The sequence below is a fragment of the Puma concolor genome, chromosome C1 (assembly GCF_028749965.1).
Source record: "Puma concolor isolate L17-30 chromosome C1, mPumCon1.1.hap2, whole genome shotgun sequence".
NCBI lineage: Eukaryota > Metazoa > Chordata > Mammalia > Carnivora > Felidae > Puma > Puma concolor.
The window spans coordinates 137105277-137249455 of NC_141674.1; the positions used below are offsets into that span (position 1 = coordinate 137105277).

General features: G+C 37.3%; 1 long non-coding RNA gene across 1 annotated transcript; it reads right to left on the reverse strand.

Moving 5' to 3' along the window:
• Positions 1–27430: 27430 nt before the first annotated feature.
• LOC147578458 (uncharacterized) lies at positions 27431–118370 on the reverse strand. Its single transcript, XR_015254283.1, has 3 exons — positions 118252–118370; positions 110464–110556; positions 27431–28672 (listed from the first exon to the last, which is right to left on the reverse strand). It is a non-coding gene; the product is annotated as an uncharacterized LOC147578458 (long non-coding RNA).
• Between the last annotated feature and the right edge of the window lie 25809 nt (positions 118371–144179).

Below are 144179 nucleotides of genomic sequence, written 5' to 3' on the forward strand. Positions count from 1 at the left end.
CAGGTATGTGGATTTTGAGGAAGTTGGTTAACCTCTCAGCCTCAATTTCACATCTCAAAAATAGAGTACTGATATCATCTGCTTCCAAGGATTGTTTTGAGAATGAAAATGTGAAGTTTTCAGAATTGTGCTTAACACATACAAAACCCCAAAATTTGTGAGCTGTTATAATTCTTGTTATTCAAGGCTTTACACAGAAATAAAATGTGTAGGAAAATTCTTAAGAGAGAATGTCTAAGCCACTGTCTGTAGCAATGCAAAACTCCTTGAGGTGATCCTAGATTGTTACCTTCTGCTTTTTAGGGTGACAAATGTAGGTTTCAGCTAGGAGATATTCACCTTGGGAGATAGACTGTGCTGGAAAGTTGGGCACCATGCAAATGTCAATTACGAGTTTAAATGGCAAATTTCACTCAGAGCATGAGTTTAAGGTACTTCTTTGTGCTTGTCTGAGGTGTCCAAAAGGGTAGATATTGTGGAGGGAAATTGAAAGATGGAGAAGTTGACAAAGATATCTTAGTTTTCTTCAGGTCCAGACTCCTTTGAGGCACCTGCTATGTGCCCGTGGGCTGATTATGACCAGTGAGAAGTTTCCTATGGACTAACAAATGGTTCGCAAGCCTATCAAAGTGTCTTTAGTGTGTAATTATAGTCCGCATTTAGGAAAGCTCAATGGCTGTCAGAGGTATGGTCAGTGCTTCGAAGGCATATCATCAGTGGTCAGTTGAAGCAGATGAGTATTATCGATCATTTGACTGTAAGCATCTGTACTAAATTGTCAGCATTTTAACTGTTAGTACTTTAGTACTGACTGACATTGTCAGTGCCTTCAGAGTAGAAACTATATCGGTTTAACTTAGAAATGCAGAAAGAGTCTAAGCTTGTTTTAACTGGGGAGGCAGCCTTTGTAATGGTCAAGTGCCAGGTGCTGACTCCTAGTTCACAATTTAGTAGCTGTGTGTCCTTGGGCAAATTACTTAACCATTTCATGCCATCGTTTCTTTATAAAGTGGGGATACTAGAAGTATCTACTCCTTGAGACCTTATGAGGATGAACCAAATTAATATTTTTAGAATGCTTAGAACAGAACCCAGCACACTGCAAGTGCCATGCAAGTATTAGTTACATAAATATTTTTTCTTAATATTTGGAGATGAGGAAATTGAGCCTAGACAAGGTAAGTAACTTAGTTGTCCTTCATATCCAGGTCATAATAGGACGAGATTTAGAACATGTACTACAGGAAAAAGATAATTATCCCAATACTGCTAAAAGTATGTGGATATAATAAAAATGAAGCTTGAGGTGAGAAATTAATGATTATATAAAAGTGTTTAAGATCATTGGGAAGTGCTGTTGTATGTTGGTTTATATTAACATATGAAAAGGTAAGATAAAGAAAATTTAGAGCTGCACGAAGTTATGGTTGTTTAAAATGGTTCAAATTAGGGATACCCTGGTGGCTCCGTCCGTTAAGCGTCCGACTTTGGCTCAGGTCATGATCGTGGTCCATGGGTTCTAGCCCTGCGTCGGGCTCTGTGCTGACAGCTGGAGCCTGGAGTCTGCTTCACATTCTGTGTCTCCCTCTGCCCCTTCCCCACTTGTTAGCTGTCTCTATCTCAAAAATAAAGAAGCATTAAATATTTTAAAAATAATAATAAAAATAAAATGGTTCAAATTAAAGTGGATCCTCAATATTCACAAACATGGTACTGTTGTTGCAATTCAGAAGCAAATGTCACTACAACCTTCATAGTTTTAAGTTTGGGAAAGCTTAAGGGATGTCAACACAATTGAAAACTTCAGAGAAGTGTTCTAAAGTTGAATGATAGCAACACGTTTCTCCAGGAGTGGGTGAGGAACTTTTGCAAAGATAAATAAAATGCCTCATCCTGAATTGATAGGGGTCAGTTGAGGAATGAGGATGTAAATATTTAAGTCAGCCCAAGGATAGAACAGGCAGGGCTAGTTCAAGAAAGGGCTGGAATAGTTGTCTGGAGCAAATCCACACACGGGATGAGGAGTCTACAAATGCAAAGGAAAGAGTGAGTGTCCTGTAGCTGTCATATACAGCGAGGGTGAAAAAGAAGCACATTTGCTTAAGATTAATTAAGTAAATGTGAAATTCGTAAAGTTTGTGAAATTGCCATCGAGTCTGTTTATGAGACCTGCTCATCAGGCAGGGGTTCATTCTACTCCCCCTGCCAGTCTGGCTAACTGCTTCCTTCTGATTCTCGAGTCATCTATACCTCCCCAGTTGATGGCTTTCCTTGAAATCCATCCCAGACATAGTCCCTTCAGTTTGCTTATACGTTGTAGATTATGTCTGTATCTACATCTGGAAAAGTAAACTTTGCTGTATAGTAGGCATGAATGCCAGGTCACAAACTGAGGTGTCTAAGGAATCTAATTTTTCTATAACTGAATTTATTTTCTCTTTTGAGCTTCCTTTCACTTTGTATTGCAAGTTAAATTCCTATTGAATATAGTTTCCCATCCCTAAACTCTGTTCTTGAGAAAGGAATACCTGGTGTTGAGACAACATGGTAAGAGATGGGTGGGGCAAGAGGAATCTGGTCCAGGTTGTCCTCATCTGATCACAGTGACCTCTTTGTAATGTGACCTCTGCTTCTCAGCAAATGCATGTTGTTCTTTTCTCCTTATTGCGAACCCTAGGCCTCTCCAGTCCAGCTCTCTCACAAGAGATATCGTGCTCTTCTCTGGCTCACAGATTACCTTTATCTGCTTCTGCTATGGAATTTCTGGAAATACGCTGCTGCCAAGGTCTTTCTATCTACATGTTCCATGAAGCCGTTTCTATGCTACTGCCCATTTACGAGGCTGGGTAGTGGGGAACACTGGATCTTGCTGGATCGCTGGACTTTCTTTAGATTCTAGGGCACATTCACCTTTCTCTGACATCCCAACCTTAGGCAAGGGCTGTATTATCCTTACCTTCCTCTTTGCCCTTCCTCAACCTGTAGAATTTTCTTTGTATTATCCGAGGAGACCTACTCTTACTTATTAGGAATCAGTCCAAGTCTTGTCAAAATTTTATTGCACAATACGTTAGTGTTCACGAACACAATAATCTTATATTCATTGGCATTCCAAAGCCGTTTTCAAACTGATGATATTTTCTGTTCTGATTTATCAACCGTCTGTTGGCACAACTGATGCCCCATAGCCTAGCAGACAAGGGAGAAGTCACTGATTATAGGAGATAAAAAGGAAAGCACACCCATTAATATTAAAAGCTTATGCAGCTATTTGTGAATCAGCAAATCATAACATTTCTAGATCTGGCTATAATTGACTTCCTGATAATTTCTCCTATATACTTCCCAAACTTTCTAGAGCCCTCAACACGAATCCTATATCACGCCTTTGCACCTTTGCTCAAGTGACTCCCCTTATCCCAAACATCTTCTTTTCCCTCTTTGCCTGGGCAATTCCACACTCAACAGTAAAGCTTAATGGAAAAGAGTGTGGTCTGGGTTCAGACCTCAGAGATTTAGCTTTACCACTTACTCCATGTGACGTGATACACAAATTACTTAACCTCTCCTCACCCCATTTTCTTCAGCTGCAAAAATGGGTATAATAAGAGTGCCTTTCTCAAGGGTTTGTTATGGGGATTAAATTATATAATATATATATATAATATATTGTATAAATATATAGATTATATATAATAAATATATAAAAATTACTTAAAATGGTCTATTTACCTAAAATAGTAGTCACTCAATAAACATTGGCTATTTTTACTCACCTTTCAAGACTTACTCATGCTCACCCTCATACTACACCCATTCATCTGTCCTGGCAGTCATTAAGGCTGGAGGCCATACTGTATCTCCTGAAGATGGAGAAAAAAGGGCCGGGGTATTGACTGGAAAAGGCTTAGGGTGCACTTTCTCAGAAAGCAGACTTTTACATTTCATAGAGTAACCTCTTGCTCCTATATGTGCTGCAGTATCTTATGTTAAATGAGTCTGTATCCTTCTCCAACCACACATAATATTATAAATCCCACTTCTGCTGCTACATTAGCACACCAGGAGTGGCGGGGGAGTGAATGTGGAAGGAAGAAAGAGATTTGTACCAAAATACTACTAAAACTAGTACCGCTATCCGTATTTTTTTCAAAGGAAAATAATGGTTAATCGAGACAAAATGACATAGTCAAGTTCATAGGCCACATGATAAGTAGTTAAATCATGACTCTGTTCAGCTCTTAAGACTTCTATCATCTTGGTGTTTAAATGTAATCCCACTTCTCATGGGAGTGTGCCTTCTCTGAAGAATAAAAGTGGTATCTAGGCATAGAAGACAAAGAATATTTTAGTTCTAGAAAACTGGACCCTGGCTTCTCTCACTGCGCTGCAGGACCTGCCTGGCTTGTTTGGGTTGTAATCCCAGTTTCTTAAAGCCTTACTATTAAACTTATTGACTTGAGTTTTGTCCCAAGGTCTCAAATTTCTTTCCTCGGATACAGTTTTTATCTTAAGGCAAATCCTTCATTTTCTTTGCAGAAAATTCCAGGGCCTGGATATCATCTAGTCTTTGGGTAACATCTTCCAGATTTGTTTTAAGCTGATTACATGTTGCTGAACAATCAGATTTTCTGCCCTAAGCAGCACAAAACCAAGTGATGACAGCGCTGGCTCCTGGCCACCAGCAATGTGATGATGCAGCATGGGTCTTTGATAGTCTTGATTTGATCTTGGGTGTTCTCAAATGGCTACATATCCCTAAAGAGCGGGAAAGGGAGACTCCCTCACGTCCCGACACGTGGTGTGAAAGCTCATCTGTTATGGCTGTTTGTGTCATCCCTGTTCCCCCTCTTCTACACTCGACCTACCTTGTCACATTCCCTTTGCACAAGCCTACGTTTTTATATACTTAAATTTCTAATTGAGGCCCGTTAAGTGTTTTAACAAAACTACTTTACGAAATGGAGTGCCAGTGGAAATGTAGGCAGAACTTGGCATATGTATTTGGGAAATATGAAACCTCGAATGTGAAAAATCTGGAGATAGGTTTTATTTTTCTGGTCTAAGTGTTCCATTCAAGTTTCCCTCTTTCGTTTTGTCGGTCTGTCATTTCCTGAGCTGCAGTTCCTGATGCCGTATGCCAACGCGTGATGGTGATTGCTGAAATTTGACGTTTTCCAATCTACCACAGTAGGGGCTACCTGTAGAGGCAGAAATGCATACCTAGAACAGGCAGCTTTATTCAGCTTCTTAGTACCTGCATGCAGAATTCTGGGAAGTCCTCTTGGCTTCCGCCGTACAGAATGGAGCACTACAAAAGAGAATGCAGGGAATGAGAAAATGACAGTCAAGCAAAAGGTTCACTGAGCTTTAGTAAATTCTTGCCAGGAGTGGTGTTCTGGGGTAGAACATGCAAAGGACACCACATAGAAAAGTGTCAGAACTTCAGTTTGAAGAAAGCCAGCATAATGAAAGCTAACTGGAAATACTGAACATGACATACGAAGTATCAACATAGTTCTGGAGGAAACTATTTCTGGAAAGGATTAGGAAGTAAGGTGGCTTGAAATGATGAGAGGATGCTTACGAAATCTGGAACCTAAACTGGGATGTGAAGAGAGAGCAGGAACAAGATATATTAGAAGCAGAGAAAAGGGCATTTCAGGTGAAAGAGAGACCAGAGCAAGATTTCAGAATAGAAAAAAATTGAAGGATGAGCATGGGAAAATTGAAGGGATTAAGTTTGGCTAAAGGGCTCTCACAGGTGACGGTGCCTGCCACCCTGTACGATCCAAGAAACATCTCTGAAATCCATGGGCAAGGGTTAAAAAGATGGGTTGATGTAGCATTATGATACATGGCTATTTTCTCTGTACTTTTTCTAATTGGTTAAAGGTGATTGTTAATGTGATTGAAGCTAAACATGGAATCTTAGTTTAGGCTTTCTAAATACGTCTAAACCTTAATCTGCCTCAGCCATGTACAGAAAAGGTGGTATAATCACAAAGGGAACAAGGTAAGATCATGAGAGTGGGTGAGATTAGAGTCATCTGCTTTCACTGGAAAAGAACCAAGGTATGTAAGAAACATCCAGAACACCTGTCTATAAATGGGCTCTGTAAAGCCAGCACTCTGGAAATGACATTCTTTTCCAGTTTTGCTAATGAGTTTGGCTGTAAAAGTAAGAGGGAATACCCTGCCTTAGACTGGCTTGTTTGACCCTCTTCCACTGGGTTCTAAACTCCCCAAGGTAGGAACTAGCCTCAGTGTTGCAACCCTAGCACCTAGCAGAATCCTTACCACATATCAGTGCTCGCTAGATATCTGTTGCTTGAATTGATTTATCAAAATATGTCATGTGGTTCTTTCATCCAGAACAAGTCAAAGTTCTTTAATTGCATCAAGTCAATAAAATGATGAACTGAGACAAACTAAGTGCACACAATGGACATGGCTGGATTCCCCTTGTGTGTATTAAACTGTAAACAACTACAACCGAGTAACTTACAATAGTGTCACCAATGTCTGTCTCTTCAGGTATGGATGAGAGAACAGTATCTAGGTTGGACTTATCTGCATTTCTCTACTTGATATGTTTTGTGAATTTGCTGGTGCTATGTTTGGTTCAAAAAGGGGTCATTTCCCAGTGTTTGCAGATTTTACAGATTTTTGTAATTGTTCAAAGTTTATTTTTAGAACCATCTTGAAATTCCAAGGCATTTTGTCCTCTCCAATGCCCTGCAACGTGATTTTTATTAATCCTTTATTGTCCTGGAAATGACCAATTTGTTTCTGTATAACAACAGCCTTCACCTGGAATTGGTGTAATTACCAAAGCATCCCTAGTAGTTTGGATTTTGCAGCAGTACCAGGAAGGTTATGTTATATCTTGATCATTTTCATGACAAAACAATTTCTTGATTGGAGTATAAAGATGATATTTATCCTACTTTAACAGTCGTCTAAATGTGATGCAAAGAAGTATTTAGAAAAATAAGAGCAAAACAATGAAGAAAACCTGCAAAATATTTCTATACGTATAGTCTTTATTATTTGTTGAAAAGATATATTTTATTATAAATACTTAAGAAATAAAGCAAGCATAAAAAAATCATATCCCAAAATCAAAGTTTTATATATGTATATACATGTGTATATATATATATATGTATATATATATATGCATGTATATATATATATATATATATATATATGTGTGTGTAGTCACATGCATATAAAACAAACTATCAAATATAATTTCACTTTAAGATAAGAATTAAAAAGAAAACCCTGAAAATAATGTTGAAGAAATTGCTGAAGTCCAGATGCATTTTACATTTTATTTCTATTGGAGTATAATTAATATGCAATGTTCTATTCGTTTCAGGTATGTACCACAGTGATTTGGTGATTCTATGCATTATTCAATGATTACCATAAATGAAGTCACCATCTGCTACCATACAACACTATTACAATATATTTTTTTTAATTTTTTCCTTTAATCTTTATTTTTGAGACAGAGACAGAGACAGAGTGAGAGTGGGGAAGGGGACAAAGAGAGAGGGAGACACAGAATCTGAAGCAGGCTCCAGGCTCTGAGCTGTCAGCACAGAGCCTGATGCAGGGCTCAATCTCACGAACCGTGAGATCATGACCTGAGCCAAAGTCAGATGTTTAACCGACTGAGCCACTCAGGTACCCCTCCAATATTATTGACTATATTACCTGTGCTGTACTTTTCATGTCCATAACTTATTTATTTTATAAATGGAAGTTTCTAATCCCCATCACCTATTTCACCCATTGCCCAACCACCACCTCTCTGGCAACCACCAGTTTGTTCACAGTATTTAAGTGTCTGTTTTTTTGCTTTTTAGATTCCATATATAAGTGAAATCGTATGGTGTATCTCTTTCTCTGACTAACTTTACTTAGAATAATATCCTTTGGGTCCATCTATGTTGTCAGAAATGCCAAGATTTTGTTCCTTTTTCTGGTTGAATAATATTCCTTTGTGTACACACACACACACACACACACACACACACACACACACACAAACACACACACTACATTTTCTTTGTCCATTTATCTATCCATGAACAACGGGTTGCTTCCATATTTTGGCTATTGTAAATAATGCTGTCATAAACATAAAACATGTATCTTTTTTATTTAGTGTTTTAGTTTTCTTTGGGTAAATATCCTACAGTGGAATTACTGGATCATATGGTATTTCTATTTTTTTTTTTTGAGGAACCTCCATACTGTGTCCACAGTGGTTGTACTAATTTACATTCCTATCAATAGTGCATGAAGATTCCATTTTCTCCCACATTTATTATTTCTTGTTTTTTTGTTTTGTTTCGTTTTGTTTTTGATACTAGCCATTCTGACTGGTGTGAGATGATATCTCATTATGGTTTTGATTTGAATTTTCCTGACGATTAATGATACTGAGCATCTTTTCATGTATTTATTAGCCATCTATGTGTCTTCTTTGGGACTATTCAAATCCTCTGATAATTTTTTAATTAGATTATTTGTGGTTTTTTTTTTTTTTTTTTTGGTGTTGAGTTGTATGTTTCTTTGTATATTTTAAATTTTAATTCCTCATCAAATGTATCATTTGCAAATATCTTGTCCATTTCATTAGGTGCCCTTTTCATTTTGTTGATGGTTTCCTTTCCTGTGCAAAAGTTTTTAGTATGGTCTCACTAGTTTATTTTGCTTTTTTTCCCCCTTGCCTGAGAAGACCTATCCATAAATATGCTGCTATGCCAATGTCAAAGAGAATACTGCCAATGTTTTCTTCCAGTTTTCTATTTTCAGGTTTTACATTTAGGTTCTTCATTCACTTTGAGTTTATTTTTATGTATGGGATAAGGAAGTGGTTCAGTTTCAGTCTTTTGCATGTAGCTGTCCAGTGATCCAGCACCATTTACTACTGAACAGAGTGTCTTTTATCCCTTGTAGATTCTTGCCTCCTTTGTTGTAGATTAATTGGCCATATAGGTGCAAGTTTATTTCTGGGCTTTCTATCCTATTCCATTGATCTATAGGTCTATTTTTGTGCCAGGACCACACTGTTTTGATTATTATAGCTTTGTAGTACATCTTAAAATCTGGGATTGTTATACCTCCAGCCTTCTTCTTGCTCATGATTGCTTTGGCTGTTCCAGATCTTTTGTGGTTTTATACAAATTTTAGGATAATTTGTTCCAGTTCTGTGAAAAGTGTTATTGACATTTGGAATTGGATTGAATCTGTACATTGCTTTGGATAGTATGGACATTTTAACAATATTAATTTTCATACCATGACCATGGTATATCTTTTCATTTATTATAAATTGTCTTCAGTTTCTTTCATTATTGTTGTGTCGTTTCAGAATACAAGTCTTTCACCTTTTCAGTTAAGTTTATTCTTACATTCTTTTTGGTGCAATTATAAATGGGATGGTTTTCTTAATCTCTCTGCTACTTCATTATTAGTGTATAGAAATGCAACTGATTTCTACATATTAATTTTATATCCTACAGCTTTACTGAATTTATTCTAATATTTTATCTCATTTAATCTAATATATCTTATTTGAATCATTTTTTTGGTTAAACCTTTAGGATACTGTGTATACTATCATGTCATCTGCAAATTGTGACAGTTTTACATTTTCTTTACCAAATTTCCTTTCTTTCTTTTACTTGTCTGATTGCTGCATTTAGAACTTCTAGTACTATGTTGATAATAATGGCAAGAGTGGACATCCTTACCTTGTTCCTGATCTCAGAGGAAAATCTTTTAGCTTTTCATCATTGAATATGTTGTTAGCTCTGGTTTTTTGTTTTTTGGTTTTTTTTTTTTATATATGATCTTTATTATGTTAGGGCATGTTCCTTCTAAACACTTTCTAGTTTTATCATAAAAATGTACTTTATCAAAAGCTTTTTCTTGCATCTATAGAAATGATTATATGACTTTTATAATTTCTTTTATTGTTAATATGATGTTTCCTCTTAACAGATTTGCATTCCTGAAATCAATCCCATTTGGTGAAAGGGTGAATGATTGTTTTATAGCGTGGACATTGTGGTGGATTAATTTTTAATTGTCTTTGAATTTATGTTGCTAATATATTCTTAAGTGTTTTTGCATCTATGTTCATAAGAGATATTGGTTTGTACTTTTCTTTCTTTTTTTTCTTTTTCTTTTCTTTTTCTTTGTAGTGTCTTTCTCTGCTCTAGATATCAGAGCAATGCTGGTCTCATACACAGAATTTGGAAGTTTTTCTTGTTCTATTTTTTTTAGAATAGTTTGAGAAGAACAGGTATTAATTTTTTTAAATGTTTGATAGAATTCAGCTGTCAAGCCATCTGGATCTGGGCTTTTGTTTGTTGGGAAATATTCGATTACTGATTCAATTTCATTACTAATAATTAGTCTGTTCAAATTTTCTATTTCTTCCTGATTGAGTTTTGAGAGGTTGTATGTTTCTAGGAATTTATCCATTTCTTCTAGGTTGTCCCATTTGTTGGCATATAATTTTTCATGATATTCTTTTATAATTCTTTATAAGTCTGTGATGCCAGTTGTTATTTCTCTTCCTGCATTTTTAACTTGAGTTCTTTTTTTCTTGACAAGTTTGGCTAAAGGGTTATCAATTTTGTTTATATCAAAGAAACAGCTCTTGCTTTTTTTCTCTTTTGTCCCCATTTCATTTATTTCTGCTCTGATCTTTATTATTTTCTTGTTTCTACTAGTTTTGATCTTTGTTCTTTTCCTAGCTTCCTTGAGTATAAGCTTAGGTTGTTCATTTGAGATTTTTCTTTTTTCTTGAGGTAGACCTGTATCACTATAAACTTCCCTCTTAGAACTACCTTTACTGCATCACAACGTTTTGAGACTGTTGTTTTCATTTTCATCTGTCTCCATGTATTTTTTAACATTTTTTTTTTGCTTGGCACATTCATTATTCAGTAGCAAGTTGTTTAGCCTCCGTGTGTTTGTATTCTTTCCAGATATTTTCTAGTAATTTCCAGTTTCATATACTATGTAGTCAGAAAAGATACTTGATATGATTTGAATTTTCTTAAATTTGTTGAGACTTGTTTTTTGTTTGCTTGTTTTGTTTTGTTTTCCCCTAACATGTGATCTCTCCTGGAGAGTGTTTCATATGCAGTTGAAAAGAATGTGTATTTTACTCTTTTGGACAGAATGTTCTCTGTGTATCTGTTAGGTTCATCTAATCTAATGTGTCATTTGAAACCACTGTTTCCTTGTGATATTCTGTCTGGATGACCTATCCATTGATGTAAGTGGGGTGTTAAAGTCCCCTACTATCACTATCTTGCTGTCAATTTCCCCTTTTATGTCTATTAATAAATTGCTTTATATATTTAAATGTTCTAATGTTAGGAACATAGACATTTACAGTTGTTATATCCTCTTGTTGGATTGATATCATTATCATTATGTAGTGCCCTTTGTCTCTTGCTACAATCTTTACTTTAAATTCTGTTTTATCTGACATAAGTATTGTTACCCTGCATTTTTTTCTGCATTTTGTTTGTCTTTCACTTTTAGTCTATGTCCTTAGATCTATAGTGAGTCTCTTGTTATCCATTGGATCATCCTATGTATTTTGATGGGAGCATTTAGTTTACATTTAAAGTATTTGTTGGTTGACATGTACTTATTGCCATTTTGTTAATTATTTTCTAATTGTGTTTGTAGTTCTTTCCTGTTCCTTACTTCTCTTGCTCTCCTCCCTTGTGGTTTGATGGCTTTTTTTAGTGTTGTGCTTGGATTCCTTTATTTTTTGATTTGCAATTACACTAAGTTCATATATAACATTTTATGTATATAGCAGTATACATGAAGTTAATGGTTATTCATGTTTAAATACATTCCAGAAGCACTAAATTTTTACTCCTACTCTACCTTTTATGTACATTATGTCTTATATTACACCCTTTTATTTTCTGTATCCCTTGACTAATATTTGTAGGTATCATTGTTTTTTGTTTGTTTGTTACTTTTGTGTTTAAACCTCCACACTGGTTTTGTAAGTGACTATTCTACCTTTACTATATGTTAGCTTTTACTGTAATTGTTTTATTTTATAATTTTCTTCTAGTTATGTCCTTTTCTTTTAACTTAAGGATTCTCATTAACATTTCTTGTAAGACTGGTTCAGTGGTAATGAACCAGTGGTGATGATTACTTTAACATTTGTTTGTCCAGGGAATTCTTTATCTTTCCTTCAGATCTGAATGATAATCTTGTTGGATATTCTTTGCTGTAGGTTAATTCCTTGTAGAACTTTGAATATACCATAACACTCCCTCCTGGCCTGCAATGTTTTTGCTGAAAATCAATTGAAAGCCTTATGAAGTTTCCCTTATTGTAAATGTTGTCTTTTCTCTTGCTGCTTTAAAAATTCCATTTATCATTACTTTTTGTCCTTTTACTTATTGTGTCTAGGTGTGGACTTCTTTGGGTTCATCTTGTTGGGGCTTCTCTGTGCCTCCTGGATCTGGATTTTTGTTTCCTTCCCCAAATTAGGGAAATTTCCGTTATTTCTTCAAGTAAAATTTCTGCCCCCTTCTGTTTCTTCTCCTTCTAGGAGCCCTATAGTGCAAACGTTTTTAAACTTGATGATGTCATTGATTTCCCTTAAACTATTCTCATTTTTTTTTTAATTTTAACTTTTTTTTTCCAGCTTGGTTGCTTTACATCACCCTGTCTTCCAGATTGCTTATCTGTTCTGCATCCTCTAATTTGCTGATTCCTTTGAGTGCATTTTTTATTTCAGTTATTGAATTCTTCATCTCTGATTGGTTGATTTGTTCTTTTTTATATTTTCTATCTCTGTTGAAATTCTCACTGAGAGCATCCACTCTTCTCAAGTCCAGTGGGTATACATATGACCATTACTTTGAATTCTTTATTATGCATATTGCTTATCTCCGTTTCACTTACCTTCTTTACTGTAATTTTGTTCTATTCTTTCATTTGGGACATATTCCTCTTTCTCCTCATTTTGTCTAACTCTCTGTATTTGTTTCTATGTATTAGGTAGGTCAGCTATATCCCCTTGTCTTGAAAGTAGTGGCCTTGGGTAGAAGTTCTGTAATGCTCTGTAGCTCAGTCCCCCTGGTCTCTAAACTTAGGTGCTATAGTGGTGTCCCTTGTGTGGACAATGTGTGCCCTACTATTGTGGCTAAACCATGATTACCTTCAGCTCAGCTGGGTATGATGACCCATTTTGTCTGTGTGGGTGCACTTGGCAAGGTTTTGTCCCTGTACCATTGAGGGGCCTGTCTGGAAGCTCCTTGGTTGGAAGGAACAGCAATCTGACTAGGTATCTGCAGTTAGCCTTCTTGCCACAACTGCAGGTACACCAAAGGGCAGGGCTTATTCCTTGCACAGACAGCTGGATGTAATGCTGGAATTGTAGGCATGCTGGTGTGTGGGGATATTTGCCTTCCTTCCCTGGGCAAGTCACTTTGGTGTGGCACAGTTCACTGCCAAGGCTGCCTGCAGGGTGTGGGAGAGCAGGAGTAGCTCTGGAGGAATGCCTACCAACATGAATAGGTTAGATGGGGCTGGTTCACGGGGGGATGCCAATGTATGGCACAGCACAGCATGGCATGTGATGCTAGCAAAGTAGAGAAGGTTAGAACTGCCTCAAGCAAGAGTCTGGCTATCTAGGCTGGGGTATGGAAAGAGAAATGACACCTGGCAGCACTTCTGCTCCTGAAGAAATCTCTTGAAGATCTCTGTCCCTCCAACACACATTCTAAGATTAGTCAATAAATTTCCTTCACTTGTATCATGGGTGCTTTTCAAATTGCTGCTTTTGTTCTGTGTCTAAGGCCAAGTTATTTATTATGCTGACCCTTTAAAGGCAGAGGCTCAGTTTTCTATTGCCTAAAGGCAGAGGCTCAGTTTCTATTACCTTTTGGTTCTCTCTGGGCATTAAAGTTACTGAATTTTAAAGTTCCTTAAGTTAAGACTTAATGGTTTTCAAAGCCAGATGGGGACTTGTCTTCCCAGTGTGAGATCCCAGTGCCAGAGGTGACTGGTGTGAGATATGGTCCTCTCTACTTCTCCATGCTTGTGATGTCCATCTCGTTTGGAGGTTGCCTTGTGGGTTCACAACCATGTCTCACCCTTCCAACTATTTTTGATGTGTCCTCCTCTCTATGATTAACTGGGGGAGGTCTGCTCTTCAGGTCATTTTTAGAGTTAATTTTACAGATGTAGATGTTATCTTAGTGTATCTCTGGCACGAGATGGGCTCTGGATCCACCTACTCTGCCATCTTCCCTGGACCACCTCTGAATGAATTTTAAATCACTCATAGACATACACATTACTAAAAGTATCTCTCTTAAGGAAGATTATGACAGATATTGAGAAGCTAAGGCCAATATTTTTTGTTATGCTATACAAAGAAACATGAAAATGTTCTTTTTCTACCTATCTACTTTGGCTCTTAATGATTTTTTAAATTATAAGTAATCATGTGATGTTAAAATTTATAACGTTATTACATTTCATAATAAAATTCTCAGTTATTTCAAATTAGGTTTACATTTAAATTTATGGAGATGCTTATTCCTGGTTCTTTTATCACAGTTTATTTCTGAGTTAGTTATTTGGAACTAACTCTTGGTTGGCTTGAAACAAAAAAGTTCATTGGTGCTTAATTATCTTAGCATTTTCATGTTTGAAAATGTTTTTTCTCTTCCTGTTATATTTAAATAGTATCAGATCTGCATTTAATATTTTCAGAACTTTTACACATTGTTCCACTGTCTTCTGTATTGAATTAGTGAGAAGATAAACTCTATGAGGGAAGGTAGTTTTGTCTGTTTTGTTTTCTTGTGTTCTGAACAAAGTCTTATTCAGAGAGTGCTTCATAAGCATTTGTGGAATGAACAAATGAATACTGGTTGATACTAGCCTGAATTTTATTACTGTTCAGGTGCCTAAAAAGTTCTTTAATAAATCTTAAATTTCAATAGCTTAACCAGAATATATTCTAGCATTGATTTTCCTTGTACCCTTATTACTGCAACACAAATGGGCCTTTCTTATGTTTCAAGAAAATATTCCTTTATGCTATTGTTAAAAATATAAAGTTAGGGGCAACTTGATGCCTCAGTTAGTTAAGCGTCCGACTTCGACTCAGGTCATGATCTCATGGTTCGTGGGTTCAAGCCCCACACTGGGCTCTGTGCTGACAGTTCAGAGCCTGGATCCTGCTTCGAATTCCGTGTCTTCCTCTCTCTCTGCCCCTCCCCTAGTTGCGCTCTGTCTCTCTCCACTCCCCTCTCTCAAAAATAAATAAACATAAAAAAATTTAAAAAATAAAGTTAGACAAATTCCTTTCTGAAAAATGGGATGGTGTATTTAAATTAGTTCATACAAATAAAATATTACATGGTTATAGTTATTTGATCTTATACATCCTTACAATATAATTCTATCACAGATTTCATATTTTTACTATGTGAATGCTATTTAAAAACGATCCACATAAGAAACTATACTTAAGTTTCTTGTATGAACAACTTGTGGTTTTTCCCTGGAGTTAATAGTTATCTTATTGTTTGCTTAGTTTCTCTTGTATTAATTATTAATTTTTTCCAAAATCTTACCTAGTAGAAACATCATTTCAATATGTCCAAACACATCAATTGTCTTTCTTTGCTTTTTTTAAAAAAAAAAATTAATGTTTATTTATTTTGAGAGAGAGAGAGACACAGCATGAACAGGGGAGGGGCAGAGAGAGAGGGAGACAGAATCTGAGGCAGGATCCAGGCTCTGAGCTGTCAGGACAGAGCCTGACGCAGGGCTCAAACCCACAAACCATGAGATCATGACCTGAGCCAAGGTCAATGCTTAACCAATGTAGCCACCCACATGACGCTCAACTGTCTTCCAATTGTATAATCTTTGGGACATCCCTCCCTGAGCCCACTAATCTGGACTAGATGTTTATTCTTCATGCTTGCTACACAGCTATTACCCCAGGTCCCCCTCACCATCTGCCTGAATATTCAATTTGCTTTCTTACATTATATTCCTGTGTCCTTCTTAGATTACCCTCTTGTTTGCCCATCTTTCAGTAATTTCCCTAGAAGGATGTACTCAAATGGCCTTGTCCACTTTATGTTTGCTTTGTTTGCTAGTTGTCCTTAGTGTTTATGCCTGTAAGTTGCTCAACTGTAGTTGCCTTCAGTTATATTTAATCTATATACAGGATAATCTAGCAATACCCAGCATATGCATTTAACTTGCTTCAGTTTATCTTTTTATTGAATCGATAAAACCAGACATAAATTTGTGTATATGACTAAACATCGTTAACTAGAAGCTTCTGTTAACTCATTGAGCACTTCTATATGTTCCCATCTCTAATTTGGTAACACTAAGTATTTTTATATTGTCTGTATGTTCGTGACTTTGTTAATATTGTTATTTCTTCAGTATCTTTATCTCTTCTCTACAATCACAAAGATTTTATGAAGCCTCCCTTGCTGTTAGGAATATGGGTCATGTACACATTGTTTTATTTTTTTTACATTTATTTGTAGTGATGTTCTCTTAGCTACACAAATTTTCAATTAATTCTTTAAGTCCCTCATCTCTGAATAGCTCCAGTTTAAATTCCTCTGCAGTGTGAACCACTCATAGGAAACATGATTTTGAACTTTGTTATTTTGACCTTTGTGTTATATTTTCTTCTAGACTGAGATCTTCATGTGTTTTTTTGTATGTTATATTCATTTATTTTTTTACTTTAAAGTATTTTTACATCTTGTCTTTGTCTTTCTTTTTATTCTCCTTGCTTTGGCTTAACAGAGAATCTTTATTTCAAGCTTTTGTTTTGTTCCAATATGGGTAAGTTCTCCTGTGCCCTTTTGGCATCTTATTTAAGGATAGGTTGTTTTCACCTCAGAACTACAATGTGCTTTTTCTATAGTTGTAATAGATGAAGTATGGGGCTGAAGGGGAGAAAGCAGAGCTCAGCTGGGCTATGTATGTGTTGCTGGAGGTTGTAGATTCTGCTCTTTTCTGAGATTTTGACACAGCAGTAGTTGGGAACATAGGAGGAATGATCCAGAACTTTGAACGAGTCAAACACTCTCTCCTCTTTTCCCCTGTCATCCCTCTATCTTTTCCTGATTAAACTTAAAACATTTGCTTCTATCCCAGAGCCACCACTTATTGATTTTTTCTGTTCCTTTGCTACTTGAAGTATTTATGGGCCAGCTGAATAAGCATCACATGGAAGCTTGTTAGAAATGCAGAATCTCAGGCCTCACCCCAGATTTCCTGAACCAGAATCTGCATCAAATAGGGAATATATTAGGATGCCTATGGCACCAATGTTCACAGCTGGGGGAGAGGAGGTCACGTAGCATCTGGAGTTTCTTATGTGCCCTCCCAATTTTTCTACTTCTAAAGATGTTATTTATTTTCTCCTTATATTCAATTATAATAAATTCCATTTTACTACCTGAGACATTTAGCTCCATTTGATTTTTTTATTTGAGAGAGAGAAATAGTGTGCACAAGTGTACAAGAGAGAATCTTAAGCAGGCTTCATGCCAAGTGCAGAGCCCAATGTGGAGCTCAATTTTCATGAAACATGAGATAATTACCTGAGCCAAAATCAAGAATTAGATGTTTAAATGACTAAGCCACCAGGCACCCCTGATTTTTTTAAGTGTCTTTATTTTATTTTGAGAGAAACAGCACCAGCAGGGGAGGGGCAGACAGAGGGGGAGAAAGAGAGAATCCTAAGCACGTGCCATACTATCAGCACAGAGCTCAACATGAGGCCGAACTGAACTTTGAGATGGTGACCTGAGCTGAGATCAAAAGTCCAATGTTTAACCACTTAACTGACTGAGCCACCTAGGCACTCTTCCCTGATTTTATTTTTAAAGATCTATTTTTAAGTAATCTCTACACCCAACATGGGGCTCAAACTCAAAACTCCAAGATGAAGAGTCCCATGTTCTACCAACTAAGCCAGCCAGATACCCCAGCTTCATTTGATTTTAATTATTAGCTGCTACCTCTATGGTTTCACTACCCGGCCCAAAATAGGATCCTTTATGATGGGGAAAGCCCAAGTGATTCTTTCTACCTTGTCCGCTGAGATCATGTCACTGTAGCTAGAAACTTCTCCCACTAGCTTTTCTGTGATCACCTCTGACCCAGGCAGCTATTCATGCTTAATCTATTTCTAAGTTGGATAGTTTTCTTTAAATTTTGCCCATTCACACTGTCTCTCCCGAACTATCTCTAGGTAATGAAAACGAAGACCTAGCAGTCCAGCAAAACTACAAGCTACACACGAATCTTGCGTTTTCTATCCTTGGCTTCTATATCACGTTTATCTTTTTTCCATTGTTGTTGAGGTAGTCACGGTGATGGAGGGTATCCTTTTTTTATTTTTCCTGAACAGAAAGGGGAAATTGTGGGGAAAGAAGCAATGTGTTTTAGTTTTACTCTACCTCTATCCTTAGGTCCCATCTAAACTCATTTTAGAATTAATGTTTTGTTTTTTTGTTTTTTTTTTTTTTGTTTTTTATGGAAGCACAATCTTATTAAGATAAATGAATGTTTGTGAGTGTTGTCCTCTCCCCAAGGAACACTGAAATAAAAACAACAAAAAGATGCATTGTGAATTTGAAATCTCAGTGTTTTATCTTAAAATGCTTTAGCAACTGGATAATGCTGGTATTTTTAAGACTTAGGTACTGATGGAACTCCATTATTATGGGTTTTGCTGGCAGGTACTTTTTACTTATATCTGCTCGCTACATTCCTTTCAGCCTACTCGAAAATGCCCAGTGAGCTGTCCTTACTAAAGTTGTGTTGTATTCACAGCTTCCTAAGCTGCGAGCAGCATTAGTGCGAGCTTCCATACATTTCTTTCAACCTTTACCAGGAAGGGCAAACCTCCTAGGGTGAAAGATAATTCTGTTTTTATGATCACTCCTGCTGAATTGTACTGTATTATGTGTGATCTGACGGGAATGGTGCAAGTCAGTAATGTGCCACAATACCTCTAATGCCGAGTAACAGAACACAAAAGGACAAACAAAAAAATATTGTTATTTAGAGAAAGAAAGACCCATGAGCTATATGCTATCGACCTAGCACATACATGGAACTTTAGCAATTCAGGGTAACATTAAGTAGCTCATGGATTTCATGTTCTTAGTTAAGTTAGGAAAGCAACTAATTTTGAAATATAAAATAAGTGATGTCAGGAAAGGGGGGGGCAGTGAACGAAAGGGAAAGGTGAAAAGAGGAGGGGACAGGAACAGATAAGGAAGATTAGCATTTTCAAAGCTTATCTGATTGAATGATGATAGTCGATTTGAGAGTGCAAATAAATTTATGCATAATTCACACCGTGAAATCAAATTGTTCTTACATGGTTACTTCTGGATTAAGCTCAATTTTTAAAAAAAATTTTTAAAGGAATTTAAAGGAATTTTTTTTAAAAAATATTGAAGTATAGATGTACTGTATACAATTGTATGCTATGTTATGTTAGTTTCCAATGTACAACATAGTGATTTGACAATTCTATACACTATTTAATGCTCGCCATGAGTGTAGTTATAACTTGTCACCATATAACATGATTACAATATTATTGACTATATTTCCTATGCTGTACTTTTAATCTCTGTCATTAATTTTATAACGGAAGACTTTATTTCTTAATCTCCTTCACCTATTTTGCCCATTATCCCACCCTCCCTTCTCTGGCAACCACTGCTCTGTTCTCTGTACTTACGGGTCTATTTCTGGTTCAGTTTTGGTTTTGGTTTTGTAGATTCCACACATAAGTGAAATTATATGGTATTTGTCTTTCTCTGTCTGAATTCTTTCATTTAGCATTTTACCTTCGAGGTCTATCACTATTAACGCAAATGGCAAGTTCTCATGCTTTTTTGTGGCTGAGTACTATTCCACTACATATATAATATGTCTCTATATATTATATAGAGACATACCTATAGAGAGAGATATTTAGAGAGACATATCTATATGTAGAGATATAGAGACATATCTATATATAGAGTTATATATAAAACACAACTTCTTCATTCATCTACCAATGAACACTTAGATTGCTTCCATATCTTGGCTATTATAAATAATGCTGCAATAAACATAAGGGGTACATATCTTTTTGAATTTGTGTTTTCATTTCCTTTGGGCAAATACCCAGCAGTGGGATTATTGGATCACATAGTATCTCTACTTTTCAATTTCGGAGGAAGCTCCATACTGTCTTACATAGTGGTTGTACCATTTTACTTTCCTACCAACAATATACAAGGATTCCCTTTTCTTCACATCCCAGCCAACATTTGTTTGTTTGATATTAGTCACCTGACTTGTGTGAAATGATCTCTCACTTACATTTCCCTAATGATTAGCGATGTTGAGCATCTTTTTCATAAACACTGAATTTTTCATTTTAGCATCAGAAGGGACATTTTGGTGACATTATTTCCTCTCAAGATTACTTCAATTTTTAAAAGAAAAGTTTATCTATTTTGAGACAGAGAGGTAGAAAGAGAGAGAGGAAGCAAGTAAGGGAGGAGCAGAGAGAGGGAAAGCCAGAATCCCAAGCAGGCTGTACACTGATGCAGGGCTCAAGCTTGCAGACCATGAGATCATGAGCTATGCTGAGATCAAGAGTCAGATTCTGAACCGACTGAGCCACCCAGGTGCACTGTAAAATTATTTCAAATTAATGGTATCTCTCCATTTTGTCGAAATGCATCTTTAGACATGAAATGGTTTGGATTTCTTTTCATGTGGTAAATTTTTTAATACAACAGTGTGTTTCAAGTAGAAGAGTCACAAATCTCCCTATGTATTTAATAAATCAGGAAAAATGTGAGAGTAAAGAGAAGAGGTTTTTAGTAGATTTCATGTAAAGTATGTTTAGATTAGCTTCAATTTTCCCTCTGTGCTCATCTTCCAAATTCTGTTCTTCCCTAAATGGAAGTGTAGCTATCTATGTACAGACCATCTCATCAGTTTAGCCAAAGTTTTCTTACCAAGCAGACAGGTTGCTCAAGCAATTATTACATGAGAGTAGCTACTGATTTCACTGACCACTCATCCCTGATTATTAATATTTCAGAGCTGAGCTTATAGGAAAATAATTCTACTTGCTTGGAAATCTGTCCAGAGTAAAGGGAAGGAAATTTCCTCCCAGAAAAAAATGTATCTAGAAAGAATCACAAAAGGTGATTCCTCAATAACAATGGTAAATATTTTATTTCATATTACAAACATTTACTGAATATCTTTTAGCTTCCAGAAACCATATCAGGAACCAATAAGCTCACCCCTTACATCATCCTTAAATCAGAATATTAGAATAAAAGGGAGAAGTATTATATTTTACATAAATTTAAATCTATCAAGTTGGAACATGTATTGGAAAATCCATACTAATTTACTCTTATGAATTGTTTTGTGTATCAAATTATTCATGTATTTTTTTTATTGAAGTATAGTTGATATACAATGTTACATTAATTTCAGGTGTACAACATAGTGATTTGACAGCTCTATACATGCTTGCCATAATAAATATAGTCACCTTCTGTCACCAAATAATATTATTACAATATCATCATATCACCAATGCTGTAGTTTTCTTTTTTTATGTAAAAGAAAAATTTTAATGTTTATTTATTTTTGAGAAAGAGAGAGAGAGGCAGAGAGTGAGGGAGACAGAATCTGAAGCAGGCTCCAGCCTCTGAGCTGTAGGCGCAGAGCCCAATGTAGGGCTCAGACCCACAAACTGTGAGATCATGATCTGAGCCGAAGTCGGACGCTTAACTCACTGAGCCACCCAGGTGCCCTTGCTGTACTTTTCATCTCAGTGACATATTTACTTTATAACTGGAAGCTTGTACCTTTTAATCCCCTTTATCTATTTCACCCATCCCCCACCCACCTCCCCTCTGGAAACTACCAGTTTGCTCTCTGTATTTAAGTGTCTGTTTGTTCAGTTGCTTTCCTGTCTTGGTTATTATAAATAATGCTGTAATTTTTGAATTAGTGTTTTCATTTTGAGGGGTTACTCTATGGTATTTATATTTTTATTTTGGGGGGAACCTGCATGCTGTTTTCCACTGTTGTTGTACCAATTTACATTCCTACAAATGTTGCACAAGGATTCTCTTTTCTCCACATCCTTGTCAACCCTATTTCTTCTCCTTTTGATATTAGTCATTCCAACAGGAGTAAGGTGATATTGTGATTTTTGTTTTCATTTTTCTAATGATTAGTGATGTTGAACATCCTTTCACGTATTTGGTCATTTTTATGTCTTTGTAAAAATTCTATTTAGGCAGGTCTTCTCATTTTTTAACCAATTTTTGGGGGTCTTTTGGTGTTAAATTTTAAAAAGTACTTTATATATTTTTATATATTAACTCCTTAATGAATATATCAGTTGCAAATATCTTCCCCCATTACATAGGTTGGCTTTTTGTTTTGTCAATGGTTTCTTTTGCTTTTTTATTTTAATGTAGTCCTAGTAGTTTATCTTTGCCTTTGTTTCCCCTGCCTGATGAGACCTATCTAGATAAATGTTCCTAAGGCTGATATCAAAGATATTACTGTTTCCTTCTAGGAGTTTTATGGCTTTAGTTCTCACATTTAGATTGTTAATCCATTTTGAGTTTCTTTTGTGTGTGGTGTAAGAAAATGGTCTGGTTTTACTCTTTCCGGTTTTCCCAGCACCATTTATTGAAGGGACTGTCTTTTCTTCCTTGCATATTCTTGCCTCTTTCCTCACAGGTTAATTAACCACGTAAGGGGTGGGGGGGTCATTTCCTGGCTCTCAGTTCTGTTCTATTGATCCATGCGTCTATATTTGTGCAAGTACCATACTGTTTTGATTATTGTAGCTTTGCAGGATATCTTGAAATCTGGGATAGTGCTACAGCCAGCTTTGTGCTTCTTTCCCAAGAATGCTTTTCTATTTAGACTATTTTGTGATTCCAAACCAATTTTAGGATTATTTGTTCTAGTTCTATGACAAATGCCAAAGTATTCTGATAGACATTGCATTGAATCTGTAGATTGTTTTGGGTAATATGGACATTTTGACAATATTAATTCTTCTAATATGGAGCATGGAATATCTTTCCATTTGTTTCTATCATCTTCAGTTGTTTTCATCAGTGTTTTATGGTTTTCAGAGTATGGATCTTTTACCTCCTTGGTTAAGTTTTTCCCCTACGTATTTTATTCTTTTGGTGCAATTACAAATGGAATTATTTTCTTAATTTCTTTCTGCTACTTCATTACTAGGGTATAAAAATACAAGAGATTTCTGTATATTGATTTTGTATCCTGTGACTTCAATGAATTCAGTACTTCTAATTTTTGGTGGAGCCCTTAGAGTTTTCTATGTGTTGTATCATGCCATCTGAAATAGTGACAAGTTTTCTTCTTCCTTACCAATTTGGATCCCTTGTCTGATTGCTGTGGCTAAAATTTCCAGTACTATTTTGAATAAAAGTGGTGAGAGTGAATATCTTTGTTTCCAATCTTGGAAGAAAAGCTGTCAGTTTTTTCCACCACTGAGTATGACGTTAGCTGTGGATTTTTCATATATGGCTTTTATTATGTTCAGGCACATTCCTTCTAGAGCTTTTGTTTTTATAACGAACGGATATATGTGTGGATTTATTTTGTTATTTCCCCCTTTGTGGATTTCTGTCAAAAATTTGGTAAATACATGAGTCTTGCAATGTCAGAAGTGGAAGGAACCCAAATGATCATCTTATCTAGTCTATTTCAAAAATTGGTTAAGAGATGACACTAGGGACCCAGGAGTAGGGAAGTCTTCATGAGTCCTAAGGTACTCAAAGAACAGATCAGAGAAAGAAGTGCTACAAGATGGAACTGACAAGAAGTAGCCAGTGAGAATGTGGGAAGATAGTGTATTGCCTGTCTGGATTTCATTCGTTAAATATCCAAGCTATGCAAGGTGTCTTTTCTCAGCCTTGCTGGCTAACTTACAATACTTACCTAACTATGCTCTAAGTCAATCATGAAACTATTGACATTTGAGCTGAATAATTCTTTGTTATAGGGGCTGTCCTATGCATTGTGAGATGTTTTGTAGCATCCCTGGTCTCTACCCACTAGATGCCAGCAACACCACCCCACTCCAGTTGTGACAATAAAAAATGTCTCCAGACATTGCTAAATATCCCTGGAGGACAAAATCACCCCAAATGAGAATCACTGCTCTAAAAAAAAAAAAAAAAAACTTAATCTGTAGTTGTATTGATTCCTACTAGCTAAAGGGGTAGAAGAACCTGAAAATAGGTTTCTAGTCTTATAGCAAAATTTATTGAATTATTTTGGAAATGTTTTATGGCTTAATACCATAATATCAATAAATGTGATGTGTACTTTTCTATACACTCAGAAATTGCATTAGTAAACAGTCCTATAAGCTCAGATAGAATGTTTGGAACATAAGCAAACTACAGCTTTATTTTTGGCTGCCACTATCCCTTTCAAATTTAGTCAAAGAAAGCCTTTCCTAGTCACTAGAGAAGTTCCAGCAAGTCCATTTCCCCTCTGGGCCTTCACTGATAAAAGTCCTCTGGGTGCTTTCAGTCACAAACCTAGTCTCAATTCAGAAAATAGAACCTTCATGCTTTGTCATAGTCCTGATCCCTAAATTGATCTGGCACTAAATCTTCTCTCCCCCCAGGCCAGGGCTTACTTGTGGTCAAAGGAAAAAGTAGCACAGCACGGGCTTCTACTTGGTTTTCCCTGCCATCCATTTCTCCTCCTCTAGCATTCTGCTACTTCTGACCCTTCATTGATCAAACTGAGATGCAAAATATCATGGTGAATAGTCTAGCCCGGTGTGGTAGGTACCGTTGTCTATCAGCATTGAGACCCTCTTGGGGGACAGATTTGTAAAGCTGTCATTCTACAGGCACATTTACTAGTTCTTCCTGCCTGCAGGGCTCCTCTGGCAATGCTTTGTGGCATGGATATTGTGTCTTTATTCCTTTGTCATTCCTCCTCACTGCCTAGTCTTCCAAAGTCCACTGCTCCCAAACTCTCCTTGCTGGGGTCCATGCCCTACTGGGACTTGCCCTGGTCTCCGACAGGAATCCCAAAAGCCACGTGTAGGCCCTCTTTTCCAGATGGGTCCCATTGGGTACGCTGGACTACTCACATCCTCTGGCCCAGGAACACTTTGCAAGTGCAGCCCCAACCTGTACCCAGGCACAAGACTGGGGGGCCAACAGTTACTAAACAGCCACAGGCACCATTGTTCCCTTTCAAAGAAGGATCCTTATGTAAATAAGGTTTTTCTAGGCTTGAGGAACCACACCCAACCCAGCTCCCAGGAGAAGTGTTTAATAGCAGTTCAGAGGCTCTTTTTAAAAACTCACTATACAATACTATCTTAATTGTGAACTTTGACTCTGTTTTGATTCCCAAAGAAAAGGTGAGTCTCCAAGAATCAGGTAACTGGGTTCTGGATAACCATTTTAAAGGTTTTTGAGTGGCCTGTCAGTGACTACATCAAACTGTCATTTTGACCTTTTGATCTGGCTATGTAAGTTTTTGTAACTTTAGTTTTAATTCTAATTATTAGATTATAGACCTTTAGCTCCATGATTTTTAAAAGTTCACTAAAATCTGTCTGATCTCTAGGTAGCAATCTATAAAATGATTGGATTACACCAAATTATTATTCAAGTTCATAAAAGACTTCAAATTGAGTATGTGCTGTAAATTTCAAAACAAGACTGTATAAAAAAAATTTCCTTGGTTTTCATTAATCTATTTTTTCTTATTAGAAGAAAAATTACATTTTCTTAATATTATGCCCATTCCGGAATATTAAAGCATGCACAGTAATCAATACATACTAGTTACTTGCCACGGACCAAGAACTGTGCTTTAGAGTATGTTAATAGTGTGGTACAGTTTCTACAATATTCTCCGGTGCGTATTAGGATAAATTAACCTAGCTTTAAAGCACCTCACAATGGTAGGAGACATCTCATGTGAAAGTACAATGATCATCTTGCCACAGGCTCTGTAAATCTTTAGGACATACGTAGAGTTGTATTCTTTATTAACTAGAGCTGTCACTGGAAGTTGCTAATTCTTTCCTTAGCTGTGTCTTAGATTTATAACAGTTGCAACAGTTATTCCCCAGTTCAAACAACGTCTCCAGGAAGTTTTTCTAATTTCCCCAGTTTTATTTTTATGTATGTTCTATAGTATCTACTGCCATGATATGTAGTAAGGAGAAACAAAGAATGAAACTAATGGTTTGAATGGCATTACTCAGCGTTCATTAAAAATGAATCCAATTCCATCCCAGGAAAATGACGGACTCAGACATCTTAACCTTTCAAAATAGTTGTATACCAGTTAAATTAACCTCTATTTTCCCCAAATACAAAGCAGGCTAAAGAGAATATGATCATTTTATGACACTGAAAATTCTCAACTTGCCATTCAGAAGGACTTCAGATTTTAGAGAAAGATGGGTTGTCTTTGGGAGAGAAAAAGTTTTCATGTCTAAAATTTTAATTTTTATACTGATCCACAAGATTCCTCATATCATTCTACATCATTCCTCATACACATTTCCTAAATAATAAAAACTGTAACAATAGCACGGCAGCTGGGTGGTGCAGTCAGCTATGCAACTGACTTCAGCTCAGGTCATGGTCTCACAGTTCGTGAGGTTGAGCCCTGTATGGGGCTCTGTGCTGAGAGCTTGGAGCCTGCTTCAGATTTTGTCTCCTTCTCTCTCTGCCGATCCCCTGCTCACGCTCGCTCTCTCTCTCAAAAATAAACATTAAAAAAAAAATTAGCAATAGCTAATATGTATTGAATGCTTAATATTTTATAACATCATTTTGTAGATATTATGACAAATTCCATTCTGTCTTCAATTATTCAGTTCACTTGTTTCCATGTTGATGTCACCTTTACACACCTAACCAGTGTGTATGACAATGCAGTCAGCACAGCATTAGGCTGAGACTTCACTGAGGAATCCCTTTTATGGATTCCATGGAGTCCTCTATTTTTTTTTTTTTTTAATTTTTTTCCAACGTTTTTATTTATTTTTGGGACAGAGAGAGACAGAGCATGAATGGGGGAGGGGCAGAGAGAGAGGGAGACACAGAATCGGAAACAGGCTCCAGGCTCCAAGCCATCAGCCCAGAGCCTGAGGCGGGGCTCGAACTCTCGGACCGCGAGATCGTGACCTGGCTGAAGTCGGACGCTCAACCGACTGCGCCACCCAGGCGCCCCTGGAGTCCTCTATTTTGAAGGGAGTTGTGGCAGCCAGCAGCTATGGATTCATAGGTGTGTAGAGTAACATAATGTAGAAGGGAATAGAAATGTTGAAGCTTTGGCCCTTTGTGATGCTATCTACAGAAGAAACCTAAAATATATGCATAAAGATCATATTTGCTAGATTTGCTTTCTGTTTACATATTAATATCCTTTTTTGACCCCTGAGGAAATTATAGTTAGAAAATAGGAGATGACCCAAATAAAAAAAGTACCAAGGCATTGGCTCATTTTGTTAATAATTAAGATATTTAAGGATTCCACACAGACCTCTTGGATGTACCTCTAGTCTGCCTGTAAAAATTACTGCCGTTGATTTCACTCCCCTTGGTAGTCTGTTGTTGATGACGGTGCTAATCTAATGACTATGCTGTCACACCTTGTATACAAGGGCTGGTCTGTGGGTTGGGGAGTAAACAAGAACCCTGACAAGGACCACTTTTTAACCACTTTTAAGTCCATGTATTTCCATGAGCGGATAGAGGAAAGGGGTGGGATGTTGGTTGTGGAAAAGAGAAAACTCTAAATTCGTGATAATTTCGTGTTGGCATATGGATCATCAGAATCTGCCCATCTGTCTTCTCACAACCTGTCCCCACTTCCTCTTTGGAGTTTTTTTTAAATTAATCATTTTTTGTTTTTTTGCACCTTGCTTACTCTCTTCCCTTCCTCTCTCCCTTTCTTTCTTCTTCCTCCTCCTCTTTCTTCTCCATTAAGGTCCTTCCCTTCCCCTGCCTTTACTTATCTCCTATGGATAGTCATAATTTGTTCTTTGAATACTTTCTCCCCCGTCCACTAATTTATTTTTTAGACTTTGCCTCTGCAGTAGATGAAATTCATTCTATTTAAGAGCACATCAGTCTTAAGCAGAGCATGTAGAACAGTGGCTCTACTCTGGAAAAGAACAAGAACAGAAAGAATTACTTCCAGGGCAGGTAGGCAGATTAACTTGGTTGCTGAAAAATTAGTAGCTCAGGGCCTTCTTTTCTCTGAACAGAGTCTTGATTTCTCTCCAGAAATGCTTCCCCACCACATAATGGAAACAATGTGTTCAATTAGGAATTGATAAGTGAATATATTCCATAATTTATTTGTTATGAGTAAACAAAGGCTCTCTCCAGTGGAAACCTTGATTCCTCTCCTGTATGGATTTGGATTCTTGTGCCAGAGGCATTCATTCTTCGTCTTGAACACACTGGTGACCAAGATCAGTACTTCTATTTCTTGTGCACTGTTGGAAAAATAGACCACACATGTGAGAAACAAGTTACAGAACACTTTGCAAGGCAACATGTCAACAAGTTGAAATCAATTTGGCACAGTACAAATTGAATACAGAAATGCCCCTCACCTGCATTATTTACAACTACATAGCTCCATGAAGTCAGAAGTATAGTAAAGGTTACAATTATTACATTAGTTAGGGTTAATATTTATTGCAGGGAAGATAACTGAATTTGGTATCAGAAGTGCCATGTTCAAATCCTGCTTAGCTATGCAAACTTTGGTAATTTACTTAAACTTCAATTTGATAATTGGTGAAAGTAATAACAGCAATACTGATAAAGTAATGTCTTTATTTCTAATGTGGAATAAAGGAGATAATTTTAAAACGTTGATTTAAGAAATGATGAGTAAATGCACCTCATCTAAAGGTGACATTGAGCCTTTATTCTTTTCAACAGACTTGGTATTTAAATTTTAATCTTAATGGCCTTTTAAACAAAATAGTATTAATCAAATTTCACAAAGTTCTATCTATTTACTCAACTTTGTCATATGGGAAAGTTTACCTAAAATGTGGGTAAATGTTTGCTTTACTCTATAAAGTAAATAAATTACAGCCACCAGGAATTAATATTTTTATTATAAAGAATCCTATGGTGAAGCTTTTTATAAAACAAGCCTACTGTTTTTTTTTTTAATTTCTATAGATCTTTTCTCCAAGCTATTGCAAAGCTAATACTGCAACACCTATAAACAGCTTCACAACAATTAAAAAAAAAAAAAAAAGCAACTACCAATTTGCCACCACATAGGCTCTGGTGTTAAAGGAAATGGGTTAATTGTAAATAGTATTTACAAAATCGCCATGTATCAACTTTTCAAAATCTGTTCCACTGGCTTCAAACCTTTCTACCTAATATTCAGACCTATAGATAAAACTGGCATCATACAAGGAAAAAAAAAAAGTGTAGTTGGAATCCTTACTGAACATTGTGGGAGGAGACTGCAACTCTTCAGGTAATCAGGTTTAAATGTAGTTAAACAGATCATTGTACATTCAGCATGAAGGTGGCTCCCTTTAGATCCCAAACAGGGACAGTACTGCAATATAGTGGCAAATAGCAACTTGATCGAGATTTTTTCTTAAGCATCTCCACTTAAAATAGCACCATCTACTGCATGTACAATTCATGTGCCCAGTGTCTTTCTTGATATATTGCATATCAAGTATGTATAGTTTCAGCAGGAAACCATAATGGATTTTTTCCTAATGTTCATTTATTTATTTGAGACAGAGAGTGAGCAGGGGAAGGACAGAGAGAGAGGGAGAGAGAGAATCCCAAGCAGGTTCCTGTACCATCAGCACAGAGCCTGATGCAAGGCTCCATCCCACAAACAGTGACATCAGGACCTGAGCTGAAATCAAGAGTCATACGTTAAACCTACTGAGTCACCATGGTGCCCTGGAGTTTTTTTGTTTTTTTTTTTTTAAAGATCAAGCAGTTAAAGTTGTGGTTAAAAGGAATGGTGGTGTATCAAGACCTTTATAATCGGATACTGATTTTGTATCCTGCACTGTGTAGAAAGCATTTTGTAGCATTTCTTCTTAATAGTATGATTTCCTCAGAGATCTAGTTTGAAAGCCAGAAAAAGGGCTTATAATGGGGGATGTAGGGGAGATGTCATTTGTAACTAAGACACTCATGTTTATAACATGCATACTTTTAGATGTTGCTAAGTGTTCCAGTCTAAAATGCAGAATAGATTCAAGTTCTTCTAGTAAGTTTTAGAAAAAAATGGCAATAGTCTCTTTAGAAGTTCAGTGAAATACATGGACAGCCAGAGAAAAGTCAGCCTGCTTAAAATTTGTTGTGCTAATTCTGAAAAGGGGGTTATGTCTGTATGATTAGTATTATCACATTGAAAGTCGGGATGTCCATTACTGTTTGATGCAATTTTTTTAATGTTTTAATGCAATTTGCTTATGTAGGATAAAGTTTTTGGTGCAGTTCAATATTCTGAGAAGACTTATCTAGAACGTCTCACCTCCATTTTTGGTAACAAGTTAACAGACCAGGGTCATTTGCTTCCTGACTCGGACTCTGTCCAGATGGGCTTTTGCCATCATGCAGATTTGTTCCAAAGGGTCAGACACTGAGCACTCAGACTGATGGCGAGAACCAGGTGTTAAAAATGGAGGCCATGTGTGTCGTTGAGCTCTTGAATGCAATGGCTATTTCTGTCAGCTGCTGTGATTGACTCTGCTACTTGTTTAAGTTGTTCTTTCCCAGAAGGCTCCTTGAGGATTACTTTGTGGTCCTTATTGACACCTTTAAACTTTCAATAGCCATTATATTTACACTTTTTTTTTATCCTGTCATAACATTTTCCATCAGAATTATATTGATTTCTTTTTGTGAAAAATAATCCTCATAGTGACTGAATTTTTTCTATTTCTGCCAGGAAAAAAAAAGCTATTAAAACGCTTACACATCTCTCTCAAAGTGATCCTGTGCATTTAAAATACTTTTGTAATAATAAATACCACACAGACATATGTATCCAGTAAAGGGTTTCCATTTTTATGACACTTGCTTCTCAAGAACAGACATATTCTTTAAAGGAAAAAAAAGAAAGTTGCCAGCTCTGAATTGATTGACATTTGTTTACTTAACTCTCTCCTTTTGAAATCCTGCACACCTATTTCAACCTTGAACAGTTTCCAACTGTGGTATACTGGAACATTTTTTCATTTATTAAGTTCAGTGTTGCCAACCCAAACAAAGTATAATCAGCGATGATCCGAGCAGACCAAGCTGTCTAGCACCATACAATGTATCTGCATACTAATTTCCAAATTCCCTCACATTTCCAGAGAACTAATGGGATCATTTTCATTCTGTTACAGCAACTCAACAGTTACTGAATCACCATCTGTGTTTTCGTTAACCTGAATCAGATATGAATTCTGTTATTGCAAGGTAGAGCAGCTTGTTTAATGATTCTTAATCTTTTCTTTAATTAAATCATGCAGCCAACCTGAAAAATCTATCTTAATGCAAATTAGGAGGTTTTTTGGCATTCGCTTACAGTAATGCACTAATAAGGTTAATTTATGAAGGTTCTCTTCCAGTCTGTACAGATGATATTTGTTCACTGCATATTTTTAGCATATTGTCCCTTTTTGTAATATTTTAAGTAATAAAAACAGAGTTATTTTTCACTTACACAAATGAGAGATACTGTAAGCAGCACTCTCTGTTAACCAAAACTAAGTACAAAAAACAAAGAATTCTAGGTAAGGGGAGAATTCATTTTGTTAAATTTCAAATGCCAGTTCTCTGGAAATAATGGTCTCTCTTCAACCATTTTCAGTTTCTTAGGAGAAGAGAGCTGAATAATTAGGTGAGAAGGTCCCCTGAACTTTTTAAAAAACCTTTTGGATGGGAGTTAGTAATATAAAAAGTAAAGAAACTAATTTTATCTAAACTTATCAAAATGCAATTCATTGACAGTTATGTAACTGATAATTTCAAACGACCTTGTCTAAATTCTTTTCAGTTAGGTATTTATATTTTCATAATGCTAGATTCAGGATAAACATATAATTTTGGAGCTGGAAAAGACTATAAAAAATAGTATGGGATAAAATGAAATAGCAACTTCTAAGAACAGTGGGATTAAAAGTTAATAAATGAAAGAATGATACTAACTTTATCATTCTAATTACCTATGAGGCTTTCCTTCATGACCTGGCTCTAATCATCTTATGTGGCAAATCATGTCATGTCATGATCAAGACTTATAGTTAGTTCCTGTATCTACTGAGTCTTCTAAATCTACATGGAACAAAAGTCATTTGCATGAGTTTGTCATGGTAACTATATGAATTTCAGGGCCATATATATGCAAAGTATGTTACATACATGGAAAACTGTAAATATAAACAAGGTAGTAGATCTACTGTCAGAAACTAAAATTTACTGGAGGGATTATTAGCTTTGCTCAAAAGGTTTTCTAATGTGATTTCAAGTGAAGTATCAGTATTTTAGGAAGCATTTGTATTTCCCTTGCATGCTTTGGCCAATTTGCATGATTTCTCTCTAGTTAGACTGCTGTTTGCAAAGAATGGACTAAACTTTTAATACGATTAACTTCTGTTTCACATTACACTTTGAAATGTTCCGTAGAGGATAACTTTTTTTTTTTTTTGTTTTGATCTCGTCATTTATTCCTATGACATTTAAGCACAATCTCTAAATGATCGTCTGATTAAAGACATGTAATTTTTTTTAACGTCTATTTATTATTGAGAGACAGACACAGAGCCTGAGCAGGGGACGGGTAGAGAGAGGGGGAGACACAGAATCCAAAGCAGGCTCCAGGCTCTGAGCTGTCAGTACACAGCCCGACGCGGGGCTCAAACTCCCAAACTGTGAGATCATGACCCGAGCCCAAGTCCGTCCCCCAACAACTGAGCCACCCAGGCACCCCTGATTATATACATTTTAATGTCACAACCTATTTCTTTAGAACATAACTAGGTATAAGCTATTTCCAAAATGAAATTTCCTTGTTTGTTACTTATGAGGAAAATTAAAGTTAACTTTTCTTTAAATGCATTTTGGGAGATTTCATTATGGAATTCTGTGGTATGAGTATGTCATCTATCGCCCAAAGCACTGAGAAATAGTATAAGTAAAAGATGAGTGCTGTGGCCTTAAAAAAAGTAATAAATTGCAGAATACATTGCTTTGGTTACGACTAGGCCCCTAAGCTTTACCTCCTTTATCTATAGTATAAATATATGCAAATCTTGACCCATGGTTTTATTTCTCCTAGACTTTGAAAAGATAAAAACAAGCTGATTAATGAGGTAACAAATGTATTATTGCCTTTAACTTCCAAAGTCCAGTATGGCTGTTGACTATATTTATTATACCTCCAGGTAAAATTCAGTCCACAGGGAACTGAGCCCAACAGAAAGCATCAGTCATTTGAAGAATAATTACATAGCTTAATTATAATTAGAATCAAAGCAAGACACTGGTATTCAACTGCCACCAGCAAGTGGAATAAAGTATTTCAAATACCTCAGGTCAGAGATTAGAAAATATACAGGCATTAAAGTAGAGATATTCTCTGGCATGAGTGAAACCCAACGACACAGAAATAGTTTTATGTAGCAAATTGGTAAGTTACATTGCCTTTTTGCTTCTTTGAGGCAGAATCTATAAAATACTGAATTATTACCTTAGAGCAAAGCTGCTATTTTAAGAATTTTAAACTAATATTGACTGCTGTCAGATCAGTTTCTAGATTTATTGACTTAAGAAGTAGATATAAACTGAGGTGAAGGCAAGGTCAGGTCAATATTTATCTTGTGAATCAATAGATTTTGATACTAACAAAAAATGAAGCTCAATAAATATGTGGTTAATAGGAAGAAGAAAACTCGGATCAAAAAGTTTGTAATTTTGAAATTTCCCGAGCAAATTTGACTCGCCAGTTTCAAATATTATGGAGTATTATATGCCCTCGGGGTATACAGGAGAAAAGAATTCCGACTAGTAGTACTGAGAACTTAAGCTGTATAACAGACATGTGCAATGTTCCTGTCTCTGTAAGACAAATGTTTTTCAATCATATTGTTTTATTAGTTATTAAGTTATTTCCTCATTGTAGCTTTTATTTATCTGCCCCAGAAGAGAAAGAAACAAATAAGAGAATGTTTAATGCTGAAGTGGGATTCTGTTCAATTTTTAACCTAATGTCATTTGAGATGTGGTTCCTGGAATGAACTAGAATTGCTTGGTTTGACTTGTATCTTAATTCATCTTTGTAGCTTCTGTGTGCTCCAAGCTACCTGACTGTCTTACTCTGTTCCGGTTTCTGTACCAAAATATCACAGACTGGGTAGCTTCTGGAGAATAGAAACCTATTCTCACAGCTCTGGAGGCTGGAAGTCGGAAAGCAGGATACCAACATGAGCAGGTGAAGGCCCTCTTCCACGTTGTAACCTTCTCATGGTAGAAGCAGACAAGAAAGCCTTCTGTGGTCTCTTTGATAAGGATACTAATTTCATTCTGCTCTCATGTCCTAATCACCTCCCAAAGCTCTATTAATTAAGATGACATTGGGCATTAGGATTTTAACAAGAAGTTGAGGGGGACATAAAAATCCAGATCATAGCGCTGGCATACTGTAACACCAAAATGTTTAATTAGTGAACAGATTTATTACTTTTCCATAATTTCGGACTGCAGATTCTTGAGACACTTCAATCCCTCCAATCAGTTCCAGCCAATAGAAAGTTGGTCCAATGTACTGAAGGCCATAAGAAAATTCTACACAACATAAGGTCTCTGCTCTCCAGGTTCTTCCCATCTAATGTGAGTTTACAGAGCATGACAGACCCCGAGGACTCTTTATGAAGGATCATGTAGCTAAATAAGAATTGTCATATTGTAAAATCTGCACATAAGACCCAGAGATATGAAGTGCAGTTACATCAGGGGAGACTTTTGGGGTCCTAAATAAAGTGAATTGGGAGTAGATCCATAGTCTAGTCTGTATCAACAACAAAACACAAGATAAAGATATTTGTTCATCTAGTCTATCATCAGAATACTTAATATTTTGGTTAGAAAATTATCACAGAAAAATATGTTAAAAGTCTAAGCTGAAATATAACCTTCAAAATTATAGAGGGTCACGTTTTCCCCGGCCCCTAGGAAATTTCTTTTTATACAAACCACCTTCTCTTTTGTGTGTTATATGCCACCTCTAAGCTTTTACAGGGCAGAGAATAGGACGTCATCATTCTACACCTTCAGTGCCAAGTAAAGGAGTCTGCACATAGTAAGTCCTTACTCAACAAATGCGGGTTGAATAAAACTTCATAAAAAAAATTACTGTAATAGATCACTACTGTCCTCAACTGGAATTGGTTGTTAATGGATTCCCTGACAAAATGTTTCATTACCTAGATGTCTGTGAGAAAAGATAGTGCTGCATTTTTTGGAATAAAAATTAAATGCATTAGCCATCGTGTGTGTTCCCATAGTATTTTCCACATGACCCCACAGTGTGTCACAATTTAAAGAAATATGTCTACTTGGTGTACTAGATTATTGGACTGCGTTTTCTTTTTATTTATTTATTTACTTGGCACCTATAGGGCCTAACACCTTACCTTCCTTCTAGTGGAGATTCAGTCTTTGTTGAAATATTATCCTTATATAGAAACTTGTGATAAATGAATTACTGTAATAAATTTTAGCAAATGAGGGAAAACTTTTAGGACTGCTTCTCTTTGCTGTGAAGACACTCACTTTGTGAAAAATAGGGGGAAAATAGACTTTTTATTATGTCATCTTATTTTGTTTCTATTGACAGATTTATCAGGATCTTTTGCACAAAGTAGATTTAAAGTATATAAACAATTTTTTTCTAGGTTTACAGACTCAAAAACTCCACATTTTAGTGTGAATGCTAGTAACTTTAAAATGCAGGCTTATTTGGATAATTCAGACACAAACTAACAAGGTTTGAATGCATTTTTATAGAAAAAGAACACAGCAAACTGGACAGTGGCAAGAGTCACCAGGAAGAAGACAACCATTTCAAGGTACAGAAGTTTATTGCCAATCTGACAATCATTTCTAGTCCACAACCTCCAAGTGCTAATTGCAAACTTGGGGGCTGTGCTTCACCAAGAGGCAGAAATTATGCATTTCCCAAAGTGTGGTCTATGGGTAGGGTGAGCACATTGTCGGGCATCCAAACCTAAACACTTAAAGGGGGGGTGTGTTTAATAATGTCTATTTATTAGTATTAAGAGTAACGGTGGGACTATCAGGCCAGGAAAGATCATTGCCCAGAGGGGACCACTCATATTGGCATTATTATTTGGCGTCCTTATTTTACAGAGTGAATTCTGGGCTCTGGTCTCATTGAATTCGATAGAATCTAAAACTGGGCTGGGACTCGATGTTTTTACAAGCACCTGAAATGGTAGCCATGCAGATTTATGTTGGGTAAGTTGGAGTTGCAGCAATAGGTCAAAAAGGGGCAAACTCACCATGAAGAGACAGTTTACACAACTTCACACTTGCCCAGGACAATTTCACTCCTTAGCACACCTGAACATGTTAGACTCCTGAGTCTGTAAGATTTGCAAGATTTAGGATATAGAATTTTATAGTGGGGCCCCGAACATATAAATCCCCTATTTTACAAATTTGGTCCATAAAATCAGGCTGAGTAAAGAGAACAAGACTTCGTACAAACTGCAGTCTTTTACCAGGCATCACAAACGTCTCCCGGTGACTTACCCAAGAACAAATACGGAAATTAAACAGGTGGGATTTAAATTTTTCTTTAATGTTTATCTATTCTTGAGTGGGGGAGGGAGTAGAGAGAGAGAGAGAGAGAGAATCCTAAGCAGGCTCCAGGCTGAGCTGTCAGCACAGAGCCCCATACAAGGCTCGAACTCATGAACCCTGAAATCACGACCTGAGCCTAAGTCGGATGCCTAAACGACTGAGCCACTCAGACATCCCTGAAACAGGTGGGATTTATATAAACTACTTTATTATCACCCCTACCCCCACAATCCTAGGAGCCCCAAAACAAATATAAATTTAACAAGAGACAAAGCTTTTTTTTATCCTCAATAAAAACTATAAAGATTCTTCAAAACTAGTGTTTTAAGATCACATTTTAACTTAAAATACTTTCCAGAAGATTCAAAGGAAATATATTATTCTCAGAAAAAATTTTCAGAGTCCCTGATTATTGCACCCATCATTTCACTACGGTGAATTCTGGCCTGTAAAAGGCAGAGTACAGCACTGACCGGAACCAAACAGAAATCATTTATATTCAACTTTTCCAAAACATGACTCTTATAGTGGATTTTCTAAAGAATGTTATCTGCCAAGAAATAAGCAACGGGAGGAATAACCAAGTGTAGAAAGAAAAAGTTTTTTTTTAATTTATTATCAATTGTGATACATGCATATTTCTATATTTAATATTAAAACATTATAATTATAACTTAAATGCTTAAATATTATTTGACCCGAAACACAAGAAAAAAATCAAACGTGGTTTCTCAAAGCTGAAAGAACGATTTCTCATCTAAAACAAAAAAGGCACCATTTGTTTGATATTTTGATGAATAATTAATTTTATCACAGCTAAGATGACAGCTAATATTAGAAAATTGAATTATTAATTTTCAAATGTGCAATAAAAAGCAGAATAAACATAAACTGAGATGTGTTTTACGTATGGGTTGTATTGCTTACATATTCTATTTAAGAAAAATATCAAAGGAAACAGAAGGAATTAAAAATCTTGTCAACACTTCTGATGAATTCTTTTACTCAGTACTTTCTTTGCCACTTTAAAATATAAAGCACAAATAACATTATCTGATAATAAATGTGATTATTGAATGCTAAAGATAGACATTATCCATATCTCACATCTTTGTGTACTAATTCCAGGCAGGAGAGCTAAATTACAAAGCAATAATGAGAAATATCTATGGTCTTAACAAATTCACCTCTAATCTTCACTGGATTAGTTTCAGAGATGAAAACTATTTCTTTAGAATAGGCTTGTTATTTTTTTAGTCATGATCTTTTTGTGACAGTTATTCTTGTTACTTCATGGAATAAAATTCAAAGAGGTCTCAGTCTTCCTCAAATGCACAATGTTCAAGGTTCAGTCCAAAAACAGGGACAGACTCTATACAGCTCTGTTGCACTGGGGGCCAATGCTGATGCCCTAATACCTCCTCATACACCTCCCCTGAACTCTTGAGCCTTCAAAGCCTTAACACTTGATTCCTAATTAAGAAGGTATTTCCATAGTGTTGGCGTCCTAAGCACTTAAGCAGTATAGAATAGGACCACTACTCAGAGCAAAAGGACAACTAGAGGACATGCAGAAGTGGCTGGAAGGCCAACAGACCGACAGACATTTTTAGGCTGTAAGTCCTTATTAGAAGAAAGCAGTTGTTTATCCCTGACCTCACAAGGATTTAATCCAGATAAAAGATGAGTTCATATCCATTAAAGCAAAATGGCTTTTGTTCTTCATTGTGCCATTTACTATTCAGGCACATGGGTCAGGGAGCGCAAAAAGGAAACTTTCACAATACTGAAGTAGGACCCCAAGTAGAAAGTGATTTGACTTATAGCTCATCTAATCTGGACAAGAATGACTCTAAACAGGAATGCTTCTGTGATGATATTCAAAACAATAATGTTTAATCACTATTTTTGTACTCTACCATACCATGTATGCCCCCACTGAGGGGTCTATGTATGCTACTAGATTTTTTTAAGTTTATTTATTCATTCTGAGAGACACAGAGACAGTGTGATCAGGGGAGAGGCACAGAGAGAGGGAGGGAGAGGGAGAATCCCAAGCAGGCTCTACACGGTCTGTGCAGAGCCAATGCAGAGCCCCATGTGATATAAAACACATGTTTTATATATTATATACATCAAGTGACACACTTATTAATAATCCAAATAACCTATGAGACAGAGAGAGAGAGAGAACAAGCAAGGGAGAGGCAGAGGCAGAGAGACAGAATCCTAAAAGAGAGAAAGAGGGAGAGGGCTAGATCTCATGACTGTGAGATCAGGACCTGAGCCAAAATCGAGTCCAACACTTAACTGACTAAGCCATCCAGGCGCCCCTATGCATCTTTCTTTAAAAGATTAAATAACTTGCCTAATATTGTATAACCGGAAAGAAGCTGAGGTAGAATTCAAATCCCTTTTCCTGATATTACACCACAATCTAAGTTAAACTATTAAAGTGTCTGAGAATTGGGGTACCTGGGTGGCTCAGTTGGTTAAGCATCCAACTTTGGCTCAGGTCATGATCTCACGGTTTGTGAGTTTGAGCCCCACGTTGGTCTCTGTGCTGACAGCTCAGAGCCTGCTTCAGATTCTGTGTCTCCCTCTCTCCCTGCCCTCCCTCCCTTGCTCATGCTCTGTTTCTCTCTCTCATATATGTAAAAAAATTTCACATATATTATTATAATAGCCTCAAAACTGGTTTTCCTGCCTTTGTTCTTGTTTCCTATGGCAGAAATTTCTAGACTTGTATGTCTATTTTCCTTGAAGGTGGACACCGAACCAAGAACTAAAATTCCAAGCCTACTAGTCCATTGGTGGAACTATGTGAATAATTATAGCCAATGGAAGGCAACAGGTTGGGTCACGTTTCTAAGTGGAGGTTGTTGAATATGCAGTAACTACTTCTCACATTCCTCTTCCTCAGAAACCATGGAGATCTGTTGCGGAAGGCCACTGCGTCACAGGATGGAAGGAGTATGGATCCATAGGTCACTAATTAAAAGGGCATGATCCAAGAGAGCTGCTCATCCAGGGACATCAACATTGGAGTTTGTGTGAACAATAAATACAATTTTAATAAGCCTCTGATATTTTCAGATTGTCACTACCTTTATGCTAACGGACATATTTCCCTACAGCCTATTCTCCACCAAGCTGAGTGACGTTATTAAAACAAAGCTCAAATTACACCACTCTTTTGCTCATGTACTTTACTCCAGTCACACAGGCCTCCTGGCTATGCCTGGAATTCACCACTATTCCACTTCAAGCCTTTTTACTTTTTCTATGCCTACTTCCTTGTCTTGTCACCCTCTTAGCCTTTCCTTGACCAAATTATTTAAAATGAAATCTGAGTCTTACATCTTATATTGCCTTTCCTGTTCGAATTTTCTCCAGAGGACTTACAACTATCACACAATATTTATTTGTTTTGTGTTTTGGCTGTTTGAACTCCCACACCTTGAAACACATCGAGAACATTGTAGGAAACCAGTAAATATTTGTCAAATGAAAGAATGAATTGATTCAACAAATTCATTACAGTTTTAATCTACTCAAACATTCGACATTCACTGAGTTCAATACATGTCTCTGGGTTACAGAATACACACACACACACACACACACACACACACACACACACACACACCATCCTTCATCTCTCACTAAGCTTTTAGGTATCAATTTAAATATTGCTTCCTAAAGCCAAAAGCTCAATTCTCCTTTTTTGATGCCTTCGTCCATTATCAATCATGCTCTGCTCACATTATCATGCAAGTTTTTATATACAGCCTATCTGTATCTATTCCCAACTATATGTACTTTCCATAAGAGCAGGAATCATGAGTATTATTCAACCTTGCATCTCTACCATTTGTCACAGTTATGGTTCATAAAGTAATTAAACTTTGAATTCACAGATATAAAACACTATTGCTTTGAATTTAGCAATTTAGAGATTTCTGTTAATTATATGGATTACGGTTTCATGGTATGAAGAGTGATAGGAAGAAACTAGAAGATTGAGGAGTAATTTTTATAAAAGAATAGAAGCTATTCCCTTCAAGCTTATGTGGTCTGAGGCATGAATCAAGGGTGATTTTCTGGCACCAAATGTTTATGGTGAGGCAAGGAGGTTATGGGCTAAGGGTCCTGAAGGGAGAAAATATTCTCACTTTCTGTCTGAAGGCACAAAAGGACCCTAATTACATGTGTCTGAGCCTTTTAAAGACAATTTTGACCAATATCAAGCCCCTAGAAATAATTACCCTGGGACTTCTTACTTTGAAAACTTAGTTGGTTATCCACAGGTTTGTTCGTGTAGTCATTTAAATTATTTTTCAGCATATATTTATTCCCTCCTTATCCCTAACTTAGTTCTATGTTCTCATGGTGGACAGAATGTACTTTTCTACTCCTTGACTTGTTTGGACAATTGGATATTAGATTATGAGATGGTGTGATGTTCAGAATATTCTTACATTGTCAGACTTGTGCTCTTACATTCCTGTATTATTGTATGAAAAGAACATGCCTCAAATACATATTACTGCTGGCCCAAGGAAGAGAGATGTGTGGGACAGATCTGAATCCAGCCCACATTCTGAAGTAAAGTCCAACTAAGCCTAGCCTAGATTAGCCCAGCTTTGGACACCTGCAGATTGTGACTGAGAAGTCTCTAAGTTTGGAGATGATTTTTATGTAATTATTGTGAAAAGAACTGATAGAGAACTGTCCTTTTTTTCTTCCTTTCTTTCCAAAAATTTTTAAGGAGGCCAGGCAAGAAGTTTTACTTCTACATCTCTGATGAAAGTACTAGATATTTCAGAGAAGGGCAGGGAAGATGGCAGAGGAGGAGGATCCTGAGCTTACCTTGTCCTATGGACACACCAAAACAACTACTTATGTTACAACTACCTCCGGAAACAAGCTGAATGCTGGAAGAATCGACCTTCTACAACTGGTTATAGAGTGAAGGCCACATCAGAAAGGGTCAGGGGAGCAGGGATGTGGTCAGGAACCAAACCCCTGGCCTGACTGACCACTAATGAGAGGGATTAGCACCGAGAAACGAGGGGATCAGATCACATACCAGGTATCTCTGGCCCTGGGGATACATGCTAAGAAGATGAGTCCCCATAACATCTGGCCTTGAAAGTTGGCAGGGCTTAACTCCAGGAGACCCAGAGGGCAATAAGAAACTGAGTCACAGTATGTTAAATAACTGTGCTGGAGGTACAGCACAGAAACAGCTTGAAAACAGTAGCTGGGATATATGTGAAGCTATACTGACCAATTTTAGGACACGTGCCAAAGCGGCAGGGATCTGCAGATTTCTCCAGGAACAAAAGTATTAGTGGTGCTATTTCGCTTGCCCTCCTGCAGCCTAGATAGCTGGATGCTTGTGGGAGCTAGTTCTAACACTCCCCATTTACCTTGATAGCACTATGTGAGCTGCCCTGATGTCCCCTCCAGATCTGTCCCACCCAAACTGCCTGCCTTGGCAGGTTACCCTCCAAAGTGGCTCCTGCCTCACCACACAGATGGTATTGGTGTTCCTCCAAAATGATTCCTGCCCTGGGGGTCGGAAGATAACCCAACATACGAGCATGTCCACAGGCACCTAAGCTAGCTAAAAAGGGAGCAAGCCCTAACCTTTCGTGTACCCACAGCTGTCAGAGCTGATAAACACAAACAACCAGGATGTGGGCCAGTCTTGTACACTAGCAAGCTCATGGCACCTGTATCTGGGCTTTAACAGTGTTAGGAGCAAACTCTTCCCAGTGTGCCCACAATAGGCAAAGCAGGTCACTGTAGCCAGCTGGGCTAAGTGCCAGCCCCAACCACCAATGTGCCCACAGCAATCATAGCTGAGCAACAAAGGGATACAAACAGCCCACAAAAGGGACACCCCTGGAGCTCCTAACTCTGGAGACTAGGGGGATTGAGTTACAGGACAGCACAGAATCTCTTCTACACAAAGCCACTATTTTCAAAACCAGGAGGATATAGTTGGCCTACCTAATATATAGAAACAAACACAGAGAGTTAGACAAAAATGAGGAGACAGAGGGATATGTCCCAAGTAAAGGAACAAGACAAAAATCACAGAAAAAAAAAAAAAAGCCCTAAACAGCATGAAGAAAAGTAATAAAATTGGCAAAGAGTTCTGAATAATGGTCCTAAAGATATTCACTAAACTTGAGAAAAAAGGGGATGAAGTCAGTGAGAATTTCAACAAAATTATAAAAGAAATATATAAAAAAATAAGAGCTGGGGAATTTAATAACTGAAATGAAAACTATACTAGAGGGAATCAAAAGCAAATTAGAGGATGCAGAAGAACAGATCAGTGATCTGGAACACAGGGTAACAGCAACCAAGCTGAACAGTAAATATAAAAAATAAAAATGAATGCAAATATGTTGAAGGAACTTAGAGACATCACCAAGTGTAATAACCTTTGTGCTGTAGGGGAATCCAAGGAGAAGAGAAAAAAGAGGGCAAAAACTTATTGGAGGAAATAGAAGCTGGAAAATTCCCTAATCAGGGCAAGAAAATCCAGGAATCACAGACAGCCCCTAGAAGTTGAAGCCAAGAATTTTGACACCAAGACACGTAATGGTTAAAATGTCAAAAGGTAATGATAGAGAATCAAAAGCAGCAAGAGAGAAGCAACAGATAACGCACAAGGGAAACCTCATAAGGACAGTCGCTGATTTTTCAGGAGAATATACAGACCAAAAGGGAATGGCATGAAATATTCAAAGTACTGAAAGAAAAAAAAAAAAAAAAAAAAAAAAAAAAAAAAACAACAACCCACAACCAACAATACTAGAATGCTATACCTGGCAAGGTTATCATTTGGAATTGGAGATATAAAGAGTTTTCCAGACAAACAAAAGTTAAAGAAGTTCATCACCACTAAGCCAACTTTAAAAGAAATGTTACAGATGATTTTTTAAATAGAAAGGCCATATCTAGAAGAAAATTATAAAAGGAAAAAATTCATAGGTAGAAGCAAACACAGAATAAGATTAAGTACTTATAAAGCCAGTAAAGAGGTTAAAACATAAAAGTAATAAAATTTAAGTATTATCTACAAAAATGATTCAAGGGATAAAGATGTAAAATATTTAAAAAATGTAAAAATATGTAAAATATAACATTGTGTATATATATATATATATATATATATATATATATAAATATATATAAAACATGGAGGGAGAATAAAAGTTCAGTGCTTTATGTGTTCAAACTTAAGTGACCCTCAACATAACCATTATACCCAGAAGATGTTATATATGAATCCCATCATAACCACAAATCAAAAACCTGTAATAGATACACACCCATAAAAAATAATAGGAATCCAAGCATAACAATAAAGAAAACCATCAAACCATAAGAAAAAAGAAAAACAAAATACAAAAACAACCAGATAACAATTCACAAAAATGGTAATAACTGCATACCTATCAATAATTACTTTAAATGTAACTGGTCTAAATACTCTAAAACTCAAACAGTGGCAGAATGGATTTAAAAAAAAAGACTCATCTATAAGCTGCTTACAGGAGACTACTTCAGACCTAAAGACACATACAGACTGAAAGTGAAGGGATAGAGAAGGTTATTCCATGAAAACAGAAGAAAAAAAAAAAGACAAAATAGACTTTAAAACAGACTGTAACAAGAAACAAAGAACGATGTTACATAATGATAAAAAGAGACAATCCAATAAGGGGATATAACAATTGTAAATATCTATGCACCCAATATAAGGGCAAATAAATACATATAGCAAATATTAACAGACATAAAGGGTGAAATTGACAGTAATACAACAATAGGTAACTAATACCCTACTTACATCAGTGGGTCATCCACACACAAAAAATCAATAAATAGTGCTATGAACAACACATTAAACCAGATGAACAGATACAGCCTGAAATTTCATCCAAAAGCAGAATACACATTACATTCAAGTACACATGGAACATTTCCCAAGATAAATCATGTTTTAGACCACAAAAAGTCTCAATAAATTTAAGAAGATTGATATATATCATGTATCTTTTGAGACCATGATGGAGTAAAACTAGAAAATCAATCACAAGAAAAAAAAAAAACTGAAAAAAAAAAACACAAACACATGCAGGCTAAACAACATAATGTTAAACAGCCAATGGGTCAATGAAGAAATCAAGCAGAAAAAAAACAAACAAAAAATGTGTGGAGAAAAATGAAAATGAAAGCTATCTGAAATCTTTGGCACACAGCTAAAGCAGTTCTAAGAGGGAAATTTATAGTGATACAGGCGTAATTCAAGAAACAATAAAATTTCAAACAATCTAACCTTACACCTAAAGGAAACAGAAAAAGAACAAAGCCCAAAGTCAGTAGAAGGAAAGGAAGACAATAATAAATGTTAGAGCAGAAATAAATGAAATGGCGACTAAAAAAAAACAATAGAAAAGATCAGCAAAACCAAGAGATAGTTCTTTGAAAAGAAACCAAATGTATAAACCTTCCATAAGACTCATCAAGGAAAAGAGAGAACCCAAATAAAAACCAGAAATAAAAGAGAAGTAATATCCAATAATACAGAAAAACAGGATTATAAGAAACCACTATGAAAAATTATATTCCAAACAATTGGGCAACCTAGAAAAAATAAATTTCTAGAAACATGCATAGACAATCTAAAAAGCCTGTTACTAGTAGTAATATTAATCAAAAAAAGTCCAAAAAATAAATGCACAACAACAACAGAAACAACAAAAACACATCAACAAGGAAAATTCCAGACCCAAATGGCTTCACAGGTGAATTTTACCAAACATTTAAAGAATTAATACCTATTCTTCTCAAACTATTCAAAAACATACAAAAAGGAAAGCTTCTGAATATATTCTACAAGGCCAGAATTACCCTGATACTAAAACCAAAGACACTACAAAACAGGAAAACTTTAAGTAAATATCTCTAATGAAAATAGATGCAAAGGACCTCAACAAAATATTAGCAAACTGCATTTATCAATACATTAAAGGGATCATTCACCATGATCAGGTGGGATTTTTTTCTGAGGATGCAAGGGTGGTTAAATACTCACAAATCAATAGGAATTATCATATTAATAAGAGGAAAGATAAAAATTATATGATTGCCTCAGTAGATGCAAAAAAAGCACTTGACAAAATTCAGCACCCATTCATTACATAAATCCTCCACGAATATGAGAAACCCACAGCTAACATCATACTCAATAGTGAAAAACTGACAGATTTTCCTCTAAGATCAGGAACAAGACAAGGATGTCCACTATCACAACTTTTATCAATATAGTACTGAAAATCCTAGCCAAATCAATCAGGCAATATACATATATACATACATGACTTACAAATTGGAAAGTAAGAAGTTAAACAGTCAATATTTTGAGACATGATACAATATATAGAAAAACCTAAAGACTTCACACACAAAAAACTATTAGAAGTAATAAATGCATTCAATATGCAAGATACAAAATGCAGAAAAACTTATTGTGTTTCTATACACTAATAACAAAGTAGCAAGAAGAGAAATTAAGAAAACAATCCCATTTACCATGATACCAAAAAGAATAAAATACCTAGAAATAAACTTAACCAAGGAGGGAAGAGACCTGTATTCTGAAAACCATAAAACACTAATGAAAGAAATTGAAGATAACACAAACAAATGGAAGAATATTCCATGATCAGGACCGGAAGAATTAGTATTGTTAACATGCCCATACTACTCAAAGCAATCTACAGATTCAAATGCAATTCCTCTCAATATGCCAATAGCATTTTTTCACAGAACTAGAATAATTCTAAAATTTGTATGAAATCACAAAAGACCCTGAATAGTTAAAGCAATCTTGAGAAAAAAGAAGAAAGCTGGAGATATCACAATTCCAAATTTCAAAATATACTATAAAGATGTAGTAAGCAAAACAACATTGTACTGGCACAAAAATAACATACAGACCAATGGAACAGAATAGAGGCCAGAAATAAACCCACATTTATAGGGTCAATTAATCTATGATGAAGAAAGAAGGGATATACAATGAAAAAAGATAGTCCCTTAAATAAATGGGCTGAGAAAACTGGACAACTACATGCAAAAGCATGATACTGGACCACTTTCTTACACTACACACAAGATAAACTCAAAATGGATTAAAGATCTAAATGTGACCCCTGAAACCATAAAACTCTTAGAAGAGAACCCAGGCAGTAATTTCACTGACATTGGCTAATGTAACACTTTTACAGTTAGATCTCCTAACACAAGAGAAACAAAAGCAAAAATAAACTACCAGGATTGTATCCAAATAAAAAGGTTTTGTACACTAAAGAAAATCATCCACAAAACAAAAAGGCAATCTAATTAATAGAAGATATTTGAAAATTATATATCTGATAAGGGATTAATATTCAAAATATAGGGGCGCCTGGGTGGCGCAGTCGGTTAAGCGTCCGACTTCAGCCAGGTCACGATCTCGCGGTCCGTGAGTTCGAGCCCCGCGTCAGGCTCTGGGCTGATGGCTCAGAGCCTGGAGCCTGTTTCCGATTCTGTGTCTCCCTCTCTCTCTGCCCCTCCCCCGTTCATGCTCTGTCTCTCTCTGTCCCAAAAATAAATAAACATTGAAAAAAACAAATTAAAAAAAAATGGGCAGAGAACCTGAATAGACTTTTCAAAGAAGACATACGAGGTGACCAACAAATGTGAAAAGATGCTCAACACCACTAATCACCAAGGAAATGCAAATCAAAACCACAATGAAACATTACCTTACATCTTTCACAATGGCTAGAATAAAACAAGAAATAACAAGTGCTGGCAAGGATGTTGAGCAAAAAAATTTTGTGTACTCTTGGTGGACACATAAATTGGTAAAGCCACTATGGAAAACAGTATCGATGTTCCTCCAAAGAGTAAAAATAGAGTTAAAATATGATCCAGTATCTCCACTACTTGGTATTTCCCCCAAAAAAACAAAAACACTAATTCAAAAAGATATATCCACTCCTCTATTTATTTCAGCATTATTTACAATAGCCAAGATATGGAAGCCACCCAAGTGTCCGCTGATAGATGGATAGATGGATGAAAATACACACACACACACACACACACACACACACACACACACACACACACACTGGAATATTACTCAGCTAAAAAAAAGGATGATCTTGCCATTTGTGACAACATGGATGGACCTAGAGGGTATTATACTAAGTGAAATAAGTCAGCAAACAATGACAAACCATATGATTTCACTTACATGTGAAATCTAAAAAAACCAAAACAAATAAACAAAAAGCAGAATCAGACTGATAGAGAACTGATGGTTGCCAGAGGTAGGGGGATGGGCAATGAGTGAAGGGGAGCAGGAGATACATATTTTCAGTTATGGAATGAATAAGTCATGGGAATAAAGGGTACAGCATAGGGAACACAGACCATGACAGAAGGTAGCTACACTTGTGGTGAGCACAGCATTAAGTATAGAATTGTTGAGTCATTATTTTGTACACCTGGAATTAATGGAATATTGTGTGTCAACTACAATCAAATAAAAATATGTATAAAAAATACATTTTAAAAATGCCCATAGGGCTCCTGGTTGGCTTAGCGGGTTAAGCATCCTACTCTTGATTTCAGCTCAGGTCACAATCTTGAGGTTTGTGAGATCGAGCCCAGGTCAGGCTCTGGGCTGAGGTGTGTGGAGACTGCTTGAAATTCTATTTCTCCCTTTCTGCCCCTCCCTCATGTGCATGCACACACGCTGTCTCTCTCTCTCAAAATAAACTTTTTAAAAAAAGTAAAAATGCCTTAAAAATATTAAAGTAGAAATTCCATATGATCCAGTAATTGCACTATTGTTTTTTTTTTACCCAAAGAAAATAAAAACCGTAATTTGAAAATTTATGCACCCATATTTATTATAGCAGTATCTACAATTTCCAAGATGCAGAAGCAACCCAAGTGTCCATCCGCAGATGAATGGATAAAGAATACACACACACACACAAACACACACACACACACACACACACACACACACACACACACACAGGAATATTACTTGGCTATAAAAAATTAAAAAAAAAAAAAAGAATGAGATCTTGCCAATTGCTACCAACATGGAAGGGAGTAGAGGGTATTATGTTAAGTGAAATAATTCAGAGAAAGACAAATACCATATGACTTCATTTATATATAAAATCTGAAAAATAAAACAGATTCATAAATACGGAGAACAAACTGGTGGTTGCCAGAGGAAAAGGGAGTTGGGGGGATGGGCAAAATAGGTGAAGATTAAAAAGTCCAAGATTAAGAAGTATTCTTAAATCACTATGTTGTACACTGTATACTAATACAACATTATATATCAACCATACTTTAATAATAAAAAATACTAGAAATTTTATTGTTCTTAATGCTAAATCACTAGAAAAAGGATAAGTAACCTATGGATACTTTTTTATAAAACTCTTTTAAGTACTCCTGTGAAATTGTTCCAATTCACATATACATTAAAATGGCTAAAGAGCTTTCCACTTAAAATACACAATCAATTTTTTTTCCCAATTGTGACCAAAACCCACATGTATCCTTTGGAACGGGGGATCAACAGAGTGAAACCACTCAGTTGTGGCTTATAAATGTTGTCAGTTCCTGAAGCTGCTGGCTGCACTCTGGGAGTCCAGGAATGTTTCAGGATAATAGCTAACTGCATGGAAAATTGAAAGGTAAAGGCTAAACTTCTCTTAAACATGATACAGTCTTTGTGAGAACAGCCTATCATTTATTTCCTCAGACACATTCAATACAATGTTTTGTTGCAGCCGAGGTGCCTTTAGCCATGCAAAGCAGCATGTTATGCTCTTCTATCTGCTGCCAGAGGGACTGGAAAAGCAACAGCCTTATAGGAAATGTAAACATCTTTCATTTAGCTAAATGGAGTGTGATCTAGAGTCGCTATATTAAAGAAGGAGCCAAAGTAGACAAACATACACACGCATGCATACACACATGTGCATACATACATACACACACAATCTTCTGGCTCTCACCTTGATTCTATGAAAACTCGAAAGACAAATTCACAAGTCTATCAGTTTGTCTTTTTATACTTCATGAAGAATACCTTACAGTGTTTACTCTTGCTATGTGATTACAGTATTTTATTTATTTTTAAGTTTATTTTCAGAGAGAGAGTACATGCAATTGGGGAGGGGCATAAAGAGGAAGAGAGAGAATCCCAAGAAGGACCTTCACTTTCAGTGTGGAGCCTGATGCAGGGCTTGAACCCACAAACTATGAGATTATGAACTGAGCTGAAATCAAGAATTGGACGCTTGGGGCATCTGAGTGGCTCAGTTGGTTAAGCGTCCAACTTCAGTGAAGGTCATGATCTCACAGTTCGTGGGTTCGAGCCCCACATCCAACTCTGTGCTGACAGCCCAGAGCCTGGAGCCTGCTTTAGATTCTGTGTCTCCCTCTTGCTCTGTCCCTCCTCTGCTCTCTCTCTCAAAAATAAATAAACGTTAAGAACTTTTTTTAAAAAAAGAATTGGATGCTTAACCAGCCAAGCCATCCAGGTGACACTGTGATTACTGTTGTATTTTCTTAAATGTTTAAGTTTTTATTTATTTATTTTGAGAGACAGAGAAAGCGAGCAGAGGGGGGGGGAGAGAGAGAGAGAGAGAGAGAGAGAAAATATCCCAAGCAGGCTTTGCACTGTCAGTGTGAAGCCGGATTTGGGGCTCAAACTCAAACTGTGAGATCATGACCAGAGGCAAAGCCAAGAGTCAGACATTTAAATCACTGAGCCACCCAGGGGCTCCACTACTGTATTTTAAAATAGCAAACATTTATGTAGCTCTTGAGCCATTGTTCTAAGCATTTTATTATTAATTCACATAATTTTCATCATAACCCTATAAGGGAAGTAATTTTATTATCCTCATACAACTCATAGTGTAACTAGAGCACAGAGAACTTCAGTGATTTGCCAAAAATCACACAGTGAATGATAGATTTGTTTCCAGAATCCATGCGTATTAAATCAATGCATAAATAAGACAGGCTGCAGTTTTTAAATGTGATTTATTTACAAATTATGATTTCAGATCTCACTGTGTATGCAACTTAGTAAAATCAGAACATTTCAAAGGGTAAGATTCTTTTATCCATCTAGTCATTGATTACTCTCTTCTATTTAAGGCTAATTATGAAAAACATTTACCTTTTTCTGTACACATCTTTTTACCTAACTGTAACGTGAATTCATCACACACATAGAGAAAGCCTTGTTTGAGATATCAAGAGTGGGGCAGGAAAGAGAAAAAATGATGCCCAAATTAAGAAAGACAAAGTACACGATGGTCATTTGTAAAATAGATCAATATTTTCAACTACTATAAAGTCAAAGGAAAGATAAACGACAGCAAGATGAATTTAGCCAGCTTTAGCGATAACTGCTATTATCTTTAGACCATTATTGGAGACTCAGCTCTATCTAAAGAGTGCAAGTGCATATGTAAGAAACTTATTAATAGGTAGTTGAACATTCAGTATTTCAGATACGTTAAGTACTTTACACATGGTGTGGAGTTTAAAAATAAAGTTGCACGGACTAAATAAGCATTCTGGTCCAAGATGGCAATGTAGGAAGACCCTGAACTCACTTTCTCCATAGACACACCAATTCAATACCTATTTATAGACCCATTCCTCCTGAAGAAAAACTGAGGGCTGACTGAACAGTTTCTGCACAACCAAAGATAGACCACAAAGAAAAAAGCAACAGAGAGAGCGCCAGTAATGAAGGAAACCCCCACCCCTGAAGCTGCCAGCTACTGTGGGGAAGGGAAGTGCTGAGGGAGAGTGAGAAGATACATCCACCCTGGGGCATGGAAAAAAAAGCTGCTGTTTAAAATAGTGATTGGTATATAAAAGACCCAGCCTTAGAACTCCACCAAAGAGCGGGGGAACTGTTGGAAATCTATCTGGGTCAGAAGAGCTGGCAGCACCACAGTTGATGTTTGCCCTCCATCTTGGTAGTTCAGAAGAGAGTGGTGTCTCAGGTGCCATAGCTGGCCTGCTGCCTCACAAGCACCAGACCTCTAGCCCACACCAGCCCCAGCCATACCTCAAAGGCAGCCACACAGTGGCATACACCAGGATGCACCCCTAGTCAGTGCTCATTACACACTACAGCTCCAGTCATTGCACCAAGGTGATAGAGACACAGAGCACCCCAGAACACTCAGGGCCCACACTTTTTGGCTCCAGACAGCATGCTAGGGCACAGCATTCTGGGATCTCCTGGCTCACAACTGCTTTGGCTTCAGGTACCTGGCCAAGGTGTCTTTTCTGTAGAATGCCCAAGGACCCCCTTCCTGCACCCCACCTTGGCCCCAGCTAAGCCACCAAGGTGCCCCTTGTGTGGAGTGCCCTAGGATACCCCAGCCCATGCTGCCCCTGGCTCCAATCACACTGTCAGGGTACCCCCTGCACTAAGGACCCCAAGGTACCCTGGCTTCTACCCACTTCAACCTCAGCTGTCCTCCCAGGGAGCCCTCTGTGTGGAAAGTTCTGGCACTGCTGTGGACAGTGCCCATGTCAACCACAGGTGTCCTTCCAGGGTGCCACCTACCTTGGCTCCAACTGCCCTACCCAGGTGTCTCCTGTGCAGAACACTTGGTACCCCTGTCTCATGCCCTGCCTCAGCCCCAGCTACCCTTCCAGACTGCCCTTCATGTAGAGAGCCATGGGATATCCTAGGTTGCATCCAGTTCAGCTTCAAGTATACTGCTAGCATGGCCTCTCTGTGGAGAAACCAGGGATATCCCTGGACCAGGCCATTCCACCTTAACCTGTCTAGCCAGGGCACACTCTATGCTGAGAGCTGTGGACCCCCAGGCTCACAAGCAATTCAGTTTCAGCTATCCCGCCAGGGTTCTCTCTGTGCAGAGAGCCCGGATTACCACAGTCCATGCCCACTTCAGCTCTGGCTATCCCATCAGGGAAGCCCCAGCACAGAGTACCCTAGGATTCCCAACCCACAGCACCCACAGCTCCAGCCAGACAGCCAAAGTCACCGGGCACACACACTCTATACAGCGGGTGACCATACACAAGGCCATTCTTTTATTTTTAGGAAAAATAGCTATTCTGCCTAATTCATAGAAACAAACACAGAAAGTCCAGCAAAGTGGGAACACAGATGAATATCCTCCAAGCAAAAGAACAAGACAAAACCCCAGAAAAATAACTAAATAAAATGAAGATAAGCACTCTGTTTGATAAAATGTTTCAAGCAGTGATCATAAAGATGCTCACCAGACTTGAGAGAGGAGTGGAGGATCTCAAAAATTCAACGAGATAACAATTAGAAAAAAGAACCAATCAGGTGAAGAAGAATGCCATAAGTAAAATTTTAAAAAATACACTAAAGGGAATCCCCACTAGATTAGTAGATGCTGAAGAACATCTCAGTAATCTAGACGACAGTGTAGTGGAAAGCACCCAAGCTGAACAGTAAAATGAAAAAAGAATTTAATTAAAAGGTAGATAGGGTAAGGGATCTCTTAGATAACATTGAGCAAATAAAGATTCACATTGTAAGGCTTCCAGAAGGACAGAAAGGGGCAGAAGACTTATATGAATAAATAATAGCTGAAAACTTCCCTAACTGGGAAAGGAAACAGACATCTAGGCCCAAGAAGCTAAGAGATTTCCAAAAAAGATGAACCCAAGGAAGTCCACATCTAGACACTCAATAATTAGAATGTAAAAGGCTAATGTTAAAGAAAAAAAAATGTAAATCAGCAAAAGAGAAGCAAAAAGTTATTTACAAGGGAAATCCCATAAGACTATCAGTTAATTTTTCAGCAGAAACTTTGTAGGTCAGTAAAGAATGGTATGCTATGTTCAAGGAGCTGAAAGGAAAAGAAAACCTACAACCAAGAATATGCTACACAGAAAGATTATCATTCAGAATTAAGAAATAAAGTGTTTTCCAAACAAAAATTAAAGAATTCATCATCACAAAACCGACCTTACAAGAAATGTTAAAGGGACTTTAAGTGGAAAAGAATAGGCCATAATTGGAAGACAATTATGAGTGGAAAGATATAAAATATGACAAATGCATAAAACCTGAAGGAGTAAAAAAAATTCTTTTATGAATTTTTTATGAACTTAAATGACCATCTATACGTGAACCTCAAGGTAACCCTAAACCAAAAATCCATGATGATACACAAAAAATAGAAATTCAAGCATAACAACAAAGAAAGGCATAAAACCACAAGGAAAGAACAATAACAAAAATTACAGAATAACTACAAAAATAATCAGAAAACAGTATGGCAATAAGTGCATACCTATCAATAATTACTTTAAATATAACTGGTCAAAATCACCACTCAAAAGACACAGAATGGCAGAATGGTTTAAAAAACAAAACAAAACAAGACTTATCTATATGCTTCCTACAAGAGATTCAATTCAGACCTAAAGACACAGAGAGTGAAAGTGAAAGGATGAAAAACATAGAACATGAAAATAGAAGCAAAAACAAAAACAAAACAGTAGCAATACTTATATCAGACAAAATAGACTTTAAAATAAGGTGAAACAAGAAACAAAGAAGTATATCATATAATGATAAAAAGGTCAATCCAACAAGAGGATATAAGTAGTATAAATATCTATACATCTAGTATGGGAGCACTTAAGTACACAAAATAAGTATTAGCAGACCTAAAAGGAGAAATTGACAGTAATAAATTACTAATAGGGGAGTTTAACAACTCACTTGCATCTATGGATATATCATCTAAGAAGAGTATCAACAAGGAAACCATGTCTTTGAATGACACATTAGACCAGATGAACTTAACAGATGTATACAAAACATTCCATCCAAAAAACAATAGACATTATTTTCAAGTGCATATGAAATATTTTCCAGGATGGATTACATATCAACCCACAAAACAAGTTTCTATAAATTTAAGAAGTTTGAAAGTGTATTGTGCATCTTTTCTTACTACAACCATATGAATCCAGAAATCAATCACAAGAAAAAAAAGAAAAAACCTGGAAGAACACAAACACACACAGACTAAACATCATGGTGCTAAATGGCTGATGGGCCAGTGAAAATCAAAGAGGAAATTAAAAAATGCATGGAAGAAATTAAATTAAAACCTAACTATCCAAATTCTTTGGGATGCAAATAATCCAGTTTAAAAGGAAAATTTATAGCAATATAGGTACAACTCCAGAAACAAGAAAAATATCATTCTAACCATACACCTAAAAGAACTAGAAAAAGAAAAACAAAGCTCAAAGTTAGAAGTAAGGAAATAATAAAGATGAGAGAAGAAATAAATGAAAGAGACTTAAAAAATTAGGAAAAATAAAAAAAACAACAATGAAACCAAGAGCTGGTTCTTTGAGAAGATAAATACCATTTATAAACCTTTATCCAAACTTATCAAGAAAGAGACAAGACCCCAAAAAACAAATTCAGAAATAAAAGAGAAGTTAACAACTTACATTAAGAAATACAGTGGATTATAAGAGAATACTACAAAAAATTACATGCCAAAACTGGACAACTTAAATGGATAAATTCCTAGAAGCATACAATTTTCCAAAACGGAATCAGGAAGATATAAAAAATCTGAACATATCATTACTAGAAATAAAATTGAGTTGGTAATCAAAAACTGCCAATAAATAAAAGTCCAGGACCAGATAAATTCCCAGGTGAATTCTACCAAACATTTAAAGAAGCATTACTACATATTCTTCCCAAACTGTTCTAAAAAATGGAAGGGGAAGCAAACCTGCCAAATACATTTCATAATGCCCACATTATCCTGATATCAAAACCAGACAAAACACTACAAAAAAAGAAAATTGCAGCAAATATCCCTGATGAAAATAAATGCAAAAAACATCAACAAAATATTAGCAAACCACATTTAACGATACATTAAATGAATAATTCACCACAATCAAATGATATTTATTCTGCGGATGCAAGGATGGTTCAATATTCACAAATCAATCAACATGATACACCACATCCAGAAAACAAAGAATAAAACATATATGATCATCTCAATAAATGCAGAAAAAGCATTTGGCAAAATTGAACATCCATTTAGGATAAAAACTCTCCACAAATACGAGAAATCCACAGCAAACATTATACTCAATGGTGAAAAACTGAGTTTTCCCCCTAAGATCAGGAACTAAATAAGGATGTCCACTCTTACCACTTTTACTAATCATAGTACTAGAAGTCCTAGCCACAGGAATCAGACAAGAAATAAAAGCATCCAAGTTTTTAGAAGAGAAGAAGTTATACTGTAGATGTTAAACATTTGCAGATAAGATGATGCTATGTGGAGCAAACCCTAAATATTCCACTAAATATATAAATATATATATATATACATATATATATGTTTTTATATATATATATTTATATATATGTTTTTATATATATTAGGTAATATATATACATACATATATGTTTTATATATATATTAGAAGTAATAGTATATATTTATATATATAAGAAGTAATATATATATATATATATATGAAGTAATAAAGAATTCAGTAAATTTACAGGATACAAAATTAATGAGAAAAGCCAATTGTGTTTCTATACACTATAAATGAAGTAGCAGATACAGAATTAAGAAAATGATTCCATTTACAATTACACCAAAAAGTAAAATACCTATGAATAAACTTCACCAAGGAGATGGAATGTTTATAATCTAAAACCTATAAAACAATGATGAAAGAAATTGAAAAATTACACAAATGGAAAGGTATCCCATGCTCATGGATTAGAAAAATTAATATTGTTAAAATACCTGTACTACCCAAAGCAATCTACAGACTTGATGCAAATTACCAAAACACCAATAGCATTTTTTACAGAACTACAACAAAACTACTAAAATTTGTATGCAACTACAAAAGACTCCAAATAACCAAAGGAATCTTGAGAAATAAAAACAAAACAGGAGGTATTGCAATCCCAAAGTTCAAGATATACTACAAATATGTATTGATTAAAACAGTATGGTACTAGCACAAAAATAAACACATAGACCAAGGGAGCAGAATAGAGAGGCCAGAAATAAACCCACACTCATAGTCAATTAATCTATGACAAAGAAGATTAATCTATGACAAAGAAGGCAAGAATATACTGTGGGGAAAAGACAGTATTTTCAACGAATGGTGACGGAAAAATTGGACAGCTACATCCAAAAGAATTAAATTTAATCACTTCCCTATACCATGCACAAAAATAAACTCAAACTGGATTACAGATCTACATGTGAGACCTGAAGCCATAAAATTTCTAGAACAGAACAGAGACACTGATTTCATCATCACTGGCTGTGGCAACATGTTTAGAAGTATGTCTCCTAAACAAAAGGCAAACAAAAGCAAAAATAAACTATTGGGACTATATCAAAGTAAAAAGTTTTTGCACAGTGAAAACAACCGATAAAATGACCTACTGAATAGGAGAAGATATTTGCAAATAATATATCAGATAAGGAGTTAACATCAAAATACATGAAAAACATATACAAGTCAATACCAAAATACAAATTATTTCATTACAAAATGGACAGAGGACCTCAACAGACACTTTTCCAAAGAAGACATATAGGTGTCCAACAGACACATGAAAAGATGCTCAACATCACTAATCATGAAAGAAATGCAAATCAAAACTACAATGAGATTTCACTTTTCCCCTTTCAGAATCTCTAGAGTCAAAAAGACAAAAATGTTGGCAAGATATGTGGGGAAAATAAATCTTTGTGCACTGTTTGTGGGAATGTAATATTGGTGAAGCCACTGTGGAAAATATTATGGAGTTTTCTCAATTAAAAATAGAAATACCATATGATTCAGTAATTCCATTACTGGGTATGTACCCAAAGAAAACAAAAACATTAATTTAAAAAGAGATGCATCCCTAGTATATCTGGATAGCTCAGTCGGTTAAGTATCCAACTCTTGATTTCAGCTCAGGTCATGATCTCCTGGTTTGTGAGTTTGAGCCCCACGTTGGGCTCTGCACTGACAGCATGGAACCTGTTCGTGATCCTTTCTCACTTTCTCTCTCTGCCCCTCCCCACTCATGCTCTTTCTCTCTCTCTCATTCTCTCAAAATAAAAACTTAAAAAATATATGCACCCTTACTACAGTATATTTACAATAGCCCAGATATAGAAGCAGCCCAAGTGTCCATCTATAAATGAATAAAGGAGATGGAGTACACACACAAACACACTGGAATATTACTCAATCCTAAAAAAGAAGTTTTATCATTTGCAACAAAACAGATGGACCTAGAGGGTATTAATACTAAGTGCAATAAGTCAAACAGAGAAAGCCAAGTACCATATGATTTCAGCTACATGTGAAATCTAAAAAACAAAACAAAACAATATAATCAGAACTGTAAATACAGAGAACAAACAGATGGTTGTTGCCAGAGGGTGGGTGGGCAAAACGGGGAAGGAGAGTACGAGATACAGGCTTCTAGTTATGGAATGAACAGATCACCGAGAATAAAAAGTACCGTATAGGGAACATAGACAATGATGGTGTAACAGCACTGCATGATGACAGATGGTAGCTATACTTGTGGTAAGCATAGAGTAAGCTATAGACTTGTCAAATTACTACATTACATACCTGAAACTAATATTAACCTTGTGTGTCAACTGTATTTCAATTAGAAGAAATTTTAAAGATGATGTTGCATGGGTTTGGGTGGTTCAGATGTGTTTACATCTTTTCGGTCTGACCTCTCATCCCATGCTGGGTGAGTGGAAAGCTACTGTAATGCTATGATTTGAGAAATTCCAAAAAACAATAATCACTAAGATTTCTTGAAGACTAGTTTGTACTGAGTACGATTCCCAGTATGTTGCTTAGATTTTCTCACTCAATCTTTACCACAGTCCAACAAGATAAATGCTGCTGTTACTATTCTCATTTTACAGATAAGGAAGTAGAGGCCATGTAGGTTAACATGATCCTATAGTTGGTATATACACCCAAGGCAATTTTGTGCCAGAAGTTGTGATTTTAGCATCATGCTATCTCTTTTCCCAAGCTTTCCCTTCTCTGTTCGTTGCCAGAAGGACTGCATTTTTCAGTGTCATTGATTTAAAAACATGGCAAAGAGACATCTGTTGAATGCAAATATTTCACTGAAGAGAAGGATGTCTGAGAAGTATAAAATGTTACAGTGGAGAACTAACTTGGGAAAAGTCTACGTGGGCTGCCAGAACGATGCATCAAAGGCAGCAAAATCAAATGATAACAAGTGATAAAGGCAATTTTCCCTACCCCATAATTAACTTCCATGATTGGCCTGAACAGCGATTGAAATCTTTTCAGGTAACAAGCTTTGTCTCCGTCAGGTCCTGTGCCACAATACTTGGCTCGCATGACAGTTGACTAAAGCTCCATCTCTGTTGCCAACTGGGGGTCGAATTAAGTTTTCAGCCCTCACGGTATTAGTTGTATCTGTGGGAACCCAGGGAACCCGTCAGCCAGTAGAACTGGGTCTTCACCTGAGGCCCCTCTACCCCAACTAGGGTCACACATTCTTTACTATTGTATTTGCTGGGTTTCCAACTTCTTCGTAGTAAACGCGTCCCTGTAGAAATGAAGAGTTGCTTTGAACACTTCATTATGGAACTGGTCCAGAAGTCTTTCAAAGAGTCACACAACTTCCTTCTGCTCTCTCACCTCTTTGCATAGATTAGCAGCTCCCAGGAATCAAATCTTCCTCCAAACTAACCACCTCAAAATGTAGTTCACCTCATGCCTAAGTTTTGAGCATTTCTACTGCTTGGCAAAAATTATTGTCTTGTCTCACCTACCAGATCATTTAGGTCCTCAAAGGAGATCTGAACCTGCATCACAGGGAACAGCCATATGGTTTGTCTTATTTTCTTGTTTCTGATGATTTCTTTTATTCTCATCTTCCATGCCTCCCCTGGTCCTTTATTTGGGTCCCCAAGCCCCTTGAGAGTGCCAAGCCCACACAAGCTGTGACAGGCTTCCCTTCTATCACTAACTGGAAACATACAGAAAATCTACACTGAAGGAAACCTTTTCAAGTTGAACTTCTGTCAAGCAATTGGAGGAGCATGTGGTTTTGTGGTAAGATTTGTCAGAGTGAGTTGTGGAAGTGGCTAAGTGTTGCGTATAGTAAATGACTAGTTCTGTGTTCGCAGAGTTGTGTGGAGGGTGCTTCGCTCTTTACCCATCACTTTCTGATCTTTTCCAAAGCTTAGAAAAATCCCCCAGTTTTAACGATATCACAAACTATTTTTTTGATTTCAAAAAGTAGTGTTAGAAGTAGAATAAAAATGATCATGTGCTGCTATTAAAAACTATAGTTTTCTGATGGAAATTATGGGAGGAAAATCTCATGTTTGATCAGTGTAGGACTTCTTTGTAAAGAATCTGAGTGCAATTATCTTTTCTCTTATGGGTTAATTCAATAAATAAAGACCAGGTTGTATGCTAGAGGCTTACATGCTGCGTTATAGTCTAACTGGGGACAAAAAAATAAACAGTTATATATGTAAGTTCTCAGATGACCAGGTTAAATCACACAGGACAAGCAGGCTAAGGAGGAAATCTGTGTGAGAGAGTCTGGTAAATTGTAACAATTAAAAGAAATTCAATATGGCTGGAGAAGGTAGGAGAGTGACAGTGACAACATGATCTGAGAGAGGAGAGAATGCTCGTGAAAAGTGTGTGAGACCTAGGGACATTTTCCTGGTCAGTGAAAAATTATGGTAAAGTTTTAAGCCATAGCATGACATAACCAGATCTTATTTACCTTTAGAGGATTATGCTAGTTTCAGTGAGGGGACAAGAAGGGGTAACAAGGAAAGAGATGTAGTGGCTTTGACTAGGCTGGTGACAGAGGATATAAAAAAAATTGAATGAGGAGAACAGGAAAATTGGACAGAATCGACATTTTCAGGAGGTTAAATCTTTTAAATATAAAGGATCCCCATTCTCATGATCCAAGCAAAGTTTCAGCTGAGACTAAGTCTGCCCTTCCATTCCTTATGGTCCAACCACAATGACCTTCTTTCAGTTCCTCCACTTCAAAAGCTCTTTGCCATTCTTGGTCTTTTTCATATATATTCCCTCTGCCTAGAATGCTCTCTTCACCCCTGTTGTTCCAATTTAAGGTCTTCCCTCCAGGAAGATTGTCCAGAGTCCATAATCTAGTGTAGATATTCCCACCCTACACTAATAGGTGTGTGTGTGTGTGTGTGTGTGTGTGTGACTCTAATACTTTGGTATGGGGCAGAGTGGTCTCTCTTCCATTAGAGTAGGAAGCTTGTCTACCTTACACCTTACAGTGTTGCCAGGGCCGGGACACTGCCCACACAAAGTAGACACCCAGTTAATGCCTGCTAAATAAATACGTATAGACTCAGGTAGTGAGTTTTTATTAAGTTTGTCTTAAATATGTCCACCACTGCAATATCAGTGTGACCAAAAATTTATTCTACTTGGATTACTGCTGGAAATAGATGCCTGAGAGTGACTATCTCCTACTTACAGCTGATGATCATAAACTTTAGTTGGTAATACAGACAACTTGGTCTAAATTCTTGTGGTTCCCAATCATGACTGCACAGTTGCCCAACTTGGGGAGATTTTAAGAGTACTCCTGCCTAGGTCTCATCCCAGAGCAACTGAATCAGAATTTCTCAGGATGGAGGGCACTAGTAATTTTAGATGATCACAGTGATTCCAATAGGCATAAGAGATTACCACTGTGTAATATATATTTAGCTATATCTAAGAAATACCATAAATATACAGATCTAGTGTCAAAAACACATTGCTTTAACCTATTAAGCTCACAAAACTGAATCATTATTGCCTTTGCAATTCATTTGTTCAACCATTCTCAAACATTTATTGGGTACCTATTATGCATCATTACTACATTAGGTAATAGAGGTGCAGCCATTTTCAGGACTGAGAGTAACTTAAACTACTATTTATTTTTTACCTGAGATAACAAAACATAGCAGCTTCCAGATCCATAAAATGTCTGAGCAAAACATAAAATGTGTGAGGAAAACCTCTTCAGTTATCAATATTTCCACCTACTTCACTTTGAAAGCCCTTGTTTTTACATTTCATCTTCTAAGGCAGTGATGTTTTAGGTTTACTTTTTTCTGCTTGCATGTGCTTTTGCCATATTTCTATAAAGTGTATGATCTTAAAAAGATTTAAAAAAAAAGTCTGCTAAGATTCATCAGTCTGCTCCTGTGATTTTTTTCCCTTTATTTAAACTATAATGGAGATTACAAATAAATTACTGAGAACAGGGGTTACTTATAGAAATAAAAGGATCTTATACTTTTGCACAGAATCGTGTTTATTAGAATATGGAGAAAGAGGGGCGCCTGGGTGGCTCAGTCGGTTGAGCATCCGACTTCAGCTCAGGTTATGATCTCACGGTCTGTGGGTTCGAGCCCCACTTTGGGCTCTGTGCTGACAGCTCAGAGTCTGGAGCCTGTTTCAGATTCTGTGTCTCCCTCTTTCTCTGACCCTTCCCTGTTCATGCTCTCTGTCTCAAAAATAAATAAATGTTAAAAAAAAAAAAGAATATGGAGAAAGAAATCGTTGCATCCTCTTTTAGTGTTTGCAAATTGAACAGAACTTTTCTACTCTTTAGTGCTAATTTCCACTCAAACACAAGGAACTCAGAGCTGTACCAGTTAAATTTGTTTGTAACTCTGTGACTTTATAAATGGATTTCAGGATGCAGAGCAAAAAAATAGTGGGTCCTTACAAGATTTCTGTGTAAATTTGACTTAACTACATGTTACTGAGAGGTATGTACCAGGACTCTGCTTCAAGCCCTTAGGACTACCCTTGGGTTTCCTGAAGGTTTTCAAGATGTATCTGATTTGCAAACATCATTACCAATGGAATTTTTACCATCATTTTGGGGAGTAGCACTGCTCTGCAGAATAAAGAAGCACTTCTTTGCCCTTTCCATGTCATTTGCTGATGATTTTAATCCAACTGAACAAAGTTGAAGGCCTTGCTTCCATTCAGAACCCTGTCTCATTCATTCCTTCAGGCCAGTTTTTGTTTCTTTTGGTCATGTGAACTCTCTGCATGGGATGGGGTCGAAGGAGGATTGTAATTATAAAAATTATAGGCACCATCTTTCCATTTTTTAAGGACTTTATGCAAATTTCTGCCAAGTTCCAGAGAATTGTCTTGACCAATGAATGTTTTCTAAATTTTAAGTTTTTACAATTCCTCTCATTTTTCTTTATATCTATTATTAGTAAGAGCTCTAATATAAGAAGTAAGGAAATGATGGCTATCTGCTAACAACTCAATTGAATGAAAAAAATCATTCAACCAAATAAACATTTAAAGCACACATTTAAAAAGAAAGCAAAAAAAAAAAATCACAATAATAAGAGAATGTAATATATTACTGAGAAAAGATATAGGGCTTAGAAGCTATACACACCAAGGATTGAATCCAGTCTCTGCGAATTCTGGGAAAATTACCCCAACTTTTCTTCCTAAACGTGTCTACTCGTCTAAAAATATTAAAAAAAATAAATAATGACTTCTATTTAAAAAACAAATTGAGGGGCGCCTGGGTGGCGCAGTCGGTTAAGCATCCGACTTCAGCCAGGTCACGATCTCGCGATCCGTGAGTTCGAGCCCCGCGTCAGGCTTTGGGCTGATGGCTCAGAGCCTGGAGCCTGTTTCCGATTCTGTGTCTCCCTCTCTCTCTGCCCCTCCCCCGTTCATGCTCTGTCTCTCTCTGTCCCAAAAATAAATAAACATTGAAAAAAAAATAAAAAACAAATTGATATGTATATTTTTAATATGCAAAATTACAAGTGCAGGGAAACATTGTTCTATAATTGCATAGTTCTATTCTACTATGGCTGTGGTAAAATAACTCAAGTATGACAAAAAAATATGTATGACATAGAAGTATGTCAATAAATGGCCTAAGTATTCATTTAAAAACTGTTTAATAAAGCATTTTTACTTGGAAGTCATTCTTGTTGAAAATTAGAGATGTAGTAGTGGTGAGGAAGCATGTGGCAGGCTGAGGGTCCAAGCACAAGCTAGCACACCCCTCCCCCAGGTGGGACAAGTATGATATTCCTTGGATACTCCCATCTACCCCAAAACAGGAGAGGATTAAAAAAACAAATGGTTAAATTGATGAGTCTCCACCAGTTTACCAGAAAAAGGCAATCCCATCAACAGCCTAAAATCCAGGAACTCCCTACTGTCTTAATGCTAATGATTTGCTAGAGGGAAAACAACCTTAGCTCCACTATAGCTAGGCCTCCAGTAACTCTTCTGCATGTGAAAGTCTCTTGGAAACTGCTTCTTGATCCCCTGACTCCATAAAACTATTGCCCCAACACTTACCGGGTGCAGTTCTTCCTGCCCATGGGTCCTGTCCCTGTGCTTTAATAAAATCACCTTTTTACACCAAACATGTCTTCCAGAATTCTTTCCTGGCCATCAGCTCCAGGCCCCATGAACCCCCATCACCCCAAAACTTCATCGTATCACCACACATGATCCCTGACTCATGGATTTTATACTAATAGTAGGCAAAAAAATCTATTAAACTTTCTATCAGTCAGCTTCACTTTCAGCTATTAGATTTTTCTTGTACCTTCTTTTTCAAGTCAAGATTTAATGGAGGCGCAGAGTCAGCTGGAGTGTACCTTTCCTCTTCGCAGTTCTATCAATGCTCAACAAAATAATCTCTACCTAATTTTCAGGAGATTTTTGAACAATAAGACAAGGTCTGTGACATGAACTCTTCTGAGAAAGCAGAAAATAAATTCAAGAAGTTATAATTTATTGCTTCTCAAATGTTATATAAGGTATTTAACTGGATTTATGCTATTAATAAAAAAGTAAAGTTGTACAATAAAAAAGTCAGAATGGGGAAATGTTTAGAGTTTTTGATTACTTAATGGTAGATATTCTGTCTAATTTTTAGAAGCCAGTATAGCTTCATGAGGTACTTTGTCAATTAGATGGAGTGTCTAGAAAAAGTACATGAGCTTTGAGATGCATGTTGAGGCTTTTATGAGGCAAAAAAACCCAGAAAATAATATTTTGAGGTATATGGATATATTGGGTTGAGCCATAATGTAATCACTGAGGCAACCATTTTTGTTCTTCTAAAGTGTCAATTTCAAATAATTTGCTGTAGTTTATACTTAAAAACTGCCTTGACTTACCCTTTATTCAGAAAAATATTGAGCTGAATTGATACTGCATTATGAAGAAATTGTATTAGTCATAAGAGATAACTAACTTATACCCTTATTAATTGGTTAGAATTTGTCAAGAGGTTTTGTGAAAACATCGATTCATGACAGTTGTTAGATGTTGGATAGGTTATCAGTTGATATTGCTCATGGATTTTATTCTAACCTTTAAATATAATGTATGGGAAGTCCACACCAAGGAGAAGAGGTCTGCATGAGAAAAGCTGCTTTATCAGTTATTCTCTGAAATTGGTGACAGAAGGGAAAAATCCCTTTAAAATATTTATAAAACCAAGTTCCACGACTGGGAAAAGTCCACAGTTGAAATTTTTTCCATATCTAACATTAGTGACCAAAAACAGTAGACAACCTAATTTCTGCAGGTTTCCTATGACAGAGGCAGAGTCAGAATTAGGTAGATCATGATTCCACATAGTACACTTATATTGCATTCATATGTATATTTTAAAACAATTATATCCCAGGATATCATGTAATAAGTACTCCAGAAAATATTCAGATCATTAGCAAGAGGTTGTGACATTTTGATGAGATCATTGCCAAGAACAGGGGCACAGAAACATAATCTTTGATTCTTCTGGGATATCGTACAGGGAAGATATAAAAAGAGTTGCCTAGGGGAAACAATGGGAATTGTTCCCACCACATTATATAAACTCAATAGTGTAATTTTTATTTAAAAATTATGTTTTGAAAAGACATGAATAGATACTTTTTCAAAGAAGACATCCAGATGGCTAACAGACACATGAAAAAATCCTCAACATCACTCATCATCAGGGAAATACAAATCAAAACCACAATGAGATATCACCTCACACCTGTCAGAATGGCTAAAATTAGCAACTCAGGCAATGACAGATGTTGGCAAGGATGTGGAGAAAGAGGAACCCTTTGCACCACTGGTGGGAATGTAAATTGGTGCAGCCACTCTGGAAAACAGTATGGAAGTTCGTTAAAAATTGAAAATAGAACTACCTTAAAACCCAGCACTTGAACTACTAGGTATTTATACAAAGGATATAGGTGTACTATTTTTTTTTTATTTTTATTTTTTAACGTTTATTTATTTTTGAGACAGAGAGAGACAGAACACAAATGGGGGAGGGTCAGAGAGAGAGGGAGACACAGAATCCAAAACAGGCTCCAGGCTCTGAGCTGTCAGCACAGATCCTGACACGGGGCTTGAACTCACAGACTGTGAGATCATGACCTGAGCTGAAGCTGGATGCCTAACTGAGCCACCCAGGTGCCCCATAGGTGTGCTATTTTGAAGGGGCACATGTACCCCAATGTTTATAGCAGCACTATTGACAATAGCCAAAGTATAGAAAGAGCCCAAATGTTCATCGAATGATGAATGGATAAAGAAGATGTGGTTTGTATACACACACACACACACACACACACACACACACACACACACACACACACAGTGGAGTATTACTAGGCAATCAAAAAGAATGAAATCTTGCCATTGGCAAAAACATGGATGGAACTACAGTGTATTATGCTAAGCGTAATTAGAGAAAAACAAATATCATATAAATTTGCTCATGTGTAATTTAAGATACAAAACAGACAAATATAAGGGAAGGGAAGCAAAAACAATATAAAAACAGGGAGAAGAACAAAATACAAGAGACTGTCAAATATAGACAACTGAGTGTTGCTGGGGGGCTCATGGGTAGGAGGATGGGCTAAATGGGAAAGGATTATTAAGGAGGACACTCATTGGGATGAGCACTGGGTGTTTGTTGTATGTAGGGGATGAATCACTGGATTCTACTCTGGAGATCATTATTGTACTATATGCTAACTAACTTGGATGTAAATAAAAAAGCAAATAAAATAAAATAAAAACTAAAAATTATGCATTGATTCCAAATATAGTATGAGAATAAGGTGTATACTAACTGCTGACTAAAAGAAAAGGAAAGGTGATGAAGAAATGCATATCTTTTTTCTTATACTTAATAAAAGAGATTTAGGCACTTTTTTAAGCTAAGAGGTAGTGCGTCAGGAGTTGAAATAATTCCTTTGATTAATGGTCATTAAGCAAGTTGCAAGAACATTTATTTATATTCAATTTCAGTTATAGTCATTAAAAATCATCTTTTTAAATGTTTATTTATTTATTTTTGAGAGAGAGACAGAGAGAGAGAGCGCGAGCAAGCAGGGAAGGGGCAGAGAGAGAGGAAGAGAGAAAATCCCAAACCATCTCCACGCTCTCAGAGCAGAGCCAAAGTGGGGCTCAATCTCATGAAATGTGAGATCATGACCTGAGCCAAAGTCAACAGCTGGAGGCTTAACCAGCTGAGCCACCCAGGCACCCCAAAAATGGTCCTTATTAATTCATTCAACCGTTACTTAACAGTTGTGACAATTAACTTTAAATACATTCTTTCTTGTTATCTTTGTAACAGCTATAGAGGACTGGAACAAATACTACCATTTTATAGAGGGGACAACCAAGAATTAAGTAATTTTTCCATAGTTGTCAGAGTGCAAACAGCAAAGTCAAATATTCACATTCTTGTGTTTATTTCAACATCAAGTCTGGTGGTATTTCCTGTCTTGTTTTCCAATTCTGTATTTCAAATTTCTTATCATAATTACTTAGATATCGGAGAAGTTCTTTTTTTCTTATTCAATCTCTATTCAAAATCTTCCATGGAAAAAAAAGTAAGAATTGTTGCATCTGTCTTAATCTAACACCTCATAGTAAGCTTACCATTTTCTCATTGCTTCTCCCAGTCCTTATTCTACATGATCAATAGTTTAAGATCATACCATTAAAGCCCTGATTTGACTTGTCACAACAGGAGGCTTCTGTTAGTCTCTGTCTTCCTGTTATTTTGCCATTTTAGAATATTTCATGGCAAGGGTGAGGCCTTCACTCTCTATACAGCATCCTTCAAATTTAAAGCACCATTGTGCATATTTAGTTCTTGGTACCAGATTTTAAAGAGAAGAGGATAAGGATAACCAAACTCTATCTTGAATAAGATATATAAGCTATTTAGAGCCAAGAACACTGTCACGTGCAATTTATTATTGTAACCCATAGGGTACCTAGGGTGACTTAGCATTGAGAGGTGGATAGGATCTTGGTCTCTATGCCAAATTCTGAGTTCAATGGCATCCCCCCAAGTTCTGGGAATTCCCAGGATCTGTGGTTCTTGTGATCCCCTTTGGATGGATTCCAGCTGTTGTAACTGTAAACTCTTGTTTCCACACACATGTCCATTCCCATGGCTTATTTCCATTCTCCACGAGATGCTGAAAGCTAGACATGGGACTCAGCTGCTTTTGCTCGATTTTCCTTTGTTCAATTTACAGAGATTATTTGTACATGGAGAAGTGTGTATTACACGTTTGGGGAGATAATGAAGATAATTAAATCACAAAAATGCAAATAAATAAATAAATAAATAAATGACTCTTAAAATTATTTTAACCTCACCTAAACACCACAGGCTATATTTCTTTAGATAGATTACAACATTATTGTCATCTTCCTGTTCCCATTTTCTCCTACTACACTCCACCCTGAATTTCTCTTTTCTAATGCAGAATGATGGGCCAAGGGCTTTATTCTCACAAACTCTGACTGTTAGGCCTCACTATCTATACCCAAAGTAGAGTATCATGTATTTTTCTTCAAAGTGAATTGTTTCTCTAAGAACAACTGCAGTACAATGATGTCTTTTCATATAGTTGTTATAAATTTTGACCAGCAGAGAGGAGAGTGGGAATGTGTGAAGGAATTTAGTAAGTTGTCAATATAGAAACTGTGGAAATTTTCATAAAAGCCTGTACGATCTTCTTTGGAAAACAGACATTCTGGCAACACCAATCTCCCATATTTGCACAAGAACAGATATGCTAAATAATGACTGGCCCTGTTAAATGCAGCATATTTTCTCTGATATTCCAAAGCCCTCAACATTCCCCATCTTCTAGGAGGACTCTCTTTCAGTTGCATGTTTGGCTTATAACGTTTACCAATTTTCTTGTCCTAGTTTACAATCTCTGAGAAAATGGATACACCTATAAAAGCTTTGTAACTAGGCAATCCATAATGAAAGTGAGTCAATATCTAACAAAAAGGTAAACTCCTTGAAAAGAAAATAAACTGAAAAATGAGTGAAGACTGATAAAGCTTCAGGTACTGCTTATATGAAGAAAAAATACCCTACAGGACTGCAAGACAGATCAGGATGAACTGTGAAGCTTTTTAAATTTTTTTTTTTTCCAACTTTTTTTTTATTTATTTTTGGGACAGAGAGAGACAGAGCATGAACGGGGGAGGGGCAGAGAGAGAGAGAGAGACAGAATCGGAAACAGGCTCCAGGCTCTGAGCCATCAGCCCAGAGCCTGACGCGGGGCTCGAACTCCTGGACCGCGAGATCGTGACCTGGCTGAAGTCGGACGCTTAACCGACTGCGCCACCCAGGCGCCCCTGTGAAGCTTTTTAAACAAACTAGACTGCCAAACTGAATCCGTAGAGATTCTAAATTTAGAACAGGTAGACTGAGGCCTTAGAATTAGTGTTCCCAAAACCTTCACCAAGGGATTTTGATATGCAGGCAGGAATTGAGTATGCATCATAGGCCGATAGTACCTAATGTATCAACAAGTTTTTATTGAGCACTGTGCCTGCTCTCAATATTAAACTACATTTTCTGTTAAGTGCATAGACGCTTCTACATGAAATTTCCAGTCAACTGGTCTCCTAAATAAGAATGATTCTGCCATCTGACCCATGGGCAACTGAACAACAGAATGGCAGAAATCCTACATTGTGATTTGGCTCAAAACAATTAACTGGACCAATTAGATTCTCTCCCTCTGGCATTTGAATTATCAAATGAGAAAAGAATAATGGGGATATCCACATGCACTAAAAGTGAACAGTCATAACAGAGACACTGGAAAGGCTCTCATTCGGCCATATGCAGTCAGAATTTAGGAAAGAGCACAAAGTACAGTTAACTTCAAAGTTGGCTTTGAGGTGGAGGAGAAAATACACACACACATACACACACATTAAACATTGCTTAAAGACAGGGTAAGAAAATAACTAAAATAAGAAGGAGCTGAGGAGCAGACACACCAATGGACAAATAACTGAAGAACTGGGAATAATTGGCAGCCTAGGAGATCCTCCAATGGCTAAGACCTCTTAGCATTTATTTTAATCCAGAACTATGCTCATATTTCTTATTTGGGCATCTCGTTTTCAGTTTTTCCTCGGATCCTATACATGCATATCCTGAAAGTAAATTATATGTTATTATTTGGCAAAACGAAAATGTGTCCTTGTTCTTTATAATCAATTGTCAGTAATATGTATCTCTTATACCCACAGATAAGGAAGGAGGAAGGAAACTTTTTAGATAATCCAGGCAGCCTATTCATTAAATTTAGACCCTCAGCAATGTTATTGATTCCTCACACCTACATCACCTGATATCTGAGAACACTTCCCAGGCGATGTATGAAAATTAATGTATTTATTTTGCCTATGTAATTAGGCAATTAAAGTTAGCAAATTTGTTTTGAGTGTTGATTATAGCATTACGCTAATAATTTATAAGAGTAGTCTCATTTTATTCCAAAGTGCCATCATGGGTTAAGGTATGAAATGACACGAACAATGCCTTGTGAAATCAGTAAGAGGGGACAGACTTGAAAGTGGAGCAAGACCCAGGGACAGGCTTAGTTTCAAGGACGGGAGGAATGATGCAACTCCCTGTTGGGTACATTACTTGCAAAGAGGGCCTTTTGGAAACGTTCTAATAGTCACCTCCAACAAGTTCAATCAAAATGACTGTATTAAAACATCATATACTCCAAGTATTTTAAAAGTCAGCACCCAAGTACATATATTCAGTGAGAGGAGAGGAAGCTCCATTTACCTCTAGTCACTACAACACAACACCCCCTCTCTTCATAGGTAAACTTTAAAAAAAAAAAATGAAAGAAAGCTCAACATTTACTACCTCCTTCTTGTACCTCTTACTCTCTTTGCCACCCCTTCCAACTCAGTTCTGCCTTATTACTACGTGAAACAGCTCTTAGTAAGGTCAACAGTAATGTCAATATCATTTAATTCAGTACATACATTTTTTTAATTTTTTTAATTTTTTTTTTTTTTTTAGCATGCCTCTTCCTTGACAACCTTTTTTCTGTAAATACCTTCTTGCTTTGACTTTGTGACCCAATCGTTCTGAAAGATTCTCTTAGCATGCTATGGTATTCAGGTTTACCCTCATGTATCCAGCCACAAAATTTGGGAATTCTTCTTGATTTAGTCCCAGATTTCCCTTTCCTCTCACTTTTATTTTATCCCTTAGTAATCTTATCTATGTTCATAGTTTTAATGACTATCTTGATATATTGATGCTTCTCAGACTCTATGTCCTGGGAGGAAATTCTAATTAAACCAGCTTTTTTTTTTTTATTTTTTAAAACATTTACTTATTTTTGAGAGGGGGGGAGGGGCAGAGAGAGGGGGAAACACAAAATCTGAAGCAGGCTCTAGGCTCTGAGCTATCAGCACAGAGCCTGACATGGGGCTCAAACTTATGGACCACGAGATCATGACCTGAGCCGAAGTCGGACGCTTAACCAATTGAACCACCCAGGTGCCCCTAGCCAGCTGTTGATTCAAAATGTAAAACTACTTCAAATTCAACATATCTAACTGACAATTAATAAATTTTCCTCCACTTATCCCTTTATTATACATTTATTCCAAACCTGGTTAACTTCAGAATATCTCAGTAAGGGTTACTTCCCTGAGTTTAGTTACATTAGCCATAAATGTCAAGAGTCATGTACAGTGGCCAACCCTTCTTTTATTCTTGTATGTAAATCATCACCAAGTCCTGTTAATTGGGCTTCTAAATATTTCTCCATTTCCAATACCAAACTACAAGACTAGTGGCATTTCTTGGCTAGGAGCACTATAATTAACAACTAATTTGTCCACCACATCTAATCTGATCCCTCACCAATACAATTTCGACACAGCAGCCAGAATAATATTTTCAAAATACTAAAGTGACTGACACCAAGTCATTGCTTCTAATGCCTTCTATTGCATTCCATTATTCTGAAATAAATTCCAACTTATTTAATGCCCTTAAATGTGTGATCTAGCCCTGGACATTTTCCCAATAACATCTTACATCATCTCCTGCTTATTCTTTCACTCTAGCCCTATTTGACCTTAGTTCACATATCATTTGGGTTTCCTTATAACAGGGAATTACGAGTTTCTCCCCACTTTTCTTAAAATACTTCCAAGCTCCTCCCCTTTTCTGGAAATCCATACCTACTGTTCCTGCAGATATCAGCTAAAATGTCATATCCTCAAAGAAGCTGTTCATCCTGAAACTACGTCAATTTTTTTTATAAACACTCACAGAAAGATGCTCTTACACTTTGTTGCCCTTCTCACTTCATTATTGTATAATAATTTAACATAATTAATTAATATTTCCCCACTGAATTCCAAATTCAGGAGATAAAGGACTGTATTTTTGTTGAACACCACCACCCTAGGTTTAGAAGAATCCTTGGCTCCTAGTTGGGTCTCAATGAAATACTGTTGAATGAAAACCTAGTGAATAGAAGAGAGAAAGAAAGTTGGTAATTGCAAGAGAAAAGGGGCCAGCCAGATGTCCGAGGCTGGATACTCCCCTTGTATGCTCCTGGCTTCTGTAATCTTGTTTGCCTCCTATATCTGCCAACTGCCTGCATAGCATGACTGGTAAGTACCCCCCTCCCCTTTCTCTCCCCTCCCCTCACCCCTATCCCCTCCTCTTTTCTTTTCTCTTGCGCCCCTGGAATCCCACACATAAAAAGAGGCTGATGCCAAGGCTTAGGGCTCAGCCTTTGGAGGTGACTCGGCTGGGCCAGCACTGGTGCAAAACAAACAGTATTTCCTGATTCCCCAAGTGGGTGTCACTGGTCTCTTCCTGGGCACTGAGTATTTGCTGTAACATTTTTGGTGCATTGGCTGGGAAACCAACACCCCTGCTGGCCCCTTGAGCCGTCAATGTAGGGGGCCAATGGAGAGGCCACTCATCGCAGGCCCCTGACAGGGAAAGAAAGGCATGCAGCTGGTGATTTCACTGGACCCTGACCCTCACTGGGCCTGGCAATAGTCGGCCCCTGCTGCACTCGAATGGAATCCAGGGGGCATCAGAAAATTCTGCCAGATGGAACATCAGATCTGGTAAGGGTCCCCAGGGACCCAGGACTGAGTTAAGGCCCATCCTAGAGTGGGAAGGGGAGCTTGATCACCTCCCAGGTGACATAGTTACCACACAGGGAAGTCCTGGTAGAAGTCTGCAATCTGTCTGAATGTGTGCATGAGGGCCCGTGCTCCACAGTGTTGGCTACGGAGCCTGAGTGGGTCCTACTCTGCGATTCAGTGATGACCTCATGTGGCTCAAGGCAGAATCAGGTCCACAAAGGCCTGATCTGAGTCAGGGGTTTATACTGACCTGCCAATGCTAAGAGGCATCTAAGTCCGCATGAGGGAAGAGGCCAGGAGGATGAAGTGACCTGTTCCCTTGTGTGTATCCTGTGACACTATACGCTGGGAGGGATCCATCTAGGATACTAGGATGGGGAGAAATTCCTCAAAACCAACTGTTTTGGAGTATATCATTACGAGTTTTAAAAAGGGATTTTCAGGTGACTATGGGGTCAAATTGATCCCCGAGAAATTACACACCCTCTGTGAATCAGAATGGCCTACATTTGGTGTAGGTTGGCCCCCTAGATGTCCCCACAGTCTGTTTATAAGGTAGTTAGTGGAAACCCTAGCCACCCAGATCAATTCCCATACATTGATAAGCAGCTGGAAATAGCCCAAGTCAAGCCTCTTTGGGTTCGGTTCCGCATTAATAGTAAGGGACACTGTAGGGTCTTAGTGGCACAGGCCAAGAAGAGGACCTCACAGCAGGAAAAAACTGCCCCCCATCCTCCAAGAAAATTCAGAAGAAGTCCCTCCATTTCTGCCACCATATGGCCCCAGCACCCTATCAATAGAGGGAGAGGAACCTCACCTGCCTGATAGTCCACCCCCATAAATTTCACGTCCACCAGCAGCCATTCTGACCCAACCAGGGACACCTGAACTGGCAGGAAGATGCATTAGGTCCGTGGCTCAAGGTCCAAGGCCCTCAATGGCAATGCAGATGCCACTGCGGGAGACTAGGGGTCCCCAGAGAACAGGCCCCAACGGGACCCTACAAGAGGGGGAATCGGTTTTCTACTACGAACCGTTCTCCACTACTGACCTCCTCAACTGGACACACCACATGCTGCCCTACTCTGAGAAGCTGCAGATGATGATAGATCTCCTAGAATCCATACCCAGACTCACAGCTCTGCCTGGGTCAAATGTAAGTGGCGTCTGCTTACCCCTTTCAACATGGAAGAGTACCAACAAACTGCCACCAAAGCCAGAAAATGGCTCCAGACTCTGGCATCAGATGGGCAACTAGACATTGAGGCTTGGGCATGGAAGAGAAGAGAAGCCCTGCTGGGACCCCAACACAGAGGCGGGAAGGGCCAGATTAGAAAGATACCAACTCATCTTTCTCCAGGGAGTAAAAGCAGGGGCCAAAAAGCCATCAACATGGCAAAGGTATCTGGGGTCATCGAAAAGCCAGAAGAGAGTCCGGCTGATTTCTATGAAAGATTATGTGAAGCCTTCACAGTTTACACCCCATTTGACTCAGAAGCCCCCCAAAATCAGTGCATGGTCAATATTGCCCTTGTGGGACAGGCCCAAAGTGACATTAGACAGATGTTCCAAAAATTGAATGGATTCACTGGAAAGATCACCACCAAATTATTGGAAATCACGAACAAAGTTTTTGTAAATCGGGATCAAGCTGCCAGAAAGGAGGCAAACCGAAGAATGAAACAAAAGGCAGCTCTCCTGTCTGCAGCCTTGGGATGACCACCCCCTCCAGAAGGGCCCCCATGGAAACCACTAGGGATTCAAGAACAAAAAAGAAGGGCATCACTGGGATGGAATCAATGTGCCTACTGAAAAGAATTTGGACACTGGAAAAATGAATGCCCCAACTGTCAAAAAGGAAAACCAAATCCACTCTACCCAGCTGCTACCAACCAGAACTATTGGAGGCTGACCTGATTGGACTGGCAGGAGTGGATTCTGATTAGGAAGGACCAGGCTCTATCCAACTAGGTCTCCATAAGCCCACAGCCAAAATGAAGGTGGAGGCCAGACAATAGACTTCATGATCAACACTGGGGCCACTCTGTGGTGCCATACAAGGTGGCACCTCTCTCAGGTCAAGAAGTCACCATCGTAGGAGCTACTGGGACGCAAACCCAAAGGCCATTTTGTGGTCCCTGACAATGCCAGCTGGGGGGGTGGGGGGGGGTCACCAAATAGTTCATAGATTCCTGTATCTACATGGCTGCCTGGTCTCACCATTAGGTAGAGACCTCCTAGCCAAGTTGGATACAGTAACAGCCTTCATCTCAGATGGACAGACACAATCGCACTTAAATAAAAAGGTCCAACCCATGATTTTGTCCTTGACAATTCCACAGGAAGAGGAATGGATATTATAGACTTCCCCTCCCAGAGAGCCAACTGCAGTCTCCGAGCTAGGAACTGAATACCCTTCAGTTTGGGTGGAAGGAACCACCCCTGGTCTGGCAATAACCACCCCCCAATATTAATTGACCTAAAGCCTGGTGCCCAACCTGTCAAAATATGCCAATATATGGTCCCAAAGAGGCACGCCTAGGGATCCAGATGCACTTGGGACAGGCTACTCAAACGGGGACTTCTAAAACGATGCTAGTCCCCATGGAATATTGCCGTGTTGCCAATGAAAAAGCCGGGGACAAATGATTACTACCCCGCACAGGACCTAAGAGCCATTAATGAATCAGTTGTCATGCTGCATTCAGCATCGCCTAATCCATACACTCTACTAGGACTTACACCCTAGGAAGCAGGATGGTTCGCATGTCTAGATTTAAAGGATGCCTTCTTCTATCTCCCAGCTAGCATCTAATAGCTAACCCCTATTTGCTTTTGAATGGGAAAACCCTACCACAGGGGCAAAGGAACAATTCACTTGGACTAGACTGCCGCAAGGATTCAAAAATTCACCAAACTTATTCATTGGGGCACTGGCATCTGATTTAGCCAGGTTTCTGGGATGGGACCTAGGATGCGTCCTACTCCAATATATGGATGATCTCCTGCTAGCCAGTCACACACGGACCCAGTTCTTGGAGGGAACCAGGACCCTACCCAGGCTACTAGCAGAGGCGGGATACCAGGTGTCAAAGAAAAAGGCACAGATTTGCCAACAAGAAGTTAAATATTCGGGCTTCAACATTACCCAGAGCAAACGGATGCTGGGAGCCGAATAGAAACAGGCAGTCTGTACCATTCTGGTTCCTACTACCCACCGGCAAGTCTGAAAGTTCCTGGGAGCTGCAGGATTCTGTCAAATATGGATCCCTGGATTCTCAGAGTTTGCTAGACTTCTATAGGAGGCAATAAAGGGGGAAGAAAAGGCACCCCTTTTCTGGGGCCCTAATCAAGAAAAGGCAATCAAAACCACAAAAACAAAACTCACAGAGGCAGTGGCCTTAGGATTCCCAGATGTATCACAAGATTTTAACCTGTTTGTACATGAAAAGAATGGGGTGGCCCTGGGAGTTCTCACCCAGAAATTTTGACCTTAACAGAGAACAGGGGCATATACCTTTCAAAGCAGATTGACTCAGTTGCAGCAGGATGGCAATTCTGTCTGAGGGCCCTGGTAGCCACCACACTTTTAATCAAGGAAGCAGACAAACTCACATTAGAGCAAAACGTGAACATTGAGTTTCCCCATTCTGTTATTACCCTGATGATGCCAGAGGGCAACACTGGCTAACTCAGGTTCAGATGACACAACATCAGGAACTGCTATGTGAGAACCCACGATTAAGATTGGAAGCCATAAAAACCCTAAACCCTGACACTTTCTTGCCCACAGTGGTGGGGCCCTGAGAGCCTGATTGTCTAGAGGTACTTGATGGAGTCGATTTTAGCTGATCCGACCTATCAGACAGGCCCTTACAAAATCCTGACTTCATCCTGTATGCTGACAGCAGCAGCTTCACGAACAAAGGCAAAAGATACACTGGTTATACGGTAGTCTCTGATTTTGAGGTCATAGAAGCAAAGGCCCTTCCATAGGCCACAATGGTCAGCCCAAAGAGCAGAACTGTGGGTCCTAATAAGAGCACTAGAACTGAGTAAAGACAAACGGGCCAACATATACGCTGACTCGTGCTACGCCTTTTCCACTCTACATGTACATGGGGCTCTATACAAGGAGAAAGGACTTTTGACCACAGGAGGAAGAGAAATCAAAAATCAGGAAGAAATCCTAAAACTATTAAGGACAGTCTGGGAACTGAGGAAGGCAGAAGTCATCCACTGCAAGGGACACCAAACAGGAAAGGATTCAGTGTCAGATAGTAACTGACATGCTAACACCACAGCTAAACAAGCAGCAGGAAAACAAACAACTCTCTCAAAAATCATGTTGGCCCCGGAACTGCCAACTTCCCCCAAGGTACACAATCCAAGAAACAAAATAGGCACAACAGGAAAAAGGAGGCCAGACAAAAGAAGGATGGTGGGTATTACCAGACCAAAGAGTCTACATACCAGAGCAGCTAGCCCACCAGGTGGTTCTCCAACAGCATGATCTCACCCACCTAGGAAAAAACCCTCCCTTGAAACCTTATTAAGCTGTTACTATGTAATTGCCCAACTCCCATCCCTCTGTGCCTTGATCTCTCAACACTGCCTCCTCTGCACTCAAAACGGCGCCAAACAAAACCCCACTGGGACCATGGCAATCCAACACTGTGGTCAGACACCCTTCAAAGATTTAGAGGTAGACTTTACCAAAATAATGCCATATAGATACAAATATCTTTTGGTATTCATTTACACATTTTCGGGCTAGGTTGAAGCCTATCACACATGCACTGAAAAGGCAAGAGAAGTAACCAAGGCCTTGCTAAGGGATATCGTTCCCAGACATGGAATGCCATTACATTAACCATAGGCTCAGACAATGGTCCAGATTTTGTGGCAGAGGTGGTGCAACAAGTAGCCAAAACCCTAGGTATCCAGTGGAACTTCCACGCAGCCTGTCGGCCCCAGAGTTCAGAAAAAGTGGAATGTATAAACTGGATCCTTAAATCAGCAATGGCAAAACTTTGCCAGAAAACTAACTTGCCCTGGCCAGATATACTATCCCTAGCTCTCCCCCCACTGTATACCCCAAGCAAAAATAGGATTCTCCCCATTCGAGATCCTATATGGAAGACCCCCTCCACTAGTCAAATTCAGGAGGACCTTGACAGAACTAGGGAATTTAGAAATACAAAAACAATGACAAGGATTAGGAGAAACTGTATTTGAGATACATAGATGGTGACAGACAAGATATCTATTTTCCTAGGAATAAGTATATACCCTCACAAACCTGGGGATCAGGTTTGGATAAAAGATTAGAAAAGGGAACCACTCAAACCTACCTGGAAGAGACCCTAACCACACCCACAGCTCTCAAGGTTGCAGGACTAACTGCCTGGATCCACCATTCTCAAGTAAAGACACCCTATCTATCACCTAACAACCACTTGAAATGGAAAGTGACTGCTAACCAGAACAATCCTCTACAGATCACCCTTAAGAAGATAGCAGATGATAAGAGGCCTGCAGCCAACACCTGAGAATTCTCTGTAACCAGAAGCTTGAGGAAATCACCAAGCAACTTAAATGAACTCTAGCAAATCATTCTCTCAGATTTCATTGCCATCCCCTACTTCTTTCTCTTTTCATACTTGCTGCTATACTCTTTGCTATGGGGCTGACCCAAGTTACTCCCACAGACTGGCTCCTCAGTCACAAACTCTTGTTAGCCTCCCTCTACTTATGAGTGTCAGGATGCCTTATTCTCCTTAGATGTATGTGATCTGAGTTATGACTGATGTCCTCCTCTGTATATTGTTCTCTGCCCTTGTAACAGTCTCCTACCCCAGGATGGGATCGCCCTATCTCCTGTCCCTGTTGCACATATTCCTGCTCCTAACCTGTCCAAAAAGAATCTTCTTACTCCTGCCATGCAAATGCATGACTTATCATTCCCCCAAGGCCCAAAGGCCACTCTCTGCTCCCAACCGCTGAACCCCATCTACTGTCTTCATGAGGGTCAAACTTATGGTACAGGCGCACAGGGTTGCACTGTACCCTGTACCCTTCCCAACTTTTACTCCAATCCTCCCCCTGTACCCTTCCCAACTTTTACTCCAACCCCTCCCCCTCTACAAATTCCTGCTGCTCCAGTCCACAGATATAAAACGACACCACCGCCATGCCCCTGTGCCACCATGTATCATCCCTGCATACCGAATAGATGTTATATTACCAAGAGGGTCACTCCCTGTACCAGAAGCAGAAAAAATTTTTGGGTGGGAAAAATAAAAATAAAACGCCACTGGGGGCTCTCTGATCCAACCTGCCCTGAAGTTCCTCATGCCTGCTGGGTCACTTCTGACCTAATCCTTCAACCTCCATGAATCAGATAGGCCATTTGTCTTAGATCCCCATCTAGACCAAATATTAAATGCAACACCTCGCCTCCTCAATAACACCAATCCCAGCCTGGCCAGAACCTGCTGGCTCTGCTTGTCCACAGGATCCTCTTGTTACACAGCTACTCCTATAACACAGGCAACTGTAAACGTTACCCTGTTAGCTAAAGACCCAGAGCCCCACATGGTGAGACCCGTACCAACTGGAGTCAAACTGTCCCAACCAGCTCCCAGGTGCCTGACAAACAAAATGGGAATGGAGCCAGTCGGCAATCTGACCATTGGCCAATGCAACCAGACTCTTGACAGTCAGAAATTCAATCATCTTCCTACAACCCAACCCTGGTGTCAGCCCCTCCGGGGCTTCTCTTTATGTGGGGGCCAGACACCTATGTGTGTCTACTGGCCAACTGGACTGGCATCTGTACCTGGCCTTCCTCACTCCTCAAATAAGCACTGTACCCAACAATCAGTCTCTTATAGTACCCTCGGCAGCATACACTCAATCAAGAGGAGCCATTCAAGTCATACCCCTGCTGATTCCTTGGGGATAATGGTAGGGATGGGCATGGGAACAGGAGGAATGGTCTCCTCAACCACTTATTATCATAAATTATCCAAGGACCTAACAGATGGCATAGAACAGGTCACCAAATCTAAAACCAAGTAGACTCCCTAGCAGCGGCAGTCTTACAAAACAGAAGAAGGCTGGACCTGCTAACTGCCAAAAGGGGAGGCCTATGTCTCTTCCTAAATGAAGAATGTTGCTTCTATGTCAACCAATCAGGGATAGTCCGAGATACGGTCCAGCAGCTAGAGAAGCAAATCAACAAATGGAGGCAGGAATTAGCAGACTCATGGAACTCCTGGAGCAATATATGGAATTGGGTACCCTGGCTCCTCCCCTTATCTGGTCCTCTCCTAATGCTTTTCATAGCCCTCCTGTTTGGTCCTTGTATTCTTAATATGCTAACCACGTTTTTTTCCCTCTTGCCTAGAAGCTATAAAACTCCAGATGATGCTCCAGTTGGACCATTCTAGCTGTTGCTACACTCCTTTGGATGATGAAGAACCCTAGCTATCTCACTCCTCCCTTCAACATCCCTGTCCAGCAGGAAGAAGCCAGAACACTCTTTGCCCCTCCTCCCATGGCAGCAAAGGTTTCCCTGGCCCCCACAAACTGATTTTCTCTAAGTCTACTACAGCAGCTTGAGAATCAAGATGGGGGAATGAGAAAGAAAGCTGGTAAAAGCAATATAAAAGGGGACCGGCAGATGTCCGAGGCCAGATACTCCCTCTGCATACTTTTGGCTTCTGTAATCTTGCTTGCCTCCTGCATCTGCCAACTGCCCATGTAGCACAACTGATGCCCCTTTTGTTTTTTTCTCTTGTTTTCTTTGTTTTTCTCTTTGTTCCCTTCCCCTGTTTTTTGTTTTTTTCTCTTGAGACCCTGAAATCCCACCCATAAAAAGAGGCCAACACCAAGGCTCAGGGTTCGGCCTTTGGAGGTGATTCCACTGGGCTGGCACGGGTGTGAAACAAACAGTCTTTCCTGATTCCCTGAGTGCATGCCGCTTGTCTCCTCCTGGGCACTGAGTATTTGCTGTAACAGAAGTGATTACTCAAAGTGTGAAGGCACTACTAACCATGGAAGAGTACAGTCACAAGAAATGTGAGGAGAGATATTCTCATAACATTTTAGTCAAGGCTTTAATTGTGAGAAATAATAGTTCAAGACATAAACCAGCTCAGTCAACAAGGTTAGAGGGGAACTAAATAGAAGTGTACAACAGCATCTCTTGGAATCCAAAACCAGGAAGCATACCTGGGCTTCAGTGGGGACAAAAAAATGGACTGGAAGATAAGAAATTGACACTAACCTCCCTATCTTTCTGGACCTACATCATTTCAGAAGTCTTTTTGTCTCTGTACTTCTATTTTATTCTAATTTTTAACAAGACTGAATTTCCCTGATTCAAGTTCCTTTTGGATATTGAAACGATGTAACATCTCATTTTCCAAAGAACTACAATTATTATAGAACTTCTGCATCTGTTACTTCACATTCTTGAGAAAAGATTATTATTATAGTTTAAGTAGGGTGTCTATACTTAATCCAATAAACTATGGCCAGAGGGCTAAAATCATCAACATGGCTGTCTATTTCTTCTCCTTCCAGAATAGATTATGGAGTCATTATAGAGTTGTGGATTGAGGAACACCACGTAATCTGCTCTACTCTGCTTGGCAACAAAGTGTACATGGGGGACGCCAAAGTTGGGGTGGGAGTTGGGTGTTGAGTATAACACAGGTTGAGTGATTTGCGAAATTACAATTCTGGTGGCCGAGCTAGGAAATAAAATGTAAGAACTAGTGGGGGAAAAAACTAGTTTGTCACACCTTGTGAGTTTAGTTTGGAGAAAACGGACTCATTTATCACTGGGTCATAAAGTTTTTTTTCTTAATATGTGAGAAATTAAACCAATTAAAGCTTTGTCTAAATAAAAGTCCCCTCATGTCTTCCATATCTTCATTCTTCAATCTAACCTGATAACTCCTTTTCTTTTCTCCAAAATTAATGTAGATAACCTGGTAAACAGTTTCCTCTGGCTGTCCTCTGAGGCATAATTTCCAAAGCTCATTGACTGACATTTGAAATTAAACAAGTATAGTTGTGCAAATTTAAGCACAATATGAATGTTAAGACCATTCTCTGAAATGAAAAACAGTGGCTCAGTAAACATACTAATGGCAAGATTACATCTATGTGCCACATCTCTAAACATAGAGCAGGGTCAAAAATTTACTCTGAAATTAGAGAAATTGAATCACAGTTCAAAATTGAACCACAGTTCAGAATGCTTATTTTCCTTAAAAAGTGTTTTTAATTGCTAGTTATAGATAGGTGTGAAAAATGTTTGACTTGGCAGCCAAATTGTATATACTATTAAAGCTGGGCTGTAGGACTCTTGCCTTACAATTATATAGGATTTAAAGGATAGGATTCAGGAGTGGAATTGCAATGGACTTTGTGAGAAAGTTAGGCAATATAGGATAGGAAAGTATCAAATATTATTGTCACAGGTTTTTTGTTATGTTTTGTTTTGTTTTACTTTTTATGGAGCTTAATAATATACTATATTTGCACTCAAAATAAGAGAGCTTTAGTCGTGCTCATTTTATAAAGCTACCAAAGTAAAAAAAATAAAAAGTAGAGTAAGTCATCACAGAATTAAATAACATGACAAAGTACATCAGAAATTGAGATATGAGAATTTATACACCATACCCTGTGTTTTGTGGATAGTGATAGCCCACTGAAATCTAATTTAATCAAATATTTAAAGAGGTAATAATTAATTTTTAAAGAATTGAAGTGAACCATAACTAGAAAAAATGTTATTGTTTATTTTTAATGCCAGAACAGTATTCCTGATGCAATTTTAATATTTCATTAAGGCAGTTACTTTCATATTGTGGGTTTTATCCCAGGTTTTTATGTTTGATGCTATATTTTTCTTCTTTAAAAAAGTTGGAATTTTATTGCACGGCAGTGGTGGATGCTGACGAGTGTTCTTTCCCTATCCCTTTGAATGTGTTACATTATCACTAAATAACTAGGTCTTAGCCAAGCAAATTAAGGAAAGTATATTGGCTTGTGTTAGAAACATAACTTATAACCATGCACAGTGCTCCATATTTTCTGGGAATTAGGCAGAAACATTTTGCTAGATGTTTTTCTTCAAAACTTTTCTTATGCTGGATAGCTCTTAGGTAAAGTTTAATTTACAATAGGAAATGTATTTTAACATGTTCCTTGCATATTTTAATTAGTTTCAGAATCTGGTATATTTTTCACATCTTGAGCATTTGACTCTGAATTTGTGGAAATTCATTTAAGTCTCTCTTGTTTCACCCATGATTAAATGTGTGAACTAGTAAAATTGAAAGGGTATACACACATTAACATGGCTGTGGAAATAGTATTTGGCAGAAGGATGCATGTTAAGTAAATGTTTGATAAAAAGATTTTATAATTAAAAAAATATTCCTCAATGTGATGAAGACAACATACAGTTGCAGTTTTTATTTGTGAGATTTAAAAATCCATGCACATAGAGTTGTATTCATTTTTACTTCCCCCCTGCCCAACACTTTACTCTGACTCCAACTAGTGACTTTTCTGTTTTATCAGTGGTACATTTATATTCTGCCAGACTTGAAAACTTAGTCATCTGTGACTCTTGCTGCTTTAAGCTTTGTAACCAATGTCATAAATCTCTTTATTTTACTCAAAGAGAGGTTATTCTTTCATAGGACAGTGGTAGATTTCTGAGAACAATCTTTCTCAGTAGTGGAAAATAATTAGTCCTTGGCTAGGTACTGCTTTAGTTCTGCTTAATAAACCTTAAAAGTAAGACCCAAAAGTATCAGGCCATTTCTAAGAAATTTGACTGTGTTTCAGAAAGTAGCTTGATAATATTTATGTGAATACAAAAATATCTAGCATTCATCAGGTTAAGATTCACAATGTATGCCATCCAATAAAAATGACCAGACATGCAAAGAATCAGGAATATATAACCTTTATGATGATAAACCAATGAGTTGAAAGAGATTCAAAACTGACACAGATGATAAACTATCAGGCAAAGACATTAAAACTGTTGTTGCAAATGTATTCCAAATGTTTAAAAAGTTGAACTGAGACAAAAAGGAGTGGAAGATATAAAGATGACCCAAATTAGGACTCTCACATAAGAACCACAATATAGATAGATGATATTATACAATGAGATAGATGGGATTAATGGCATACTAGGTATTGAAGAAAAAAGTAGTGAACTTCAGATATAATAGAAACAATCCAAAATAAAATACAAAGATAATAATTTTAAACATGCACAGAATATCAGGTATCTGTAGTATTTCAAAGAGGCTAATATAGATTTAATTGGAGTCCCTGAAAGATGATATGGGAGAAAAATATTTGAACAAAAACTGGCCAAATATTTTCTAAATGTGATAAGATAATAATCTATACCTCCAAGAAACCTAATGAAATCAATAAACACCCACCCATACACCCACCCACCCACAGAAAATAAAACCACAAGGTACATTACAACCAATGGCTCAAAGAAAAAGAAAACTTAAAAAAAAAAAAAAAAAAAAGAAAGAAAAATAAGAAGATTAAGGATGGGAGATTTATTGCTAGAAACAAGGCAAGTGAGAAAATAGTGGAGCAACATGTTTGTAGTATTTAAAGGGAAAAAAAAAGGGAGGGTCAACCTAGAATTCTACACCCAGCAAAATATATTTCAAAAACAAAGGCAATGATATTTCAATACATAAAAATTTATCACTAAAATATTGACAATATAAATGATGTTAAACCACATTTGACAGAAGTGATAAGAGATAAATCTGCATCTTCAACACAGAGTCAAGACCATCAAGAATGGTAACTTAGAAAATATATATATATTATAACCTCTAAAACAATCATTGAGATAGTACAGTTATAGGAAATAATCCAACTAAGAAAATAAAAACAAAACAATAAAAATATTTAACATATAAAAAGCATTTTTGTTAAACCCAACATTTAAAAATATATCACAAGCACTCAACTAGAAACTAGGACAGAAAAAACAAAACAAAAAGGATACCACAGCTTAAGATACAGACTCTCATGCAGAAATCAACGAGAGGAAACATGATCCAATAAAAACAACAACAACAAAAGAAATAAAAGGACAACATAAGAAGCAAGGCAGTTCAGGTTCTGGAATCTCAGCTGAAAATCTGTACGAGTAGATATTTTTCAACCACTTCCTAAAACACTATTTTTTTTTTACATATCAAATAGGAGGTAGAAAACAGAGGTTTATATAAATAATTACATTAAATGTGGTACAATTCCAAATTAAGAGGTATAAATGGTCTGATGGGGGTGGGAACAAGACCCAACTACTTATTGCCTATAAGAGACACAATTCAAATACACAGAAAAATATAGGATAAAAGTAAAATGATGAAAAAAGTTATGCTGTGCTAATAAGACAGGTGGAATGCCCATTAAGTGTCAGAAAAAATAGATTTAAAAATGGAGATAAAGAATATCATTTATGGGGCGCCTGGGTGGCGCAGTCGGTTAAGCGTCCGACTTCAGCCAGGTCACGATCTCGCGGTCCGTGAGTTCGAGCCCCGCGTCAGGCTCTGGGCTGATGGCTCAGAGCCTGGAGCCTGTTTCCGATTCTGTGTCTCCCTCTCTCTCTCTGCCCCTCCCCCGTTCATGCTCTGTCTCTCTCTGTCCCAAAAAAAAAAAAAAAAAAAAAAAAAAAAAAAAGAATATCATTTAATAAATGGGCCAGCTTATTAAGAGATATAGTAAACCTAAGTATATATGCACCTAATAAAAGTTTTTCAAAATATATGAAGCAAAAACTAATAAAACTAAAAAGAACAATAAATAAAAGCATAATTATAGTCAGACATTTCAATAGCCTTCCTTCAATCAATACAACATATAAATAGAAAATCAGTATGCAAAGAAAAGATTTGAACAACACTATGAATGAAGTGTGCCCAATTGCCATTTAGATAACACCCAACAGCAGCAAAATACACACTTTTTTCCAGGTGCATACAGAACATTTACCAAGATAGACCATTTTCTGCACCATAAATCAAGTTTCAATAAATTTTAAAGTCTTTTTCTTAATATTTATATTTGAGAGAGACAGAGAGACGGTATGTGAGTAGGGAAGGGACAGAGAGAGAGAGAGAGAGAGAGAGAGAGAGAGACAGAGAGAGAGAGAGACAGAGAGAGAGAGAGAGAGAGACAGAGAGGATCTGAAGCAGGCTCCAGGCTCTGTCAGCACAGAGCTCAATGAAGGACTTGACCTGAGGGACCGTGAGATCATGACCTGAGCTGAAGTCAGACACTCAACTGACTGAGCCACCCAGGTGCCCCAAGTTTCAATAACATTTAAAGAGTTTGTGTCATTCAAAATATGCTCTCTCATCTCAGTGATATTAAATAAGAAATCGTTAAAAAAAAGAGGTCTCAAAAATCCACAATATTTATAAACCAAAGTACACATGATTAAATAGGAAATCAAATAAGAAATTATAAAGTATTTGATCTAAAAAATTAATATGCAACCTATTCAAACTTTTGTGATATTGCAAAAGCAGTACTGGGAAAATTTACAGCACTAGAAAAAGGAAGGTTCTTAAATAAATGACCTCAGGTTTCACATTAAGAAACCAGATTAAACTTAACATAAATGAAAGAAATAATAAATGCTAGACACAGAAATCAGTTAAAGAGAAAAAAATAGATTAATTCAGTGGCACAAAAAGCTAGTTCTTGTATAAAAAAATTCACTAAAATTAATAAAACTTTAGCCAAGTGGACCAGAAACAGAAACACAAGTTACCAATATCAGAAATTAGAAAAGTGACATATAATCTAATGTTACAATCTAATGTTATTTATTTATGCCAACAAGTTCAAGTTAGATGAAATAAAGAATTCCTTAAATGACAAAAACTACCAAAGCCTACTCAAGAAGAAATGGACAAATTATACCATATCTATTAAAGGAATAGAATTTTTTATTATATAACGTTCCACAAAGAACATTTCTAGCCCAGATGGCTTCACTGGGAAATTCTTCATAACATTTACAAAATAAAATCACCAATTTTACATATATTTTTTCCAAATAAATGAAAAGGAATAAATACTTCAACTCATTTGAGGTCAATATTATCCTGAAACTAAATGAACAAATACATCAACAATTAAAATAAACCTAGAAATAACTATCCTATATGAAAGTAGATGCAAAAGCTGTAAACATTTTACCAAATAGAACTCAACAATATATAAAGAGCAGAATGCAAAGTACCCTTGATTGTATCTCAGCATGAGAGGCTGGTTTAATATTGAATAGGTAAATCAATGTTACTCATCATATTAACAAAGTAAAGGAAAATGTAAAATCATCTCAAATGATGCAAAAAAATCCAATTTCACACAAAATGACATCTATTTCTGAGAAAAACTACAAGCAAACAAGGACTAAAGGAAACTTCCTCAACCTAAGGAAATCTATAGAAAACCTACAGTTAACATCATAGTTAATTGTGAAATGCTTTCCACCATGAGATCAGAAAACAAGACAAGGATGTCCATTCTTAGCACTTCCATTCTCCATTGTGCTGAAGGTTCTATCTAGCATAGTGAGACAGGTGGAAAAAAATACCCAGGTTAGGAAGAAAAAAGTAAAACTGACATTTATATAGGACATCATCCTCTGAATATTGTCCAATGAAATCTATAAGAACTCTTAAAACTAATAAAGGAGTTTAGCAAAACTGCAGGACACAAGGTAAGTACAGAAAAACCAATTCTATTTCTATATATGTGCAATGAACAATTAAAAGTGAAGTTGAAAAAACCCTTTATAATAGAATATATGAAATACTTGAGGTAAATTTGACAACTGATGTGAAAGACCTGCACATTAAATTCTACAAACGATTGCTCAATAAATTGAGAGAAATCATGAACATGTGTTAAAGTTCCCAATATTAAGGATATTAATTCTCTTAAAATTAAGGTACAGTTTCAATACAATAAAAAACAACATCTTAGTAGAACATTTTGTGAAAAAAAAATGACAAGTTGATTCTAAAATTCATATGGAAATAGCAAAGGACTTGGAATAGCCAAAATAAGCTTTAAAAGTCAGGACAAATTTGGACGACTAAGAACACTGGATTTCAAAACATTGTAAAGCTACACTAAGAGAGTTGTGATACTGGAATAAAATTAGAAAAAAAAAAAAAAAAAAAAAAACAGATTCATGGAGAGAATAGAAAGCCCAGAAATAGACATACATATATGTGCAACTGATTTTTAATGGAACAAAGATAAATTAACAGAGAAAATATTTTATGAAAAATGAGGCCTAAAAACTTGGATATCCATATGCTAAAAAAAAAAAAAAAAAAAATCAACCTCTATGTATACCTTTCACTCTGTACAATAAATTAACTCAAAATGAAGTAAACACTTTAATATTGGAATGATACAACTGTTTTGGAAAATAGTTCGGCAGTTTCTTAAAGCAGTCAAATGCACATCTACCATAGGATCTAACCATTTCCACCCCAAGAAGTCACCCCAGAGAAAGAAAGCCTATGTTTACACAAAGAGTTTTATAAAAATGTTTATATCTGCTTTGTTTCTAATAACCAAAACCTGAAAACAACCCCAAACCCATCAACAGGTGAATGCGTAATAGAAAACTATTCAGGGTGCCTGGGTGGCTTCGTGGGTTAAGCATTATCTGTCCTGGTCTCATGGTTTGTGAATTCAAGCTTTGTATCAGGCTCTCTGCAGTCAAGAGCAGAGCCTATTGTTTTAGATCCTCTGTCCCCTTCAGTCTCTGCCCCTCCCCCACTTGCTCATATACTCTCTCTCTCAAAAATATATAAATATTAAAAAAAAAAATACTATTCAGCACCAGCAAAATGACTACTGAAATATACAACAATATGGATGGATCTCAAAATAATTATGGTGTGTGAAAAAATCCAGACCAAAAGAAAGAGCACCTAATTCATGATACCATGTATTTAAAAAGTTTAGGAAGTACAAACTTACGTATACTGAGAGGAAGAAGATCAGTATTTGCTAAATTTGGTAGAGGATGGGGTGCTGAAAAATAAGAGGGAGGGATTATGAAGGGCTAAAATGAAAATGTTCTGGGTAATGGAATATATTCATTATTTTGATTCTGATGATGGTTTCATGGGGGGATATATAGGTCAACATTTTTAAAATTATGCATTTATATATATGTGCACTTTATTATTTGTAAATTATATCTTAATGCTGTTAAAAAATAAATAGAACTCGTAAGGCTCAGGAAATGACAGGAAGCAGAATACTTAAGACACACATACTTTGAAGTCTACACTAGAATGGATGAACTTTGACCATTCCTCCCCATCTTTGTCCTTTTTCTTTAGACTCTAATTCTAAGAGACAGACAGACACACAGAGATAGACACACACATGTACATGGACACTGTATGCACAAGGAGACACACACACACACACAAAGAAAGGCACATAGAGACTAGCACATGCATGCAGACACATGCACGTAGAGGGAGACAGATACACATGGACAGACACACATACAGGGCCACAGAGAGAGACAGACACACATACAGAAGCATGGGGGGTGCAGAAAGACAGAGGGACAGAGAAGGGGGGAACACAGAGACAGAGGGAGGGACTTCAGAGGAACACAGGGAGGGCTGGGAGAGGGCAACACAGAGACAGTGAGGGAGGGGGTGACACAGGGGCACAGCCACACAGAAACAGAGATACACAGACACACGCTGAGACAGAGAGAGATACAGGGACATACACCAAGACAGAGGGATACAGAAGGGGAGACACACATGGAGGAGGAGACACACACACAGAGATACAGAGAAAGAGACATACAGAGACATGCACACAGAGACACACGGAAAAAGAGACACATGCACAGACACAGACATGCACAGAGACAGTGACAGACACTTATTTTCTTGACTTGTGTCATTTGCCTAGGAGAGGGCACACTACTTTGAATACTCAAACTCAATGACCATTGGAGAGAGAAAATTTTTCCCCCAAAAAGTTTGGTATATTATGAAAAGAAGAATGAATTTCCAAATTAAATATGTTTGCATTTAAGTAAATATATTTATTCCAATTAACATTCCATATTTATTGATGGCCTACTCCACCCAAGACAAGCAGTGTACCAGGGCTTGAGGATACACAGGTGGAAAGGCATCCTTCCCAGAAAGTGGTACGGTGGGGGTATGTATATAAAAGAGGTAATTTGAAGACTCATATGGGTTCTTATCCTCTAAGTATCAGGTCCTGCCCAATTCACAAGACTACCTTGCAGCATGAGCCGGCACATATTGGTAGAAAGAAAGTGGAGAGAAAGTTACAAGGACACAAAAATAGAAAGAGGTGACGTTGCAGGGGTGATGAACACCTGGCAGTGGGCATTTAGCAAAGACGACTGGAGTAAAGCAAGCTCTGTTAAACATAGTCACAGAGCAGTGAGCAACTACAAACCAAAATTTTAAGCACTTTCTGCAAATAGTAAAACCGACCAACCAACCGTCCTACAAAGAAAGCAGAATAGCACAGCATAGGTGAAAGTCAGTTCAGGATCCGAAGTTGTGATCATAAGAAGCATTACCTGAAGCAGACTAGAACAGACTTCTAGAGATTTCACCAGTTCATTTAACAGGAAGAATTCTGTGATAGGTCAGCACATCACATCTGTGATGGAAAACCTATGCTGACAAACTTCTGTCACTTATGGGTGACAATTGACCTAGAAGTTAAGCGCTCTCCTCATGTTCTGATCAATTTCATGTTGATACTATCAGTAGCTACCTTATGTGTATTATTATGAATGCATGACAGAATGTGCATAAATCCCTTAACACTTTATTCAATGAAAGCTACAAATAGGTTAAAAATTATTATCAGAACTTCACTCTATATCACCTATAGTTTGTTAATTCTATTTATATTAGCTATATAGTAACATATAATCTATACATAATAGTAACATATAATACATATATTTTCTTATACTGATCAAATATCTATTAAAGAAACTCTCCAGTTATAGTCATTGCTAGATATCTATTCTATAAGCAACATTAGGACACACAGAATACTTTACTTACTCATTCCTCACTTTCTCCCCAGTGTCCAAGGAAAGTATATGGTATATATTTGTTGAATAATAAGAATGCTTTGGGTGAATTCCATCTGAATATAGCAATCAGGATTCCATTGGTCATCATCAAAAGATCAGTTATATAATACCAGGGAGACTATCACCTAGTTACCTGAGCAGTCTATTCCTAATTAAAGTTAACAATGACATAAGGCCACTATCTAACATGTATAATTCTAGAAGCTTGAAGCTGCTCTTCCAACCTTCAGATGTGATGTTATCCCATATGTTTTAATAATGTGGTTTTAAAGAATAATTTTCATCTTATATCTTATATAGATAGAAATATATAATTGTATGAATAGGTTTATAGACATACATATACATATATATGTATATATATATGTCTGTATACACACACACACACACACGCATCTTACAATGGATCAATAAAAAAATAAGCCAACCATTCACTATCTTGCTTCCTTAAATCCTGGGAGATTCTCATATGATAGCTCCAACAAATAACTAGAATGGGTCTTTGACCACATGCAGTACAACACAGGATATGCTCATTCAGAATGAGATAGTCTATGCTAATATTTATTCAATTTTTTTAGTTTTATATTTTTGAAAATGTTGATCACTTTTTAGAATCACATATACCTACTTCATATATCTATCACATATTTTATTATTAGAAGTTTGGACTATAATAATGCCAACAGTAAAGTCCTAGCTAGCTAACTTTTTTCTCTATAGTTTTTATGGGGGCCTCACTCTCTAATCAGGATTTTGAGCCCTTCAATTGCTGAACTAGCAAACTGTTTGTAAGTTACATATGGTCCTAGCCGAAACTGCAGACTTTGCAAGACTTTCCAAGAATTTCAGAAATGGCACAAAAGAAAATATTAAGTGTATCCAGTAGTAAAGGTATGATGAGGAAGACACATTCAATGGCAGAGTCAATTTGTTCAGAAAAAGAGCAGCACAGGCAATCAAGATAACCAGTGTTACCACATTACCCCGAGAAAGGTATTGAAAATTCTGGCCTCCATCTTTGCTAGAGATAAACTCATCACTTCACAGCTCAAGCCATCCAAAATAGAAAATGCCTGATTCTTACTCTCTCACAATTGGGTGAAATAACAAACCAAGTAAAGGAAAGCTTTTTCAATGGCCAGAAAAGCCACCTTCTACCGTCCCTCACCCCCCTCACAGAAATCCTTCAAACCAATCCATGTACCATATGAAATTAGATGCATTAAATTTATTTTACACCATCTCCATAATAGCTTTGGACCAACAACTTAGCAAACTAATGAAAGTAACTTCTGACTCTGAAGTACTTCTCTCCATTTAGAAATATTTCAGCCAAGGAGTTTAAAAATATATATATAGAAGGCAAATAATGTCATAAGAGAAGTGAATTGTAATTAAAATAGCATCCTGATGACGAAGAGGAAAGATGCATGCCTGACTTTGCCAGGGCCTATGCAGCAGGGGCCTTTTTGGAAGTTGGAAACGATTGGATTGGCCAGAGTTCATTTTGTTGTGCATGGAGCTTCCTGTTGGCTGGCCTGACATAGGGTGTTATTAAGCAATTTGGGCTGGAGCATCATTATTCTCCATGAAGAATTTAAAGAAGATCTTGACTTGAGCCTATTGCAAGAGGAATCATGCTGTGCCATGCAGTATAAAAATATCATCAGTCTTATGCCCCTGGCACATTCAAACACCTAGTGGGATGAGCCAGGCACCAATGTTCAAGGTTTTATATAAGGTAACAGCTGCTTTGGTCAGACAGTTAATTAAATATGTTAATTTCCCATACAACCAACAGTAGCGACAACAGATCAAAGAGGGATTTTATGACATTTCTAGGTTCCCTCCTATACCCAGGAGGATGGATTGTGCCCACATCATCTCCCAGTCTCCTTTGTGCAGTAACGCTGCATTTCCCCTTTGGAAAGAGCCCTGTTCTATGACACTGCAAATATTGTACATACTTTGGTACCACAGTAACCATTGCCAATTGTCACCACTCCAGTCTTGAAAGGCTATTTGGGTCTGATCCCATGCTAGTGTTTGGTTAGTCAGTAAATATCACAAATCATGCTGAAGGTGGGGAATGGGCTGTTTCTCCATTTGTGTCATTCTGGCCTGGCATTTATGTTTTATTTTTGTGAAACTTATAGAGCGCAGATTATAAATCACATAAGAGTCATGAGTAGATGACATCCTAGGTAGGGGGAAGCACCAAAAGATTGCTGAGATGGTGTTATCATTTAGTTACACGGAGTGCCCAAAACTGAGAGCACATTGTTTCAACATACTATGCAAATGTGCTTTTCTGGCAGTATGTGGCACTACGAAAGGAAGGAAATGTCTCAATTTGTGAAAAGAAGTCATCATACTATCTCAGAGTTCTACATGGAACAGTGACATGGAACGATGGAACCGCCTCTAATACTTCTGCATCAGACATGAATCTTCAAAGATTGCTGGGGAGATGGTATTCTCATTGTGACAATGCTACTGCTTTCATGCACCTAAGTGAAAGGTTCAGAGAACGGCTATTAAAAATCAGCTGGAGCAGGCAAGGCTTTGGCTAGTTGGCATTCGGGCAGAAATATTTATCAGCCTACAGGTTTCTCAAGGGACTTCAAAAGGCTCATGGTTGTTGATTAGGGAATCGATATTTTTATTTTCATGCCTAATGTTCCTTTTTTGGCATGACTTTTGGATAGCACAGGTATTGTCCTTAATGCTTAAAAATATCTACATATCTACAAATATCATTACATTTGAATGTACAGTGATAAGGTGAGAAAGGCTAACAAACCAGGGTTTCTGTCATAATTGTCAGCATGTCTATTTTTTTTTTTATTTGTAAAATGAGGGACTTGAGAGAATAAACTTGGAGAGTATATCCTGGTCTGATTTTCTATTTGAGAAAATGTATTAAAATCATAACAGTTTGACCTATCCTCAACCAGCTGGTGACTTTGAGCAATCTGACTATTCTAAATCTCCAAAATTTTGTGTATCTAAGTACATGATAAATGTGAATGTAATTAATGAATTGCAATGTGCTATAAAATATTACTTAGAAGATTCTGTTTTAGATGTACAGTTCATGCTCTCCGTAAAGAATAGGATTTTATTTCAAAATCTCAGAACAACGATATTGGCATAATTTAATCCAAGCCCAAAGGCCTGAGAATCAGAAGCTCTGATGTCCAAGGTCAGGAAAAGATGGGCATCCTAGCTGAAGAATACAGAGACAATTTGCCTTTCACTTTCTTGTTCTACTTGAGTCCTAGTGGATTAGATGACTGCCCACATGAGTGAGGACAGATTATTTTACTCTGTCTGCTGTATCACATGCCAATCTCTTCCAGAAACACCCACACAGACACACTCACAAATAATGTTTTACTACCTATCTGTGCATCCTTTTGCCTATTAAAGTTAACACAAAATTAGCCATCATAAATGACTATTAACTTCCCTTCCTTTTCCTAAGGTCATCCACGGGATCAGTGAGAATTCAAGTAGAAGACAGCATAATCAACACCACAGGGTTAAGGAGAACTTCTAGGGCACATGAGAAAAGAAAAGTCCAACATCTGTTTGTTTAATTTGATTTCAAATCTCTAAGTCCGGTGTAGGTTTCTCCTGAGGGAACAATTGTGTCCTATACATAGATTCTAACTATGACTACATAAGACAAAATATCTTTCTGGTTGAGAGAGGAAGGAAGGAGTGATTCTTAAAATTATGGAGTCAGAATTATCAAGTCCACTTTAAGCATATTAAATATATATGGCTTATAAACTATTGGGAAAAATGGTGATAATTGATATGAAACTACCTACTCTTTCTTGAATGGGCAGCTGGAGGATAAGAAGGGCATGCAGCTAATAGTTTCCTGCCTTACGTTGGTGTATTACTCAGGCATCTCTAGAGAAACAGAATAGATGATACATATATTTAAAATAAAGAGATTTATTATAAGGCATCAGGTCATATAATTATAGAGGCCAAAAAGTCCCATGACCTGCTGTCTACAAACTGGAGACCCAGGAAAATGCCACAGAAAGCTTCTTTGCTTTCTATCTGACATTGCATACTATCTCAAAAAATTGAAATTAACATAACACTTACATGGAAAACATTTGGAGTAAGGTCCGAATTAAAATTCAGTCATTTCCCTATGCTTCCCCCCATCCCTTTTTTTAAACCTGCTTTCACCACAAATATTTTTAAGTTAATAAGTAGTTGGCACTGGTCTAAATACTTTAGATATATTATCTCTGACAAACTTTGTACTAATGTTATAAAGAAATTTACTTTCCTTACATGGAAAGAATATTTCACTGATGAAGAACCCTGGATATACAGGTGTAAAATAACTTGTCCCAGGTCACTTAGCCAGGGAGTGACTGAAGATTCCAACCAAAGATTATTTGGCTTCTTAACCAATATCCTTAACATTCTATCCCCCAACTTCCAAAGGCTGAAGCTGGAGAACTCAGCAAGAAGTAGCTGGTAGAAAGTGGATAAAATAATTATCAATACATTAGAATGGAGCCTTAGGTATAACTAATCTAACAGTCTCATATTGTTATGGAGGAGGGGAAATCTAGGGTCTGGAGAACAAGCAAACCAAAGAGAAGAGGATAATGAACTTGGATAAAGGACAAAGAGAAGGTCTCTAGTGCGTGGCTAAAGAACTCATGCTTTCATCCCAAGTTATTCTTAAAAAAATAAATAAAATAAAATATAAAATAAAATAAATTAGTTGTGATTCTACTTTATATTTGAATATTGTTTTTCAGTTTTATAGAGCATTTTAAAACAGTTTTCCTTATTTAATTTGATCCCTACAGAAACTCTATTTTATAGGGAGGACGATATTATAATCTCAAGTTTATGGATAAAAACCTAAGATTTTAACTACAAAATGATCTTGAAATGGCATAACTAGCAGATCTAAACCCAAATATTTATTTGGTTTTTTGATTTGCTTCTAACTGCCAATGCAGTGTTCTTTCTAACCACATTATCCCTTTAAGGTAACACCAGGTTACCAAATGCAAATGTAACAAATACTAAAAAGGTAGGATAAATTTATGATTACCTTAGAAACGTTAAACTCAAGTTAGAAACAAAGGACAGGAATTGCATTGCAATACAAATAAATGTAAAAGTCGCATTTAGATTTAAAAGCAGACACTGTACTGACCTGAAGGAATTTCCTTGTCACAGGCTTGCTGTGGATCAACAGTGTAATAGAATTGTTCAGAAATTAGGAGAAATACTTCGTTCTGGGGAATGGGAGTGACAACTTTGTGTTCTCTGCATTGGTCGGAACAAATCAGTTTTGAGTTCAGTATTTGGTAGGCCGTTGAAGAGAAATATTGGCAAGCAGAAGTCCAGGGGAGGTGACAAAGTGCTGAGGTGGAGTCAGGGAACAGATGGGTCTCTTGTGTAAGGCAACTAAGGGCATTGCCCAGCACCACATGTAGAATTCTAAGACTCCCCAAACCAACGTTTTGTTTTATCCACACAACACTGTTGAATAGTAGGAGCTAGACTTATTCCTAGTTTGCAGATGAGGAAAGTGAAAAGTGACCATTTCAATACTCAGGGTAGAAAACAATTCTCTTGCCACGAAAGAATTTAAAGATGCACTTGAAAAAGTATGCAATTATGCTAGAGAAATCCTAACATCAACTAGGTCCTATATTTATTTGCCTTGATGTTCTCTTATTACTCTCTGTGCTCTTGGGCCTCAAAATTCAACTGGAGTTAAATTTATTTACCTTAGTTAGCATAAACATTAATACCGATATTAATATAAATATATAATATGTAATATATACATTTTATAAAATACAGATAACTAAAATTTAAATTGTGTTCTCAATTAGCCTAACCATTTTCTAGGTCATGAAATTGTGAAAATTTATATTTCAGCACCTTCATAAAGTGTCCTTTTATTTCAGTACTTGAATAATTGAATCCTTTCTTCGCTATTACCGCTTCTATTTTTCCCAACTTTTGATTTAGAAAAATTGAACCATTAGGTAAACAAAAATAAATTTCAAAAAAGATTTCATCTCTTTTCTGACACCAATTCTGACACCAACTACAATTGAATTCAATTCTGACACTAACCACGTGTGCCTGATTCCGCAAGTTAGAGGCAATGTTCTCCAAAAGACTGCACTCAACTTAGATGCCACAAGTCTTGGGTGCCACTTCCAACTGACAGACTATAAATTGTGTTCCTACAATCCCCTCTGGTTAGGTCATTTTCTAGAATTCACAGAACTCACCAAAAGCATTATACATGATTATAGTTTTATTATAAAAGATATAGATTGGGAACAACCAAAGGGAGAGATACATAGGGCAAGGTCTTAGGGGAACTTGGAATCCAAGCATATCACCTTCCTAGCACATAAGTGTGTTTATGAACCACGAGGCGCCACCATGTTCATGGTCCAGAGTTTTTATTGGGGTTCCATTACTCAGGCATAATTAAATCATGGACCACGTAATTGAACTCAATCTCCAGCCTTCCTCCTCTGTCCATCTGAAAGCAAGGCTGGTTGAAAGTTCCAACCCTCTAATCACAAGACTGGTCTTTTTGGTGAAAGGCTTCTCCTATCCTGAAACTATCTTGAGGCTCCCAGGAGTCACCACCTTGGCATAACAGAGGCACTTCTATCACTCAGGAAATTCCAAGGATTTCTGAAGCTTTGTTCCAGGAACTAGGAACAAAGACAAGATATATTTGTACCTTGTTATTTATCTATCCATCTGTCTATCCATCCAGTGGTCTATAATTTAAGCAGTTTAATTTTATTTACTACAAAAATGGAAGTACAATTTTTTATACAACCTATACGGCCTTTTTACACAACCATATTTAAACTTCAAGAAAATATTTAGTAGATTTAGATCAGCTATTAAATTTTTTTTAATGTTTATTTATTTTTGAGATAGAGAGATAGAGCATGAGCAAGGGAGAGGCAAAGAGAGAGAGAGGGAGACACAGAATCCAAAGCAGGTTCCAGGCTCCAAGCTGTCAGCACAGAGCCCAACACAGGGCTTGAACCCATGAACCGTGAGATCATGACCTGAACTGAAGTCAGACACTCAACCGACTGAGCCACCCAGGTGCCCCAGAGAGGGGTTATTTTTAAACACAGGAAAATTCCAGTAAAAAAAATTTTGTCCCTTTGCTGATCATTAACCAAGAAATTAAGGGATAGCTTTTATTGATTAGGCATGCACAGGATGATTCTGAGGACTCCCTATGCCTCACATTCCCTAGAAGTTTGTTATCTGAGGTTAAGGACTAATGGTCACATTGGAGTAAAGCTAAGTTGCATGACTGGAAGGGATTTGGAATGTCTTTCCCAACCTTACTGCAAATGAAGCACTGGCTTTGAGCTTTCTCTTTACTAAAAAGCATTTTAATGTGATATTTTAATTAAGTAGCTCTGCTTAACCAACAACTCAATCTGATGCTTTTCACGAGGATTCTTTTTTTGATCTAAATATATCTCTGGGACAAAAAGTACATTATCATTTATGTCAGGAAGTGACATGATCTTCGTACTTGTTAATCCATAAATAAGGATATGTCTATCACAGGCAGAGAAAATGAAGGGGTGGGGAAAGAAACAACGCATATCGGCAGGGTTTTAGTGTGTGTCTAGCAGAGCATGAGAAAATGAGGATGATGCTGGTTTAGCTTTCATTCTATTCATCACTGAAGTTGTGGGAATATTACACAGAGATACTGTAGTTCCTTAAGTCAATGTAATGTGCATGCACTTTACCAGGTTTATAGGTTTACCAAGATTTTGTGGTGACGTTTATACAAACTTTAGAATTAATTCTGAGGTCTAAAGGGAACAAAGTCCTGAAAGTCCTGTTAGATGGGATGGAGAATAAAGGCACACTTAAGTGTTGATGCTGATGCTGGAATGGCAGAGGAGGATTACTGTTGTCTGCTCCTCGTCCCTGAAATGACATCTTTTTTTTTTTTCCCCCTGCTAGGGAAAAACAGACTATCTGGTATTTTGACAAGCAAGAGTTTATAAACACTAGAGAAAACTTGGACCTTTGGCAAAGGAGGGATTATGAGAGGGGGTGGGGACAAAGAGTCTGACCAAGAATATCTAGATGAAAAGAAGCCACTGCTAAGCCACACTGCTGAAGAATCTAATGATAGGAGTTTTAGCTGCAGAGAAGGGTGAGTAGCAGGTTAGGGCCATCTCTTACTTATTTCTGTTATCATGGCATTGAAAAATTTGAATTTCTAATAAAAATCATTTAGGCTAATTTCTAATTAACTTGAGACACTGAAGAAGAAAGACTTAACATGAAGGTAGATCTTTATATCTTGGGAGTAAAAAAGGTTCATAACCACAGGATGGACTTGAATGATTTACGCTACCCACCTGGCTGTAGAATTCCTGTAGCTGGTGCTCATTAAGGGAGGAAGGAAGAGGAAGGCAGGGGTCTGAGAAGTCCCCGTTTGAGCCTCAAGGAGGCTACAAAGGGGCGAAGCTACCTTGGCAACACTTGCAGTATCTTATATTGACAAGTTCTCCTTTAATTTGCTGCATATCCTTCTGTGTCGCCTAGCTACCGTAAAGGATTCATTATTCATTAAATAAGTGATGAATATATACAAAAATTGCAGCCACACGGGCTGCACAAATGCATTTTCATATTATTAACATGGTGCCAACTTGCAACTCTTCGAAGTCTGAGTAAATGTTTTGACAAGAGGAGACAGTAAGGACAAATAAGAAGTAGCAGTCTTGAAGAAATTCAGCCCCACTTCTAGCAGCTTTAAAGTCTTAAGAGTGTTTTCACTGGGGCAGTACCAGATAAATTGCTCTTATATGTGCATGCAAGAGGCTCAAATTCCTTTGAAAGTTTATAATTTCTCATGGGAAAACACAACATAAAAGTTACTTTTACTCATAGAAAAACAAAACCATATTTTCCTGTCAACCTTTGCTGTTGGGAATTTCAAACTTTTTACATTTTTTTCCTGTGATTCTTAGCTGGCCCAGGGGACAGGCGTTTACAACATAATTTACTTTCAACGTGTCTCTGTAAATCACTGTAATACTCTCTATTGCTTGCAGGGGTGGGGTGGGGGGGCGGATAGCTCCCAATGGGGCTTCTTGTCCCACTTTCCCTAGACTCCGACAGCCCAAATATGAACAGAAACTTTCCCTTTTAATGTCCAGCCTCAAAGACACATACACACACAAAAAATCATACAATGAGTACAGGTAAAGATAGAACTATGGGCAGATTTCCACGGAAAAGATTACTTTTTAAGATTAATTAGGAGAGGGGAGATTTGCCCTAGGTGACATGGAAATTGTAGAAATGCTCGTCATTTCAGAGTAGGTAGGTTGCCCTCGGCCAAATGACTTAAATTTTTTTTTTTTTTCATAAAATCCTAAGGACCTGTAGCGTGCTTTTGCCAAGCTGTTAATATCAAGGATCATTCAGTTTTACATGAGAATTTGATGACTTAGACACTGGTTGAACCTTCACCTTTTACAACCTTAATGGGAATTTATTAGCTATTTCACAGTGTGTAAATTTGAATCTAGGTCAGATGAGGAAGAAAAATAGGGCATATCCAGGCCTAAAGAGTAACCTGAAAAATAATATATCAGAGCAAAAAAAAAAAGGTAAGGTGCAAAATTAAACAGATGATTAAAAGTATCTTAAGCAAGCAGAGATTTGAAGACAGAACCTAATAAATCAGGACTCTACAAAGACCATTTGAGCCAAATTCACATGACCAGTGAGCCTGATTCCTACACAAATGCTGCAGATGAAGGAGTTAAAATATCATATTAACCTGCTTCTGCTAACTGTCCGTAACAGGAAGTGTAACCCAGGTGGGTTTGATATTCATAAGATTAAAGCGTATGCCTACCATCAAATGGTCACCACATTAAAGCTGTTTTAATGAGGACTTGGAAAGATAATGAATGAATGTCCCTAATTTACCACAGAGAAGACAGCATGACCTCCTGCTGACCTCTTTGCCGCCAGGTATCTTAAACAACATATTAGTTCTGCTTCAAGCCAAAAATGGGACGGTCCGTAAGATAAAAACAAGCCAAATGCTTAAGAGAATGACTTCTGCCAGTGTTAAAGCCAGAAAAAAATTTCTCCCTGGAGTCCTTATAAAAAGAACACTGTGTAACAGGATGAAAATCACCCTCACTGACACCTTTATCTCAGACAGAGCCCTCCGCTACACGAGGCTGTTTCCTACAGCGCCCCTCAACACTGTCCAGTGACATCATGCCAGAAAAATACCACTAGGTAAAGGCTTGGGTGGAGAACTATTATTGAAGGATAGGACTCTCTGCTGGTTTAACTTAATCCTGAGTAAATTTTAGAGGATTTCGAGGGACTGCTTATCTCTCAGGTAAGCCTTCATAAATATCAAGCATTTGATAGATTTACAACAGCAGTGTATTAGAGATTGTACTTGCTGGGAACTACTCAGGGCACAGCCAATTTATTGTAATTCCAGTTGTTTTTCCAAGCAGCAAGAGTAGGGAGTAGGTCTTTGGAGGAACGGAGGACCTAGTGACAGCTTTTCCCAACTAAAAGACAACTTGCCTTCTGCTAAGAGATAAACCAAAGGAGTAGCTATGGTTAGAGAAGAAGAGACAGGGAAAGATTCTAGAGCCTATTGTGGTCACTGAGCACAAGAACTGTCAAATAAGGTAAATACCAGTGAGAATTCACTTTAAGACTTGATCAACACAGATACAGTGAGTAAATACTTTACATTACAATGGTTTCAGATTTTTTCTCTGGAAGAAAACAAACATGTTGGATGGAATTGGAGTTTACGTGAGCCTTGCACTGGGCTAGTTTTCCTAAATAAACTTATCAAGAAAGCCTACAGCTGTATTCAATGAATATTGTGGTTCATCTGTATGTGCACAGCCTCAGCTTTTTAAGGAGATCTTTAGTTTAAAATAGTGAAGAAAATTTAAGCAAGAGGGGAAAATCCTCAAAATTATTTTCCAGGCCAGATTTATTTTGGCAGTCACATTCAGGAAACTATGTAGTGTACCAAGTTTTGAGTATTGTATTTGGACACTAATCCATAACTGTAGTCATCAGTTTACTGACAACCATCTGCTTGGACACTACTCCCACATTTTAATAAGTAATGTTAAATTAAAATGGCAACAGACAATTCTGGCAGCAAAAGTGAAAGTGGTAATAGCACCCTTGAACCCATATAAAGAATTAGGAGTCAAACAGCAATACATATATAATTATCCAAACGCATTTAGGTAAAGGGTACTTTTTTTTCCCTATCTTTTTCCATTACAACCAAGATTCTTAAAAGAATGATCTGTGTTCATCTTTGCTTCTTTATCTGTCACTTTGCTACCCACGGCAACCTTGCTTTTGCAGTACATTCCATTGAGTTCCAGCTTTCAACTCAAACTAAATTTTCTGTCATTATCTTACTTTACCCGAGCCATTCAATGTCACGGAGGTAATAACACGGCTTAATAAATGTTGAACACCCTCTACACTCTGGCGTTTTCTTAGTCCAGCTACCGCATATATCTCAATGACTCCCCAATAGCCACATTTAGCTTAGACCTCTTAAAGGAAGTATAGACCTACATAATCAGTGACCTACGATACGTTTTTAAATAAATGTTTCACAGGTATAGTCAAATAAAAATGTTTAAAACCAACATAGTTTTATCTATACCACCCACTTCTATACAACATTCACCAAACCTGCCCTTCTGTTTAGTTCTGTCAGAATCTCAGGGAAAAGAACCACCATCTACCCCATTACTCATGCCAAAATCCTACAGACACAGTTGATTTATCTTTCCTTTTTCAAAAACCAATTAGTCACAACATCCTGCCCATTAGGTTGCAAGTGATTAAGAATACAATATAAATTTGTTTAAAAAATAAAAAGAACAAAAAATCAATGGCTCTTTTACCTGAAAAGTTCAGTCTTAATCAGCTTTATGGTGGAAATTCTTGGGCCTTCTTAGAGGTCTTTCCATCTCTTAGCTTTGCTTTATCTCTGTGTTGTTTCCATTGCTGGTAGGCTCACCAAATTAGATGGTTGCTGAGGGCTCTACATTCAGCCCATCCTCTTAACAATTCCAGCTAAAAAAACAGTGTCCCTTCCTCAAAATCTTAGATAAAGAAGTCAGAGAACTTAATCTTAGTGTCTCTCTTCAGACTGAATTGGAGAAAGCTCTTATCTCTGATCCAACAGCGTGGGTAGGAAGAAGCAGAGTCTGATTGGCTAGTCTGAATTGCATAATTCACACCTGGAATAAAGGTGAGGTCAGAACCACCACGTAAGTCACAAGACAGAAAAGCACAACAATTAGGGTGCTTTAACAACCAAGGGAAGTGTGTGCTAGCAGAATATTCCAAGAATATGCATTTTCTTTTTTCTGAATGAGCAAAATATAAAAAAATAAAAATAAAGGTGCTAGTGTTAAACTTTAACCTTGATATAATGATCACTATACATTTGTGAAAAGCAGGCATATTTTGGAAATCATCTGAGTTCCCTTAGCAAGCTTCTGTCTGTATTTGTCTCCTGAGCCTGCAGTGATTTTTATGCAGAGCAAGACATATTGGTTTTACTCTTTTAAAATGAATTGTGGATTTTAAAAATGGATAATTAATTTATATTTTCCTAACTTAAATAGCAGAATACTAGTTCATGAGAGAGACTGAAGTAAGAGTAAAAGGTGCTTTTTAGTTTGAGGAAAAAACTCAGGAATGACTTAAATCATGGCCATTAAGTATATGAAGATTTTTTCATACTAATTTTACTCACCAGCTGTTCCTTGCCACTGCAAACTAAACAAAGAGGAAAGCTTAATTTCCATAAAAAGGATTTAGATTAGGCACAAGGAGTCTGGTGTTTCCATGCAGACTGAATGCACCTGTAGCAAGAGCAGATCCTCAGGTAGCTGCAAAAAGGAGTCATGCTTAGCCTACTGCAATCACATAATGATGGCTTCATACACCATGCTGTTCTCTGATCCCTTGTGATTAAGGAAGTAGAAAAGCTCTGAGCTGGGTGCTAACATGTAGTCACCAGGGGAAAGAAGTTATGCCTTGCTCTTCTACTTCATTTCTAATAAGCTGTGAAAGATGCTATCTGCCCAGATTGGTTTGTACCAGAATGTTTTCAAAATTCAGGAATTGGAATCACCTGAAAGGCTTGTTAAACCACAAAGGGCTAGGCCCCACTGACAGATTCTGAGTCAGTCAGTCTAGGATGGGCTTGGGAATCTTCTTTTCTAAAAAGTTCCTAGGGCTTCTGGATGGCTCAGTCAGTTGAGTGTTCAACTCTTGATTTTGGCTCAGGTCATGATCCCAGGGTCATGGGAGGAAGCCCAGTGTCGGGCTTCCACATTGAGCATGGAGTCTGCTTGGGATTCTCTCTCTCCTGCATGTGTGCATACTCTCTCTCTCTCAAAAAAAAAAAAAAAAAATTACATTTAAAAAGTTTCCAGGTGCTTCTGAAGCTGCTTCAGGCATCCCACTTTGAAAACCATTAGCTTCACCATTGCCCATTGTGGCAAAAAAAAAAAAAAAAAGACTTTGGGGATTCTTTTAAAACTACGTGATTCTGAAATGCAAGTACCCAAGTAGTTCCCTATACTTAATGAATTAATTGTAAGCTTCTATAAGCAGTATTTTTTTAAGAATATGTTGTATCAAATTGGAGCCATATAAAAGGGTTTTCTCAATTTTTCTTCACATTCTAGGGGATCAGAAATCTTACTTCTAGAGAAATCTAACTTGTGGATTCCCCCAGATTTTTCTATCTCTTAGCTCCACTCTTTCCCTGACGTGTCTCCAGCCAACATACTCCCATCCTCACTTGAAAAACATCAGACTTTCAGAGAATAAGGCCTGGGTTTTTATATTTTTACGAGACCTGACACTCAGTGAAAATATTCAACTGGCCTAGTGTCTTTCCAGTGGCTCCTTGTGGCTAGGTATAATCTATCCAGCAGCAGTATTCTACATAGATTCCTAAATGCTACATTTCAGGCAACTTAGATGGAAGAGGAGATAGGGTACTTTTGAAAGCTCTAAGTTTTCTGAAAAATGGTTCAGAAAAATGGTTTTGAGGGAGACACTGAAATCAAAATATCATACAGAGAATCTGAATATAATTGTTTCGTGACTTGTGAGCATGGGATAAAAACAGTTTTTCTAAATGGACATTTGACATAAAAGGTGATTTTATTCAATATGCACGAAAAACAAAATTATAAATAAATTAGGAAATCACAATGAGAAAAACACTTCTTGAAATGAACTCTCTTTTTCTCTTGAATGAACTGCCTCCTGGGTTATCTTGAGTAGTTCACTCAAGAACTTGTGAACTACTCAAGATAGGTCAGAAGTTCCAAGGCATGTCCATAGTAGAAGTTCCCATTGGGTTTGGGAAAAAGTGAGAATCCTTCTGCTTTGAGTGGGTAAAATTCTTCCCTTACTCTTTTGTCTGATGCGTAGCGGTCAGTTCTTTGCCAAAGATGCAGAAAGGAGATCTTTGAGTGATTTAACCCAATGTTTGCTTGTCCTCACGTCCCTCAACCTTGGAGGTCCCAGGGCTTCAGTTTATTAATAACACTTTAATGTTAACAGAGAAGTCTCCTGTCAGTTGAGAACCAGTTTAATAAACTAGCAGAAAGTGATGTCCCACCAACCATGTTATGTATAAGGAAATTAAGACTGTGAAAAAACTCTGAGATAATACATGTACAGCACTCACTTTAGGGTCCGGCCCATAGGAAGCTGCTAGTGTACATAAAGCATAGTACCTCTGCAGGAATTTATACAGATTGGACATATAAACTGTCCATGGTGATAAGTTCGGTAACAGAATTAGGCTTGAGAGCAATGGAACAGCGAAGAGAGTTAGCACCTCAGTGTGGAGAGACTACAGAGAGGTTCTCAGAACACAGAACCCTAAGTCCTATGTGGCAGTTCAGCACGCAGACCAATCATCACATTTACTGAATGGATGCACAGGACCACAGACGATTTCACCATGAAATTCAGATAACATGAGACCGCATTCTGATGCGATACAAATATATTTGATCAGAACTCCTTTTTTTCCCCCTTTTTGGTTGAATTATAGTGCGTATTCAGTGGTTCTCAAAGCTGATGATTCATGAAAATAGAGGAGCTGCTAATAATCACAAACACTAGATACTGCACAAGTTCCGATTCCATTTCACAGATAGAAAAGAAGGTATGGTAGAGTAGCAAAGGGTTCCATGCTTTTAAAAGTCTCCCAGGTGCTTCTGGTTATTGGAAAGGTCTGGAAACCATTGGTTTAATACAGCTGTTTTCCTCACTGACTGAAAACTGGGATCACCTGAGGCGTTTTAAAACTATCCAAACCTAAGCCCTGCCCTAGTCATCCATATTTCATTTTGTGAGTTCTCCAGGTAATCGTAATGTGCAGCCAAAGCTGAGGGCCACTAGTTGAAGCATATGGGTGTACCGCACTTAGCAAAAAATGGTGGGTGGGGAGATGGAGGGAATAAAAAATGTTAGACTTAAGAAGCACTGTTATGGAGGTTTTATTATGAATTATAAGTACTTTGAATCTGCTTTTGTTATTATTGTTTTACTCTCTTCTCAACTCCCAAAGCTTGTAAAGACATAGGGGAAGGTAGATATTAATTCTGATGCTAGTTTCCACCAAGCAATTCAGCAGTGCTTGTAGCCTGCAGTGAGAAGAAATGAAGACACATTCTTCAAGTATCCCAGGCTGAAATGAAATACAGTCTCTGTTCTTTGGAAAGAAATAGTACAGCTTACCAAGTCCTTTTACCCCATAAATTACAGTGTGTGGCCAATCCCAATTAATGAATGTTCAATATTCAAAAACATGTTTTGGGGAGAATATCCTAAAATTTCAGAATTCTTTTCTTTTTTCTTTTCTTTCTTCTTCTTCTTTTTTTTTTTTTTTACTTGAGAGAGAGAGAGAGAGAGAGAGAGCGCATAAGCAGGGGAGAGGGGCAGAGGGTGAGAGAGAGAATCCAAAGCAGGCTCTACTCTCAGCACAGAGCCTGGCACAGGGCTTGATCCCACAACCGTGGGATCATGAGCTGAGCTAAAACCAATAGTCAGATGCTCAACCAACTGAGCCACCCAGGAATCCCCAGAATTCTTTTGTTGAATGTAATATGTCAAATTAATTCAAATTAATTTTAAAAGAAAAGAAAAAGATAGCTAAGGTGATTAATAAATCAAGTAATCATTGCAAACTGAAAACAAGTTTTTGTAAGTTTTGCAAGTTTTGAAACTCAAGGGGACATCATATTTTGAAAGGGATCATAATTCACTTATGGTAGACCTTTCTATTTTAACTACCTATATGCAATCATTAAGGGCAGGCTTTCAAATGAGGTGTGTCCTCGGTGAGTCCTCATTTGGGCTGTTCTCATGGAAGATGAATGTTCTAACACTTTCCTTCAGTGTGAGCATTCATGGTTCTATGTCTGTTGTTTAGACCTGTTGTTAGAACCATAGACATAGAAATCCTTGAAGCCGTTGAATAAGAAGAAATTAGATATTGTAGTTAAGATTAAGATAAATTTTGAATTAAGTTTGTGGTTCAAATGCTACCATGAAACAAAAATGTGAAGTTGTTTTCCAAAAGGTATATCTTCTGTAGTTCTGGAGAATTCGATAAATAAACTCATAAGTAGATACAAGCAATAGAAAAAATTTAAGTTTTAATATTTATGGCATGGGGGGTGTGGGAATATTTCCAAAGTAAATAATATATTTAAGATTAGTTAATGATAAACATTCTGCCATTCATCTCTCATCGAATTGGTATAATTCTTTTGTCCTATTTTTGGAGAAAATTTGCCAGTGGTTTCTCCATGGCAGCTGACAGAGCTTTAAAGTTAGAGAACCTTTGGCGCGCGTGTGTGTGTGTGTGTGTGTGTGTGTGAATTATCTGTTATTTATTTATGCAAGGTATTTTGTCTTCCCTCTAAGCAGTCTTTTCTCCTTATCTTACTCTGTTTTGGGTAACCTGAACATCTATGGTGCAATAGCACTATTTTAATCCAGCTAAAATCTGAGGGAGAATGACATTCTTTTTGGCTTTTGTCTGAACTTGATTTTGAGGTTTCTGTTTAATGAAAATACATTTTTTAAGTTTTAAAGCAAGGAAATACTCTTGTGTATATTTTGTGTTAAATGCCAAAAATCCTTTATATAGGTCATAGATGAAGCCTGAGTGTAGGCCATTAGTTAATAAGCGATCATATTTATACCGTATATCATTTATTTATAATATATGAATGTTTTATGTTGTGTAAAGATACTATAGCTGCTTCCTGGTTCATCTCTATGATGAAATTTCCTGCATAGTATTGTAGAGTATGGAGGGTGGCACAGGTCAAATGAGTAGGAACAGTTATCAATTCACGACTGCTATCCCACCTCAACCCACTTATGATATTATTTCTCTTCATGGAACTCTTCATATCCCATTAAATAATTAAAGAGAAGGGTTGATTTATTTTGCTTTCCTATACCTATAATGACCTTGAAAGAGGAAGGCAAGAAGGGAAACAGAATGTTGATCCTGTTAATAACTACATGCAGTCTTTGACCGTGGTTTGCTCGAGCAAGAAAAGAGAGCTCAATTGTCTTCTTCCTTAGCAGGCCCCTTGGGGTGGGGAGAGCACTCCAGTTTGGACCGAAAAAAAGCATCCCTTTGTTCTCAGCAGGTGCCAGATTGTTTTTGACATATTGCCCATGTATATGTTCACAGGTGCATGTGTGTATGTCACATATAGACAAGTTTCCTTTATAGAGAAACCAAATACCAGGTAAACCTTGAAAGGAAAATCAGATCATGCTACTCTGTCGGGTATGATCAGTATTCTTTCTTTCAAAGAACACATAAGTGCATACATCCTAACTGTCTCATAGTATTCTATTGAGAATCTTCCCAAGATTCTGTATCATTGACTACTTTATATATTATTTTTATATTATACAACAATCTAAAAATAAATTCACAATATACTGTGAATATTGATAACAAGTTATATTTTGTGTCATACCACTTGGTTCCAACGGTTGTGAAATGCTTGTAAACGTTTTTTTTCCCCTCTTCAAAAATTTACCACTCTATCATGGTTGGGTAAAATGTCATTTTTGCTTTGATTTGGTTTTGTGTAAAATGAGATGTTACCCACTCCGGGCAATCAGGGTCTAAAGTCTTACCTCCTCTTTGAAGCTTTGCTAGATATTGCTTATTCATTCACTTATTCATGTAACAAGTACACGTTAAATACTCACAAGTGAACTCTGTCCTTTCCCAGTAGAAAACCTCTACTGAACTTCTACTCCTGATGTTTATAGTCACTCTTGCTTCTTCTATAAACAAAAGCTCTGGAAAAAGCAAGCAAACAGATAAACGAACAAACAATAGCTCCAACATTTATACTATTATTGTAGTATTGCTGTCTTTCCCTAACCCACATTAATTTTGTTAAATTGCTTGTTTTTCATTTATTTTTCATTTCTATATTTTTTGTTGAAGTATAGATGATAGGCAATATTACACTACTTTCAGGTGTATAACATAGTGATTCCACAAGTCTGTATGTAACGCTATACTTACCACAAATGTAGCTACCATGTGTCACCACACAACACTATTACAATACATTGACTATATTCCCTATGCTGTACCTTTTATTCCCATGGATTATTCATTCCATAACTGAAAGTCTATAACTTCCATTCTCCTTCACCTATTTGCCCATCCCCCACCCCTTCCTCTCTATCAACCATCAGCTTGTTCTCGATATTTATAGGTCTCATTCTGCCCTTGATTTGTTTTTGTTTTTCGATTTCACATGTAAGTAAAATCATATGGCATTTGTCGTTCTTTGTCTGTCTTATTTCACTTAGCATAATACCCTCTGGTTCCATCCATGTTGTTGCAAATGGCAAGATTTCATTCTTTTTTATGGCAGAGTAATATTCCATTGCCGGTATATACCACCTCTTCTTTATTCACTTATCTATCAGTGGACACTTGGGTTGCTTTTACGTCGCTTCTTTGGATGTCTACCACAGTGTTAACACACACCTCTCAGATGTTTGTGGAATAGGAGGTCCTTCATAAAGCCTTAGGTCTCTACTATGCTTGTTATTATGATTATTCCTCATTGGAAAGTAGACCCAGGAACTCATAATGATGGAAACCTCCTGCACTCATCTCCTGGGGCTGCTGTAACAGAGTAGCACAAATGGGAAGGGTGTGGGGGCTTCAACAACAGAAATTTATCATGCCACAGTTCTGAAGGCTGGAAGTCTGAGATCAAGACACTGTCAGGGTTTGTTTCTTTTGAGAGCTGTCAGGAAGAATCTGTCCCATGCCTTTCCCCTAGCTTCTGGTGGCTTATTGGCAATCTCTGACATTTCTTGGCTTAAAGACACATCACCTCTATCTGTGCTGTCATGTTCACATGGCATTCTGTGTGTGCATCTGTGTGTGTGTGTGTGTCTATGCCCAAACTTCCCCTTTTTATAAAGACATTAGTCACATCAGGTTAGGAGCCCACTCTACTCCAGTATGGTCTAAACAACTAATTACATCTGCAATGATCCTGTTTCCAAATAAGGCTACATTCTGAGGCACTGGGGGTTCGAATTTCAAAATATGAACTTTGAGGGGCACACAATTCAGCCTATCACACCTTCTTATCAACTGCAAATTGTAGAAAATTAGAGGAGGGGCAGATTTACAAAATGACCTCTGTGTGTTTGCTCTTCACCACCTCTTCCCAGTCTTCTTGTAAACCCTACTGTGTCTGGTCAAGGCCTACATTTTCTCACAATTTTGAAGAGAAGCAAAAGAATATATACTCCATTAGGAAGGAAGGTGACTGGAGATTGTGTTTTGTTCAAGGAGAATGAACGCAGCTTGGGACACATGCTAACATCTCTATAGATGTATTACTTTTGATCTTAAGTGCTTTAATGAAAAAAATTCTGATGGATAGAATTTTTATTGTTTATATCATAAAAGTATACATTCATGGTTACATATATATGCTTGCATAAATGTGGTAGTATTATGCACATGCCATGCTTATTATATTATTATTTTTGCCTGATTTGTATGATCCTAGAAGCCGTATGGTGAGGAGGGGACTTAGGAATGTAGGGTTGCTTCTCTGCCTTAGTAGGTTCATAGCTCTTTGGAGTTACTTATTGAGACACCCAAAATGACTCCAAAGAATTACTACTTGTTGTGTTCAACTTTACATGAAAACTGGATTATTCTGGGTTTTGGCATCCCATTAGGTTTTGGGTATTTGTCTTTATTTACTTCCTTGTGGATTCAACACTATAAGCAACAATTCAATAAAAATTTACCTTTATTTCAATTTTATAGATACTTGTATCTCCACTGCCTCCAGTAACAGCTGATCATGTTAGTACCAGGTGATTATGGAAAGATATTCTCCAAAAATGTTAAAATAATTTTACATAACTGTTTTCTAGTTTGAACTTCGTGTATTGTCATTGATTGCTTGTGTGTGAGTGTATGTGTGTGTGTTTGTGTGTGTGTGCACATGTGAGAGAGAGAGAGAAGATGAGAGAGAAATTAAGTTTACATGCCATTTACTGAGAATTACTGAAGCCACAAAGAAGGATGCTTCTCTATGGATTTTTTTTGTTTTCTTTTGTACATATCTAAATTCAGTACATTTGGCGATTTTGCATGACTCTGTGTCCACCCAGGAGTAAAAAAATATCTAGCTCTTACAGTGTTTATCCTGTTCATAACATTTGCATTAAAAAGGGGGGCACACTGGACTCACATGAATGGAGTTACAGTATAAGGGATTGTTTCTTGCATTGCAATAAACCGATGGTTGAAATCTGTCTGACTGGAAACATTTCAATGGAAAATGAGGCTGCAAGTTTCTGAAAACAATTCCACCATACACAATGCTTGGCGGGTAACAATGATTGTGTTAGGTGAAGATCTTAGAAAATGTGTGTGTGTGTCTGCAAGCAGTTGGATAGTTCTTTTCCAATTCTTCCAGACAGATTGGCTTCACTACATTTTTACAGTTTGAATGATTTTTTTTTCAAGATAAGATACCACCAGTCTAATACCTTTCCTGGCAGTGAGCAATGAATGTCTTCTCAATAGTTTTGGAGTCTGTCTTATTGTTGTATCTTATAAATGGTATTAACATGGAGTATAAGAACTAAGAGAGAACTAGGGAATACATTTTGTAATATTTCACAAGGTCTTCTGGAAGCTTAAGAAAGCTAAGAAAATACTCTTGTAAAACTTGTCCCCTGACCCAAAACTTCCGATCCCCATCCCAGTAGGTTAAACCACAGATTCTGAACTAAGCCTGAGGTTTCTCATTTTATTTTCAGCTTTTAAGATTTACATAGTTAAATCTTTGATACGAACAATGAAAGGATAGAACGCAAGCTTCTTTAAGGAACATGTGCTCTGGGGTTCTTTCTTTGTTTGCTAAATTTATATAGCACCTTTGACCTAAGGTCTAGGACACTTTCTTAGGTCAGCTCCATCCCCACCTTTTTAAAATTGATCACTTGTGATGTAATCTGTGAATCACCCCAGCGACTCCCTCTGAGCTCCCACTGGCATCACGCACTCACTGGCTGCTCATGTCAGAACCACAGAAAACCACAGCATGTCAGATCTATGCAACGCCAGCTCTCCGCGGAGAAAGATATCCGTCAATGTCTTATTGCAACCGATGCCCTCTTTGGGAATTTTTGTTGTAAAATGATGGCCAGGAGACTAATAAAAAAAAACTACACAATTACAAAAAGGTGCAATTGGTTATTATTTTTGCCCCTGTTTATTTCCATCGAAAAATGAGTGTCTTAACAGAAAATGTGCATTGTGTTACTTCTTTAATACTCCTGTTAAAAGCCACACAAATCTTCAAGAAGAGACCCGATCCAGTTGAAAGCAAGTAAGAAGAGACAAATCAGGGGTCTGGGAAAGGAGAGTGATGGCCAAGCCAGAGCAGGTTTACTTCTCAGGGCAAAGCTACTTTTCTGATGAGTAAGCTTTTCTCCCAAGCCCCTCGGTTTCAAAAAAGGAAGGATGATGGAAACTGCCTTGGTTAATTGTCAGCTCACACCTTTCTTTAATGAGTTTCCTAGAAGTTTATGGTTAGGTTACCCTGGTGACTCAGGTAGGGTTTCCGTCAACTCCAGCTGAGGCTGTCAGAATGGGAAAATGGGGGTCCATTTTCTGATTAATGAAAATAATAATTATGTACAGATGAAAGCAAAGAGAGAAAGCAAAGAGCTTCCATGTTACTTTAAACAAAGAAGAGTTAAGGCCTTATCTTAACTATGCATTGGCACCGCAATGCGAAATGGTCATGCAAAATTAATTTTTAATGTGTTCAATTTATATTAAAAATTTCTGCAAGTGTGTGAATTTTTTTTCCAAGGCTGGAGTGCTACTTCATTTACAATATTCCCTGAAGGTGTTTTTTTTTAAAGAGACTCTTAAACTGAAGCCATTTTAAGGGTTTTATGAGACATTATGTGAGCTTTCATATGCAAGTTAGTCGTTAAGTACCAGATATTATATTCTGTAATATGCTTAAGTGATATTAGAGGCTGTATATAGCCTGCAGTAATGGCTATTGCTGCTTTTTTAATTTATCAAGAAAATGTTGCTTAAATAAGGAGCAAATCAATGCTGGGTTGTACAAAATATAAATGTAAGGAAGTAACGGTATTTTTTTATATACTTGCTTCTTCCAGCTTCACTGAAAGGGAAAAATACAACCTACTTTCAGGACGTACACTGACAGAAATTGTCAAAAAATAAAATCAAATAGCATATTTAGAATTAGAAAGCTGCTAAGAATACATAGAATGACACTGAACAACAGAGATCCACTGCGACTCCACTGGTTCATGATGGATATAAAGATGAATTTTATGCCCTTGATAATTGTTTTTTGTATGCTTTCTGGCATTCAGACAAAGTAAAATCTCTTACTTGGATTTAAACCAGTTAAGGCTTTGACTATTCTGCCTACAAAGGGAAATATTTGTCTTAAGCTGGATTCATTGGTCAAGCTTTGAAAAGCATGGATAAAGCCCCCACCTGGTGAGCAAAATCGACTTAAAAAAATTAAAGACAGATTCTTGGGCAAGGCTCCTCCCACTCTGTATCCCAACCACCACCACGGCCACCACCTATTTCAGAATGTTGATAATTCTGTGGATGGAGGTTTACACAGTCTTTTAACGTGGTCCTAAATGGAATTTTTTGTTTGTCAAGAAATACGACATGACCTGTTATTGACAAGCTATATATTATATCCAAGGGATTATCATTAAGGAAACACAGAAGCTGGGCTTAAAAATAAATCACATCTCACTCAAATGAAATAAAGACTCTCAAAATAGTGAATAACCCTAAGTAAAACAAAGATTCTCTCAACCTGGCAGTATGAAACGTATGTTATACTTACATTTTCATATTAAAAGCAAATGATTCCTTAGTTGAGATTATTCCCTTGAACATCTCTCCCCTTTATGGGCATTCTCAACACACTTATATATATCTTTTGGGCTTCTTAAATAGTATCTTAAATATCATCAATGTGCCGTGGAAATTTCACACTTTAAACAACTCACATTACTCAGAATACCAAAAAAAGAAAAGAAAAGAAAGTTCAATTGAGTTTTTCTTGACACTGTATTTTGTGAGACAAATAACAAAATAACAAGCCAATATACAAAACAGCTTTTGGAGAATATTGTAGGCTCAGTGTATGTTTTGTCCTACCATATCTAAAATATAGGTTAATGATTATTTATTAATTTTTACTTTCATTCCACAAACATTTACCAAGCCCCAACTGCACTGACATAATGTTCTAAGAGCCCCTAAGCTTCCTTTAAAATCATCAACTAAAAGAGTACATTATATTCTCTATAATTTCAATGATCACTGTATTTTTAGTTTCCTAATTCTTAAAGAATGATAATAAAACTCTTTTATATGAGAGATAACTATCAAATAATCAGCATGTTTGTTTTTATTAGAGCACTCCACAGCCAACACTTTCTTGAGTTTTCTGCTGCCTTTTCAATCTTGGGATTAATCTCATTTAAATTTACTAACTATTCTTATTATCTTTTTTTTTTTTCTTAATGTCAACATGGGCAGGCAGAGTTTTCTATTTGCAGCCCCCTCAAGCTATAAAACCTTTCCTTGTATTTGCAAGTTCCCTGGTCCCCCTGGGCTCCAGGAAAGCCAAAGCTGCGTATTTTAAAGAAAGACAATCTTCCAGCTCAGCCCTCTGCCTTCCTTGGCCCAGCTGCAGATCTCCTTCGTTCTCCACTTTGCATTATGATTAAATACATTTAAAATCAAAATCATCTTTTCCACTCGCCTTCCCTCTCCCAGCTGCTGATTCCCACCCGATCCTTCTTTTGGAGTCAGAATTAATACGAATATTTAAAATCAAAATCATCCTCTGTTTCCTTGCCCTAGCCTAGCAGCTGCACATTTCTGCCCCCGGTACTGTTCTCAGTCTGTGGCTCCCCGAAATGTTTCTCAGAAAAATAACATGAAGTTGGCTTTTCCTGCCAGAAAGCCTAGCTTTCATGGCCCTCATTTTAACCTGTTTTCTTTTATAAGGGTGGTGAACATGATCTTGCCAGAAGTGAAGTGTGTCAAATTGTGGGTGTGGTACGTCAGGGGGTAAGCTTGATTTATATTAATTAATAATAGTATAGCATGGCGTGGGGACTGTCTGTGCCATTCATTCTTACCGAACATATTCAAACACATATGTACGCCCTGTCCGTTTGTGACCAATGCAGGAAAATAAAATGGAATAGAGCTTAGCTCTACCAGATCTTAAAATAAACATGCAGGAGAAATAAGCAAATAAAGTTTTTTGGCAGAGAGTTTATTTATTTAGCAACAGTGATGTAGTTGCTTACACTTTCTACAAATGTTTTATCTCTTTTTCCGTAGCACCTGTCCCTGAGTGAATAGAACCACATCTGTCTCATCTTGGCATAAGAAGTACACATCTACATCTGTGAGTGATGATTCCATTTTTGAAGGAAACAGTGTATACTTTTGCACTCCTGCAGCCTGGTTATATATATATATATATATATATATATATATATATATATAGCACAATGGATTTTGTATCTTGTAGGAAAGCTTCTAAATAGTGAATAGGAATTTTGGAACTGGTACAAAAATATTGAATTTGCAATTTAGGAAAGCTACGAATTTTACCTATATCTGTGTATGCATGTTGTACATGTAAATGTATATGTTATCAGATTAGCACAAAATATCAGATAAAGAATTCACTTAGTAGAAGACAGAATGTAGAAAAGAAAATACTTTAGCAAACACTTCAGTATTTTACAAGCTCATAAGATGGCAATGGTTTGCACATTGCTTCAGAAATATTTTCTGACAGAAAAAGATTAATTTTAGGTAGGGAAGAATTCAGGGTCTTAATTGATACCAATTAGAGTTACTGATTGTGATAATTTAGGGCATTCTGTATTTCGCACACTTCAATTTTAATACAAATAACCAATCTCTATGCAGAATCCTCTAATAATTAATGGAAGGGTTGAGAGGAGATGGAGGGATTTCGGAAGCCGTATCTTCAGACAGAGCCAAAGCAAAAATTACAGTTCGGAAGACGCACTTTCTCTCCCCCAAACCTACCCTCATTGCTGTGGTCTCCATGTGAAACCACAAATGTGGCTTTCACCCTTTCTCTCTTTCTCTCTCTCTTTTTTTCTCTTTTCCCCAAATCCACTCTGATCTCCCAGTCCTAGTTCATTTAATTCCATGCAATTTGCCATCATTTCTTTTCTGGATTCGGCCGAAGCTTCCAAATTGACCTCTAAGCCTCAAGATTACCTTCTCTCCAACCTCTGCTCTCACTGCGCCCAGAAAGAACATTACAGAACTTTATCTCTGGGAATGAATTTCCCTGCTTAAAACGGTCCAATGGCTCGCCATTGCCCTCATGAGAAAGCCCAAACCCAAACTCTCACCTGGTTTAGAAGATTCTGGAATAGTCTTTGCGAGGCGCCGGCAGCCTCGCCTTTATCCACTTCTCTCTGCCTTTCCCCACCCACCACTACTACCTCGAGCCATTGCTGAATTATTTTCACTTGCGAAAACCCTTCTCGTGTTTTTCTCTCTTCCTCCTCCTCCCCACCTTTGAGCTTTTTCTTACATGTTACTCCTTGAATCTGCAACACTGTCTCCTTCTACCCCTTCCCTGCCAGCCCCCCACATTACTTTTCTGAGCAAAATCACAAAGGGATGGGCGGAGCTCTGTAACACTTGGGAAGTCCGCGCGTGCAGGAATTATGAACTCAAACTTCATGAACTTCCCAGTTTTGTAGTTTTGGTGGATACGCACTTACTGTGTGCACAACACTGACTTAGGCACTGTGAGACTACTGTTAAAACACCCCCGAAGTTTGATGATGCACTTAGGAAAATCTGATATAGGCACAGCATGCTCATATACAAAATAGAAATGACACAGGGAAGATGTACAGGAAACAAATTATTTTGCTGTTTGGCCAAGAGTTAAGTTAAAATTTGTTTGACATCTTATTATACTTTGATATGCCATTACCTGCCCCCCCCCAAAGAAAACAGCCAGGTTTTTTAAATAATGCTGATATAATGATTTGAGTCTTTTAAAGATAATCCTTTAGGTGATTCCATAATCTCCCTTGTTACCATTTCCCTAAATTTCCCGGGTCCCACAGTTTTGAATCTCAGCTTTATTCCCTTCTGCTTCTCTGGAAGTCTATTTGTTTTTTCTTGATCACTTCACGGTGAGAAGCAAGAACAGCTGCGCTCCTAGGCTGCGTCTGTTCATTTCACTAGAGTCCTGTATCGCACCTACCTTTCAAATAGCATTAGGTTCGCGAAGGAAAAACTGAGTCTGCAAACTTCACTGGGTTTTGTTTTTATTTCAAGCACGCTGCTTGACCCAGCGTGGTCGCTGCGCTGCTGCATCACCATCTATCTCCTAACATTCCCTGAAAACCCCTGATTGCTTTTCGGTCTATACCTTGTTTTGTATCTTGAGTTGGACATGCCTCGGGGCTGCCGCAGCGCTGACCATTGGCACACACGTTTCTAAATACTTTTTTTTTTTTTTCTCCCTTTCATCTGAAGGCGAGAAGAGCAAGCTGCATAATTTACAATCACTTCCTGGGTGGCCACACCTTCCCCTCTCTCCTGTCTGGCCTCACCCAGCTGCCATCTGTTCTCCTAAGCACCCCAGGCCCTCCTGTGTTTGACAATGAACTGCAGTGTTACTCGCAGAATGAGCTGTGATAGAAATCGGAAATTCTTTCTCCATCCATAGTGTGTCCAATTTCCTGTGTTTTGTTGGTTGTGGCCAGTTTGTATATATAGGTACACTTCTAAGTTTCCTTTTGCTTAGTTTTATTCCAAAAGAAAAAAAAAAGACTTCTTAAAAATCAACCAAGATGGTTATTTAATGTGTATTATTTATTGATAGGACTCTGGATATTAGATAAAAATAAAGGCAGGCGGTTTTTAAAAACTGCCAAGACAATAAAAGGAGTTGTTTCAATCTAGTGGGAAAAATTATAAGTTTGGGGAAACTTTCAAAATATGTTACTCCATCACTCTCAATGGAGTGAGAGTCAATGGAGTCTGGATTTAGATGCTTTAAAGACACATGTTAAAAAGAATATAGGTGAGAAGGATTTTTATCTATTGGATATGCTTTCTCTTCCTAATTTTAGACATGCCTATCATTTACAAATTCCCCAAATTTGATTTGATTTGATTCCTGCTGTTTGCTTTGGAGTTAGCATTATTATCTAGACAAAAAAATCTGCAATAAAATACTTAATAATGAACAATGAGCACTTAAAAGTTGCAGTAGATACTTTGGGTCAAGTCTTTCATACTCAACATAATTTACTTCTGAGGGGAAAAGCAGCATAGTGCATATAAGTACCACATATACATGTTCCTAATTAGTGATTTTTAACCTCAAAAACATTGATTTCAATGGACTCAAATTTACTCTATACTCAAACCACAGAATTGATCCATCAATTTTTTTTGAAAAAAATCTTGTATTTCTTGAATGCTTCACTATGTTTTTCCTTTTATGGCACTTCAGATAACCAGTAAAAATTTAGAATGATTTGCATTCAAATTCTGGATTGAGGAATATAGTAAGAAATAATCTTAGGCCCAGTGTGTGTGTGTGTGTGTGTGTGTGTGTGTGTGTGTGTGTTTCTTTTTCAGTTTCAGCTAAGTTGTGCTTTTGAAATGTTGAATGTGTATTTACGTTAGTTGTCTGTAACTTAAGGAAAGGAAATGGTAAAGAACAGGAAAAATTAAAATCAGGGCTATACTAGTTAAGGCTGGAAAATATTACAGTGTTCTAAAAGTAAAACCCTTCTATTTGTGCCCATGAAATAGTCATCATTTGATATTGGATGCACCAGTAGTTTAAGTGCAAATAGCATATATCTACTAGTATATCCAATAAGGCATTTATAAACTAGCTGATACTCCAGTGACATCTCGAATCATAGTTAACTATATAGGGTTTATTAGAAATGCTCAATATTTATTTCCTTGTTTCATGACTTCTAAGATTTAACTGCAATTCATTTTCTCTTGCTAAGGTCTACATGGTTAACTGAAGTCCTGTGCCACTTGTTAGGTATATAACTTTGGCAGATTAACCTAATTCCTCTAAGTCTCAACTTCCTCTTCTGTAAATGGAAATAATATACGTTCTACTTTGATCAAAGTGGGTCAGCAAACCATAGCCCCCAGGCCAAATTCAATGTGCCACCTATCTGGGGGCAGCCCAGGTGCTAAGAATGGTGTGTATATTTGTGATGGTTTATAAAAACAAACAAAGAAAACAACAACAAAAGGAATCAAGACCATGTAACAGAAACCCTATGTGACCACAAAGGCTAAAATATTTGCTGTTTGGCCCTCTATAGATATGTTTTCCAACCCCTAAATTATATCTCAGGTTTAGCTTAAAGATTAAGTGAGATAACGCATGTAAAGAGCTTGGGGGGATACTGGGTGTATGGAAAGTGCTCAGTAAATGTCACTTGTTAGTGTTTTTAGTAATATTCATCAGGAAATGATATTAATATTCTTAACAGGCCCACTGATTGGTCAAGTCTCATTTTCTTCTGGGTCATCTCTTTCTCTGTCCTATTGTAAATACTATCTTGTGTTGGATAAAACTGAAAGCCATTCTTTTTTGGGAAGATGTAAATGGTTCTACTTTTTAAAGAAAGCTTAACAATGTACATTTTTTCACTTATTTTTATTAATTTATTAATTAATTTTATTGTTTTTTAATCCAACTCTGATGCGTGGAGCTGTATCTTGGGAGAAGGGAAGTCTGGAGATATGTTCATAAAAACATGTCAAAGATCACTGGAAAGGAAATCACTTAATGTTCTCTCTTTGTGTGTGTGTTATTTTTATTTTTCTTGCAAAAGGAAGAATGTTAGTCACTTGATTTCTCCTTTTCTGAAGAGAGTCTTCAATTTGGAAAGAGTGATGTTTTCCCAAAGGGATGAAAAAAAAAAAGTTGGAAGGAGAGATACTAAAGGGAAATAAGTTTATTGTTTTGTTTTGTTTTACCTTAAGAGAATGCAGAGCATTAAATCCCATGCTTTCAGAATGCCCTGGGAATCTTACAAAAACCCACCACAAACTAAGGTTCATACAAGTAAACATCCCTTCCTTCCTTAAGCATTAGATTAAAGTGTATTAAAAAAAATAAACCTTTGTCAGCAGTCCTGATAGTGGAATGCTATGGATCCCAGCCAATGGGTCCTTGGGAATGCCATCACAAGGGGACCTAGCCAGCTGAGGAACGCTGCTATGGAATCCACTCAAGGCGGTCTTGTTTGGACTCAAGCTTGAGTTCAGCTAAGTGTGTGGGAAAAAAAAAGAAATGAGGATACCCTCCACAAAAATAAATAAATAAAGTAGGAAAACCAGTAGGGGTTCAAGTTAAAAGGGAGGGCGTTATAAACAGACCCGATTTGGTCAGGCAACAGCAGGATTCATGAAAGCCATGGGTGGGTAGAAATGAAATAGGCCATGAATTCTCCACCAAATTCCTGTGTGAACAGGATTTTGGCTTTCTTACTAGGGTTTTCCTTGTTTCTCCACATCTGGATAGCCAAGTCACAGGATTCTAGAGTCCTCAGCTAAAAGAATTATCACAAGTCTATGAACACTAAATAGTAAAGGACATCCATCGGGCTTCTTATTAAGCACTAATGTGTGAATATTTTTATTACAAACTTTTCCACAGAAGGAAAGAAAAATGATGGATTGTCTGCGTTTTTAATAAGATGGAGAAAATAATCCCATCTTTCCATGATTTGGGTGTTCATGTCAAGTTCTAAAAATGTAACCATGGCCAGTCTCCATAAAGTCAAAGCAAGTTTGAGAAGAGGCAAGATGGCGTCAGAGGAAGCCTCACAGATAGCAATCAGATCCCAAAAGAAATGAAGCAGACAGAAGCAAGAGGGTCTTGGTAGGTCACAGAAGGTGCCTGCTAGAAGGCCTACGGGAAGAATCTGTCCTAAAGCCTTGCTGGATAAGGTGAATCCCTATTGGTGTAAATCCTTTTGAAGGGACAAACTGAAATCCCTCTAATGGCTGCTCCATCTATCCCATGCACTTGCACTCCAGATTCACACAGTTCCTAAACTGAAGAACAGATGTACATTTCTGAAGACCCAGGACTTTCCTTTATTGCTTTTCACCAAATCTGACTTGAACTCGCAGGATGATTCTTAAAAACTCTTCCGGTTCAAAACGATCCCCTTTGGAGAGATTTTAAGATAACCTCACTAATCAACTTGGTAACAGTAGTTACTTAGTTTCCAGACTGTTACATACACAGACCAGCTAAAGCTCATTTAAAGTTTTGACATTGTTATGTGATGTCATTTTGTATCCTGAAACCTTATTTTTATCTGCAATGCCATCTATCCTGGTTCCACGCCATTGGCTTCGCAAATGTTACCCAAGAGACTTGTCTATTAGGAGATGCGAGGCTATTCCTCCTGTTACAAATATACCAATAGGGACAGAATAGGGATACTGAGAAGAAATAAAATGGCTGGTGCACTCACCTAATACTAGAAACGGTGGCCCTTTGACATGAGAGCATTTTGAAGCATTTCAAACCTGCTGGTAACCTCTAACTTATCTATATGTGTTGCTTCTATATAAAGAGAGTTCCAGGAATCGTCTGGACTCATGTCAAACATCTTAGCAAAAAATATTTCCTACTAAGCCCTCCTTGAGAATCTGAAATATGCCTCCAGAAATACCTGAGGCTTTTGCTTTAAGAAAATTCTTTCTCCCACTACGTCATTAAATGTGCTAGAATATAACCAAGTTCTAAGATGCTAAATATTGGGTTGTTTTGCCTTTAAATGTCCACATTTCCCGTCCCTTAAAAACATGTAAGAAACTAGGTGTTCCTTCAACATAAAACATCCGTGAAATGTTCACATTGGCCAAAACACTTGAGAAAATGATGCTCACTTCTGAAAAATGACAAGTTGCACTAGCATGTAGGGCCTGGCGGCAGGTACTCAAAGCAATCAACCAACAAGAAAAGAACTGCCTGTATGTTCTGTGTGTGTGTTCGGTGAACACCAGGCCAGAACTGGAATGGTCTGTCAGTATCCTTGCAAGATGCAAACACTTTTCTTTCTTTCTTTCTCTTTCTTTCTTTCTTTCTTTCTTTCTTTCTTTCTTTCTTTCTTTCTTTCTTTCTTTCTCTCTCTTTTTCTTTCTTTCTTTCTTTCTTTCTTTCTTTCTTTCTTTCTTTCTCTTTCTTTCTTTCTTTCTTTCTCTCTCTTTCTTTTTCTTTCTTTCTCTTTCTTTCTTTCTTTCTTTCTCTTTCTTTCTTTCTCTTTCTTTCTTTCTCTCTCTTTCTTTTTCTTTCTTTCTTTCTTTCTTTCTTTCTTTCTCTTTCTTTCTTTCTTTTTTTCTTTCTTTTTCTTTCTTTCTTTCTTTTCTCACCCTTCCCTCCTGTGCTTCCTGCCTCTCTTCTATTTCCTTTGTGTAATTTTTCCCCTCTTGTTTAAATTTTGTGATGTAAAAAAGCAAGGCTTCCTGCTTAGAGATTTGAAACTTAAAAAACATTTCTATTTCTTAACTTTCATTTTCTAATATGTTGCTGTGATCCATGAACTTGTAAGATAGTGGCGCTTACAAGTGCCAAAGACATAAAGAAGACAAACATTTATTAACTGGTGGCTGAGTGCCAGGAATAGAGTGAATCATTTCTACAGATACTGTTGTACTTAGTGGTCACACTGAATCCATGAGGTAAATATCACTTTTTTCTTTATGAAGTGAAAGGAAAAATTTTAAATTACAAACACACCCAAGATCTTGGAGTTCGTAAGTAGCAGAGGTGGATAGGAATCTAAGTCTGTTCAATTCCAAATTGTATGCTCTTTCAAGTAAATATACACCAGAAGGTGAGGTTTGTATGAGTGTGCAGGCAAAGGAATATTGGGAAACTCCGTGTAATATACACTTCTTATTTCTTAGTATCATAAATATGTTAACTTCTGCTATGTGCTAGGCTCTGTGTTAATATCATGGATGTGATGCTGAACAAAAAAGCTTACTTCTAGTAGGGTAGACAAAGAATGAATAATTCAATAATTAATAATTTCATTATTAATTACTTCTGGATCATGCCAGGAAGCAAACAAGGTGAGATGCTAGATAGTAATTGGGAGGTGGGGGTCACCTATTTATATCAAGTGGACACAGAACATCTCTCTAAGGAGATAACATTTATGCTGAGACCCTGAAGGATAAAAAGGAGCCAGTCTTGCCAAGAGTTAGAAGATGAGTGTCCCGAGTGGAGAGAAGAGAAGACCAGGGTGGAAGGAACAAAGCAAACAAGGGGGAGAGGTGGACATTATGAGATTGGGAAAAATGGCAGGAGTCTGACGATGCCGACATGTATGTGCACCTTAATACATTTAGTGTTTATTCCAGGTGTAGTGGAAGGAATTGAAGAATTCAATACAGAGTAGTGATATGATATGATTTGCATTAAAAAGACATCTATCTGGCTGTTGAATGCATCTCTCTAGCCCTCTAGGAAGTAAAATATATCTAGAAGTTCCATGTTATAAGACATCCAAGAGGATGGAGGCAGAGTATGAGTTTTACTCTTTTTCCTTGTTTCAGATCCATTACTTAATTTGAATGCCATTGCTTTCTCTTATACATGTAACAGTGGAAACGCGACAGGTTTGTGATATATGAGATTACAAGATTTATTTCAAAATGCCATTGTCTCTCTCTTGTCTGTGTGGGAGCAGATAAACAACAGTGATCACCTTTCTGTTGGTCAGGGCCTCTGCATAATTTATGGGAAAGAGCCACTACAGTTGTTTAGTGCCACAGTCCTGCCAATAACATTATTTATTGATTAAAACATGATGTAGCATAGTTGGTAAGAGAATGGTCCTGGAACTACATTGCTTTAGTTTGAATTCTGGCTCTACCAATTACTTGCTGGGGATCCTTGGATGAGTTACTCAACTTTTCTATGTCTCAGGTTTCTCCACCTCTCACATGGAAATACAAATATTATCTAATAAAAACTCTGCGTGGGCACCTGTCTGGCTTAGTCAGTAGAGCATGGGACTCTTGATCTCTGGGTCAGGAATTCAAGCCCCACGTTGGGTGTGGAGCCTACTTCAATAACAACAGCAGCAACAGTAACAAAAATGATCATATCAATAGATGCAGAGAAAGCATTTGACAAAATACAACATCCACTCATGATAAAAACTCTCAACAAAATGGGTTTACAGAAAACATACCTCAACATAATAAAGGCCATATATGAAAAACCTACAGATAACATCATACTCAATGGTGAAAAATTGAAAGCTTTCTTCTAATATCAGAAATAAGACAAGATAAGGGCTCCTGTTTGGCTCAGTTGGTTGTCTGACTCTTGATTTCAGCTCACATCATGATCCCAGTGTCATGGGATCAAGCCCCATGTCAGGCTTCGTGCTGAGTGTGAAGACTGCTTAAGATTCTCTCTCTCTCTCTCTCTCTCTCTCTCTCCCTCCCTCTCTCTCTCTCTCTCTGCCAAATAAAAAGAAAAAAAAAGAAAGAAGAATACAAGGATACTGACTCTTGTCATTTTTATTCAGCATAGTACTGGAAGCCCTAGCTCCAGTAATCAGATAAGAAAAAGAAATAAAAACATCCAAATCGGTAAGGAAGAAGTAAAACTGTCTCCATTTGCAGATGACATGATACTATATATAGAAAACACTAAAGATTCCACCAAAAAATTACTAGAATGGATAAGTGCCATAAAGTTGTATACAGAAAAATTAGCATACCGAAATCTGTTACATTTTTATATACTAATAATGAAAACAGAAAGAAAAATTAAGAAAAGAATTCCATTTACAGTTGTACCAAAAAAGAATAAAATACCCAGGAACAAATATAACCAAGGAAGTGGAAGACCTGTACTCTGAAAACTACAAAAAAAAATGGCAAAAGGAACTAACGATGACCTAAACAAATGGAAAAATACATCATGCTCACAAATTGGAAGGATTAATGGTGTTAAATTGTCTATCCTACCCAAATAAATCTACAGATTCAATGCAATTTCTATCAAAACACCAGAAGTATTTTTTCACAGTTCTAGAACAAATACCCCTAAAATTGGTGTGGAACCATAAAAGACCTGGAACAGCCAAAGCAATCTTGAGAAAGAAGAACAAAGCTGGAGGTATCACAATCCCAGATTTCAAGAGGTACTGCAAAGCTATAATAATCAAAACAGTATGGTATTGGGACAAATATAAACATACAGATTAACAGAATAGAATAGAGAGCCCAGAGATAAGCCCACACCCATGTGGTCAAATAGTCTACAGCAAAGGAGGCAAGAATATACAGTGGGGAGAATACAGTCTTTTCAATAAATGGTGAGGGAAAACTGGACACCTACATGTGAGAATGAAAGAGTGAAAGAATGAAACTGGGCCACTTTCTTACACAAAAATAAATTCAAAATGAATTAAAGACATAAATGTAAGACTTGAAACCGTAAAACTTCTAGAAGAAAATGTGGGTATTAATTTATTGGACATTGGCCTTGGCAATATATTTATGGACAAGTCTCCTCTGGCAATGGAAACAAAAGCAAAAATAAACTGTTGGGACTATACCAAAATTATAATCTTTTGCACAGAAAGGAAACCATCAACAAAATGAAGAGAACAACCTAACGAATGGGAGAAGATATTTGCAAATGATACCTGATAAGGGGTTAATGACCAAAACTTATAAAGAACTCATACAACTCAACACCAAAAAAAGAAAAAAAAATTACAGCAGAGAACAAAAAAAAGTGAACAGAGAACTTAAATACACATCTTTTTTTCTTTTCCAAAGAAGATATACATGTGGCCAATAGACACAGGAAAATATGCTCAACATCACAAATCGTGAGAATAATGCAAATCAAAACCACAATGAGATATCACCTCAGTTAGAACAGCTATAATCAAAAAGGCAAGAATAAGTGTTGGCAAGGATGTGGAGGGAAGGGAAACTTTGTGGACTGTTAGTAGGAATGTAAATTGGTGCAACATCCATGGAAAACGGTATGGAGATTCATCAAAACATCAAAACATAAAAAAATAGAAATACCATGATTCAGTAATTCCATACCTGGGTATTTACCTGAAAAAAAAAAAAACACTAATTAAAAAAGCTATATGCACTATGGTTATTGCAGCATTATTTACATATCCAAGATATGGAAGCAACCTGTGTCCATCAATAGATGAATGGATAAAGAAGACTATATGTGTATATATATATATACACACATATATATATATATACACACACATATATATATACACACATATATATGTATATATATGCACACACATATATTACATATACATATTACGTATATATGTACACACTACATATATATATATATGCACACACATATGTATACACATATATACACACACCATGTATACATACAAAGGAATATTACTCAGCCTTAAAAAAGAATAGGAACTTGATTTGCAATAACATAAGTGGACCTAGAGGGTATCATGCTAAGTACAATAAGTCTGACAGAGAAAGACAAATACTATGTGATTTCACTTATATGTGGAATTAAAAAAAAAGAAATGAACAAACACATTGTTAAATACAGAGAACAAACTGATGGTTGCTGGAGAAGAGGTAGGGTAGGAGTGAGAAAAAGGTGAAGGGGATTAAGAGGTACAAACTTCCAGTTATAAAATAAATAAGTCATGAAGATAAAAAGTACAACATAGAGGGTATAATCAATAATATAATAACACTGTATGGTGACAGATGGTGACTGGTGAGCATAGCATAATGTATAGAATTTTGGACTCACTGTGCAATTCACCTGACACTCATAATATTATATGTCTGTTATGCTTCAATAATAGATTTTAAAAATAATAATATCTGTCTCATGTGATTATTATGAGGAGCATAGCACTTGGAACAATGCCTGGAACTTAGTGATGAATTAATAAGGGCTAACTGGGTCTAATATTGTCAAAATAGAGCAGGGATAAGGTTTGCTCTTAGAGATAGCTTACCAAGACTTGTATCATTTATCCCTTTGCAAGTGAGCAAGAAGTTAAATCATCCTCTTCCAATATGTGTTTATCAATGAAGTATTTATAGGTCAGTGAGTTTGAGGATATTGGGACAGCTACTTGGAAGAAAGGGAAGAAAAATAAAACAAGACTCTGAGAAACATCAACATTTAAGAAAAGGAAGGAAGGGGCAATAAAAATAGACCATCGGAAAGAATGTTCTAAACAGGTAAAAGGATAGGCGAAAGTAGTGATAGAGAAACAAGGGATCACAAGCCAACATTGATAAAGAGATCAGCGTGATGGAGGTTGAAAATAGATCTGCACTGAGTGTACCATTAGGACAATATTGACCTTTGCTCAACTGGCCTTGGATAAACTTGCAACAAGAAATTTGTTTGTAGTCAGTGTTTAAAACCTAAATTTAAGGTGAGAATTATGAACAACTCTTCTGATGGGAAAAAGGAAGGAGAGAGGGGAAGTGATAGCTTTGGAAGAAGGCTGGAGTTGTGAGAATGAGAACACAGTTGTCATGTGGGAATATAATGTAATGGAAATATATATATCATATATATATATATATACATATATATGTGTATATATATACCATATATATATCATATATATGTATATATATATATGATATATATCTTAAAAATTAAGAATAAGATTAAGAATAAGAAAAGAAAATAAAGAATATATATATAAGAGTATTAGGAAGGCAGTTAAGAGCATCCTACCTGGGTTTGTACCTCATCTCCACCATTTCCTAGCTGTAACCCCAGGCATGTTGTTAAGGCTGTCCATGCCTCAGGTCCACATGTGTAAAATTGGGAACATAATAAGACCTAACTCAGGTGGCTGTGGTGATGTATTATTACTGTATGTGTTCCAAGCATATCGTGAATGTGATAGAAGTAATAGCTATTGTTATAAACAAAGAGAGACACCATTTTCTTAGAGACTAAGGGGAAGTCAGACAAATAAGCAATTGTGAAAGAGAGTGGAGAGAATTTGAGACAAATCTTTACTGAAACCCACTTACTGAACAAATTAGAGGAAAAACTCTAACAATTAGGTGGGCATGCACAGGGTCTGAAATTTGGAGGAAGTGGTAAAATTGAGCATTCGTTCTGAAAAATGACAAAGAAAGAGGAAATAAAAAGATGATTAAGAAGGCCTGAGGGCCCGGTTGAAGGTAATATGAAAACACTTTTCAAGGAATCAATGCCCAGTTTGTGAGATTTTCTCAAGCAGGTTTAGCAGCTGCTGGATGCTGTAGTAACCACTTTACAAAGTCTGTGCAGGTCAGAAAGAGAGGTAGTGATGGTTTAAAGGATCTGTTTCCACAGTCATTCAGTAAGACATTCTATCGGGTATGTCATCATCTTTTAAATTTTTTATTATTGTATTATTTTAAAATATTTTATTTTTATTATTTATTTATTTATTTAATTTCTTTTTTTCTTGCAGAAAATATACACAATATAGAAATTTACCCATTTCTAAGTGAACAACTTAGTGGCATTAAGTGCATTTACATTGTTGCACAAAAAGTTACCAGTATCCATTTGCAGAACTTTCCATACCGTTACCTGCTTATTACCCCTGTTCCCAGCCCCTGGTACCCACTATTCTCCTTCCTGTCTTTATCAATTTGATTCTTCTAGGTACCTCATAGAAGAGGATTCAGACATTTTTTTTTTACCTTTTGTGTCTGTATTATTTAATTTAGCATAATGTATTAAAGATTCATCCATGTTTTACCACATATCAGAATTTCATTCTTTTTGGATGCTGAACAATTTTTCATGGTATGTATGTCTTACATGTTTTTTGTTTGTTTGTTTGTTTATCACACCTGTCCATAGACATATAGTTTGTTTCCACCTTTTGGTTATTATAAATAATGTTGCTATGAATTTTCGTATACAGATGTATGTTCTAGGTCCTGCATTTAATTATTTTAGATCTGTACCTAGAAATGGGATTGCTGGACCATATGGTAGTTCTATGTTTAGGTTTTTGAGGATCTGCCATAATGTTTCCCACAGGGCTTTCACCATTTTGTATTCTCAAATATATATATATATATAAACAAACAAATATATCCATCAAGACCAAGTGGACTTCATCTCAAAAATGCAAGGTTGGTTTAATAGCTAAGAATCAATCAAATCATTCCACCATATTAACAGACAGCAAAAAAAAAAAAAAAAAAAAAAAAAGCAAAAAGCATGACCCTCTCAGTAGATGCAGACAAAGCATTTGACAAAACTGAATATTCATTCATAAAGGGAGAAAAGAAAGTACAGGAAATTAGTAACAGAAAGAAAAAAAAAAAAAAAAAACTGTGATCTAATAAAAATCATCTACATAAAACTCAACATCTTTTTTATTGGTAAAATATTGAATGCTTTACTGCTAAGATTAGAAATGAGGGAATAATTTACTTTGTTTCTATTTAGTGTTTCATGTTTAGTGTTTAAACTAACAACTGTAGTGTGACAAGAAAATAATAGAAAGTTTAATGAATGCAAGGAAAGAGTAAAATTCCTTTCATAATATATGATTGTGTTGTAGAAAATCCTAAATAGTGTACAGAATACTACTTAAAATAATAGTGATTTTAGCAAAGCCAAGAATATGAGGTCACTGAAATAAGTCAATTGTATTTTTACAATAAATATAAATGAAACAATTGTAGTGAGTATTTGCAAAGTAAAATATGATTTATAGTAATAACATAAAACACATGGAATAAAATTAGCCTTTCATTGATGGTCTTGCAAGCTCTAGCTACATTAAGTATAGGTGGTTTGTATCCTTTCATGTTTCTGCACCTTAGCATAGACTATTTCCTTTTTCTGGAAAGTCCCCTCATAGGCACCGAGTCCATCAAAATCCAAATAGTTAACTAACATCTTTTAGGAAGACTTAGTTTATTCTGTTCTGTGCATGCTTCCCTTCAATGAGTTTTCCTTATTATTACACATGTCATTTTGTCCTTTTATCTTCTAGATTGTAAACTCCTTTAAGATAGGGATTACAGTGATCTCTGTACTCTAATTGCTAGCCCAGCACGTGACCCATTGTAAGCATTCAATAGATATTTGTTGACTGAATGTTACATGAGAAATACTTACAAAGTAGTCACACCTTGTCTGAAATGTGTGTGTGTGTGCGCGCGTGCACACTCGCGTGTTTGTGTATGTGTTTGCTTCCTTTTGTTTTATTTTTGGTCTTATTCCTTTATTTACAAACATATACACACATTGAAAACCATTAACAACTGTTTTTGAGGGAAAATGCCAAAAGAAGTAAAGTATATGGGTACTTCTCTGTAGTTGAAATTTTTGCTTTTTATTTTTCATGAGAGAGATCGTGAAACAACCATCTTCATTGAAGTCAAAAGTAGCTTTACCTCAGGAACCATATTTGTAAAAGTAACGTTGAGTGACTGGTTAATATTCTCTTAAGAAGATGATTTTCTTTTATCCAGTCTACTTGTGAGCAAATCACTGGCCCATTTTGAACATGATGAGGATAATAGGGAGGTTTGGGTTGGTATCAAAATTAAAGCCAAAGTCTGCATCGAAATTATGAGCCGCTTGCTTGTGAGAAATTTCCTAACTGGGACTGCTTCCAAAAGCACTTCACTGTAGCTTCATGGAATTTTCTCAACTGTTTTATTTGTTCCTTCTCCACACCTCTCCCCTGGTGCATAGAGGCACATCTGTCTGTTTTCTGCCTTATCAAGCATGCATCTACATCTGCGAGGAAAACCCCACTTCCTCGGCTAGAAACCTGTATCTGATTGTGGTAATAAAGCTCTACTTCCTCAGTTCAAAACATACATCAGACAAGACCAATTACTTCCAATGACTCATAGTAACAGGCAGGGCAATAGTCGTCTTTTCAAAGCCTTTGAACTTCTGCTGCTTCAAAGGTGTACTAAAATGTGGTTATGAGGCGATTGTCTAAAATTGCCAAATTACTAGTTTCCAAGCTTTGACATTTGTTATTTTGCATAACTAGACAAAGGAAATCAGTGAGATTACCTACCAGGAGGAAAAGAGACAGAAAAAGAAAAAGACCAAAAAAATAACCATGACATAGGTAAGGCTGGTGGCTATGAAGCCTTTCTTGAAAGCAAAGGGCAGGAAAATACTGAAATTGACTATTGATAGAATTAGGCTACTAACTTACACAAGCAGATACTCTTTATCCTTATTCTAGCTCTAAAAAGCATTTAAAACATGCATTCCTCTTGAGAATGATTAGCAAACAAGATTTTTCTTCAAGGAAGCCACTGTCCAGAAGTACTGTCTGATACTTTGAATTCTGTCAGACTTTTGATGCTTGTTTGCGTGTCTGACATGTCAGCAGTGACGAACAGTAGTCAAAACTCATGATTGCCTGCCAGCTGTTTGGGGACTTGTGTGAATTGAATTCGCGGACATACCTGTTCCTGTCCTTTCTTTAGCAGTGAATTTAGCCTGACTTTCTTCAAGGGAAACATTTTCTGTAGGTCTATTCACTTCCAATCACACCTTTTGATAGCATAAAAGGCTTTTTATTTTACTTTTTGTAAACATCTTTCATTTTTTTTAAAAAAAATTATTTTTGAGAGAGAGAGAAAGAGAGAGAATGCACACACCAGCCAGGGACGGGCAGAGAGAGAGGGAGACACAGAATCCAAAGCAGGCTCCAGGCTCTGAGCTGTCAGCACAGAGCCCAACATGGGGCTCGTATCCACAAATCACGAAATCATGACCTGAGCTGAAGTCGGATGCTGAACCAACTGAGCCACCGAGGTACCCCACCTAAATGTCTTTAAAAATGTCTATCTTATTTATAAAACTTCCTAAAAAATGGTAGATTATACAGAGACAGGCAGCAGAAACTAATGGTTATGGGCAAGTTTTCTAGAGCTTCAGTTCAAATACTGACTCCATCCATGCCTTCAGCTGGATGACTTTGGGCAAGTTACTTGCTTCTCTCTGTCTTAGTTTCTGCATCCTTGAAATGGGATAACATAAAGGTAGCTACCTCAATGGGTTGCTCTGAGTATTAAATACATTAATCGTTACAATGTATTTCAAATTGTACCTGACACATAGTAAGCTTTGTGTGTGCTTTGTGAAATATTTTAAAAGATGAGGTGTGGGAGTGCCTAGGTGGCCTCTTTGGTTAAGCGACTGACCTTTGGTTTAGGCTCAGGTCATGACTGCACAGTTCCTCATGAGTTTGAGCCCTGCATCAGGCTCTGCACTCCTGGTGCAGAGCCTGCTCTGGGATTGTCTCTCTCTCCCTCTCTCTCTTTCTGCCCCTCCCCTGCTCATTCTCTCTCTCTCTCTGTCAAAATAAATAGACTTTGAAGAAAAAAGATGAAGTGTGTATCTTTAATATCCTTTTTAGAGTATGATTAAATTGATTGCACAATGATTTTGTTTTTAAAAAGTGATGAGGAAACATTTTGAACCCCACTGCCTGAATCTAAGGAGAAGCAGTTGGTAGCTGAAACCAGCCAGTTTCTTTTGTAATCTGTACTAGAGTGAGCCACAAAAGCAGCTAAAAGTCCTAGCTGAAAGTCCAGATATCCTTACCGAATCTCGAGATCTATGCCTTGCCTCCGAATACCTTTGCTTATTTTCTTGGTCTGTCATCCCTATTAAAATAAGGAGCAAAAAAATCCCAACCTTTGAAAGCATAGCCTTTCTTAGCAATAAATGAGCAATTTTGATGAAGTGATATTATTCACACTTTATAAAATACCTGGCAGTCAGGCATGTGCTACTACCAATTCTTAGAAATTTAGATCAAGAGAGGCACGTTAGGTTACTTAGTTCAAGCCTCTCACTTTACAGAAGAAGAAAGAGACTTCAATGAAACAGACATTGGTAGGCTTTCCAAGATCATAGTCAATTAGCAATGGATTCGGGCCCTCCTTGTGGAGAGCGTGACTTTTGGAATTAGGCAAGTGCTGAGTTCAGTTTCCAACAAGCTCACTTCCACACCACTGAAGACATTTTAATCTCAGTTTCCTGGACCTTAAAAAAAGACTATGAGATAAGGTTTGTACATGAGATTGATAACTGTAGAGCAATTAGCACATTGGCTGGCTTGTAGCAAACTCTCGATAAATCGTACCTATTTTTATTGTTACTCTTATTATTTCCTTGTCTCCTGTGTGTCTTCCGTCATAAAACCAAATGCCAGATGTTCAAGTTAATGCTGGCCTCCTCCAAGTGCTTATTGTCAAGTCATACCCTCTGCCATATGCTCATCTTCCTAGTCTGCTCAACGTAAGGCTGTCTGCAAATGCCCACATGGCACCTGACTTTTTGGCCAAATGGCAACTAAGTCAAACTTTCGTAGTCATGTTTAAATATAGCACAGATCCTGTAAATAAACCTGCAGAGTCAAGTTTTATCTTGTCCACTTTGTGTTCTCCAGCTCTTGTACAGGAAATGGAGTGTATTTAATATTGATGACTCTGTATGTGTCATTTAATCGTCTCTATTGATTGGATTTCATCAGAGTGTGGGGCTTGGGCAGAGCTTTGATTAGACTATCAGGATTCTTTGCCGTTTTCTTTTACCCGACACCATATCAATGCACCTTCTGGTGTGATATCACTTTCACAATCAATATCTGAAAAAAGCCCTCACACAGGCCTCCAGGAAGAGAAGGCATTGCCTTTAACTCTCCTTATACACATAGATTAAACCTCTCCAATTGAAAAAGGTTTATTGCATGTTTCAGAGTGGGATAGAGGAGAAGAAAGGACTGAAGGAGTCTCCATAGATTTCTCGTGTAATTTGTGCATCATTTTTTATTTAAAAGTGTCAAATTCTCCCTTTTAATGTTGGTTGACGTTTGAGAATGGATCATTTCTATCAGGGAAATTTTACAGTTTCAATCTGGTGCTTTTTTTCCCTCGGTGTAATAATAGTCTATAAATATATTATTTGGGCAAATTGATATCTTAGACAGACTATTCTTGTCCAAATTCATTTTGCATGGATTTTACTGCTGCGAAATGTCCACTGGGCCTCCCGGACTAATCTTCCACTGAGGCAAAGTTTATTTTTCTATTTGCCAAAGTTGTTCCACCACGAATTCACAGAGCTTAGGCTCCAGATTTAAAGAACACAAACTAAGTAGCATTAAGCAGCAAATGTGTCTCCTCACACTAGGTTCATGGAGTTTGTGGTGGTGCCTTAATGCTGGCTGCGGAAGGGGCTGGGATAAAATGCTTATTTATCTCTTCTTTGAAACATGAAATTTTCTCAGAGGTCAGTTGCCGGGATTGCAGTGGTCAGGGCTGAAATGAAACTCCTGGAACTAGATGAGGCAATTTCAATGATTTCATACTATTTTAAGTATCCAAACCCTGGGGTTTGGAAATAATACAGTCTGTCATATACAATGTAAATCCCCAATAAAACAAGTTACCTGGCATCATCAGCACACCCAGCATTACATCTTGAGATGGAATTGTTCTGCCATAGAGTGGTAGAGAGGAGTTGGTACAGAGTGTAAACCCCATTCTTTATTACCGCTTTCCTTTTTCATGCAGTCCCTCTTACTTGCTGTGACTTTATCATCTCCTCCTGCAGGTTCTTTTATCCTTGTCATATGTTCTTCCTTGTGTCTTATATTACTTTAGAATTGTGCTTGGCAAACTAAGTACCATAAGCTAAATCCAGCTGCTTGTTGTGTAAATAAAGTTTTATCGAAACATAGCCACACCCATTTAGTTCATTCTTGTTCATGACTGCCTTTGCATGGCGATGGCAGAGAGGAATAGTTACAGAGAGACTGTCTGGCCAGCAAAATCTAAAACATTTGCTTTCTGGCCCCTTGCAGAAAAAGTTTGTAAACTCCTGTGTTAGATCAATGACTTTCCATTGTGGAAGGACAAGTTGATGTGGGACAAGTTGGAGGGAAATTCAGTTCTACCCCAAAATACCATCCTCTTCTCTGGTAAGAATTGTATTTTCTGTATCCCATTTCTAGAGTTCTAAGTATTGGACTGTCATTTCTACTTACATTTTCATATAATGTTCTCAGTGTCAGGAAATACCGAATTGCTGAAAATATACAGCAAAATGTATATTGCTGTACATTTTGCTATTGCATGTTCCCTGATAACATCATAAATTAATCTTTAAAATATTGCCACCTGATTCTTCCACCCCCTAAAAAATGTTAAAGTATGAGGTTGCCTCTGAAGAGAGAAAGTATATATTTTTATATACCTTTATTTTTAACGTTCTGAATTTTGTTTTTTATAACAATGTGCACAAATATATTTGTCTCATACACACTTTATAATTAATCTTTTCCAAAGAGTTTATTCCAAATCCTGGTAAGCATATTATACCTAGGTGTAGACTTTTCTACATTTAGCAAATATGATATCATGTAAAAATCAGTTTGTAACACAGTGATTTTCACATAAATATTTTATTTATTTATTTATTTATTTATTTATTTATTTATATTTTATTTTTTTAATATAATTTATTGTAAAATTGGTTTCCATACAACACCCAGTGCTCATCCCAACAAGTGCCCTCCTTAATGCCCATCACCCACTTTCCCCTCTCCTGCACCCCCATAAACCCTCAGTTTGTTCTCAGTATCCAAGAGTCTCTTATGATTTTGCCCCCGCGCCCTGCCCCGCCCCAGGCAGAAGACATGAATAGACACTTTTCCAAAGAAGACATCCAGATGGCCAACAGACACATGAAAAGATGCTCAACATCACTCCTCATCAGGGAAAACAAATCAAAACCACACTGAGATATCACCTCATGCCAGTCAGAGTGGCTAAAATGAACAAATCAGGAAACTATAGATGCGGCGAGGATGTAGAGAAACGGGAACCCTCTTGCACTGCTGGTGGGAAGGCAAACTGGTGCAGCTGCTTTGGAAAACAGTGTGGAGGTTCCTCAAAAAATTAAAAATAGATGTACCCTACAACCCAGCAATAGCACTGCTAGGAATTTACCCAAGGGATATAGGAGTGCTGATGCATAGGGGCATTTGTACCCCAATGTTTATAGCAGCACTCTCAACAATAGCCAAATTATGGAAAGAGCCTAAATGTCCATCAACTGACAAATGGATAAAGAAGATGCGGTTTATATATACAATGGAATACTACTTGGCAAGGAGAAAGAATGAAATCTGGCCATTTGCAGCAACGTGGATGGAACTGGAGGGTATTATGTTAAGTGAAATAAGTCAGGCAGAAAAAGACAAATACCATATGTTTTCATTTATATGTGGATCTTGAGAAACTTAACAGAAGACCATGGGGGAGGGGAAGGGGAGAAAAAAAAAGTTACATAAATATTTATTTAAACTTTCTACATTTAGAATCAATGAACCACAGGCAAGAAAATGATAGCTTCAGTTTAACTAAAGCAACGATTCTCAGGCATGACCTTCCCCAAACTGTTTTAGAATTTAATAGAAGTAACCACTGTTTATTGAGTACTTATTAAGTGTCAAGTGTTTTAGGTACAACATTTTCGTTACTTTCCCTTTCAACTTTGTGAGGAGGCAGAGTTTCAGCATTTAGTTTACTAGAATATCGTCAGCAGATCTGTTGAATCTGTAGCTCCAAGTGCTTCCACACAAGCAGGTATCCTAACTGAGGGCAGAGCTCTGTGACATGCAGATTTTAAAGGCCTCTTGGAGACCAATTTCACTAGGGATGTGAGGACAGAGAGACCAACACTCTTTTAGAAGAGCCCTGGAAGTTTTGGTTATTCCATTGAAAATCTAATTAGTACAACTGTGGGGGGGGGGGGGGCGGGGAGAGAAGATCTTCATTTTGCTTTGCCCTGGGTCATCAGGGTTTGGAACCTTGGGGTCTACAGGTCCACTGCAATTCATGAGAGACAAGAAGGACCCCAAGTAAAGCTTTTATTTTCCAAAATGTGAGCACAGATTCAGAGTGCCCACCTTTCTAGGGCCCAGGGCCGAAGTCATCAGTGAAGATGCTACTGCTGTTATCATGTAGAGTTTCAGTGACTCCAAGTCATGGAAGCTTGTTCTTATAGGGCCCAGAGGGATCTGGGCTGGAAAAAACAGGGCATCCATTCTTGATCTGTCCTCCTGACACAAGTTACGCTTGTGCTTAACTTTGCTAAAACTTAGTTCTGACCAGGTCACTTCCCTCCTTACCAATTGTCCAAAAACAAGGAAGAAAGTTAAGATGCCTAGTGTTCTGAGGTTAAGCATCTCCTTGGCTATCTCTTTCACAACTTGTCTTCCTTCTAAAGGTGAGGGGGAGGGGGAGAGACGTTGCCTGGAAGTCAAGAGTTTTGAAGTTTGATGCCAGAAGTTGTCACCTAAAGACTAGCAATGGTTGTGGGTTGTGGTCTTTGTTTTCTATTTGTTTGGTTGGTTTTAAATCTTTCTAAAAGGGCCATTTCTTCATGATGAATCAAAATCATCTCACTCTTCACAAATACCTGTATGACTAATGATGGAGATGGGTAGACAGAATTACTTCTCTGCAGGTTTCATTTTTTTTCTGGAGAATATTTTCTCTGTGCATTTAAACAGCCTTTGCTATATATCAAAGAGATTATGCATATGTGATGTGCATGTGTGTGTGTGTGTGTGTGTGTGTGTGTGTGTGTATCAGTTCTTGTCTATCAGACCCTATGGGTAATGAGAACCTGAAGACAGAGTACAGCAGAAATGTTATGAAAAAAGATCTTCACCATAGGATGAGGTGAGACATAGAAAGTTGACTGGCTAGAGTTTGGAATTTGCTCTAGCCTGGGACTGGGATGGTCTGATTTCAGATGAAACACTCTAAAATGTGCTAGTATTGGAAGGAGAGTCAGATCCACGTTAGTGGTGCCTGAAACTCTCATACTTTGGGCTCCCTGTAAGGAAAAAAAAACACACAAAACGAAAAACACAAAACTAGGTACAGAGTCTTGGAGGAAGCCTTCAATCTTGGGTTTCTTCAGTTTCATATTAAACCTGCTTCAGGCTGAACATTTACATCGTAACCTAATTTTCCTGTTGAGACCAAATGCCCCAGCAAGTAAGTGCACAGTATCCCCAGGAGCTTGAATATCACACATCCTGGAAAGAGGTAAAACTGAAGTTGTATCCTAGACTGTTTGAGAGAGGAAATCTGCCTTCTCTCTCAGATCTCTGGAGGCTGGGCCAGAGGCCAAGATTCAGACACACTAGTACTCTCCTGGTCATGGATCTGGGCTGAGTTTTGTCACCTGGATAAAGACTGGGATCTAAATAGACCCCAAGGGTGTAGCTCTGAGAGCTGTCTCAAAGGATACAGTGGTGGCTCCGTGCTGATCTTCTCTGTCATTATCTTCAAACTTGAGGAATGTTGGGATGAGTGGCAGATTAACTTCCGCTCTTCTGTGAAGAATCCAAGGGAGAGCCTGCTTCGCACTTAAGATGTGTGGTAGAGAGCCATCGCTCAGCCTCCCTGGGTTTGAGGGGCAGTCTCTGGGGCAGCAGTGCCCTCAGAAGCCCATGGGCAATAGGAGTAGGAATAAGACACTTTGGCCAGAGTCAAAGTACATGAGGAACCCAATCCTGAGTAGAGAGGAGAAGCATCTTGCAGAAGATAACTGTGGAATATTTGAGGGGGAAATGAATTTCTGTTGAGACATATTGGGTCTCTCACTCACTCTAATTTGTGTGCTTATCAAATGCATCAAAATTTTAGGAACAGCTTGTTGGTACCTGGTATACATACAGTCAAAGTAAATAAACACTAAATACACATCACTGCATTTCCTGTCGCTGAACCTTCGCTCTGAGTTCCTTTCTTTTTGCTTACCATCTGTTGTTCCCTAATCTGTCTGCATTTGATGAAAATGATCTGTTCTGTGAGATCCAGCTCTACTGGCCGTAAAATCTGAAAACCTTCGTTGATTCCCCTAGTGACAAATGGTCTTTCTTTTCTGGAGCATTTTGTCTTTACGTCTCTTTATGGCTCTTTATACTGTCACTTAGCAGGGTGGTCACTTTGTGCGAGGCATCTAGACTAGCCTCTTTAGTCTTTAAAGGATTAAGAAGTCGCTCAGGTTTTGCCAGATCTAGTGGGTTTCTGTTTGCTTATTAGCATTTGTAAAAAGCAAAAGTGCACGCAGAAGTCTCACGGGAAGCAGGGACGGCCCTAGAACTGAGCTTTCCAGATGGAAGCCAAGTTGAGAAGCTGTAAGAACCTATGCAGCTGTGGGGATGGCAGTCGTTTCCATTAACTGGTTGAGCCTAATATCATATAAACCCTACCGAGAAGAAGCAGGACTCATTCATCTTTGTATAGTAGCAAGCTAGGACTGCAACCACAGTGGGCAGGGAGCATTCACCACATGGTACACAGAAGGATTAAAGGTCTCCAGGATTGTAGAGTCGGTGTGTTTCTTAGAGGAAGATACCATTCTGATAGCAGACTGAATGAACTTGGTTATCCACATATTATAATTATACTTTTCCCCTCAGCTCTTTTACTCTCCAGAGCTGTACCCTTTCCATCAAAAGCTTCATCGTTATGTCCTATGACAAGGCTTAGCTGTCCAGATTTTTATATCTCAGTCTCCATTCGTGTTTCCCTCTGAGCAAGACTTTTGGCACATAGTAGGCTCTCGACAAGTGTTGAGTGAGTGTAGAAACTAGCTCTAAGATCCTTAAGCATACATGTTGTAAGGAAGGGAGTTTGGGGATTTATTTCCACTTTGGTTTGTTTTTCACTAAGAGAAGGAGGGGAGTCAGTATTCTTTGACCCATGACACTCTTCTTTTTTTTTATATAATTGCCTGTTCAAAAAAAAAAGAAAGAAAGAAAAGACAGTGCATAGCTGTACTAACTAAAAACATAACTCGCTGACCCATGAGAGCTACTTTAAGGTTTGACTAAATTGATTTATGGAGAAGAAACTAAAGAATAAAACTTTTTATAGTCAATTATTAAATAAATGTCTTAAATTGAATCAAATTCTTGGAGAAGATATGAAAGCTCATCTGAGGTCAGGATGGGATAGGGGAAAGGCTTGAATCTTTAGCTGATTTGCTGAAGAAAAATAAGGAGTGTGTAGTAGGATGTGAAGAATAATCCTGAGTTGGCATGAGCAAGAAAGGTAGGATTTGCCTGCTGCTTTGAACATTAGTTCATATCCTTCATGTTCATTATACTATAGACCATTAAGCTATTTTATGGGCAAGAGGGAAGTTCAAGTACAGCACAAGTTGTCAAAAGGATTATGAAGTTCATTTTGATTGATCAATAATTAACTGTACCTTGTGAAATTACAGGCTTGACTAACTGTGGAACGTATTGTAGTGAGCAGCCCAAGCTGCCAGAAAGAACAGAGAAGACAGAAGAAAAAGCGATAGAAACCGAAACATCTGTCCCCTTTACACTGCAAGAGCTGGTAGCCAAGATCTCACTGTCTCCTTCTCTATCTAAAGTACAAACAGCATAAAGCAGGGATTGGATTGATATGGGACACTACAGAAGATGTTTGCTTATAATTATTTCTAGCACTTTTTTGAAGCTCAGGGATAAAACATTTCCAATTATTCATCAAGCTCTTGGAACTCATGGGCCTCTATAATAGGGATTTAGCAGAACAACAAATAGCACACAAGGATACAGATGAAAGGAAGGAATGTGAAGGGATTATTAGCATAAAAAAAGCAAATGACTATTTGATGGAATTACAACAATACAAGGAGTCAGAGAGAGATGGAAACGTAATGCTAATTGATAAATACATGGCTGTTTAGCATTAATTTGAATGATGTCATGGCTGTGAAATGAAAAATACCTGTTATTGTCTTTTCATGTGTAAATACACACACACACACACACACACACACACACACCTTTTGAAAGATATTTCTGGATTTTGTACTGTATCAGTTACTGTCTTAGAAATGTTACCCACTTTCTTTAGACCCTTGATAGATCCAATTCTTAAAATATTGGTGAGAATCCCTTTTACTAATATCTAACAACCTCAGTTTACCAAGAAGACATGACTATTTGTATTATGCTTTTATAGTTAACGCCTGCCTACTTCTTAACAGGTTTTGTATAGTACCTAACAGGGACATATGCTCAAATCTAAAACAAAGTGTAAGACTAACTATCCCTACTTCTGTTCAGTAATTCCTCTACGTGCTTTTCCTCCTTTGTTAGTACTGAAAAAAGTTAAATCATCTGTAGATAACAATTTTAACACAAGTTTGCTTTACAAATTGCATTTGGTGGATGTTTAAATGTTAGGTGGTCTCAAGGTGGAAGGGAGAGAAGATGAAATTCACTTTCTAACCACAGATACCTGAGTCATCCTTTCAACAGTATACTTCAGACAATGGAATAGATTTCCTTCCAAACATATATTGAGTTTATTATTTTGTTTCAGTTACCTCTATTTACATAACAGATTCCTATTTATTTTTTAATAAACTAAAATACTTGATAAAAAAAAAATGTACCAAAGACACACAAAATAAATGGCAAGGTGGGATCTTTAAGACTCCTCTATTTTCCCAGACTATGGGAACCCACCCATTGGTTGGATCATTCAGGAGTGATGTTGAAGAGTCCAGTGGCCCTTTCCACCATTCCATCATGGATTTGGCTGGCCTCAGCATTGCCTTCAGAAGGCAGAGAGTTGTTCAAAAGTACCAGGTAGATAGTGGGATGCCTGGGTGGCTTAGTCAGTTAAACGTCTGACTCTTGGTTTCGGCTCAGGTCACGATCTCACAGTTTGTGGGTTCAAGCCCCAATTTCACAGTTTGTGGGTTGGAGCACCGAGTCAAGCTCTGGGCTGCCAGCGTGGAGCTTGTTTTGGATGCTCCCTCTCCCTCTCTCTTTGCCCCTCACCCTCTCGACCTCTCTGTCTCTCTCAGAAAAATAAAATAAAATAAACTTTAAAAAAAATTTGAAAAAAGTACCACGTAGTTAAGGTCTTTGAGGTTTTGTGTAGTTTTATTTTTATTTTTGTTCTCTAAACAAAAATGTTTAGTTTGAGTCAGAAATGGTATACTTACTGGAGTTGTCAAGCATATTAAAATTCACAATGGCATAGCATAATAAAATAAATCAGTTTTGCTACCTAGTAATGTTGTGCCTTAAAGGACTTAGAAATTTAAATTTGTAGTTTATAGATGCACAAATTTATAAACTAAGATCTATCTGCCACCGACATAATGTTA